Consider the following 144,179-nt stretch of genomic DNA (forward strand, 5'->3'; position numbering starts at 1 on the left):
AGTATTCAAAGGTTTCAATTGTGATATTTTTTTTCTATATTTTTAACTTTAAGTGGCAAATGTTATTTTGTAAATTAAACAAGGCTTTATTTCAATCTTTTCTTGTATTATAATACCACATTGATATCCCTCTTATAAATAGGCTTTCATTACATCCCATAAAATCTCCTCTGAGACCTCACCATTGCTGTTCAGTTTAAGAAATTGTTGAACCTCTAATGAGAATCATTCCCTAAAGTTATTTAACTTCATAATGTAAACTGGTAATCTGTTAAAAGAAACCGGTTTCCTCTGATTAACTACTATTGAAAAATAATAGCACTGCAGTCTCATATACGGTATGTTATTACTTGTATTAACTGTAATTTAGAAACCAAATCACTAGAAACATGAACCATATCAATTATGGGCCAAGTGCCAAATCTATAAGAATACTGGTTATGAAATAACAAATAAATTTGTTTCAAATAATCCATTAATATCAATGAGATTTATAGGTTAGTACAGTTAGAAATTGCCCTAGTTTACTGAGAAATCCTAAATTAGTTAAAAGCACATGCATCTCTATCTTAAATGAATACAATTAAAGTCACCATCTAAGATAATATTACCCTTCATAATTGCAGTGAGATGATCTACATATTTCTTGAGAATCTTAGCTTCAATTCCCAGTATCCAATATATGTTAGCTAAAAGTAAATAATCATTTTCTTTAAATTCAATCACAATGATGTGTAGCATACTTTTATCATAAAAAATTAATAACGTTGTATATGATGATAAAATTCTTCCATACGATTATATATCCCTTCTCTTTTCTTTGAAACCAGACGCAACTAAAGTTGTATAGTGTCTTGTATTCGACCCATGTCCTTTTGTGAGAGATGTGCTTCTTCCAAGATGGCCGCCTGCATTTTATGCCTATCACAATTGTTGAGTCCATTTACATTTAAAGAAATAGGACATATTATAATAAGCAGAAACAAAAGCTGATGAAAACTATTCTATGATTGGAAACATTACTGAAATTAATACGTTTAAAGCTGTGTTCTAAACAGACAAATGGTATTATTTGTAAAAATGTATTAACTGATGTAGATACAAAAAACTAAAAAAATAATCATAACAATATTATATAAGAACCCCTTCCTCCCTATGGAACAAACAGTTTCCAGTCTGGATAGAGACAGTATCAAATTTACCTTTCTAATTAGGCAATGTATGAATCCCAAAATGGAAATCTGCTCACCAACCGAATAAATCAAGAAAAAGGAATGAGACCATATTTTAAATGACCACAAAACAAGTAATATGAGAAGTAAAACAGAATAAATAAAAAAATGCAAGAGCAATTTTAACTTTATCATTAAATAAAATGTAGAATAATACATAAATAATATAAACCTTAATAAGTTATTCCTTCCTTGTGAAAATTAAATATATATATAAAACAATTATTGAGAAAACCTAGATTCCTGTAATCCTCCCCATCAGCTCACCAACTCACATTACTCTTCTAAATGCCTCTCATCTCCAACTGTATCACTCCTGTCTCACAGCTTTCAATGCCTTCTAGTACTCCTTACCAGGGGCGGCTCATGCTGTCAGACTACAGGACTGCAGCCCTCCCACCTAGAAATAAAATAAATAAATAACGTGAAACATAAAAAAAATTTTTTTCTTTTTTAACGAGTACTGGAACTGCCAAGCATGCTCAGACTGCCCCGGAATCTGTGCAAACTCTGACTGCCTGAGTCAGCAGTGAAGGTATTTTCTGCCCCGCAGATGCCCAGGAATCTGTGTGGTAGATGACCGCACAGAACAGAGGAGATCCAGACTGCTTGATCCACAGACAGGACTAATCAGGAGAGAGGTGAGCAGGGATTCGAGCACAGGACCAATCAGGAGTGAGATAAGTTGAGTTCTAAGCTCTTGCAGGGAAGCGTTAAGTCAAGCACAGGTTTGCTGCTTCGAGACAATGGAGTTGGACCTGGTTTACTGCTTCCGGACCCATTTTCAGGTAAGTGTGTGTGTGTGTGTGTGTGTGTGTGTGTGTGTGTGTGTGTGTGTGTGTGTGTGTGTGTGAAATGCCCTTGTTAACACATAGCAGTGGGTAGAAATACTCAGGCTTGAACTCTGTACCTTGGATGCAGGTGGCAAGGACCTGAATTCCCTGCCCACCTCTATTTGTAAAAAAATTGCAGATTTTTGCCTCATATTTGTTCTGTTCCTCATAAAATCAGTGGTTTCTGTATCTTCATATATCCTTGCAAAGGTTTGTAGTGCAGTGGTGTAGTATTGTGGCCTGACAGCTACAGGTTCTCTGGTTTGATTCTTGGTTGGGGTGCCTTCTATGTGGAGTCTGCATGTCTTCCCATCCCTTACAGAGATGTATCTAGAGTGTTTCTCCCTGCTCTGCTAAAAATTGGCTTTGTTTTGTTCCAAGTTAGACTAGTTTCCTGGTTAACAAATGTTTAAAAATAACAGGCATTTGAATTTCAGACTTCATATTCTTCAGAAAGTACATGGTAAAACAAAACCTTTTATTCTAGCAGTTGTCTAAGTTTATAACATGGATATTTGAAAATTGCCCATATTTTTGGGACTGTATTCCCCCATTATTGGCCTCGTCCAGGTATTTTGTGCAAAGGTTGAGAGTTATGGTGAGGACTGAATTCACTGAATATGTTTGGCAGCTGTATTCCCACATTATTGGCTTTTTTCAGGTGTTTTTGTTAAGAGGTTCACAGCTATGGTGAGAACTGAATTCACTAAATAGTAGCCATTTAAGTTTGCCTTCCTCTGTTTCAGCTGATTTGGAATAGTGGTATGTTTCTCTGACTGTTTTGCACAGGGTCCCCTGGGTTCAAGACGTGGCAGTGAAATGTATGGTGGTAACACAGCATTTTATTGTAGCAACTTTCCAACATTATACAAGCAATGTTTAAAATGTGTCCCTAGTTTTTGGCCCCCCCCCCCCATAAAGTTTGGCTTTTTCTCGATTTCTTGTGCTGCAAAGTTCAGAGATACAGCTGAGTGTCGAGTAGATTTTACAAGGAGCTGAGAGCTGCAGGGGAACAAAAGTTTAGTGCTGCTTATGCTAAGTCTGCTTGCATTATTAATAGCACAACAGGTAGTGTGTTTGCTTTTGAAGCAGAAGGCTGTGGGTTCTACTCCCACAGTAGGTAGATACATTGCTGATACTGTACTGTATTGTAAAGGGGGTGGATGCTGCAGTCCTTCTTGGCAAAGATACCTAGTAACTATGAACCTGTTATCAGTTTGCTATCCATTCCCTATTGCGGTATTACTAGCTTATCATTTTTTTAATGCATGCAATATAGGCAATTTATTCTTCAAGGGCAACAGGCACTTTATTTGTAGATGAAACAATGACATATAAAGTTGTTTGCTAGCAGCAATCTCTTTATTAGTTATAGATTTCTTTAATGTGGATTTTACTACTTCAGAGATTGTGCATATTTACTGATACTAGTGGACTATAGAAGGTTGAGTAGACGTTTTATGAAGGAAATGTTCTGAATTGGGCAGTTTTGTCATTGGTGCATGCATTTTGTTTCATTGTTTACTGGAAAAATGTTCAAAACAATACATTTAAAATGCCCTCTAACAACTGTACTGTATTGTACAAGGAATATAATGCAATACAGTCAGGAAGGTGTATCAAAGAGCATGTGTATGTTTCATGTTCAAGGGGCCTATGATTTTGAAAACAGCCTAGAGTTAATCTTTATCTGCCACTGGCAAAATGTATTTTCTTTGAATGTGGGTTTCAATGCTGTTTCAATGCATGTGAGTTTCAAGGGCAGAGAAGTTTTAATGCTAAGTCTATTTTCATTGTGAGACTGCATTGCTTTGTTTAACAGATATCTATTAGGGTTTGTGCTGTAAAATGCAAAATAAAACTTTCAAATGAAATCTAAATCATTGCAGAAGTAAAGCAGTATGCACATTAGAGTGTTTATGGTAAATGGGGCAACATAACCATGGAATGGCACGTTGGAATGGCTGCAGGGGGGAGGCTCCATTCCACCATGATTTTGTGAGGGGGGGAAGGGTAGCAAACTCAGACAACCCCGGTTGACCTACACCTCTCAGTTGTCCATATTTTTGCAGAATGAATAAATATTTGCTTCTTATTTTTGGTTTGTTCCGCATAACATTTGTGGTTTTCTAGCAAATCATTTAGGAATGAAGTCACTAAATGACAGACATTGAGTTTCAGACATCATAACCTTCAGAAAAATGCATGCTAATGCAAGACCTGTTACTCTATCAACTGTCTTAAGTTTATACAAGAGCAATTTTTAGCACTGTTTGTATGTTCCCCCAATATATTTGGCCTTGTCCAGATTTTCTGCATTAAGAGGTTGAGAGGTACATGCAAATAAATCGCTTTATAGAATTAGGAATATCCAAACATCTCAATTGTCCCCAATTTTGGCTCAAAATGTTGCTCTCCCCCAATAATCCCTCATCAAAATGGCAATTTTGGAAGAAAACGTGGAGGGTTTACAATTATATATAACTGTAATGATCAGAGTTATAGATTACTTTTATTTCAGAAATACATGTAGATGCTCTTATTTTGTTAGCTGCTCAAGTTAACAGTGTTAATATTAAAAAAGGTGTCCCTTTTTTGACAGGTTCCCCGCTGTATTGTGTGGCAACTTTAAATTTTTGCATCACATTTTTGGTCTGTTTTTCATAAAATTGTGGTTTTCTGGCAAATTAGTAGCAAATCATTAAAGAATGAAGTTAGAAAATAATGACAGACATTTGAGTTTCAGATTTCATACCCTTCAGAAAATTCATACTAATGCAAGACCTACTACTATTCTATTATCTAAGTTAATAAGAGCAATACTTAAAAATTATCCTTATTTTTGGGCCTGTGTCCCACTTCTAGTTCTATGTATGGCTTTGTCCAGATTTCTTGCTCTGAAGTTGAGAGGTATGAGTGTCAAAGCCATCACTGTCAGCCAGAGACATTTCAAATTGTGACATACTTGTTGCATCCCACTCCCCATTGTAGTGGCTCTGGATGTGTCCAAGGAAGGCAAGGAGCAGTTATGCAGTGCAAGTGTGCAGAGTATTCCCCCATCCAAAGTAGACCACAAGTACGACCGTGGGTTTTCATCTGTCCTTGATTTTGCAGAATGTTCTGGTTTTCTGTCAGATTTTTATACTGTTGATTTATGCTTCTTATTATTCAGGAAATGCATGCTGTCACAGTGCCCTGTTGCTCTGTTTAAGTAGCAATGATTTAATGAGCATCAGGTAAGCTTATTGGAGATTGTAAGATGCAAGTAAGCTTTAATAAGCATACTGTTAAAGAATTACCAACATTGAAAGCCTTTTCATTGTTGCCATGCAGAGAATATTAACATAACTAGATAACGTATAAGCCTTGGGTATTGAAATGCATATGACAGTATTTGTAATAAAGGACAGGATTACATTATTTTAAGAAGCTCATTACATTTGTTGGAGATTTGCAGTAATCTTTTGTTGGAGACTTGCAGTCATCTTTGCAGGCTTACTCGTAAACTAAACAGAATGCCAATCTATCATGTGTGGTCCATAACTTGTGCAGGAATCCTTTAAGCAATTTATCTTGAGCTTGTTTCTTGTTTGCTGTTCATTTTTTACTTTGATCATGTCTTCCCCATGAAACAAGTAGATGGTTGTGTCAGGCAGCAGGTCTTTTTTGGATAAGAAACATTTTTACAAGTGGGGGTATCACAGAGATTGCTACTTTCAGCATGTTACTTGGTAATTTTATAAAGCTGAATATAAATTATAATTAGAACTGCAGTGCAAGAAGTAGTGGTTTGAGTTGAGTGCTGCTTGTTTATTTATACTTGATTTTGACTGGCATTCCAGTAATGTATTTAAAAAGTAATTTATTTTTTCATGCCTCACAACCTGTTTCCATCTGGATATTAAGTAAGTTGTCATGTAGCCAATGCATTGAAATATTTTTTTCTTCTACACTTCATTTTGTCTTGATTGGACTCTCATAATGACTGTTTGGCACCCAGGGCAGCGTATTTAATTAAAGTTCCAGCTGTTGTGGTTTTGAGCATAGCTCCACCCCTTTCTAGTTGGGCACATCCCTTTCCATTGGCCCCACCCATTCAGCTGTCTCCTGCAGCCCTCCTTTATTTTGAAGTCACCAGCCACCACTGATGGTCCCCTGCAGCAAGCATTTTTGTGCAATGTATATGAGCAGCATCTGATCAATGAAGTTGTCCATATGCCTGCATTGTAGTCATTTATAGTGACATGCATGGAAATTACCCATGATGTTCTGCTGCCTGCAGCCACATTTTATGGGCTACTACATACTGTCTGATAAATGTATTGGTTATTACAGGCCTGACATGTTAAACTTGTTATGCAGCAGTGTTCCGTATGACATCACATGTGCATCTCCATCCCAAAATACTGTGGTCATCACAAGATAAATAGGCCATGGCTGCAGCAAAAATGTCTACCATTCTAAGTGGTCATGATTGCTAGTGCAGATACCTCATAAGACTGTTCAGTGCAGACTTATATGATTAATGCCACTCCCAATATTTTTGATGATGACAATTGTGGTGGGTGCTGGCTTGTAAGTATGGTGCAAGCATATTTTTTCAGATTAACCCTTTCTGTGCACCTGTAAGACAATATGTCAAAAGAGATGTGGTGGTACTACAGTGAAAAGTATGCAGATATTTATTTTTGTACTTGTCCTGTTAGAAGAGAAAAGCTTCATATGATTACTGTTGATATTACTAACTGGAAAGAAAGTATTTGACAGAAGTGAAAGGTATGTATCATTTGACATGGGCAACTGTAACATGACTCTTGAATTAATTTTTCAAAACTATGTAACACCTATTTTTATTAAGTCAATCAACTGTTATTACTATTTGATCTTGTAGTTTTTCTAATTTTGTTTGGTATTTGTGAAGCTTTTCTGCTGAAACCTTCTCTTTAATGGAGTAAATAATCCAGTCAGTTTTCACAACATATGCAAACAAGCAAACAAATAAATAAATTCTGGTAAGTATGTACCTTGTAGAGTATAAATATGTCCTAATCCTATCCCTATACATGTCAAGTGCAATGTCTATGTGATACAGATATGCCTTACCCACAAGGCATTTATGTGTGATATATTCACGTGGAGGTCATAATCCACAGACGTGTCTTATTACATGGCACCATGAAATTTTGTCATGAGTGACATATATATGCATAAGTTGTTAGTATTGAAGTCTCACTAATATATGCATGGTTCTTTATGTATGTTGCCATGTGTTTGCAGACAACTATACCAGGTCTGTATAGGCAGAAACAGGCAGTACTGTGCAATGGCATATTGAATGGTACTTCCTATTTCTGTAAAACAGTATTGCTCAATATTGACTACTTACTGTTTGGACAATTTAGTACTATAGCCATAAGGGTCCTGTTCTAGTGGCTTCTTTGTGCTTATCTGCCTACAGGGTGTTATGCAGTGTCTGCTGCTGTATATGTGGTAATGACAGGATTGTGGCTACCATTATCCATGGTCACTGTCAGGTGTTTTCATACACCTTAGCTTGGACAGCTGCACTATTCCCAAATACATTGTAGAAGGCAGCATAGGAGATACCTTTGCCTATGTCACACACTGTATGTCACCATTAAAGCACATTGACTCCACAGATGTGTGTGCAACACATAGGGCCCAACACTCCATTCCATCTTTTGGTGTTTCTTCATCACAGTCAACAGCATGTATACTGTTATACTTCATTATGTCCTGAATATACACTTGTCAGCTATAACCAATGTATTACATCATGCTACATATGCATGTGGGCACTAGTATAAATGTGTCAAACTACTCTGACATATAATAAAGAGTTGTATTATAAGGATTTTGCTTACATATAACTATGTGCCATATTATTGCTCACTTCCATGTTTTCTCACAGAGGAATCATGTGAGGAGAGATGCTCTGTGGAATTCTGCCAGCCACAATGCCACCACCAAGGATATGAGAGAGCAAGATGAAGGGGTTTGAGACAGCTGTCACAGTATCACCACCTTCAGCTCAAGCAATGGTACAAGAACACCTCATGGATGCTCCCCTAACTATCAAAAAATAATTCCAAGGGAGATGTAGCAGGTTATCCATGATGTCTGCCAGGAGCATATGCAGATGATATATTTTTTTTATTTATCCTTTATTGACTGTATTATTCCCAATTGGCTAGTGGCCACTTTTCAGTGGAGACCAGTGGAAGTATTTCCTCTACTAGGGAAGATGTGGCCAAGGCATTGAGGAATTTCCCCTTCCTACCATTGTTGTGAGTGGGACCCATTTTGGGGGTGCACATAGCCGGCTTTAGGCACCAGCGAACCCTGTGGACACTGGGGGCCCCCTGTTCCTGGGGGGCCCCAACCACAGCAAATTATCTTCTCTTGATATTTTGTAACATGTCTGTCAAGCCAACAGAAGCTAATACAGCAATCTCGCATACTTAATAAAGCAGCTGGGCAATAACTCTAATTTATATCTCTTTTAAAATTCAAAGATATCTCTGGCTATTAACAGTGTTATCAAGTAAAAGACTTCACAATTCCATTAAATATTTTACCACCGACATAGTGCCCCTAGTTTAGTTAAACCCTGCTGGTGGATATTCTCGCCACTAAAATTAACAACATAGTGATCTTTAGATACCTGCAATATCTGTGGCTGCACAGGGCTCTTAAACATCCTTGACTGTATTGCAACCCCACAAAAGCTGTTGCTGGTTGGGGAAAAACAAGGAGGAAAATAACTTTGTTAATTTCCTGATTATGATCTTTAACCTGAACAGGACTGTGATATGACTCTAATAAGTAAAAGCTAATAATGAACATGAGCAGGTTAAGCACTAGAGAGATCAACAACTCACAGTGACTGAGATCAGTGCAAGCCCTGGATTTTAAGAAGAGCTGAAACTTCCAATTTTCAGGGATGGTTTTCTCTTTCTGGAAGTTTTATAAATACTGGCAGAATACCAGATACTATAACTTTCAACTTCTTTACTGAAGAATTCAGCAAGTGTCGTAAATAATAGCAGAATAAAATCTCAAAATCAGAAACATGTCTTAAATATTATTCTAATTAACTCAAAAAGTTAATAGAACAACACTTTTTGCATCAATATCCTTTTTTTGGACAATAAGAACTATAAACCTCTGTCTGGATTTATTGATTATCTGTAATCCTGAATGATTAATCATCAAATCAAACTTTTTAGAACGGACACAGCAAAATTATGCCCACAATCTGTGAAATGAGGGACAGCAACATGTATGGATTACTCCTCAATGAAATAAATAAAATTGAGTTACCTCTGCTGCTGTTTGATGATTGCTAAAAAGAAGTCACTTATCTGGTGTGGCAGTACCAGTGTTGCACAATGTATTGCCATTTGCTGAAATAAGTACAAAACTGGTATTGTTATGGCTTATGATTATGTGTGTCTAAAAAAAAATCACAGATTTGTATCTATACATACACCAAATAATGCCAGGACATATACATTATAATACTGGGTTGGTATCAGTAAAAATGCAGCTAACAAGTAATTATATTTCAGAAGTATGGCACAAAATATATCACAGAACATTCGGACACTTAGATCTTCTAGAAATCCAGTGACCCCCTTTCCCCAGACTGTATAAATGGATATGGGGGGGGCTCCCTTAAATCATCCTTTACTGTATGGGGGGCTCACAAAAGCTGTTGCTGGTTGGAGAAAAAAATGTAGTAATTGTCTAATTACATTCTTTAACATGAACAGGGCTGTGATATGACCCTGTTAGGATAAAAGTGATAATGACCACTGCTATTAAACCACACCCATTCTAAAACCAGCCCTGCTCAGATGTGTTGCTGTAGGTTATGGGAGGGAATGGAGATTGTGTAGTTATTACTTCTTTAATTTTCATCACAGTCAAACCTTACACATGTGCACAGGAGGTCATTATAGCTTGTAATTGGGCTAAGGACAATGTGGTCATTGTTTCTTTTACTTTTCGGACAGACCTCAAAGATGTACAAAGGTTATTATAGCGTATGCAGGGGCAGCATACAGTTTTGAAGCAACAAAGTAGAAAATATTACTGACATCATTAATTTTTTTCACTTTCCTCACAATCATCAATCATAATTTCTGTTCAAGCCATCATTGATGAAAATATTGTTTACAAAGAAAATAAAAAAAAAACTTTAAAATGTAGTTCAGAGCACATAGAAAGTTTAGCTTACTGAAAAAGCTAAAGAGTAAAGCAAAATGTGAGAAAAGGAAGAAAAAAGTAATGTGCATGGTGTGGGGAACCCAAAATGGGGGGGGAGGGGACATATGGGAGGACTGGAGTGTTGGGGGGGTGAGGGGGGCCAAAACAGTAGGCCAAGGGCTCCATTTCGCCTAGCTCCAGACCTGTACATATAGTTGTTGTATTACTGTTGCAACTAAATGCCAATAACTGTAAATGCCTCTTTGTGAGATGGGCAACACAGTGTGGTACACAGGCCTGTTATAATATAGAACATTGTAGCTAGAGGTCAGTCTGTGCATGCTACTTCTAAAAGTCTGCAGCATGAACTAAAACATTGCTTAGAAAGGATGGCAGTGACAGGGTGATTCTTTTTAGACACACACGCACGCACAAGCATAAACCATAACAATACCAGTTTTGTACTTATTTCAGCAAATAGCAATACATTGTGCAACACTGGTACTGCCACACCAGATAAGTGACTGCTTTTTAGCAGTCGTCAAACAGCAGCAGAGGTAACTCACTTTTATTTACCTCATTGAGGAGTAATCCATACATGTTGCTGTCCTTGATTTCACAGATTGTGCGCATAATTTTTCTGTGTCTGTTCTAAAAAGTTTGATTTGATGATTAATCATTCAGGATAACAGATAGTCAATAAATCCAGACAGAGTTTTATAGTTCTTATTGTCCAAAAAAAGGATATTGATGCAAAAGGTGTTGTTCTATTAACTTTTTGAGTTAATTAGAATAATATTTAAGACATGTTTCTGACTTTGAGATTTTATTCTGCTATTATTTACGACACTTGCTGAATTCTTCAGCAAAGACGTTGAAAGTTATAGTATCTGGTATTCTGCCAATATTTATAAAACTTCCAGAAAGAGAAAACCATCCCTGAAAATTGGAAGTTTCAGCTCTTCTTAAAATCCAGGGCTTGCACTGATCTCAGTCACTGTGAGTTGTTGATCTCTCTAGTGCTTAACCTGCTCATGTTCATTATTAGCTTTTACTTATTAGAGTCATATCACAGTCCTGTTCAGGTTAAAGATCATAATCAGGAAATTGTCTAGATGGCCCCTAAACTGACATTTGCTGGGGGCCCCCAAAATGCTAACACCGGCCCTGGGGGTGCACTTCCTGTTTCTGTTGCAGTTGCAAACATGGGCTGGAGAAACAAGAAGCCAGCTGAAGATAGAAAGAGATGATGAAGTAGTGAAAGAAATGAAGGTGAAAGCAAATACTGAGACTGGAGAATGTGTGCAGGATTCTGAGGAAATGTCTCAAAGAAACCAGTTTCATTGGGATGACCCAACAGATGATGGATGTATAATTACAAAACTCCAGTCGGGAGGGTTGCAGGATGATTAACTTAAAGAAATGGTGGTGCAGAGTGAGCTAGAAAATGAAGGAGATGTTTCCTGGGGGGGACATTATGGAGAAAATACAAAAGAAGGATGCAGAGACAATCCTGGAGAACAGTGGTGAGAAGGAAAAGAAAGTAGCTGAAAAGAAGGGAGAGGAAAATGAAAAACAGGAATGCATGGTAAAGATTCAAAGTAAAGAAGACATGGAAATGGACAAATATGAAATGTGGGAAAATGGAATAGCTCCGTTGGGTGTAAAAGCACGTGAGGTAAGAGCATTTATTCTTATTAACAAAGAGACATTTTCTGACATTAGATTTGAAACTGTTTTTCAATGGAAAACTTTACTGAAGAATATGAAAAAAAGACTGTTACCCATGTAATCTTTATGTGCTAAAAGTATTTAACAGGGAAACAAAAAAGATTCATGTATGATTTCAAACTGAGGTAAAGAGAGACTTTGAAAGGACATTTAAACATATACCAAGCATGATTTTGTTGTGTGTGTGTGGAAAAGACAGATAATTGATAAGTAATTGTGACAAAGAAAATGTTATATTTGTGGTGAAATGGGACATGATGCAAAAATGTGACTTGTAATTTTATAAATGTAACAAAATTGGACATTTATGGATGGATTACAAAATGAAAATAACAGTCAGGATACAGAAAAAGGGAGAAAAGAAAGTGAACAAACAGAAATAATTTTAGAAGTAGTAGAAATAGAAGAAAAACTGGATGAGAAAAAAATAATCAAGGACACAGAAGAATGTTCTGAAATAAGTAATGAAGAAGACATAAACTGGAAGGCAGGAAAAGGGAAAAAAGAATTTTATTGGTAAAAGGGTAAAAGACAGAACAAGAAAATTTAAAGGAATAAGTACAAAAAAAAGAAAAGAAATGGATGTAAAAGGATATATGCAGCTATTAACAGTGGATTGGTATAACGGTTAAGGTGTTTGACTCACAGATACAAGGTGCAGTGTTTGATTCTCACCTTTGGGAAGGGAATTGGTTAGGCTTAGAATGGCCAGTTAAGAAAACTAGCCTAGTAATTAGCTATGAATTTATGAAACCATGAATCTAAGGAAAAGGGAAAATTAAAATTTTAGATTGTACTATAAATGTGAATAGCATTAAGAATGTAGTAAGATGGCTAGGAATATTGGAGTGGTGTGATACATGTGATGCAGATGTAATTATGTTAGAACACACAAGATTTTTAACAAATATAAAATTACAAACAGAGAAACTATGAGGAGGAAAGACAATCTGGAATTTGGGAAATGAGAGGTGTTGGGGAATAACAGTACTCTGTAGAAATACACTAAAGATATTAGATTAACCATTGTAGAGTTAAAATGCAAAGAACAAGTCTGTAGAATCATAACATTATATGCGTATAACTGTAAATAAAGGGAAAGCTTGTTTAATCAGATTTTAAACTATCTAGTGATAAATATGAAAATTATATTAACAGGAGACTTGAATTCATAGGTTCATAGGTTGGTACTAGGTTATCGGCCCTAGGCCCTATACAAGCCTAGCCATAACAATTCCCTGGCAATTTCTTCCCACACTATTTACTTCCCTTGACCCCTGTCTAGCAGGGTGACTGATGTAATCCCCGGGGTGAATTTCCTTTCTTCCATCCAATCATCAAGATTCCTTTTGAAGAGGGCCAAAGAGGCACTCTGCTTGAAATGTATGGGCAGTCTGTTTCAGAGTCTGGGGAGTCTCTGGGTCAGGAACCTATCTTTCCAGCATGTTTTGTTTATTGTGATGACAAGGTTTAGAACCCTGGAGCATGTGGCTCTGAGGGACTGGGATTTCTTTAAGTGTAGCATGTCCAATGGCTCTGGGTTTGACATGGCCTTGTATGTTAAGCAGAGATCGCCTCAGAGTAGACGATATGCGACAGAATATAGCTGGAGTTTTTTAAGGTGATCAGCATAGGGCATCTGCTTTAGGCCTGTGATTCTTTTAGTGAGGTATTTCTGCGACCTTTCCAGTTGTTGCAGATGTCTTGAGAGGTACATACCAAATGGGGCATTGTATTCTATAATGGATCTAATGAGAGATGAGTACAGTGGGACAATGACCTCCTTTTTTCTGGATGAAAATCCCTTAGTGATGAGGTATGCCACATAGAAGGATTTCCTGACTGTTGTGGCAATGTGGTTATTGAAGGTGAGACCACTATCCACCTGTGTCCCTAAGTCTCGTATCATACTTTCATGTTTAGTGTACTGCCACCTATGTGGTAATTCATGGGTACATGTTTTTTTCCCAAAGGGGATAGCTATACATTTCTTGGCATTGAGCTTGAGCCCATGGCTCTGGCCCCAAGCATCTGTTTCTGTAAGGCCCTTTTGTAGAGTATCAACATCATTTGGGGATTCAATAATGGCTCCCAGTTTGCAGTCATCTGCAAACTTTGTTAGCCAGAGCCCCTTAGTGTTGGCCTGTACTTCAGAGAAGTAGATGCCAAACAAGAGAGGTCCCAGGACTGAACCTTGAGGTACTCCTCTTGTCACTTGTCTGGAGCTGGATTTGGAGTCAGCTACTTTTACAGTGTGGGTTCTGTCAGTAAGCCAGTTGGCAACCCATTGAGTGACATAGGGATTAATGCCCAGCTTAGTAAGTTAATCTATGATTCCAGAGTGGGGGGTGGTGTCAAAGGCCTTGGCGAGGTCCAGATAGGCTGTGTGGACTGCGTTACCCTCATCCACAGCTCTGGAGACTGATTCAAAGAAGTCAATCAGGTTCAGGAGACAGGATTGGCCCTTCATGAACCCACACTAGGTGAGGTCCAGTGTTTTAAGGTTGCCAATGTCTTTGTTTATAAGTTCCATGATAATACGTTCCATGGCCTTTCAGATCAGGCTTGTCAGACTGATGGGGCGGTAGTTCCCGGGATCCAAGGTGGATCCCCCTTTGTGAAGTGAGATAACTGTAGCTGTGCACCACTCAGTAGGCATGAAGCCTGAGGCGAGGGTATGATTAAACATGACCCTTAGGTGAGGTTCCAGTTCATTTTGTAGTTCATGTAGTACACAGCCCGGGATGTCATCTGGTCCTATGGATGCTGTATTCTTAGCTTTGGAGAGTGCATTTTTTACATTATTACTGGAATTTGGCAATCTTCCGGTATTGAGATGGGCCATTTAGGCGGTGAGAGGGGGGTGAAGTTGTCACTGAATCGATCTGCCAGGATATTGGCAATATCCTTGGGATCAGTATATTTAATGCCATTCTGTTGTAGCTCAGAGCATATCTGAGCATTGCCATTTAGATTCTTGAGATAGTTATAGAATGCCTTGTGGTTGTCCTTGGAATCTTCGGCAATTTTATTTTCCTAACTAGCTTTGTAGGATTTTATGAGGGATCTTAGCTTCTTACTGAGGCTGGTAAGGGAGTTTTTTGCATCCTGGGATTTTCCTCTTTTTTTGCAACAGTTTCTTCCTTTTGTTGTAAAGTTTGTTTATGGCAGGGGACCACCAGACTGGCTTCCTTATTTTGGAGGAGAGCATCTTGGTTCTATTTGGGATGGCACAATTCATGCATGAGTGGATGTGCTCGTACAGTGCCTTAGTGTAGGACTCAGCAGTTGAACTTTCAGTTCCCGTCTGCATGGTTGTCATGAAGTTTGTAACTTCTGACTTGAGTAACATGAAGTTGACTTTGGAGAAGTTTTTTATGGAGGTTTCCTTACTGGTGTTGGGGGTGGCATGTGGATGTAAAGGGTAATTAGCTTATGGTCTGGCCTGACCAACGAGGGGGTGACCATAGGTGTGGAGCATTGATTTCCCATGTTGGTAATGACCACGTCTAGGATATTGAAGCCCCTGGTGGGACTATGGATTAGTTGATCCAGGGCATTGGAATTTATGAAATCCATAAACTGTTGGGCAAAGGTGTTGGTACACGAGTAGTTTTCCCAGTTAATGGCAGAGTAGTTGAAATCACCCAGTATTTGGGTGTTTGGTTGTATATTAATATTTTCCAGTATGTTTAGAAAGGTGTAGTGGGAATCTTGGGGCATGGTGGGGGATCTGTACCATGCTACAATTTGGATTGCAGTCTTACCTCGTATTAGTTGCACCTGGAGAATTTCAGACGCATTGTGTTGGACAACTAACCTGGTGGTGTGAATATCCTTGGTGAATATGGACACTCCTCCACCTTTAGTGTTTCTATCCTGGTTTGGTGGCTGAAAAGTGTGGTAAGAGTTGTAGCCTTGTATTGCAGGGGTGCTCTCTGGAGCCTTGAACCTGGTCTCAATTACTGCACAGATATCGATGTTCTCCATTTTTAGGAGTGCCGCGAGAGAGTGCATTTTGAGGTTTAGACTTCTAGCATTGAGTAGCATTATCTTCAGATTTTGCATGCTTGTACCTGATACGGTGGTGGTTTTGTCCTTTGAACTTTGCCTAAAAAAGGCACTATAGGGGTGGCAAGAGCCTTAGCCAGTAACCTGAATCCCAGGGGCGACAGGTGCAGACCATCTCTGGCAAAACATTGTGGTCTGTCGATCATGTCATCCCAGGCAGACAGATACTGGATCCCCTTTGAATGACACCAAAGCTTAGCCAATTGTTGAAGTCAATCATTTTGTCCTTATATTGTGATATTATTCTGGACGAAGGCAGGATGCTACTCAGGACTAGGGTCATACCTGCCTGGGCCACATGATCTGAGAGCTCTTCCATGTCTCTTTTCATGTAGTCCAGGGAGGTACGTCTCAAGTCATTCACTCCGACATGGACAATGACAATCATATTTGTACTTATTATGGAGTGACTTGAGTGCATGAGTTATGTGGTGGATCCTGGCACCCGACAGGCAGCTCACTGTAATTTTCTCCTTGTTCAGCCTGGTGAGGGGGACATCAGTGTGCCTGACTATAGAGTCACCTATGACTAAAGTGTTAGGTACATTGTCTTACCTTAGGGGCTGTTGCTGGGTGGCACACTGGGGTTGTGAGCTATGTGACACTTTGGTTGTGATTGGTGTTTGTTTGCGTTTCAGTTTTGGAGGTCCTTGTTGCTTGGGCAGGTTACAGTTAAGGGCCTGCGCATATTTGGATTTAGTGTTGCTATGTGTGGGTGTTGGTGGTGTGAGTTTAGAAGGGCTATATGTTACATGAGGTGTGGTGTGGGTGTCAACCTTCTCCTCTTGACTGTCTAGCACAATCTTGGGTGGAGAGAGCTTTGCTTCCAGTTTGGCTATGTAAGTGCATCTCTCACAGCTTGTAGTGTTGGGTGGTAGGAGGAGAGGGTTGTCTGTGTACATGAAGCAATTGCTGCATTGCCCCAGTATGCCCAGATTCACCAGGTGGACAGGAGAAATCAATGGAAGCTGACCCTTAGACATGCCTGGTTTGGTGCTTTAAAAAAAAGTACAGGAGCTGTTTTCCCTTACCTTAGCAAGGTACTTTGCAATTATAGGCTGTTTAGTGCCTATGATTAATTTATCCTTATTAATAAGGAGAGTTGAGGGTTTGTATCAGTTTAAGGCTTCCTAGTGCTTTCCAGCAGGTATTAGAACAAGTGCTAGTCACAGGGATGCTTAAAGGTAAGATGAAGAAAAAATGGTTTATCTTAAACACTGCAGTGTGCGCTAGAGAAGTTAGATGTGAAAGTTGGTAAATTAAGTTTTACCTGTCTAAAAAGTTATGTTTTAGTGGAGAGTCACTATTTTTAAAACAGCAAGATAGATTGAAAGGGGGTGATCACTTTTGTATTCCGGTACTATGGAATACAGTGGTATGGCCAATAAATTTAAATAGTTGAAGGGGAGTGATTTCACAAAATGATAATGTTATGCTTACTCACACAAGCCAGTGAAAGCAGAGTGGAAATGAGATATATGGTCAAATTAACATAAGAGGCAGGCAACTAGAAAGACAGTGGTATTTAAGAACATGACAGTGACAGGGTGGGGGGTGGGGAAACATTTCTGCCTGACTCACAAGAGACAGAGCTTTGGTGTCTTTTGAAGTTTTAATATGTAGTTAAAACAGAACACAAGCAAAACACAAGGTAAAGAAAACAAATCACAGCACTCAAAATATGAAAAGGCAGCAAACTAATACAAAATACAACAAATAAAAAGCAAACCAACCTTTTCCTCACAGCAAAGTGTAGTAGAGTCTGGGTGAGCCTTCCAATAAAGCTCTGAAATGTTTTATTTTACCCCTTAAATAGAAGGCTTAGTTCCAAGCTCCACCCCCTCGGTTTACAAATGATTAACCTTAAGTGACCTCTTCTGTCTTATGTATGAGTCTTTAACTGATCAGTTCTAATTTCTGCCTGACTCACAAGAGACAGAGCTGTGGTGTCTTTTGAAGTTTTAATATGCAGTTAAAAGCAGAACACAAGCAAAACACAATGTAAAGAAAACAAATCACAGTTATATTTATATGTGATTAATTGTGATTTAAGAGACAAGTGTAAAAAGAAAGGAAATGATATATGAAAAATGTTAGAAGTTATAAGATGGGGTAAGTTATAACTTTGAGAAAACAATTCATGGATTTATAAAAGGGGTATGTTTAGAACTGAAAACTGTTATTTTATAGCATTAGAAGGTTTAGTTATAAGAGAAAGGGCAATGGTTGTAACAGGATTTTCTGATCATCTTGCAGTATGGCAAGAGATAAAATAAAACAAAGACTATATAAATATAGGCAAAGGAATAAAAAGGATAAAAGAGAAGCATGGACTAAAGAAGGAAAGAGATTAACAATACAGTTATGGAATGATCATATTACTATGAGAACATTTTATAAAAATTGGTCTGAATGGTGGTTGATATTTAAAAAAAACATATACAATTGTTTTTTTTACAGTGGCAATATAATGTGAGAAAAGTAGAGAAAGAAAAATATAAAAGAACATTGGAAGATTTAGAACTTAATGATAAAAAGTACTTTGACAAAGAAAAAGAATTATATGAAAGAAATCAAGAAAAAATACAAGAATTGTTATATAAGCAATGATATTTTACAAGGAAAAAGAGAAGAAGTATTGAGCTACTTAATCAGGTTAGTAAATGAAAATGGTAGTATAATGACAGAAAAAAGTAAAATGAGAAATAGAAAGAACTCAGGAAAGATTATGAATAGTCTAGTACAACATGAACAAGAAATGTTTAAAGAGAATAAGAAGATTGTGAAAAAACATGGAGAGTAAAAAGGTTAACAGAAAAAGTGAATAAAGATTTGAAAATGGAGATTTATTTAAATGAGCTAGATAAAGTATTAGGACAAGTACATATAGATTCAGCTGCAGGCCCAGATGGAATAGGGCCTGAAATGTTTAAATTGAAGGGACTGGTAAAAAAAATTTACAGGATTTCAATGAGTTGTTAAATGAAAGTTTTATGTATAAAGAATCATGTAATGGAATAAATTCATATGCAAGAAGGAAGATAGAAGAAAATTAACATCAATATTGAATAATAATGATGATAAGATCTTTATGAAAATAATACAAAACAGATTTGAAACTAAAATGGAAAATATTATGGAAGATAGTATATATATATATATATATATATATATATATATATATATATATATATAAAGGGGAAGGGCTGTCAAGAGCTATTAATGTTGAACCAAAAGAGCGTAACAACGAACAAGAACACTATGAGAGACTACTTCGTAAAATAAACAGACGTTTAATGACTCCAAATTAATGTTAGCGCTTTCGGCTAAATCAAATATTTAGCCTTCCTCAGACAAACAGCAGAACAGGAAATGACATTTCTTAAAATATATGTATAGAACCAATTGAAATAAAGTGCATTTAGTAATTAGTTGTAACTAAGGTTACCTTAAAGTAGTATAATCCATTGCAAACATAAGCCTTGAATAAAGGTAAAGATAGAGTGCCTCTATAGGCATTGCAGCAGCAAGTGATACTTTGTTGCAAGTAACTCCATTCATCAAAATATTTACACAGATGTTAAACTCTATAATTACTGGATTATTTAATCATACAACTTGCTTCATACTTATGTGATGTGTTAAAAATGTTATAAAAACAGTGAATGATAAACTAAAAAATATTTGTGTATATTTTAAATTGTTACCAAAAATATTTCCACAATTTGGAACATTATTTCCACATTTAAACATTAAAAATACTGATTAGTTTTGCCCGCAGAATTCCTGTACAATAATCATAAAATAATACAATTTTACATTAGTGCATTCTGTTAGGGAATAATTGATGTTGGGTCCATTTCATATCCAAATGTAACATTTGGATATGAAATGGACCCAACATCAATTATTCCAAATTGTGGAAATATTTTTGGTAACAATTTAAAATATACACAAATATTTTTTAGTTTATCATTCACTGTTTTTATAACATTTTTAACACATCACATAAGTATGAAGCAAGTTGTATGATTAAATAATCCAGTAATTATAGAGTTTAACATCTGTGTAAATATTTTGATGAATGGAGTTACTTGCAACAAAGTATCACTTGCTGTTCCGTTGCAATGCCTATAGAGGCACTCTATCTTTACCTTTATTCAAGGCTTATGTTTGCAATGGATTATACTACTTTAAGGTAACCTTAGTTACAACTAATTACTAAATGCACTTTATTTCAATTGGTTCTATACATATATTTTAAGAAATGTCATTTCCTGTTCTGCTGTTTGTCTGAGGAAGGCTAAATATTTGATTTAGCCGAAAGCGCTAACATTAATTTGGAGTCATTAAACGTCTGTTTATTTTACGAAGTAGTCTCTCATAGTGTTCTTGTTCGTTGTTACGCTCTTTTGGTTCAAGAGCTATTAATGATAGAGTAACTGTGGATGATATTATGAACAGAAAAGAAGAAGCAAAAAATCAAGATAGGAGACCTTAAAAAGGCATTTGACACAACTGGACATGAAATCTTATGGGTAATTCTGAACTAATATAAGTGAGAAAGTTACACAATTATAAAGTTAGGAAATTATGTATCCCAGCATATAGTAATAAAAAGTAGAAATACTTGTAAACAGCTGTTTAAGCCAAGAGGTACATATGAAGAGTCATGTAAGAGGAGGATGTCCAATGAGTTGCATACACTTTGTCTTAGTTATGAATGTGACAGCATGTGAAATAAATCACAAAATGAAGGAGTTGGGGTATATAACACTTGAAGGGTTAAGAATTCCAGTTCTGTTAACATATGCAGATGACATTATAATAATTTCCAATCAAAATTGTAGATAAAAGAAGTAATAATTTCTACAAATGAGTGCCTAGAGATGATAGGGGTGGCTTTAAATAAAGAGAAAAGTAACGGTTTAGGTGATGTAATAAAGATCTGGGTATATATTTTGCAATGAATTAAATTTCTGTTAGGTATATGTAGTAAGAATTTTTGTATTCAACATCTTTGTATCATGTATAGTAAGGGTTAAAATGTGAAATTGCATTGTGTGCAAAGAAGCAAGTTAAAATAAGTTGTTTTCCTTATAAAGAATTTACTGACCAAAGAGGAATGCACAGATGTTACCTTGGTCTAGGCACAAGCTTATCTTGTGCCTGACCTCTGACCATCTAAGGCTCCAGTATGTGAATTTATAGCCTTGACTGAAATTCCTTGTCTGGTAACCAGTTACTGTGTACGTGCAGAGAAGGGTATAAAAACCCATGTGAAGTGTACAGAAATTAGACTGCTGACATACCATGTACTTTGTAGCATGTCTCCATGCATGTAAAATAAACCTTTTTGCTTATTTTTTATCTGCATGATTCTTCCAGTATATGTTAAGAGTATTAAAATCTTTTGACATTTGTGGCGCCCAAGACCATGGGGCCACCTCTTCACGGTACGAATCGCATAAGAGGGACTGAAAAACCTGTACAGGAAGGGGAGAACGAATCTCGGGCTCCCTTGAATGGAAAGACCTCCGACGAATAAGTCGTAAGTAGAGGCCAGTCACTCTTAGATTCGATCCATGGGACGGTGATGAATGGGGCAGAAGAACCGCAGAAAGGTAAGCGTAACATTTTTTTTCTTTCTTTTTGTATTGTTCTCTTTTTAAAAGAACAAAGGGACTAGTCATAAGGGAATCGTCTTTTGGTTTAATTTTACAAAAGAATGGTAGAGATCTCAGGAAAAGGAAACTAATTTTTCTCTCAGATTAGAAAAATGGGAACAGGGAGTAGTTGCTGTAGTTGCAGCGACCGCTCAAACAAAAGAACCGAGGATGAACAATATATGTTCAACCTACATCCAAATAATTTAAAATTTCTAAAAAAATGGAAAAAAGATTATGAGTTTAGTGGAAATCTAAACAAATTAGAATGTCAAAATTTGGTAAAAAGTTTACGTAAGGATGCAGGAAATAAGGTTAAAGATCAAAAGAGAATAGGATTTCTCCAGGCTCAGAAGTGGTTAGAGGAAGCAAATAAAAAATATAGAGAACAGCTTCAAAATAAAAAAAACTGGTGACTCGAGTGCAAAAGATACATTTTTCATCCAAAAGGATGATAATGAAACATCTGCCGTCTGTCGCAAAGCGACGGCCCCACCCTTATATCCAAACCCGGAAACCCTTAAAACCAGTCCACCTCAGTATCAGGAAAGTGAAGGAGTGAGTCAAAGCAAAACCATACCTCCCGTAGTTTTACAAAAGCAGGCGGATGACACTCTGGACCTACGAACCCGTAGTATAGACAAATCAGAATGGAAACAAAAGGAAACCGAAGTTAATTCGGCATCCACAGAGTATCCCCTCATAGAAGTAGCAAATCCGCAAGTGGGTACGTTCAGACAGGGTCCCACCATTTTAGTTTATCGACCCTGGACGCGGGAAGACATTCGAAAAGCCGTAGAAGGAATACCACACCCTAGGTTAGATATGACCAAGTTTTGTGAAGACGTCGCAGGCATGATAGAAAGTTATAAGCTAAATGCCGTAGAGTTGGAACAAGTAGTTCGACAAATTTTGGGTCCCGACTGGCACTTGGTCTGTGGGGACTGGGATCCCATAACCAGAGTAGATAATAAGCCACTTGCCCACAATTCGGACTCATACCAAAAGCAGGTCAAGGATTTACTAGCCTGTATTTTGGATAAATGGAAGCCTAGGGAAGACTGGACCTGTATCAATAGATGTATACAAGCAGATGATGAAAAAGTAGACAAATATTTGCAGAGACTTACCCAGTGCTTTGATAACCATAGCGGTATGCAAAAAGAAATAGATCAGTCAAAAGACTCCTCATATGAACAACAACTAAAAAATGCCTTTTTAAAAGGATGTAAAAGTGCTATTAGCAACTTTGTCCAAAAGCATATGATAGACCATCGGACGGCATGTCTGCAGCCCCTACTGGAGTATGCAAGACATGCAGAAAAATATTTAGAAGAATAGAAAAAAAAACAAGCTCAAACCTTTACGGTGAGCGAAGATGGGACACTTATGCTACTGCAAGGTCCGACTAACAGGGGTAGAGGAAGGGGCAGAGGCAGGGGTAGAGGAAGAGGGAATGTGGGACATTCCGAAGATTATGAAAGTAGACAGAAAAGAGGAGAATGTTTCAAATGTGGTAAAAAGGGACATTTTGCAAGGGATTGCCGGTCTTCTGAAAAAACTAAAACCACCCCGGATCATAGGTCAGCCTGACTATATTATGGTGGTGGAGGTGAATCAGACCCAGATAAAGAGGCTGATTGGCCAGAGTCAATAAGACAGAGTGAAGAGGAAGATTTTGAAGACGCAAACGAGGAAGGTAAGGGTAAATGTGCAGGATGGGAAAATGAAATGACTGATTTTTCAGAAAAAGGTGAATATCAGGTTGTTAATTTAACAGCTCTGGCTGTAACTATGCAGCTAGAGGCACAACCGATAATCACACTTCAAGTAGAGGGTAAGGATGTAGAATTTTTGTGTGATTCAGGGGCCTCCAGGACCCTGCTAAGAAACTCTGCAATGCCATCCGATGTAACTTCTGATGACTATGTATTAGTCAAGGCAGCAAATGGCCGCATCTATAAGGAACCATTATCTAAACCTTTATGGTTCATGGACCCTGAAACTAACCAAACTATCAGGTTTCGAGTTATTATCTCCAAAATTTGCCCTGTAAACTTATTAGGAAGAGATTTAATGCACGTGTTTGGCATAGCAGCTGTACCGACTGCATCAGGGATTCTAGCCAAACGAGTAGAAATTCAAGATGTTATGTTACAAGTGGGGCAGGGTGATTTACACTACTGGTACAGTAATGATCTTGTTGAAACTGGACCACAAAATGTAGTAAATGAGCTAACTAATTTGGCCTTAAGCAAATATGGCACACAACCGCCAGTGGTAGCTAAACAACTACACTGTACAATGTATTACAGAAAATATGTGGGACCAGACGACAAATATGAGGAGCAATTTTTTAAACACAAGGTCACAAAAATCATGTTACAAAATCTCTATTGGGATAAATTAGGAAATTCTGCAGTTACATGCAGTCTTACAAAAGATATGCAGTTACTTTTTCGCAATAATTCTATTGCACATGTCTCTGTAACAAGGGAAGAACAAATGGCATGGTATCTGGTGGGGAGGAAAGTTACTGAATGGGCCAAAATGACGCCAGAACAATTGGCATGTAAAGGAGTTCAGGTACAAAGACTAAATTGGGTCACCCAGGCTAGACCAACAGTGCACCTCCACGAAGACAGGCTAACGCCACCCGGGGGAGGGCCATTCTGACCATGTCTCCTAACCCCGCAAGAAGAATTAAAGTTACAATCAGTGCCAGACTCCTTATGGTCCCGCGGACAACACGACATTGGGCTAATAGAAACAGCAGGACAGGTTAAAATAACCCCAAAATCCGATTTTAGACCTCATAAGCGTCAGTATCCATTAAGTAAAAAGGCAGAAGAAGGCATTCTACCAGTGATCACGGCTCTACTGAGAGCTGGGGTTTTAATTCCATGTACAGATTCACCGTATAACACACCCTTGTTCCCAGTAAGGAAACTGGACGGGACATGGAGAATGGTACAGGATCTGCAGGCTGTAAATGCTGCTGTAGTGCCAAGGGCTCCTATTGTCCCAGATCCATCTGTTTTGTTAAATGATATCCTTCCCATGGATAAGTATTTTTCTGTTATTGACATTAGTAACGCATTCTTTTCTATTCCCCTACAGAAAGATAGTAGGTTTTGGTTCGCTTTTACGTTTATGAGCAAGCGGTACACATATACACGACTGCCGCAGGGATATTGTGAAAGCCTTACAATCTTTTCGCAAGAAATGTCAACAAACCTGGCACAGTTTCAATCAGAGCATGGCTGTCATCTACTATTGTACGTGGACGACATCTTACTGGCTGCACCCACGGAGGCTGTCTGTGAGTCCAAAACTATTCGGTTATTGCATTTTTTGCCAAAAGAGGGACATAAGGTGAATAAATCTAAATTACAATTTTGTAAAACTGAAGTACAGTATCTAGGCTATACCATTTCAATTGCTGGTAGACAACTAGATAACTGTAGAAAAGAAGCCATTTTACAGGCACCAATGCCCAGCACAAAAAAAGAAATAATGTCATTTTTAGGAATAACAAATTTTTGTCGGAGTTGGATTCCCAACTATGCAGAGGAAGTAAGTCCACTTTCGGAACTTATTTTCGCACTTCCCATGGCAGCACATGACGCGCTGCAATGGACGGATAAGGCAATACAGGCATTTACTAGGGTAAAACAATTGATAGCAGGATCTGCAACACTTAGCTTTCCTGACTATACAAAACCCTTTGTTCAGACAGTAGATTTTAAGCAGAGTTTTATGACATCGGTTCTGTTGCAAACTTATGGGGATAAGTTGAGACCATTAGCTTTTTATTCCAGTAAATTGGACACAGTGGCACAATCTTTGCCACACTGTGTACAAGTGGTAGTCACAGTCGCACAGGCTGTGCAAGCGTCTGCAACCCTAGTTTTGTTCCATGACCTTACCTTACGAGTACCGCACTCTGTCGCAGTAATACTACTACAGGATAAAGTTACCTTTCTCTCTCCTAGCAGACACTTATCCTGCATGAAAATGTTACTATCACAACCACACATGACCATTGAGCGATGCACCACTCTTAATCCAGCCACGCTGTTACCTACAGCTGACGATGGTGCCCCTCACGTGTGTTTAGATTTGATACACTCTAATGTCTTACCAAGACCAGACCTTAAGGACCAACCTTTGGCAAATTCAGATTGGACCCTGTTTGTAGATGGGTCAGCACATAAGAATGAGGCAGGTATCACACAAGTGGGGTATGCAGTCACAACTTAGACTAAGGTACTGGAGGCAAAACCCCTCCCCAGGAACCTGTCCGCAAGCCGAATTGATTGCTTTGTCCAGAGCATGCACCATCTCCAAGGATAAGGCAGTTACTATCTACACAGATAGTCAGTATGCTTTTTCCATGGTCCATGTCTTTGCACAGCAATGGAAAAATAGGGGAATGGTTACGGCCTCAGGTAAGGAAATAACCCATAAGGATTTAATCCTTAGCCTCTTACAAGCTGTCCAACTGCCACGGGGACTGGCCATCTGTAAGTGCGCAGCGCACATGAATGCCAATGATCCAGTATCACTTGGAAATGCACTGGCCGACAAAACTGCAAAAAGTGTAGCCTTAATCTCTACCTTTGCACTCGAGACCACACAGAAGGAACTTCACCCTACAGATAAATTTGATCTACAAACTTTATAGGTAATGCAGGAACTTAGTACAGTTCAGGAAAAACAGCGATGGATTAAATATGGGGCTATTCAAAAGCAGGGAGTTTTTGTAGGTCCAAATGATAAGTATGTCTTACCAACAAACCTTTTTAGGTATGCCTCATTAGTGACGCATGGCCCATCTCATCTGGGCCCTGCTGCTATGGTTCAAATGATCCAGCAAATGTTCTGGACCAAAGGCTTTATAGCATACGCTAAACGATTTTGTTTATCGTGCCTGCTTTGTGCACAATACCATGGTGGTGGGGTGCGGATCACCCCAGCAGCTTTTCCACTGCCTCCGTATCCATTTCACACAATCTGCATGGATTTTATTGAACTAACTCCTGTTCAATAGAAGTGATTTGTGTTAGTCATTATTGACGCTTTTACAAAATGGGTTGAAGCTTTTCTGGTAGCACACCCAGATGCACTGTCGGTAGCCAAGGCCCTTACAAATAACATTATCCCTCATTTTGGGCTACCTAGACGCATCTATTCTGATAATGGCACACATTTCGTAAACCAAGTTATTCAAAAGCTGGCCGCCGTTTTTCAGATCGAGTTAAAATATCATTGTGCCTACCACCCACAGTCAGCAGGGTTGGTTGAACGCCATAATGGCATTCTCAAAGGCAAGTTACGTAAACTCATGGCCGAGACACATCAGTCTTGGATAAACTGCTTACCTCTGGCACTCCTGTCCATGCGTACCACTCCCACCTCAAAAGGGGTCACACCATTTGAACTATTATACAGGAGACCTTATTATGTCCTGCAGTGGCAAAATCTTTTGCCTGCAGAACATGAGGGGGGGTGAAGAGATAGCAGATTACATGAGGAAATTGCTGACCAGAACTAACACCTCTTTAACGAATGATTGCTTTTCAGATCAGAAGAACAACAGGATCCTGGAAGTGAAACCCGAGAACTGGGTTTGGATTAAAATTGTCAAGAGGAAAACCTGGGCCTCGCCTAAGTGGGAAGGTCCATACCAGGTTTTGATTGCAACACCTACAGCAGTCCGAATAAATGAACGAACATCGTGGATCCATCTGACACACTGTAAACTGGTAAAACAGTTTGAACTGGACAAAAACTTGGGTTCCCCTGAGGAACACTGATTAGTAGTAATCTTGTTTTGTATGAATATCTGACTGTTGTAGCAATGCAGAGAAATACCGGAAGGGAGCAGCCCTTCCCACAAAAGCATTCCAAAATAATTTTGTTGTTAATAAGTGTGATTGTTACTTTTCTGTCTTGGCCATTTTTATTTTCAAATAAGACTAGCCAAGTAAAGAGAGACGAGAATACGGCTTGGCATCCGCCTTTTAATACATATCAAGCTATTAAGTATGCATATGCTCTAACTTTTAATGTTTCAAATTGTTGGATATGCACGGCTATCCCTACTGTACATGGTGGTCTAATATTAGGTACAGTCCCTTTGGGGACAAATGATACATGGACTAATTTACTATTTGAAACTTCAAATGTAGCCTTAAAGGACAAAATAGCATTACCCCTCATGGGTCGCCAGAATGGAACTGTATGTTTTCAAAGATTTGGCAAGATTAAGGTTGGATGGAGTCAGTGTAATGTAACAATAATTCATAACTGTACAATAGATGGGAACTGTGCAATGAGTTTCAAGCCTATAAGAGTGCTTGTTAATAGTACAGGGCTTGTTAATGACACAAGTTTCTTTGAAAAAATGTTATCTGTGTATGATCTTTTGTTTAAAGGGCTGCAAGATAAAGGAAATCACTCTGTTCCAGTCAATATTACACTTAAAGTAAATGATTGTTATTTTATCTGTGGTAGAAAAGCATAATAATGGTTACCGAGGAATTGGTGAAGCAGTTGCTTTTTGGGTTATTTAGCACCAGCTATAAGACATACATTTTCTCTTCCCCAAGGTAAAATACGAAATGTACGTGCTGTTAATAAACCTGTTAATCCCGTAGGTAACGTTGATGCATCCTGGATCTATCACCACGATTTGGCCTATAGTAGCAGCAAGGGGCTATCACACATGGACTTGGGCGATGATGTTATTTCCTGGGCTGGTATTCTTCCAGCGTATGGGACAGTAAAATCCATTTGGGAGCTCAGAAAACTGTCAAAACTGTTAGAAACTCTGAGCAATGCAACTTTTTCTGCGCTAGAATTGGTGACGGATGAGTTAACTGCAATGAGGACTGTAGTGTTGCAGAATCGTATGGCGCTCGATTTCATCCTAGCGGCAAAAGGAGGTACTTGCACTCTTATCCAGGAGGAGTGTTGTTCGTTTATTCCAGATAACGAACATGACATTGACAGTCATCTAGAGATCCTACAACAAGTTTCTGAACTTGCAAAACCAGGACAGAATCCATTAACTGACTTTTTCCAAAATTGGTTTGGAAATTGGGGAACAGTACTTATGAATGTCTTAATTGCTATATGTATTGGTGCCATTATATTCCTACTGTTGGGGTGTTTCTGCATTCCTTGCCTCCGAGTGATAATATCAAGTGTATTGTCTGCCAATGCAACTAAAGCTTATTATTCTGAATATACAGAACAGGAGTCATGCGAAAAACTGTATGAATAAAATGTATTACTGGTGATACAAAGTGTTGTTAGGGGGGAAATGTAGTAAGAATCTTTGTATTCACCATCTTTGTATCATGTATAGTAAGGGTTAAAATGTGAAATTGCATTGTGTGCAAAGAAGCAAGTTAAAATAAGTTGTTTTTTCTTATAAAGAATTTACTGACCAAAGAGGAATGCACAGATGTTACCTTGGTCTAGGCACAAGCTTATCTTGTGCCTGACCTCTGATCATCTAAGGCTCCAGTATGTGAATTTATAGCCTTGACTGAAATTCCTTGTCTGGTAACCAGTTACTGTGTACGTGCAGAGAAGGGTATAAAAACCCATGTGAAATGTACAGAAATTAGACTGCTGACATACCATGTACTTTGTAGCATGTCTCCATGCATGTAAAATAAACCTTTTTGCTTATTTTTTATCTGCGTGATTCTTCCAGTATATGTTAAGAGTATTAAAATCTTTTGACAGTATAAAATTTGGGAATAAAGAAGCAAGTAGATTTCAATAGAAGAACACACAATAGAAGAAACAAACCAAGCATGTCTTTTCTGAAGAACATATGAATTATCATTCAGGGAAAAGGTTTATTTGATAAACTCAATACTGATAGGAAAATGCCATACTTAGTAAGTATATTTATGTTGCCAACAGTATTTGAAAAGAAATTATTGCAGATAATTGTTTCATTTATATTGAGTTCTAGATTAAACCCAGTAAAAAGAGGAGTTTTGTATGTAAATAAAGAAGAAGGAGGTTTAGGGTTAATTAACCCAGTGGTATACCCTGTTTCATTAAATTTGTACAGTGTTAAAGTGGATAAATGAAAAACATGAGAGATTAGTAGTGAAACTGTATAAATATAAGTATGAAAAATGTGGGGTATGGTAAAAGAGAAAAAATATACATAAATTTGAAAAATTAATTTTAAGGTGCCAAAGCACTGTGCTGTTACTCTGATGCTTACTGTGATGGATTTGAAGTCTTCTTAAGACACTCAGTCTTGCTGGCTGGATTCTGCTGAAATCAAAGTCTGGTTATAGTTGCATTTACAGTCTGTTGCATACAGAAACCTGCAGAATATACACTGAAGAGAGAATATACTTTTGCAGCACCTGTCTTTAAGAGCAGTAACCAATAACTTTTATAATAAACCACACGTACATCTGTTACAGCTTCAGAAAATGTTCTACTTTACTTCTCATATAGTACAGATGATGTGAGAGATATAACATTTACCTCAGGACAAATATGTCCCTACCAATATCCCTAACATAACTGGATTTAATATAGACTTTATATATATTTTTAGTTGAGCACTTATACTGCGGTGGTGGTGCTGCGGTAGCGTTGTCGCCTCACAGTTAGACGTTGTCCTTCGATTCTCAGTTAGAGTGTCTTCTGTGTGGCGACATGCATGAACGGGCGTGCCTTCGTTGAAGGTTGTGTGTTAGGCCCAGCAAGCCAGCACATCAAAATCTATTGCCAATCATTAGCGGACAGGAGTTCTGCTGTGGCGACCCCTAACCAGGAAAAGCCGAAAGAAACAAACAAACTCCCTCTTGGTTTTGGAAAGATACTGCTTTGTTGACGCAAATGCTGACACATCTGTTCTTGTGAAAATGCTGATAAGTGGAGAAAAGCATATTTTTAAGGAAACACCTTGTGGATAAACACATGTCCTACTGTCCATACTTTAAAGACAGCAGATTAGGTTTTTTCTGATATAACCTGTTTTTTTTTTTTTTTTTACATTCTTGCCAAATCTGTAAGAAGTCAGCTTTCTTGATGTGTGTGTAATACACTCATAAGCAAGTTCTTTATTTTTTTCAGCCACAGTCATTTAGTATGGATGCTAATCACATAATAAACTCTGTTTCTACATTTAAGCAAGCTTTATCTTATTCCTTATTTATGTTGCATATTTGTAGCAAAGTTACTTTCAACCTTAAAACCATGTTGAGCATAATCTTACAATTTCCTCTTTTTATTTTAAAACATGCTTAAAGCAGTTTATACTCATATGTATTTTTGATCACATTATATACAAAACACATTAAGAAACAAAATATTTAGTCTTCTTTTGATACAACAAGTCAAAATACAATTTTACATAGCAAAGTTACTTTCAACCTTAAAACCTTGTTGAGCATAATCTTACAAAATTTCTGTGGAAAATAAAAACTGATGGTATAGAAAAAGATACAAAAGTAAGGTATAAGAATGAAATGATAAAACATTACTATGTAAAACCATGGGAAAATCTAACAGATGAAAAAATTAAAGTTATAAAAACTAAGAAGCAAATGGTGTAATCAAAAAGTAGAATGTCGAGGGCATGGCCAGGATGAGACTAGGAAAGAATCACTTTGCTTCTGCTCTGCTAGTACATAGATATTTCTGACAGGAAATTTTATTTCTAAATAATCCTAAATGACTCAATTAAGTGAATTATGATGAACTTTGGAGTACTAAAGGATTATATCAATTTTTTTCTTATAAAACAACTATTTTTCTCTCAAAATCTGAGAAAATTTCTTCACTGTACCTTGCAGCACCATGAGTTATACAAAGGCAGCATCTCAAGACTCTTTGCTCAAAAAAGAGCTTCAGTCATTGCTGACTAATATTCAAGAACTATCTTTGAAAATAGATAGATTGGACACCAAAATAGATGACTTTAAGAAAAAATGCTCCAAACAAATGGAGTAAATTAATGAAGCTCTGCAGTTACAGGGGACATACAGCCCAACCTGGGTCCCATCTTCTCTACTCTGCAACTCCCCAACTCCCATAAATCAATAAACTTAACCAAAATTAACCTACAAAGCATCAGAAATAAAATACCTGTCTTCCATGCATGGATAGCTCACAACAAACCCAATGTTATTGCCACAAATAAAAGTTGGCTAAAACCCTATATTAAGGACACATAATTCCTTCACCCAGATTTTGCCTGCCTTAGGGTCAACAGACCCTGAAAAAAAAGGTGGAGGCATCTCTCTAATATGCCCCATGTCCTTCACTATTGTCCCATATACAAAGCCCATTACACAGTTTTCTACAGCCGAACTTCTACTTTCTTTCCTTAAAATGAATAATTCCAAAACCCCCCATGTGATAATTTACATTCCGCCAGGCAATAACATCCCTTTTCTTGAAGAAATCCTTGCCTGAGCATCTACTAACATAAAAAATGAGACTATCATACTGGGATATGTAAATATCAACTGGCTAGACATATCCTCACACCACTCTAACTGCAATATCCGTCTGTATATGTGCACCCAGCTAGTTAACACCATAACCAGGCCTAATAAAATTAATACTAATGGCTCAATCCTAGACTGGATTTTAGTGTCTGACCCAAATAAGATCACATCCACTGCTACACTTTCCAATAGTATAAGTGATCACTTACCGGCCTTTTTACAATATGAATGTACCACAACAATTAATAAACATCAGTACAGGGTTACCAGAGATAAATCCCAGTTCTGTCCATCTAACTTTAACAAAAGGTTGCTTAGCATCAACGGGGATGCACTAAAATCACTTCCCCTTGTTGAGGCAGTTGAGTTTTTCAACTCAACCCTCCTAAGCATACTAAATAATCTCACTCCACTTATACAAAACAGAGTAAAGACCAACCATGCCATTTGGCTAACAAGATCCACTAAGGATCTCATGAAATGCATGAACAAATCATGGAAAATCTGGCAAAAAAACAAAACCCCATCTGACCTCACCCAATACAAACAGCTCCAAAACCAGGTTAAGTGCCTAGTACTACAAAACAAAAAGAACACAACCTTACATTGCAAAATCAACAAAAGCAAAACCCAATGAACTTCTGGAGCTCTCTCAACTCTTTATTAAACTCAGGTTCTAGTAATAATCCTTGACCAGACCCAAATAAAGCAACCATGGAAATTGCTGCAACCTTCAACTCCTATTTCATAGATACTATAGCCAATCTAACTGCTACCTTTCCCAAGACCAACTTTTCCACCACAGACATCTCCACAGCTAACACCAGTACACCCCCTATTACCAGCTTTATTCTGTCACCTATATCCACCTCAACTATTAAAAAATTGCTTCTAAAACTCAAACCATGCACAAATGCCCCTGACAATATACCCGCCAAATACCTGCAAATCTCAGCCAACTCAACTGTTTACCCTATCAGTATACTTCTCAAAAGGGCTATACAAGAATCTTATATGCCCATCATCTGGAAAAAAAGCTTATACCCTCCCTCTACAAAAGAGGGGCCCCAACATAGACACCACCAACTTCTTCCCCATTGCTATACCATCACCCATCTCTAAGATTCTGGAAACATGTATTCATTCTCAACTTCTTCATCATCTGAATCACAACCACATCCTCTCCCCCACCCAACTTGGATTTAGGCCAGGACATAGTACCACCACTACCCTCATATCCTTTATGGAAACTGTCAACTGAGCCTGTGATGCTGGTAAAATCATATCTTCACCATTTCTTGATCTTTCTAAAGCTTTCAATACTATATCCCAATATTTCCTTCTAACAAAACTCTCTAACATAGGTACCTCACCTAAAACTCTAAACTGGTTCACTAATTACCTCACTAACAGGCATCAATCAACTAAATGGCAGAACTCTTACTCCCCTTTCCTAAACACCACCACTGGTGTTCATCAAGGGTCCATTTTAGGCCCACTTCTATTTAGCATATTTATCAACTTCCACACCTCACTCTCAAGGATCAGTCATCCAGTACACAGATTACTCCACTATCATCTGCATTGCAAACAAACTCCTCAGAACTACACCAACTCACCCAAAATGCCCTCAGCTCCACTGAAATTTGGATGTTTAATAATCATCTTGCCCTCAACCCCAACAAAACCAAACTAGCCATCTTTGCCCCAAAACGTCCACACCCCTACAAAAAGAGAACTTCATCATTCAATCCCTAAATGGTACCACCATCGACATTGTACCTAGCACAAAACTCCTAGGTGTCATCATAGACAAAAACCTCACATTCAACCTGCACATCCAGTCCAAAAGTCACATCAAAAGCTTGTTGTTTTCTAATGACACAAAGATCTACTCAGTGCATCAGCCCAATTTTCCCTTGCCACTTCTTTTTTATTACCCTCTCTTTTATATGGTGCCTCCCTCCTTACCAACATTCAGTCCTCTCTAAAGTCCAGACGAGACTCATGCTACAACAAAATTGCAAAGTTTGTAACTAATACTTCCTACTCATCCCACCACTGCTTATCATTATGCAATCTAAAATGGCTTGAACTACCCAACTATCTCACATTTATCCAACTAACTACAGCTCACAAACTCAGTCATAATCCATCCGTGTGCCCTGCTATATCTTCAATGCTTACTGTATACCATCCTAACAGACCACTCGGATCCAACAACCAACTGCTCATAAATGTAGAAAAACTGAAACTTTCGGCCGGCCAGATGCTTAACTCCTTTACCATCGTAAAACTTTGGAACTACCCCCCACCCCAACAATTAGATCCACCCACTCAGTAACTCTCTTCAAGACATCTCTGAAACAACACCTCCCCTCATATTGGCTGTGCACATGTACTAACACCACATCTCATATAACCTAACTTCAACCATCACAACTATTCTCAGCCCCACTCTACTACTCTGGCATCCTCCTTTCACATCCACCTGTCTTTTTACTTACTACACCTCTCCATCCTGTCCACGTCCCTCTTCTACCAACCCTCATTGTCTTACCATTGATCCCTCCTGTCTACTTCCTTCTCTTCCTAACCCTTATAGACCTACCATTGAACCAGGTGAGACATCCAGGTACTCTTGCAGCCTACCTTAATATTATACCACCACTTATATCTGCAATAATATCCACTGACTTTGCTGATTCCTGCAACAGGATTCATATAGCCTATCACTTGGGTCTATATTAAAACATCGAACACTTAAAACAGCGAACGATGTTTCATCGACCCTTTTTCAGTGAAAGCTGAAAATGTCGACACCTCAGAACAGCAATTTCTTTCCAAGGGAAAGAAATTGCTGTTCCAACCAAAAAAAATAAAAAACAGTAAACACTTCCAACCACATACACATGTACCTTTACCCTATTTCTACTCCCGAAAAAAAGTAAATAGCTAAAAACACATATGCACGTAACTCAGCCATACATCTAACGCAAAAAAAAAAGTAAACATTTTAAAACATATGCACTTACCTTAACCCGCACCCTAACTAAGGTCAGTAACTGTTGCACATTTACGGAAACAGTTCCAAACACATACACACTTACCTTAACCCTAATTCTACCCCCCAAAACAAAAGTAAACAGCTTAAAACACATATGCACTTAACTAAACCATACATCTAATGCAAAAAAAAAAAAAAAACAGTAAACACTTTCATACATATGCACTTACCTTAACCCGCACCCTAACCCTAAGGTCAGTAATTGTTGCACATTTACACTCAGGAACTATACTGGACAAGGGACCACACTACAGTGCAGAACACAGCAAAGCAACGAAGCAATCAAGCGACTTCTTTCCCAGGGAAAGAATTCACTGAACAGCTGCTTCCCTGTTTTGCCTGTTTGCTCTTTAGATGTTGATGAAAACACATTCGACAAAATGCATTTTCGTCATTCTAATAGGAACCCTATCGCTCAGCTATTACACCTCCTAAACAGACAGCAATCAGTTAAATGGCTCAATAGTCTATCACCTTTTCTCCCCATAAAAATGGGTGTCCCACAAGGCTGTATTCTTGGTCCTCTTCTCTTTAACATCTTTACTGACCAGCTACACACATCCTGTCCTCAGTCTTCCCTTATACAGTACGCTGATGATTCTACTATCATTTCCATTGCCGACAACCCTTATGACCTGCACTCACTCATTCAGAACTCATTCAATCTTGCTGAATCTTGGCTTTCTAGCACCCAACTGATACTGAACCCCAAAAAGACAAAACTTCTCCTGTTTCTACGTAAACCTCTTAGTTATCTCAAATCCTCTTTCTCAAGCTCTTTCCTTAATAACACTACTATTTCACCTGACTCTCACACAAAGCTCCTAGGAGTAATTATTTATGACCAACTTAATGTTGACCTCCATGTACACCATTCTATAAAGAAAACCCATCAAAAGCTTGGCCTACTCTATAGACACTAATGGTTCCTTACTCCTGACTCCAGAATTTCACTTTCCCAAGCTTTTCTCCTACCTAACCTCTTCTACTGCTATCAAATCCTTAGTGACCTACAGTCAACTCTGCTATGTAAGCTGGAAACCACATATAATAAATTTGCTAGATTTGCAGCTAACATGCCACCTAAATCTCTCCACTGTCTTGCTCTTAAAACTCTTAATTGGCTAAAATTTCCCAACCACCTCTTACTTACTCAACTATTTATCATCCACTCTGTCTTAAATAAACCATCCTCCTGCCATAGCATATCCTCTATCAGCTCTCTCTATAACCTTCTATGTTCCCTTAGGAGCTCTGATGTAGGACTCCTACAAGAATACAAACCCAAAAAGTCTTTTGGACAAAACCTTTATAGCTACCTTCCTGGACTAGCATGGAATAGGCTTCCTCTGTCCCTTAGAATTATAACCCATAAACATGTTTTCAAAACTGCCCTCAAAAATCACCTAATTTCTGTCTGGAAATGTAACTGCAATCACCCCACTTAATATTTTTCCTTCAGTTCTCCCTCCCTCCCTCCCTCCCTCTCTTCTCACTCCCTTTTCACTTTCCACCCTCTTTCTCTCCCTTTTACTTACTTCCTATGTCATTTCTCTGCTTGGCGCTATTTCTACTACCTACTTTTCACCTTTACCCTTCTAAGTCCTTACCCCTCCTCTTCCTCATCTCTCCTTCCTCTTACTAACCACATCTTTACTTACTTCTCTTCTTCTTCCCTACTTACAGAGTTCTTGATTTAATTATGTTTTAAGTTCCACTCCTGACAGATTTGACTTTATACTTCTTATGAAACTTACAATTTCTCAATTATGCTGTGCATTTTATCATTTGTTAAGTCTGTATTAGTGAATTTATATATCTTATTACTATTTAAAACTTGTTTTTTGGATATTTTCTTCCCGGGCCTCCACTGAAAAAGGGCACAAGCTCAGATGGACTAACCCGGTCAACAAATGTCAAATAAATAAATAATAAAGATGTAAAACGTTAAGTACCAAGTCTCTAATTCCTAAATCTGCTTTGCACCCACTGCATGAAGTGTCCGATATAAATTTTGCTGGCCGAAAACTACTCATATGGGCTGCTCTCATGTATGTATATACTCTGTATTGCTTGTATAATATCTTTGATTTGAGAATGATTACTTATGTACTGTTTTTTCCATCAATTGTATAAGCTGCCAATAATATGTACTAAATGTCTTTATTAATGTAAATTCTGTATTGTATGTGAAATGTCTTATATGTGGAGCTTTTCTTCGTGGGACTCCACTGAAAATGGGCAGTTCTGGCCCAGCTGGACCATCCCAGTAAACAAATGCAAATAAATAAATAAATAAATAAAAAAGAAAAAAACAAATTCCGGAATTGAAGACTCCTTGACTGATATGGAAGGAAGCGTCTATATCATGTTATTGAAAGTTTACTTAATCGAATCAATAAAGATCGAACTTTATTGATCGATTAAGTAAAACATTGAATAACGTAAAAAAAAAAAAATTAAAAAAAAAAACTAAGTGACGTTGGCAGGGGACAAGCCTCCATGCACCCCTCACATGGGAGGCTGCACCCCCACACCCCCCTACTTAAATATACCAATTCTGAGACCGCACTACATTGAGGTAAATGGAAATCTCCCCTTACGGAGATTTCCGTTTACTTGCATGATGTTCTTCACTTTCGATACTGTCATGCCAACAATATCAGACTCCATATTGTCAACTTTTGACAACGTGAAGTAGACCTGGAAGGAAGACTAAGTGAAGGCAGGAACAAAACAACTCTATACTAGCCAAAATAGTTGACCTTGAAAGCAGGTCCTGTAGGAACAACATTCATATTATTGGTCTACCAGAAAGAACAGAAGGTAACAATATGGTTAATTGCTTGTCTACCCAGCTCCCTAAAACTCTAGATTTGCCTGAAGCTGTCTCTTTTGGTATAGAGAAAGCACAGAGATCTCTGGTTGATTCTGTATCAAAGTCCAGTACTTCCCCAAGGTCCATTGTGGTTAAATCTATTTCATCTCAGGATAAAGAACTGGTACTCAAAACTGCCTGGGCTAAGTCCCCACTTAAAACAGAAGGAAATATTATTAATTTTGATAAGGACGATTCAGCAACAGTGATGTCTAAAAGGAAACAATTCCTTTCCCTTTTAAGAGAAATTAAGAAAAAGCAGATAAAAGTACATTTACTATTCCTGATCAGGCTGAAGATTTTTCTTTCTAATGGGATTAAATTCTTTGAAGATCTTGACTTGCATTGTCATATTGCGACCATGTACAGTTGACATTTTAAAGGTAAACCCGTGTACACATGTGATCCAGTCTGCCTATAAGCTGGAACGTTTGTCATTAGCATGCTGGCCAGACCTCTGTTAGTAGCTGAAATACTTAGACCTTCTAATAGTAACTCAACAGGAATTAATTTTATTTTAAAATTAAATCAGAAGCCCTTCTGCATTGCACAGTTGATTTTTAATGAGTACTTATAGTCAAATTTATGAATGTTTTTAATCCTAGTATCATTCAGCATCAATTAATGGCTTAAGATCTTGAGATGAACTGGTTTTATAAATTCTAGAGGGCACATTAAAAAGATTAAGTTCAAGGATTTTGTGTTACTCGGAAACTGTGCAGCAGTCCTTTTGTTCTACGGCTCATCTCATTAAGTAATGCAGCTTTCCTCACACCTTCAGTGTTATTAATTTGCTCTACATTTCCCCCTTTCAGCCTCTATCGATTGCAACTCTTTGATAGAGAACTGAAATTTTCCACAAACCTAAAATGGTCACTATATAGTAATTAAGTTATGTCACACCTAAATATTTTCCATACGGAAATCTTAAATATGCAAAATGGTGTTTAACCAGAAAGTACTTATTTTCATTCAGAATCATTATTTATACAAATTATCAGATGCACTTCAGAATGCCGAATTTCTGAAACGTTGAATTTCATATGGCCAAGACCATATGATTGAAGTTTCGGAACCTTGACATTGTAAAATAAATCCACAAAAAAAAAAACAACTTTCTCACCATTATTGAAGGGGGGCTTGCCCCCCTGCACCCCCCCAGACCACACTACTTAAATATACCAAGTCTGAGATCGCACAAAAGCGAGGAAAAGGGAAATCTCCCATTCCGCTCTGTATGCAGATCTCCGTTCACGATGTGTAGATTCCAAAACTTCAATCATATGGTCTCGGCCATATGAAATTCGACATTTCGGAAATTCAGCATTGTGAAGTGAACCCAGATCATCACAATATTAGCAATTAGCAATGTTTTACTTTAATCTCTTTTCTTAACTCACTTTTGGAACATATATATGTACATGAGTCACTTCCTTTGTTGTAAAATTGTTGTTGCTTAGTTAATTCTCTTGTTGTCCGTGTACATCAGTTATTTTAATATGTCTGATAAATATCTTCTCATTAGAGAAAAAATGTAAGTGATTCTTTGCAGATCTAACATGCACAGCTTCTGTAAACCATTTTCCATAGCATGAGTTTTTCTTCTTTCCAAAAAGTTGTTTTCTAGCAGGCTACTTTAGTATACAAGTAAATTAGACTCACTGGCTTCAGTGCACCATTTATTCAAGCTCCCAGATTACAAGCACTTAACATAATTTATTTCTGCAGTAAATTCATTTTGCATAAATCATTTTCTCCAAAAGAATCACTGAGGTATTTTTATTTTGCAAAATGATTTTTTAATGTTTTCCCATCAATGATGAAATAGTGCTCTCACACTACCAACTTGCATATTTATTACAGCATGACGCTTCTATCACACCTGCTGTGTCATTTACTTTTTTTTCTTCCCTCTAAATGTGTGAATTTTTCTTTCTGCCTACACATTTAGCTTTTCTTCTTTGCCATTATGTTGTGTCAGACCTCATGATTTTGTACAACATAATTAAATTAAAGAAAAATATATGACACAATGTTCTACACCTGCTTTTTGTTGCTTGAAGCCTACAGAAAGACACAGCAGGTTGGTTACTTATACACCAATGCACAGGTCTGGGGAAGTACAATAATGCACCTAAAGGGGGCAAACAGAAGGAAAACACTTCAAATCAAACTCCAGAAAACAGAACTTCACAGAAAAGAAGTCCCTGAATACATTGTCATAGAAAAGGTGAACGACTTCCAGGATACGTTGTTTAAATTCAGGGATATGCTGTAATCACTGGACAGGTTCAAAGTGGCATGAGAGAGAAAAGGAAAAGTACTTCAGAATCCTACAGGAGGCATAGCCATATGGGAAAGGGCAACATGTTTAAGGAGACTTAATGTTGTGTGGGTATTCTTTCCTCAGCACTTTCATATGTGTCTACGGCTATAGGGACAGTGGAATCTAAGTCCACAATATTCAGAAGTTAAATGCAGCGATTCTAAAAGTAGCATACACTTTCAAATTCATCCTTTCTTATCAAATTACACCTTAATAGAACAGCATTCCCCCCTCAAAAAAGAAAGTAATCAAATAGTGTTTTGCTAAATGATTACATGGCAAAGTACTATCCCCAGGAAGAGTTTTTTTTGCAGGAGGGCAGGTCTCATCACCTATACTTAAAATTACAATTACAATTTTGTACATATAGATTAGTACTAAGCTAGCTATCCTTGTAGGCCATTTAAGCCTAGCCAATTACTTCATGTAAGAATCAAACTCTGCACCTTCTGTCTGCAAGGTAAACACATTAACCATTATGCCAGACATCCACCCCCATGTTGTGTTAAAAAAAGAAAACACAATGGGCCAGATTCCAAAAGAGTTGCCTCAGTGTAAGTCTGCCCTGATTCCAAAAGACCTCCTGTCTGTAAGTGACTTCTTTTGTTGCAAGGTCAATCTATAAATAGACTTGGTACATGGACGCAATTCCAAAAAGCCTGTTCTCAGATTAAGAGATCACTTACACTGAGAGCAAGTCTTTTGGAATCAGGCCTTGGGTATTTACTTTTCTCGGATGTTCTTTTAAGTATTTACTATGTGAGTAATGGTGGGGGGGTGAACACAACCTTCTACAGAGAAGGGGAATATGGGTTTGACCTTCTACAGAGAAGGTAGAAGAGTTTTTCGTCTGCTTCAGGTCAATATAGCCTTCGCCAAAATAGTAAAATGCCACAGAAATTTTGGTGAATGTCACTTTGGTGAAGCAACATTTGACCGACTACCATGACTTTTTTAATCATAAGGTCACTGGAGTTGGTTATTTAAAAAAGAAGGATATGAGAGGCAATGGACAGAAGGTTAATTACAGATTATAGGGAAGCAAAACAGTCACTATGTAAAACTAAGTGGAGTGAGGTGTTTGGTGGAAAAACTGCAAATGGAATGTGGAAAGTTTTGAAAGAGAAATTGTTTGAGTGAAAAAAATCAGAAAAATGTTTAACATCAGGATCTAGACATACAACATTAGGCAAATATATTTCCATAAGAACAAGATATCTGATTAAGGTGAGAGACGAAAAATATAAGAAATGGAAGAGAGGTCAAACTACACCTTTGAAAACTGAAATAAACAAGCTGGACAAACAGATTAAGCATAGTGTGAGACAAAATCAAGAAAAAAATTGAAAAAAATTATATAAAGATATTGAGCATAATAGGAAACCTTTTTATAGATACATAAGATGTAGAAGGAGTAAAGTCACACAAATTGATAAACTGAGTGCAGATTCTAAAATTTATTCTCAGGCACAACAGATTATAGATATGTTTACAAAATCTTATGCAAAACAGTTTGGCTCCACAAAAAGGGTGGTAAGTTGTCCTAGTGACATTCAGGTAACCCCAGATACTGGAATCAAATTAGATTATATTGAAAAAGAACTGCACAAACTGGATTCTAACAAAGCACAGGGAGGAGATGGAATTCGTAACAATGACCTGAGAACATTTCACTATACCATTATATCTATTATTCACTAGGTCATATAAATATGGGGATATTCCTCAAGATTGGAGACATGCACTTATTAAACCTGTCTTTAAGAGAAAGGGGAGTAGGACAAACCCAGAATCATATAGACCCTTAAGTCTACTTTCATGTTGTAGAAAAATAATGGAAAAGGTAACATTGGATAAGTTATTGTCAGAACTGGATAGAGTGGGACTTGAAACCATATATCAGCATGCATACGTTGAAAACAGATCTATTACCACCTATAACATGATGTTCTGCAGCAATATAATAACAGCTATGAATGAAAAATTGTGCTGTGATGTAATTTATATAGATTTAACTTCAGCATTTGACAGGGTCATACACATAGCACTGATCAATAAATTAGTACAACTAGGTATTGATGTACTCTTGATAAACTGGATAGCTGCATGGCTTACAAATAGGACATGGCAAGTATCATACAGCAACTGGACAGGAGAAATCCTTGGTTACAGTCAGGGTGTCCCACAGGGGTCTGTCCTATTTGTAAGCCTTACTTGTTTAGATTGTATCTTTCAGACCTAACTTTTTCATCTGAGGTGTTCTACAGTCTATATGCAGATGACCTGATATTGGGTAAACTGATTACATGTGTTACAGATAAGGCATGTCTGCAAAATAACTTGACTAAATTAACTATTTGGGCACAGGAGAATAATATGCTGATAAATACATCAAAAACTAAGCATATAAGATTTGGTAGGCATAAACTGAAAGGTGAATATTTAATATAGCACACAGTGATTGAAACTGTAGACTCATTTAAAGACCTGGGTATATGGGTCGATTCAGATATGAGTTTTTCTAATCATATCAACCAATTGATTAATGATAGTTATAGAACTATAGGTTGTATAAAAAGATTTATAAAGTCTAGGAAATCAAAAATAATGAAGTCATTGTTTGTTAGTTACATTAGATCCAAACTTGAGTATGGAATAACAATACGGAAACCTTGCGAGAAAACAAGTATGAGTAAACTAGAAAGAGTACAGTGGAACTATACCAAGGGTATCCATGGATGTGAAAACTAAGTTATTATGAAAGAATAAAATACCTCAGTTTGTACAGTGTCTCTTACAAATATCTAAGAGGAGATCTTATTCAGGTATATAGGGCATTTAGTGACAACTACCTCTGGGAATGTTTGGGGTTAACAAAAAGTACCAAGAATAATCAGACAACTTATGCAGGAGACTCTATAGGAATGAGAAGTGTACTAATTGGGTCTCTGACAGAGTAACTGATGCATGGAACAGACTACCAAATTACATTAAAGTACTAGAGAATCATCAGATAACCTGTGTAGAAGGTTCTATAGGAATGAAAAGTGCACTAACTGGTTCTGTGACAGAGTAACTGATGCATGGAACAGACTACCAAATTACATTAAAGTACTAGAGAATCATCAGATAACCCATGTAGAAGGTTCTATAGGAATGAGAAGTGCACTAACTGGTTCTCTGACAGAGTAACTGATGCATGGAACAGACTACCAAATTACATTAAAGTACTAGAGAATCATCAGACAACCGATGTAGAAGGTTCTATAGGAATGAGAAGTGCACTAACTGGTTCTGTGACAGAGTAACTGATGCATGGAACAGACTACCAAATTACATTAAAGTACTAGAGAATCATCAGCCAACCTATGTAGAAGGTTCTATAGGAATGAGAAGTGCACTAACTGGTTCTGTGACAGAGTAACTGATGCATGGAACAGACTACCAAATTACATTAAAGTACTAGAGAATCATCAGACAACCTATGTAGAAGGTTCTATAGGAATGAGAAGTGCACTAACTGGTTCTATGACAGAGTAACTGATGCATGGAACAGACTACCAAATTACATTAAAGTACTAGAGAATCATCAGACAACCTATGTAGAAGGTTCTATAGGAATGAGAAGTGCACTAACTGGTTCTGTGACAGAGTAACTGATGCATGGAACAGACTACCAAATTACATTAAAGTACTAGAGAATCATCAGACAACCTATGTAGAAGGTTCTATAGGAATCAGAAGTGCACTAACTGGTTCTGTGACAGAGTAACTGATGCATGGAACAGACTACCAAATTACATTAAAGTACTAGAGAATCATCAGATAACCTATGTAGAAGGTTCTATAGGAATGAGAAGTGCACTAACTGGTTCTGTGACAGAGTAACTGATGCATGGAACAGTCTACCAAATTACATTAAAGTACTAGAGAATCATCAGACAACCTATGTAGAAGGTTCTATAGGAATGAGAAGTGCACTAACTGGTTCTATGACAGAGTAACTGATGCATGGAACAGACACCAAATTACATTAAAGTACTAGAGAATCATCAGACAACCTGTGTAGAAGGTTCTATAGGAATGAGAAGTGCACTAACTGGTTCTGTGACAGAGTAACTGATGCATGGAACAGACTACCAAATTACATTAAAGTACTAGAGAATCATCAGATAACCATGTAGAAGGTTCTATAGGAATGAGAAGTGCACTAACTGGTTCTCTGACAGAGTAACTGATGCATGGAACAGACACCAAATTACATTAAAGTACTAGAGAATCATCAGATAACCTATGTAGAAGATTCTATAGGAATGAGAAGTGTACTAATTGGGTCTCTGACAGAGTAGCTGATGCATGGAACAGACTACCAAATTACATTAAACCAAGTACTAGTTTAAATATTTTTAGGAACAGCCTAGACACTTATTATGGGAATAAGTGTTTTGGTATACTGGCAAGCTGGAAGAGCATTAATGCCATTGCTTGAAATATTTGTATGTATGTATGTATGGACCCTCTACCTCCATAACTTTCATTAATCTACCTTTTCAGCTTTAATATACTAGCGAGTTAATTTCTTTGGTATTAACTGTTTCGAAGATTTTTTTTCAAGTGTGTAACTTTATTTCAACATATTATTCAAGAAAAATACTAAAACCAAATGTTATTCATCTAAGATAAAATAATGTTTTTTATGTTATTTGCTATTTAATAAGATTAGTGTTTTGACTCTAGTAACTTCTTAATTTTCTAGATGCAGGTCAGATATATGAATAAGGGCAAAAAGTAAACCAGAGACTGGAGCAAACACATTGTGTCATTTTTGGTCTGAAAAATCTTCACAAAAAAAAGTTAATACACATCAGAAACAGCAATGAGAAATGTGAAAATACAACGCTGAGTAACAACCCCCCTCATATACACTTCTCCCACTATATACTAATATACTATATGTACACACAATATACTAATTCTGAGGTTGCACAGCAGTGGGGGTAAGGAGACATTCTCTTAACCCCACTATTATGTGTTTTCTCTATGTTAAATGGGTGTTTTTGGCAAACATGCATATCAATAAAAACACTTGGTAATTGCCATTTCATCAAAACCCTACTTAATGAGGAACCTGAGTCACCCCAAAACAAACACCAAACATAAAACACAACAGTTACAACACAGAGCAAAGTGAGATGAAAATGTTTTTAGAAAATCACACATTTCTGTATCTTACATCACATGATCTTTAACAGCAATGGTGGAAGGTGTGGCCTCAGACCGCACGAAGATGACCAGTGCAGTCCCTCATGAATCCATACTAGGACACTTACTCTCAGCATTTATTTCTCTGATCACCTGATCAAGAATGGGGATCTCTGATTAAGAAAGTTAGCAGATTGTTGTAAACTGGGTTTCATCCTCAAATCCCCTTTTGATATGCATAAGCTACAACTTCGAACATACACATGTTCATAACTGAATTCAACAAATGCAATATTGCTGCATTTGGTAAAAAATCCCTCAACCTAGCTTACAATATTGACACCATACCCAAATAAAATCCAAATTATAAAATGTAGAATGGAATATTTTGATGAGTTAAGATCATACAGATCAGTCAGATATTACCCACCAACAAAAAGAAACCAGAAAAAATAGAAAAAAAAGAGTCATCAAGCCTGCATTTTTATACTCTCTCTCACTCAATTAAAATGTTCAGCCAGGGAATACAATGCTAAGATTACCTAGCTGTTTTAAATCGTCTGTAGATGCAGAGCCATATGAAAATTACAGCATCCGTGAACATAATTAACAAATGCTAGAAAGTGCTGGAATATGAATAACAGGTGGAAAAGATCACCACTTTATGCTAAACTGCTTTGGTACCACATCTATATACTTTTAATGGAAAGTTGGCAAGACAATTTTATAACCAACAGTGCACTATGACCCCCCCCCCCCCACTGTAGTAATATTCCTAGGATTTGTGCTTCAGCACTAGAGAGATTCAAGAATTCTATAAAGAAATTAATAAAATAAATTTGCATTCTTATCGGAGTACCTCATTATCGAATTCCTTCTTGTCAGAAGAAGTCATCTGCAGTCGGACACAATGAAGGCACGGCTACTTTTCCAAAAGTAATGAAGTCAGAAAAGCCAAAAACAAACTGGACTTTCAAGATAATGGTAGCATATTTTGTCATGAGGCATACATTAATTATTTATCAGTCTTAGTACCCCGTTCATGAGACCAGACCTACTGAGTCCTGCAGTGAACTGAAAGAAACTTGAATTCAGATTCATTACATTTGAAAATAGCTGTTTCACAATTTATTGTTAGTCTTTGATATTCATACTGTACATGTTTTCTTTTGGGAATTATGTAGTTCACGTTAGTTTCATGTCATGTAGTGGGATTTTGCATTTTAAAAGCCTGGGGCCACATTTTATGAAGTGTAGTCCGACAGAGCTTCACCTGCAGTGGGTAACAAATAGCTGTAGAGCTACACCCACACACTTCAGAAATGTTAAGTGCTTGTATCCCTGACCCTCACTTCATGCTCTGCCTGATGCTTATATTTTATTTCCTTTGCTTTACTGGCACAATGCTTAAGCGATTTAAAGGAAAGCTGACAATATTTTCTTTTAAAAAGTGTATGTAGTATTGAACATATGTCTGCAATCTTGATAGTAAATATGCTAGCAAATGTTCACTTAAACTACAAAAATTCTTTATAAAACACTGTTAGACATTACTTTATTGAAAATGTGTGTAGTATTGAATGAATATATGGCTAAAAAAATGTTATAGCAAACAATCATAAACTATCTTCTGCACCTTTTATCTATTATTCTTAGCAATGACATTTGTTTATGTCTGGTATTCTTTGCAGTTTGTATCATGTACAGGTCTTTTGACTCAGCATTACCTTAAGATGGTTAAAAACTCCTGTTCTACCTCTCCTAAGGTGGAGTTAGAAATAGGTATAATCATACACTGGTAAGCAGAACTCAGCTCATAACTGAACGGTGCACATTTCATGTAGAGAGACACATTACGTTAACATTTGTAAATAGAATTATTTTTGCATGTTTGATTGGCTGCACAATCTTATCTGAATCCAAGCAGAACTTCCGCTGCTACATATGGATTCTAATTTAAGAACATGGTCGTATATATTAAGGTTCTTATTTGTCCAACGTAAGGTGCGCACGACCAGACTTCATATGTAATCTGTGCTATTTATTTGACCTCAGCTGTGCCTCAGATGATTATTTTGGAGTACAATCCCTATGGTAAAAGAATAAAATACATTTAATTTATCATATCAACAGGCTAGTGACTTAAAGAGTAAGTGATAGGAAACTATCAGTGCAAAGTCGTTGATCCATAGTCAACTATTTACCCATTTTTTTATTTTTTTATTCCTTCTTTCTTTCTTAACATATGCTAGTTCTTCTCTGTCACTTTTAAAATGCAGTTCTTTAAAACAGCGTAGCGACTGTTCCACCTCTGTGCTGTTTTGTCCATGCACTGATGCACTGATGACCCCGAAAAGAAATGAATAGATGCAAGAGTCTGAGGCCCTGATCGTTGATGCTTTAGCTAGACGTCCCTTTATACCATGAAGCTTTGTTTAAAGCTGAATTAGTTTTATGTAAAGATACTCTGCATCTATTTCCTCTGATTATTTGCTTTATAAAATATAGAACACAGGAGCATATATTTATATTTCAATATCAGATAAAGACAGCTTATCACAACTAGTCTACCATTTCCCCGTGACAAATCTTACTTAAACAGCAAACTATTTTCCATCATAAACATTTCTTTATAGTAACTTGGCATTCCAGAAGTCAGTCAATTTTTATCTTATAACCTTTCCAGGAAGACTTTTCAGTTTATCCACCACTGTTTATGTTAAACATTATGTCTTCATATTTTTTGTGTCCTGTTCACCTTGTATTTTCAGAGTCAGCCCTCTTGTTCTCATGAAATGTCTGTTTTGAAAACCAGTACCCATATGGACATGAATTACACTGCAGTATTTAAACATTGCCATCATAGCCTCATTTGCCTCCTTTTCTCAAGATGGTACAGAGGAAATACTGCTAATCTGTTTCTGTATCATTCTTTGCAAAGGCTGTATACCATCATGTGACCCTTCTTTATATTGCCTCTATCTTGTCTGTGTCTTGCAAGATGAGCAGTGTCAGTGACACAACAGGTAGCACATTCAGCTTTGGTGCTGAAGGTTGTGGGTTCTATTCCCACACCAGGTAGATGGATTGCTAACACTGTAGTGCAGCACAAGGGGGAAGGATGAACTCCTGAGTATGCTGCCCTTCTGGTAACACCTTAAACCAAAGTTTAATCTGCTTGAGTTGGTGGCAAATCAGGTGAATATATAAAATCCCATGGCACCTATCAAAAAGACTAATGGAAGCTTCCCAGTGCTCTCTGGTTAAATTTCTCCTAAGTGGTATAAATACCACCTCAGGTCTCCCATGATAAGAAAGCCAGAGTAGCACTCAATACCCTAGATAAAACATCATCCTATGTACATAAAGAGGGAAAACAGCATGTCTACAAATGGTAACATCTCATCCACTTGGCCTCACAGATTACCCAAAATGGCTACTCCAAGGATCTTCTAGCTTCATTGCTGATTTTGTTTCCTCTCAATTTGCATACTCTTGAGTTATTACTTACCAGGTACATTATTTTGCATGTTGTTCACGTGAGTTTAAACTACCTTGTTTAGACAATCCACACAAGCTTGCCAAGGCCATTTCATCTTTTCTATACATTTTTGTGCATTGCTCATGTTGCATTTTTCAGCATCATCAGTACAAAGATGTACTTTTCTTTGGTTCTCCTGTCTTCTTCTTCTTTTGGCTTTTCCCAGTTAGGGGTCGCCACAGTGGATCACCTGTCTGCTCATGATTGGCAGTGGAGTTTTTTACGGTGTCGAGTTGCCAGCCCGGCACCCAACCTTCCACAGAAAGCACACACATGCACACACTCACATCTACGGGCCAATTTAGAGTGTCCAATTCACCTACAGCATGTCTTTGGGATGTGGGAGGAAACCGGAGCAGCCGGAGGAAACCCACGCGACCACATGGAGGACATGCAGACTCCACACAGAAGGCACCTCAGCCAAGGATCTAACCGGAGAACTTCTTGCTGTGAGGCAGCAATGATAACCACTGCACCACTGTGGCCGCCCCTCTCTGGTTCTCCTGTAATGTCAGTTATTCACACACAGAAAATGACCAGTATCAGAACTAGCCTACATTATGACCCACCCGCGTCCATGATGCTTTCATCTGAACATATAGCACTTACTTTAGTGTCTGTGCCCAAACCTCCTAGCAGGTTTTGCTCACTGCACAATCAAATGATCCGTTATGCATCTCCTTAATTCTGTTCACTAACTTTATATAGGGGAAGCATATCAGAGTCTAACTAGGCCATGTCTAGAGCCCATATTTTATTTCTATCCCTGGGTATATTCTCAAATAACTCAGAGTAGCTATATAGAATTCTTTAATACAGTTCTGTAACTAATGTCTTCAGGTGAAGGAAGCAATAGTTCCCTCAAAGTAATTTCAGCAGTATACACAGGCATTTATGCATGTATGCATGTGTGTGTGTTTGTGTGTGAGTGAGTGCCTGTCTGTCTGTATATATGTTTGTTGTCTGTAAGTGTATATGCATGTGTGTATTTCTATGCATGTGTGTGTGTGCCTGCATAAACATATCTTTCCTATCAGACAATTCAGAAGTTTTTGCTATACTGCTTTCTAAAACAGATGGTGCTGGTTTAATATTGCTTGGACATCACTTTCATCTAAGCAGTTTTTTGGGGATTGTTTTCCATCCTTCTTTGCTGTTCAGTAATCTAGTAGATCATTAATATCTATAACATGATTATTACATAGCTTTTTTAATTTAAAATGGAAGACAATTGCAGTAGCACAATAACTGCTTCATATAGGAAATGCTACGGCTAAAAATCCCAATTTTGCTATCCTCTTATTGTGATTTAATAAAAGTCTGGCAGAGACTATAACTACATAAAAGTCATGAGGTTTGAATTCAAGACCCTGGAGAATGAAATCCAAGAATGTTCATGAAAACATATCCCTTAGATGGATGCTCCAGAAGTAATTTGGTTTGAGATCAAACTGAGATTAAAACTTGGTGCCAGTAACTGAATAATCACGTTAGAAACTGAATGAAGGATTGATTCTGTCAGCAACAAAATAGCCATTACTCCAGCTGGGCACATTTCCCCAGAACTTCTTTTGGGCTGTTGCCTAGAGATATATAGTCCTGGGCCAAATAAAGTATCTGAATTACTGCTTTTATTTCTCACTGTCAGATGCCATTATACCATGCAGCTGCACCTCTTTATAGCCACTCCTTCACACAAGCCGAGCACACATGGTCATGTGACAAAAGGGGCTCTGTTGACCGTTATTTCATAACATTACTGAACAGAATATTAAACATACTTCTTCTTCAGTGATCTCATGCAGCAAGACACTTGTCTCGGTGTTGTAAAGCTAGCTTGGTAACAAAGGTAACACAATGCCACCCCCATTATGTCCTACATCACTCATCATCCAATAACTGGCATACTTTCCACTAAATAGACACATCAACCAATGGCTGACCCACATCATGTTTCACACAACTGCATCACCCATTGGCTAACTTGCTTCATTTTCCATACAACTGCTGCAGTCAGTCACTAACCCAAACATCTTCCACTGTACTCAGAACCCCGATAGCTGACTGTTTTGCAAGTAGGAGTAACTTACAGCCAGTTGCATGTTCTAATCTGTGCACCTAATGACCTGTAAAACAAGTAAGTTCTACATTCAGTGGGTATGTCTGGCAAAACACTCAAATCTGTGATGGACCTGCATTAGTAGTTTGTGATCTTGTAGCCTGAAAGTTTGGCACCTGCATTCACACCATAGAGATGGAGTGATAACCTGGATATTTTGACTGTTTCAGGAAATTCTTAAGCATTACATAGCAGGCCTTAGAGTAACACATCCTAGGCACATGCAATAGTAAGGCACCCATACAGGGAGACAAGGACCCCCTAGCAACCTCTGAGGTTTTCAGTATTTCAGGATTCCTGCTATTTTATATGGAGGAATGACATGCATCTAGATAATTTCAGTCATTTTGAATGCTGCAGAAATTAAGGCATTCCTGCTCTGTAAATACTCTCTAGGTCTCAGTTGTAGGTATATAAGGTTCCTTTAATTTAATCAGTTATATAACACTAAATAACCTGTTTGGAAAATTGCAACATGACATATATGTGAAGATTTTTAAACATTCTCTGGGATTCAAAGAACATAGCAACAAGCAGAAAGCCATACCACAAACATCTTCCCCCTTGTGGTAACCCTTTCCTATTGCATAGATGCCCAACTGTTCAGGCTTCCCCCAGTGGGAGCATCAGCACAGAGGGTGGTCCAATGATCGAGCCTCATAGTAATAAGGCATTCCAGCAGAGCAGATAATGCTAATTAGCTATGTGTGATCCCCCCAGAAATGTCCCCAGGTCTCAATTTATGTTGCAAGCCAATTCAGAGAATAACTCAGCTACATAAATTACTATGGGTTGAGGATAAGACAGCAGTGACCCATTCCCTTCAATGGAAGAAGTCATGGTGCAGAGACATTCACAGAAGTTCAGCTGAAACAGAGAATGGGGGATGTAAGTGCATGCATGTGTGTGTGTGTGTGTGTGTGTGTGTGTGTGTGTGTGTGTGTGTGTGTGTGTGTGTGTGTGTGTGTGTGTGTGTGTGTGTGTGTGTGTGTGTGTGTGTGGTGTGTGTGTGTGTATACATGTGTGTGTCAGATCATAGGTTCATGTAGGTGAATAGGTAAGTGTGTCTGTAGCCCAAATTGAGTGTGAAGGGAGGGGTTAATGTTGACTGGATGTGTGTTGGGGGGGGGTAATGTCTACAAAGTTGTGTGTGTGTGTGTGTGTGTGTGTGCATGAATGTTAGAATATGTGTGCATTTGTACATAGGGGATGCCTATATCCACACAATGCACAGGCTACTATTGTAAACCCTACTGACATCACAGGTCTGACAGTGATTGTCATAAAAAATTGAGATTCATAGACATGCTAATTTGCCAGTAATGAGGTCTTTGTCATTGCAACCATAGCTGTCTCTAAATCACATTGCCCACTGATCATGTGAATTGATCTACTACCTGCAGTAAGTGAATTACACAAGTGGTGGGATTCTTTGTCAGTCAGAGCTGTTATTTATCATAGCTGTCATTTGTTGACTGGATATGAGATCTGGTCTGATGAACTTTGGTAGCCATGGCCAAGCCCAGAGGAATAAACATAAATAAATATTGTAAACATAAGAAAACAAAGAAAAAAAGCTTCACAAACCTATAAAATCTACATTTACAACACAAGAGATCAAAATAACTATTTACATATACAAGGAATGATTAACATTAGTAAACAGACAGACTGATATGTAAAAGTAAGCATGTTTACTTAAAAAGGATAAGAGAAGAGAACAGGAAGGCAGGAAGGAACTAGTTACCAAGAGGTAAACTGCAAACAAGCAAGACAAGAACAAGGTCTCCTCCTAAAATGCAAACATTGTGATGAATCAGTGTACAGTGGCACACATGGCATACACAACACATGGTGCATGTACAGTGCACACATGGCATACACAACACATGGTGCATGTACAGTGGCACTAATGGCATACACAACACATGGTGCGTATGCAGTGGCACACATGGCATACACAACACATGGTGCATGTACACTGGCACACATGACATACAAACACATAGTGCATGTACAGTGCACACATGGCATACACAACACATGGTGCATGTATAGTGCACACATGGTATACACAACCTGTAGCCAGCATGGCCACACTGACGTCTGCCACATCATACCATATTCAGCTCCTACTCCTCTGCTGTTGTCAAACTAAGTATGCCCACCACAACAAACACAGATTCATGGGTAAGTACTAGGCTAGCTGTCCTTGTGGACCATTTTAAGCCGAACCAATTTCCCCTTGGGTAATAATCAAATCCTGTATCTCTTGTGTACGAGGTAAATACCTTAATCATTATGCCAAGCCGCAGCCAACAGAACTGAAGGAGAAAAATGCTTACAATACATGTCCATCTCTCCCGCTCCCTATGACTGTCTATCCATAACCTCCACCAAAAAGGACAGGGTGACACTACTGCAGATCACTGTACAAATGTCACACTGCTCACCAAAAAGTTAGTGATATTACTCACCATCCTGGTAAACTTGTGCCAGGCATCTACCTTAGACAAGAGGCCACAGTACTGTCCCAGCAGCTGCAAAACAAAGTCCCTGTGCTGGAAAGCAAAGCTCTCTTGATCTTCCTGGCACACCATAATAAATCACTACAGATTATAATGCCTGAGGAAGCAAGGGGCTCGAATGTTCTAAACTTAGTACTCACCAACATAGGGGACCTGTGTGTTGTCATCCCTGGTAACATGTGATCATAAATCAGTCTTGTTTGAAGTAACAATCTTACCTGACCCCCCCCCCCCAAAAAGCAAAAAGATGAAAAATTTCTCCAAAGCAAACTATAGTCTCCTAGGTGATGGCATAAATAGTTTCAAACCCCCTGCTACCACTGTCAGCAACAACTTCTGTACAGAGGTGTATACAAATGCCCTGTATAAACACCTATACAAATGTATGGACTTGGCTGTACCTGAACAGATCAAAACAAGGTCCTTACAAAAAGCAAGCCACCGTGGTGGACATCGAGCATAAATAGGTTATACAACAAGAGGAAGAAACTGCTGTCCAAGAACAAGAGGGAAGTGACTCAGCAGAGGAAGGACACCCTCCACAGCTTGAATAAGCAAATTAGATATCTTGTAAAGTCCTCTAAAGCTAATTACAAAGCTATATTAACATCCATAGCTAAGGATAATCACAGGCATTATTTAGTTACATCAGAAATCTAAAAGGGAAGGCCTGGCTTTGTGCTGAGCTTGTAGTGGATAGTACCACTCATACTGACCCTGAGGACAATGCCAACCTGCTAGCAAACAGATTTGGTGTAAACTTCACCCCCATGTCCCCACCAGGTATACCCCAAAGCATACCCACCACCAGTCCTCTACCTAGTATCTCCAAAGATCAGGTCATACCCACACTCTCTATGGCCAAAAACACAGCCTCAACAGCACCGGATAACATCCCAGGCTGCCTGCTAAATGGTCTAAAACAGGACCTTGTGGAACCACTTGGCATTCTCTTCAACCACTGTCTAAGTACTGGCTTTGTCTAGCAGAGTAGACAGTAATTCCCTTGCACAAAGGGGGTCCATCAAATGACTCTCGGAACTATAGACCCATATGCCTAACCAGCCTTATCTGTAAGGCAATGGAGAGAATCATCATGGACCTTATCAACAAAGACATAGGTAGCTTTCAAACTTTTTACCAAACCAAATTTGGCTTTGTTAAGGGTGATCATGCTTATTAAATCTGGTGGACTTTTTTGAGAATGTCACCAAAGCCATGGATGAAGGCAAAACAGTACATGCAACCTACTATGCTGAAACAAAAAACAAAACTCAAACTCAAATAAAGTTAAAAAGACAAATTTGGCTGTCCACTCCTGTACTTGAAATAAAATGATTTATTATAGCTTTCATTTGCCAATGTTGCCAGACTTCTTCAGATACTTTAAATGAAGAAAAATATGTCATTTAAATAGTAAATGCAAGCTAAACATCACTTCCTGTTTCTTGAAATAAAAAAAATTAACAAATGTAAATTGTTACAGTGAATCAGAATGTCAGAATAAATGTTCTCCAACGATATAAAAAAATGTGTATGTTCTAAACAAATCATCTATCTAAAGATTTCAGATTTAGTAAACATTTGACATTGCTATTGTCATTAAGGCTGGGAAAATTAAAAGAATTAAGGCGCAGTTGCCACAATAATTCTTTTTCCTCTAGAATTAAAGACTATGGACCACCCCTCCTGTCAGGAACGACTTTATCTAAAATGGTAAATGAGAAACAATGCTGACTGTTCTCAATAATGTGCCTAGCTAAACCATTATTGAAATTGTTTTTACGAATGTTGTACATGTGTTCATATATGTGCTGTTTCAAGGGTCTCTCAGTTTTATCTACATAGAAACAGTCGCATTTGTCACATGAAGCCAGGTAAACCACCCTGTTAGTTTCACAGTTGTGTCTTTCTAAAATGTGGAGGTGTCCATTTATATTTAGGTTCTTACCCATTTTTGTATATTTACAAAAATTACACCTACCACATTTGTACATACCAGGGTTAGTTACTGATTTTTTAAAAGATCTCTCCAGAAGGGTTTTCAAATTGTGTCCTCTTTTAAAGGTAAAAATGGGTCTATCACCCAGTTTGTGATGTGTGGTAAGGTCAGTTGGGATTAAGACCCAATTTTTAATCAAAACTTTTTTTAAAATACCCGCGGTGTTTGAAAAAGGGGTGATGAAGGGGATATTGTGATCAGATGTTGAGTGATAATTATTAACAGTGTGAGCTGAGTTTTGAAGTATTTCAATAGGTGTCTCAAGGAAAAAATTAGTTTCCTCTGTAGATCTATCCAGAATGGGTTTAAAAACACCAGTTTTCCTTTTGGAAATCACTTCTTGTATCACATTCTCTACTAATTCTAGAGGATAGGATATTTTTAGAAACATTTCTTTTAATGTGTTGACTTCCATCAAAAAGGAGGTGTAAAGGGAGGACATTCTTCCCGCATGGACAAGTTGTCCTTTTATCACTGCTTTCTTTTGATGGAAGGGGTGGGAACTTTCATAATGAAGGAAGCTGTTGGAATAGGTCGGCTTCTTATACATGCTGGCCAGATATCTTCTATTTGGAATGTCATTAACTAATAAGACACCCAAAAAGGCAATTTTGTGTTGATTAAATTCAAAGGTGAAATTCAAAAATTCCGTAATGGAAGATAGATGTTTAACAAAAATTCCAGCCATTGTTTCATTGCCATCAAAAAGGATGAACATATCATCCAAATAGCGTGTGTACTATTTAACGTGTACTTTGAACAAATTGTCCTTAAATAAAAAGTTCCTTTCCCAAAAAGATAGGACACTATTGGCAAAACTCCCCCTACATGGGAAGCCCATGGCAACTCCTGAGTTTTGCTTGTAAAAGGTCTCTCTAAATAGGAAGAAACTGTTGGACAAAACAATTTCTAAGAGTGTTTCAACCAAGTAAACTTCATCATTGTTGGCATCTTTTTCAACTAAAAAAAATCCTTTACCCATTCCAAACCCAATTCCTGTGGAATCACCATGTAAAGGTCTTTAATGTCTATGGTGAGGAAGTTAAGAGACTCGTCATAAACAAAAAGATTAAGTTGTTCCAAAAAGTGCCAAGAATCACAGCAAATTTGTGACTCAGTCTCCAAAAATACTTTCAACTTTTGGTCAACACATTTTGCACAAGCAAAGGTCATAGAACCCCATCCACTGACAATGGGAAGAAGAGGTGGATCTTGGATACTTTTATGTATTTTAGGAAGTGCGAAAAAGGTGGGTGTTTTTGGAGCTGGCATACACAAATAGTTGTAAGTTTCTAAAGGAATAATTCTTTCTATAAATAAATCATTAAGTGAAGACCTAATATGTTGGAAAGCACCATTAATCTCATTGAGTGAGACTTCGGTGTAAGTATCAGCCTCCAATAATGCTGTAACTCGCTCAACATAGTTGGTTTCATCCATAAAAACCAAACCCCCTCCTTTGTCAGGTTTGATCACTTGGATGTGGTGTGCCCTCAAATTTTCCAGAGCTAATCTTTCATTTTCCGTGATGTTGTTCTTTAAATTAAATGGTCTGTTAAGTAAATGTCTTAAGTCTAATTCACAATTTTTTTCATATAATGTTAGAATGGGATGCAAAGGGGGACTGAAAAGGCTAAAAATTCTTAATTCATTATTACTAGCTAAACATCCGTTTCCAAATATTAATCTAAAGTTCAATTTACGTAAAAAAAAGTTTGAAGTCAATAAGAGTCCTGGCCAAGTTTGCTGGTTTACTCGAGACAAAAGTCAAACCTTTGGCTAAGAGGTTTGCAAGTTCCTGGGTGACAGTGTAGTTTGAAAAGTTATAAATACTAAAATCCCCGGAGGAATTAGTTATAACTTTGGTATCTATTTTAGAACTAGATGTTATTGTTTCAGTCTGTTTTGTCACCTCCGTCTGCGGTTTTGACCTCTCTGTCTGTAATTCTGACATTGTCGTCCACCCCCAATGTTCCGGTTGTTCTGGTTGGTGTGATGAAAATCCTGAGAGGTATAAGAATTAGATGAAGTTTGTTGCTTCTCTTTAATTCTTTCACTTTGTCTAGGGGGTGTACAATGTGTTACTGAAGGACCCTGGGTATCAGTTGGTGAATCGTGTTCACCTCGATTACTTTGGATGTCAAGTCCGTTCATAGTGATGAAAGTGTTGTTTTGAGAGTGAGGTGGCGATGGGTAGGCTGTACCTCTCTCATAATCCCGTTTATTGTGGGCCAACTTTTTAAATTTTGTTTCCTTTAACTTCAATAAGCTGTGGTCAATACTAGTAAAAATATGCCCAAAGTCATATTTGTATCTTAAAAGCTGTGGATTAGATTTAATAGACTTGTCCAAAGTATCTAACTCTTTAGTTAGGTTGTCAATCTGGTTTTGATAACCTTTAACCAGAAGTTCCAAAAAGTGACAACCCTGTTCATTAAACAAATGTAATAGCTCACAATAAAATGAAGAATTTTTAACCAATCCTGTAGGCTACCTCCATTGTCTGAGCCCTTTGGGAATGTGTTTCCTACTTACACATTCCCCCAAGTAAACCACTTCTAACTGTAATTTTTTACATTTGAAAAGTTTAGTGTCAAAGATTTTTAAAAGGTCAGCAATGGAAGTATTAGTTTGAACAGTACCGGTTTCATTATTTTCAGCATTGTATATGTTTCCCGGATTGCTGCTGGAAAACAGCAAGCGGTTTTCTCGGGAAAAGTTTTAAACTCTACAATCGCTAACAACATGCAGAACATACAGGAAAGATGGAACACCGAGATGGTCTCAATGAATAATAATTCAAATTTTAACTTTAACGTTCCTTCCTTAAAGGACATGCTCCACAAACCTATGGAACTGCTTACCAGCAACAGTCCGGGAAACATGTACAATGCTGAAAATAATGAAACAGGTACTGTTCAAACTAATACTTCCATTGGTGACCTTTTAAAAATCTTTGACACTAATCTTTTCAAATGCAAAAATTTACAGTTGGAAGTGGTTTACTTGGGGGAATGTGTACGTAAGAAACAAATTCCCAAAGGGCTCAGACAATGGAGGTAGCCTACAGGATTGGTTAAAAATTCTTCATTTTATTGTGAGCTATTACATTTGTTTGATGAACAGGGTCGTCAATTTTTGGAACTTCTGGTTAAAGATTATCAAAACCAGATTGACAACCTAACTAAAGATTTAGATACTTTGGACAAGTCTATTAAATCTAATCCTGATTTTTTAAAATACAAATATGACTTTGGGCGTATTTTTACTAGTATTGACCACAGCTTATTGAAGTTAAAGGAAACAAAATTTAAAAAATTGGCCCATGATAAACGGGATTATGAGAGAGGTACAGCCTACCCATCGCCACCTCACTCTCAAAACAACACCTTCATCAATATGAACAAACTTGACATCCAAAGTAATCGAGGTGAATATGATTCACCAACTGATACCCAGGGTCCTTCAGTAACACATTGTACATCCCCTAGACAAAGTGAAATAATTAAAGAGAAGCAACAAACTTCGTCTAATTCTTCTACCTCTCAGGATTTTCACCACACCAACCAGAACAACCGGAACACCGGGGGTGGACGACAATGTCGGATTTACAGACAGAGAGTTCAAAACCGCAGACGGAGATGACCAAACAGACTGAACCAACAACATCCAGTTCTAAAATAGATACCAAAGTTATAACTAATTCCTCTGGGGATTTTAGTATTTATAACTTTTCAAACTACACTGTCACCCAGGAACTTGCAAACCTCTTAGCCAAAAGTTTGACTTTTGTCCAGAGTAAACCAGCAGACTTGGCCAGGACTCTTATTGACTTCAAACTTTTTTAAGTAAATTGAACTTTAGATTAGTATTTGGAAACGGGTGTTTAGCTAGTAATAATGAATTATTTATTTATTTATTTTATTTTCAGTTTGATTACCGGGGAAGTCCACTGGGCGACGAAGTACCCATTTTCAGTGGAGGCCCGGGGAGAAAAGCTCCAAAGGCAGTACAATCAAAGTTACAAATGCATGAGATAAAATACAATAGAAATGTACAAAAGTAAGTAAGTATACATAATAAGAAGTAAGTATACATAGTAAGAACAGTGCAAACAACAATTTTTTTTTTTTTTGCAATATTTACATCCTTACAGTCAACTGAGATTCAGCTAAATCTATTTAGGTGGATTTAGAGATTAAATCAGTGAGCAGACTGGTGCAGGAGTAGACAGGGGCTTAGTGTAGAAAATCCCTTGGATTTATATAGGGTGAAAGTAAGAACATTTGCATTTGGAAGACAGGTGTAAGAAGAGTTGGGTCTTGAAGGATTCTGTGTTAGGTATAGTCCTAAGTGAAGGAGGGAAAGAGTTTCATTTTCTACCTAGAGAAAAGGATAGAAGTAGCTGGCCAGCGGGATGTTTAGGTCTGTTAATGGAGATTAGGTTTTGGTGTTCAGATCTCAATGATCGGTTAGGGATGTAAGGGGGAAGGATGTTGGATAAGGCTGGGCATTTTTCTGCGTAGAATATTAATTTGTGAGCAGTCGTTAGTTGAAGATAGTCAAGGTGGTTAAGGAGTTCTAACCAGTTCAGAGATTGTAGGGTAAGGCAGTGGTGAGCTGAGGTTTTGGAATTAGTGGCGAATTTAGAGATCTTATTATAGCAAGCTTCAAGTTTAGAGTGAGGGAAGCAGACAGATTAGTTAGAAGAGGGGCACCATATAGTAGAGAGGGAAGGAGGTAGGTGATTGCTAAGGTGTGCCTAGAGTAGTTTGAAAGAAATTGATTATTCCTGTAGAGCATACCTAACTTTTGGTGTTTTTTTTTATGTTTTGTTGTATGTGAAGATTGAATTTGAGGCATTCATTAATGGTAATGCCAAGGAGTTTAGCGGAAGGGACCACTTCTATAGGAGTGTTGGTTTGGCTTAGGACATTGAAAGAGTTTTTGTCAAAGGAAGAAGCCTTGGTAGGGAGGAAAATTAGTATTTTAGATTTATTGGAGTTGAGGGAGAGATGGTTTTGGTGCATCCATTTTTCTGTAGTGGAAAAAGCTATTTGTGTTTTAGACAGAAGTTCTGAAAAGTTGGGGACAGCACAAACTAAGGTAGAGTCATCAGCGTATTGGATGACTGTAGTGGCAGGGAGGACAGAGTGAAGATTATTTATAAAGATGTTGAAAAGTATGGGACCGAGGATGAATCCCTGAAGAACGCCAGTAGGCGTAGGTAAGAAGGAAGAGGTAGAGTCCTTCCATCTGACAGCCTGAGATCTGTCTGATAGGTAACTGGAGAACCAGGAAAGAGTATTAGGGGAGAGATTAAGGCTGGTGAGATGAGAGAGAAGGTGTGTATGGGAGATGGTGTCAAAGGCTTTAGAAAGATCTAGCAGAACAGTGGATACAAGAAGTCCAGAATCTCAGGCTTGATTAACAGTTTCTAAGAAGGAGAGTAGGGCAGTTATGGTGCTGTGGCCGGGACGGAAACTGTGTTGGGTGGGTGTAAGTAACTGGTTCTGAGTTAAGTAGGGTAAAAGTTGGTGGTGGACACATTTTTCTAGAATTTTAGATATTGGAGAGAGTAGGGCTATGGGGCAGAAGTTAGAAATGGAGGTGTTTTTACCTCCTTTGTGAAGTGGTAGAATGTAGGCTGAACGCCAAAGTTTGGCTATGTATGACTCTTTTAAGGATCGGTTGATCAGGATACTAACTGGGAGAGCAATACCTTCGGCTGCGCATTTGAGGAAGGAGGGGGGAATGTTGTCAGGGGCATTAGAGCATGGCTTTAGTTTGGATAAGAGCTTTTTTATGAACATCGTGGAAACTGGTTTGAGCTGGAACATAGAGGGACAGTTATTAAGGATGATGAAAGGAGAGTTTAGGAAGTTGGGTGGATTATTGTCAGGAAATGTTTGGTTAGCTTAGCTATAGAATCTGTAAAGAAAGTGTTGAAGTGAGAGCTCAGTTCCTTGTCAGTTAAACTAGGGTCAGGGCAGGGGCTATTTCTTGACCCAGGACGGAGAAGAGAGTTAACGAATTTCCAGAATTGTTTTGAGTTTTTATTATTATTGAACTGAAGTTTATTGTAGTATTTTTTTTTTTTGTCCAAGGAGACTAATTTTTTTACTTGGTTGCAGAGTTGGGTATATTGGAGCAAGGCAGAAGACAGTTTACTTTTTTGAAAAAGCTTCCAGGATTTGCTCTGAGATGCATGGTATGTTTAGTCTCTTTGGTCAGCCAAGGAGCAGAATTGGCTTTGATTCATTTGTTTCTTAGGGGGGGGGGGCGAGGGAGTTAAGAGTATTTAGGAAGATAGAGTTAAAATGCTCTACAGCGTTGTTAAGGGAGAGACTGTTAAGGATTTGCCAGTTGAATTGTTTGAAAATGTTAGAGAAAATTGTGGGGTTGAAGTTGCTAAGGTTACGAGTTTGAATGTAATGATGTTGGAATTGTGAGGGGTGTGCTGAGTGATGAATGAAGGCAGGGAGATGGTCACTAAAGGAGTCAGGGGTAGTGACAGAGAGAGATATTTTGTTTGGATGGGAGACTAAAATCCAATCTATGATGGACCCTGGGGGCTGGCTTTTGTTAGGTTGGGTTGTAGAATGGATTACTTGGGAGAAGTTGAAAAGGTTAATGGTTAGGGAGGGGGAAGGTGTGTTGATTTTGTTCCAGTCAATGTTGATGTCTCCTAGAATAAAGGTTTCATATTTTATTTCAGATGAAGCCCAATGGAGAATATTCTCAAGGGTGGAGATATTATCACCTGGGGAGATGTATAAGGAAATGAAGCAGATATTTTTATGTTTATTGAGTCGGAGGAGACTTGCTGTCATTTCTGTATTTTTGAATTGTGGGGTTGGGATATGAAGGGGGATTATGGAGAGAAGGTTAGAGTAAATTAGGGCAGAGCCACCACCTTTTTTATTTAATCGGTCAATCCTGAGGATGTTGAAACCTGGGGGTAGGATATCAGAATCAGAAATATGAGGTTTTAGCCAGGTTTCGGAGATGGCTAAGATGTCAGGTTGGTTGTGATTGATCCTAGCATGAACATGGTGAAGTTTGTTGTTAAGGCTCTGGGCATTGATAGTGAAAACCTTAAGGGTGATAAGAGATGAAGTAGGAGAAGAAGGAGAAGGGGGGAGAGGCTTATTTAAAGTAAGGGGGGGAGGGGTTGTTTGTACTGAGGCAGGGGCCCGGGTTAGGATGAATGTCTCCAGATAAGGCTAGGATATTGCACAAGATAGCTTTTTGCCTTTTACGTTTGGAATGTAGGAAGTTGTTTGGGGTTAGTGGAAATGTAAGAGAGAAGCTTTTTGTAGAGGAGGAGAGTCGTTTGGGATGGAAAAGGTGCAGTAGGTTTGTTGGGATAAAGGAGGGGGAAATGGAGTAGAAGTGAGAGAATAGAAGAGGTTGCGGGTGAGTGAAAGTGATAGTTTGAGTAGAAGGTAGGTATGGGGGAGTTTTTAAGGAGAACAAAGTAGCATGATAGAGAGGAATAAGCAAGATGAGAAGGGAGAAGGGGAGTCTGAAAGTAAAGAGGATTTGGGAGGGCATGTTTGGTATGGGTGGGGTATGGAAGGGAGAAATAAGAAGGGAAGTAGAAAGCAGTTGTGGGGATAAGGTAAAGGAGTGGAAGGGAGATATGTGTTATGGATAGGAGAGGGGAAGATTAAGTGTAGTGAGAAGAGGGAGGAGTAAGAGTGGGCGGGGAAATGAGAGGGGGGTTGAGATTGGATAATTGATGTAGGATTGAGGGAGTAGGAAAAAAATCTGTGATTGGTTGAAAGAAATGGAAGGAGGAGTAAGTGAGGGATAAATGTAGAGGTGCTGGGGGCGGGTGGAATTTGGGTTTGCAGGGTAGGGGAGTGGAGTGAGCTCGCAGGGTGAACGGAGCGGGAAGAGCCAGAGGAGGAGAAAGTGAGGAAGACAATCAGTAAAGAGTGAATAGTCAGAAGGTAAGTTTAGCAGAGATGTGAATAGGTAAGGTAAGTGTAGCAGAGATGTGAAAATGGGTAGTGAGATATGCAGAGAAGTGGAGTAGAGGGTAGATGTAAAGGAGAAAGACAGTGGGAGAAGGAAGAGACTTCAGAGAAGGGATAGAGGAGGGCTGTATATAAAGCAAAGAGTGGATAGGAATCCTGGACGGTAGAGAGGGAGAGAGCAGAGGAAAAGATGTTAGAGGGCAGTATTAGGGGAGATGAGGAAGGAGAGGGAAAAGTAGTGGGGACAGCAGGAAGGTAGAGGAGCGCCACCTAGTGGTCAGTCAGTCTAAAGCTGCAGAGACCCCAGGGAGAGAATCAATAAAAGGGAGGAAGGAGCTATCGAGGTTCAGGATAGGGGGTAAGAATTACGGGGAGAACTTAAAGCAGCAGAGAAGGGGGTTGAAATTAAGGGGAGAACTAGGAGTGCAAGCAGCAAAGAAGAGGGGGTAGTGGCTGCTGGCTAGTCTGGCAGGGAAGCGTACTGCGACCTAGTAGAATCACCTTATAAATTGCAAGGTGATTCAGTAGTGCACATACTTTCTTGAAATCCTTGTTGTAGGAAGAACTCAGGGGGCAGTAAGGCCTTATAGTTTTGGATTAAGAGTTTGTTTTAGCCGGTTCTTAGCCAGAGTGTTCAGGAGGGTACTTTCAGGAGGTTAGGGCAGGGTAGGCAGGAGCCCAAGCTACAACATATAGGAAAAAGAAGAAAGATTTTAAATAGCAGTGAAGGCATCAAAGGTACACAAGAAGACAGATGTCAAGCATACATAAAGTAATTTTGAAGAAATAAAAGCATATTGCAGCTAGAAAAAATAAACAACAAAGGTTACACTCTTACAGTATCATGCTGAAACAGCTAAACACAGGTAGATAACAGAGATACAGTTCTTTGTGCACAGAGGAATTAAAACTAACATACAATTTAAATAAGCACACCTAGCTGAGTTGCGAGGCTTCAGGGAAATGCTGAGAAGCCAGGCAATATACTGTAGACATTCCAGCAGAACCAAGCACAACAAATACCTAGAACTACAGTTTGGGACAACATCTGAGGATTCTGATTAAATAAAGCAATCCCCAACAGTTAAATCATGGCGGTGAGCTTCACGATAGAAAACAAGCATTTACAGGCTACATTAGTTTGAATACTGTGTGACTAGCATGGAGTTAGGTATAATAAAGCAATCCCCAAACAGTTAAAAACACAGCCAAGAGCTACACAAACAAGCATTTACAGGCTACATTGGTTTGAATACAGTGCGACTAGCACGGATTCAGTAAAATAAAGCAAGCCCTAAATAGCAAGAACACAGCCAGGAGCTACACCTAGGAAGCAAAGCATTTAGGAGACATTAATTAAGAATTAATTAAGAATTTCTAGCCTTTTCAATCCCCCTTTGCATCCCATTCTAACATTATATGAAGAAATTTGTGAATTAGACTTAAGACATTCACTTAACAGACCATTTAATTTAAAGAACAACATCACGGGAAATGAAAGACTGGCTTTGGAAAATTTGAGGGCACACCACATCCGAGTGATCAAACCTGACAAAGGAGGGGGTTTGGTTTTTATGGATGAAACCAACTATGTTGAGCAAGTTACAGCATTATTGGAGGCTGATACTTACACCAAAGTCTCACTCAATGAGATTAATGGTGCTTCCAACATATTAGGACTTCACTTAATGATTTATTTATAGAAAGAATTATTCCTTTAGAAACTTACGACTATTTGTGTATGCCAGCTCCAAAAACACCCACCTTTTTCGCACTTCCTAAAATACATAAAAGTATCCAAGATCCACTCCTTTGTCCCATTGTCAGTGGACGGGGTTCTATGACTTTTGCTTGTGCAAAACTTGTCAACCAAAAGTTGAAAGTATTTTTGGCAACTGAGTCACAAATTTGCCATGATTCTTGGCACTTTTTGGAACAACTTAATCTTTTTGTTTATGATGAGTCTCTTAACTTCCTCACCATAGACATTAAAGACCTTTACATGGTGATTCCACAGGATTTGGGTTTGGAATGGGTAAGGGATTTTTTAGTGGAAAAAGGAGCCAACAACGATGAAGTTTACTTGGTTGAAACACTCTTAGAAATTGTTTTGTCCAACAATTTCTTCCTATTTAGAGAGACCTCTTACAAACAAAACTCATGAGTTGCCATGGGCTCCCCATGTAGGGGGAGTTTTGCCAATAGTGTCCTATCTTTTTGGGAAAGGAACTTTTTATTTAAGGACAATTTGTTCAAAGGACATGTTAAATGGCACACACACTATTTGGATGATATGTTCATCCTTTTTGATGGCAATGAAACAATGGCTGGAATTTTTGTTAAACATCTATCTTCCATTACGGAATTTTTGAATTTCGCCTTTGAATATAATCAACACAAAATTGCCTTTTTGAATGTCTTATTAGTTAATGACATTCCAAATAGAAGATATCTGGCTAGCATGTATAGGAAGCCGACCTATTCCAACAGCTTCCTTCATTATGAAAGTTTTCACCCCTTCCATCAAAAGAAAGCAGTGGTAAAAGGACAACTTGTCCATGCGGGAAGAATGTCCTCCCTTTACACCTCCTTTTTGATGGAAGTCAACACATTAAAAGAAATGTTTCTAAAAAGATCCTATCCTCTAGAATTAGTAGACAATGTGATACAAGAAGTGATTTCCAAAAGGAAAACTAGAGTTTTTAAACCCATTCTGGATAGATCTACAGAGGAAACTAATTTTTTCCTTGAGACACCTATTGAAATACTTCAAAACTCAGCTCACACTGTTAATAACTATCACTCAACATCTGAACACAATATCACCTTTATCACCCCTTTTTCAAACACCACGAGTATTTTAAAAAAAGTTTTGATTAAAAATTGTGTTTTAATCCAAACTTACCTTACCACACGTCACAAACTGGGTGAGAGACCCATTTTTACCTTTAAAAGAGGACACAATTTGAAAACCCTTCTGGAGAGACCTTTTAAAAAATCAGTAACTAACCCTGGTATGTACAAATGTTGTAGGTGTAATTTCTGTAAATATATAAAAGTGGGTAAGAACCTAAATATAAGTGGACAACACCTACACATTTTAGATAGACACAACTGTGAAACTAAAGGGGTGGTTTACCTGGCTTTATGTGACAAATGCAACTGTTTCTATGTAGGTAAAACGGAGAGACCCTTGAAACAGCGCATATATGAACACGTACAACATTTGTAAAAACAATTCCAATAATGGTTTAGCTAGGCACATTATTAAGAACAGTCAGCATTGTTTCTCATTTTCCATTTTAGATACAGTTGTTCCTGACAGGAGGGACAGTCCATGGTCTTTAATTCTAGAGGAAAAAGAATTATTGTGGCAACTGCGCCTTAATTCTTTTAATTTTCCCGGCCTTAATGACAATTTTTATTTATTTATTTATCATTTGTTGACTGGGAAAGTCCGACTAGGTTCCACAGAGCCTGTTTTCAGTGGAGGCCTGGGGAGAAATGCTCCAGATGCATGTCTTTGGAATGTGGGAATAAACTGGAGTACCCAGAGGAAACCCACGCGAACACAGGGAGAACATGCAAACTCCACACAGAAGGCACCCCAGCCGAGAATCGAACCGAAGAACCTCTTGCTGTGAGGTGACAATGTTAACCACTGCACCACTGTGCAATGTCAAATGTTTACTCAATCTGAAATCTTTAGATAGATGATTTGTTTAGAACATACACATTTTTTTTATATAGTTCGAGAACATTTATTCTGACATTCTGATTCACTGTAACAATTTATGTTTGTTAATTTTTTTTTCAAGAAACAGGAAGTGATGTTTAGCTTGCATTTACTATTTAAATGACGTATTTTCCTTCATTTAAAGTATCTGAAGAAGTTGGGCAACATTGGCAAACGAAAGCGCTAGTAAATCATTTTATTCCAAGTACAGAAGTGGACAGCCGAATTTGTCTTTTTAACTTTATTTGAGTTTGAGTACATGCAACCTATCTTGACTTAGCCAAGGCTTTTGACACAATCACCTACTTAGGCATCATTGAGAAACTCACCCAGCTGGGAATTTACCCATATGTCACTAGATGGGTAGCAAACTGGCTCACCAACAGAATGCATACAGTCAAGGTTGGGGATTCCACCTCTACCATCAGACCAGTTACTAGTGGTGCATCACAAGGATCTGTGCTGGGCCCCCTACTGTTTGGAATCTATGTCTCAGAAGTCCAGGTGAAAATAGATGGCCTGTGGCTTACCAAGTTCACTGATAACTGCAAACTGGGTGCAATTATTGAGTCCCCCAATGATGTTGACATACTACAAAAAGGGTTTACATAGACAAATGATTGGTGCCAAAGTGACGGACTTAAGTTAAACACAAACAATGCATTATCCCTTTTGGCAAAGGTGAAGTCCCTGCAAATTACAATATTAACAGTACCCCCCTTAGCTCAAACCCTGTGGTGAGAGATTTGGGAACACAGGTTGATAGCAACCTTGACTTTGATCACGATCACCCTGTGTCCACAGTGGCAAGGAAGGCCTTCTATATTGCACATCTCATAAGTAAGGGTATCACATCCATAGCTAAGGATGTTATAACTCCCCTGTACTTATCCGCAGTGTTTGAGCTAAAGGGGGTACTGTTAATACTGCCTGGAAATCTGCATGTTATGTACATTGAGTGTGTTTAATTCTTTGCAATACTGTGACTTAACTATGTATTTTGACTTACATGTGCTGTGGCATTTACACTGATTTCTAAACACTGTAAACTATAATTTGTTGCACTGTTTTCTAAGTCTGAATTTATAGTTACATTAGAAGCTGAATTGCACTGCGAATCATGAGAAAGTGCGTCCGTTACCCCGTTACCTCACTCATTACAGTGTACTTCAGTGATTTCACCCTTTAGCGTTTAGAACGTTTTAACATTTCTGAACAAATAACACTGAAATTTAAATGAACATTGTTGTAACAGTTTTTAGACTGTTTTACTCGATTTAACTTTAAACCTCACATTTACTGGTGCCTTTACCAGAGAAGTGCTGTTTGACATATCTATACAATTTACATTTACTAATGTATTTAAACTTTTTTGAGATTTACTGTCTGATTTAGCTGGAAAATGCATTGCAATAAAAATGACTGCTCACAAAAGGAAAGGTGACGTTGCATTGAGAAGGTGGTCAGGTATTTTACAGCCTTTTTAAACTCCCTGTTGTAAGGATTCTCGTGGTTCCATAAACATCACACTGAAAATCAGTTATCTGCCTTGAAGATGGTGAACTTTTCCAATATGTTGCTGTTAACTGGATAATGTCCTTTACACTGGTATCTTGGAGAGTCTGAAATTCTTTGAGACTTTACTGTAGATTTTCTGAAGAAATGCTCTGAAAGAACACAGTTGCCCTGTAAAATACCTCTGGTAGACAACTTTAGGTTTGCAAGGTTGCTATGTGGGGTTTGGAAGTTATTTTAGAGAAGGAGGCCACATAATGCAAGGTTCAAATCCAGTTTGCGGATATTATAACTGGATTCAGAAGAAACATTGGCACTCAATGTCGTACATGAAATTAACAGGTAAAAGTCTGTGATAGATGATAAAAATCTTACCTGTAATCCCTGTGAATTGATTTTACAAATGTGTTGTTGTAAACTCACATCTTTTCATTATTAATAACAATTTGTGCTATGAATGTTGTGGCATATGACATTTTGTAGAGTTGTTGTTGTTGCCTTTCGGCTTTTCCCGGTTAGGGGTCGCCACAGTGGAACTCCGGTCTGCTAATGATTGGCAGTAGATTTTCACGAACGCCGAGGTGCTAGCTCGACATTCAACGTTCAACGAAGGCACGCACATTTACGCATGTCTTTTGAACAGAGTGTGCTAACAAAAATCAGTGACACTAGTAATAGGACAAAAAAAATAAAAACAGCACAACCAAGTCAGAAGACCAGATATCCACGGAAAACAGACTGTTTTATTAACTTCACCTAGCGCTTTCATCTGGAAGATACAACAGACTTCTTCAGAGTGAGAAAACATTCAACATACACACTCATAAATACTCCTTCTCTAATCAATTATTCACTTAGGAAACAATTAATTAATTAGCCTTAAGGATATCAAACAAGTACACCAAATATAAATATCTTAGATTATAAAAATTGTAAACCATGTCATGAGAAATTTAAAAATCATATAAATATAAAAACTGTATTTGGTAAGATTTTAATTTTAAAACACTAGCAATAGACAAATAGTCATTCAGTCCTGGGTACTGGTTAGCATTTAGCCTAAGTTGCCACAGGAGTTCCCTATATTCTAGATCCTCCCATGGTCCAACCCTCCCAGTTTTAGAGACCATGTCCAAACCAAAAAAAAAAATAATGTCCACTATTGCTACTCATATGTTTGAATAAAGTGTTGTTGGGCTTATTTTTTTCGAATGTCCACGGAGTGTTCATGAATGCGCTTCTTGAACTTGTGCTGGGTCTTTCCTACATAAAACCCTGGACAAAGCTGGCACAAAGCCAGATACACAATACCAGAAGTGTTACAGTTAGTATAAAAGGTTGCTTAAATGCTCTGAGCATTAACCTTCAAATTGTTTGAAAACCAGTATATATTTACAGCGGGAACAAGCCCCGCATTTGACAGTTCCTAGTTTCTTCTATGTAGAAAAACAGACATTGTCTCCCTGTTCTAAATAGTTTTTTATGGTTCCCCTTTTTATAAACAATCATGGGTTTGTCACCAAACTTACCAATAGTACTATTAAACAGGGAAAATATGCCCCAGTTCTTATAAAAAATTTGACGAATGTAGGCATCCTTGTTTTAAAATTCAGTAATGAATGATGTGGTGTAATCCCTACCTGAAGCTTGTGTTGCATTAGAGAACCCCCCATTACCTGTGGCGGGTTATTTATAAGGGGGTTGATTTCACCTGCATTCCTTTTGTTTGTAAATATCATACCTCACAGAGTCTATAAAGGTAGGGGGTACCCCCTTGCAAGGAACATTTCCTTACTCGTGTCTAATTATTTCTATATAATTGTGCTGTTACTGGTGGATAGAATCACATTAGAGACCCAGGACAGAGTGCTGCTCGCTATATTTTTATCTGTGACTGCATAACTGTCAGCTGAGGTCCCTTCTAACTGATGTTTTTCCAATTGGCTCAATATCTGCATATACTATCAGTTGGTTCAAGACATATTTTCCTGTATGCAGTAGCTATTTGCTCAGTGTGTTTTTTATAATCTTTATAATATATATTTACCATCTCAAAGTGCTTACTCCTCTCTGTACTCTTCTTTTCTAGACCGAACACCACTCTTAAGTATTCAACTGTGGTACCACCTTTAACATTCTTTTAAGAAAAGTGCAGTCCGGGTCTGAACTGTCTGCAAACAGCTACAGTTAACTTTGAACCTAACACCACTCTTAAGTATTCAACTGCGGTACCACCTTTATCATTCTTATAAGGAAAGCGCAGTCCGGGTCTGAACTGTCTGCAAACAGCTAAAATTAACTTTGAGTATGTGTCTACCTGTTTGAGCCAATATTCATTTTCCCCTGGAGAGTTCTCTGCTTTGGCTTGTAAGCACCCCCCCCCCACACACACACACACACATCTTCCATTTTCTCTCTTATTCCCTTCTGTTAGCAAATAGTATCCATAACTGATAAATACTGTGTGTTTGTTAATTTAAACTGAGACCACAGTAGCCTACTGATACAAGGTTATCCTGTTTTTCCACCTGAGAAATGGTTAAGAAATAACTTACAGTTTCAGAGCAGTCCTTGGTCAGTTCTGATTGTTTCTTAAATACAAACTTGTCTTTGCTTTGGCTCATTAGCAGCAGTACAAAAGAACTGCCTGCTCACACTCTTGTTCTTCCCCTCACCCTTCCCTGTTTATTACATTAAGCCAATCCCAAAGTTAATAAATATAACCTGTAGCAGGCACCATTTTTAAAACTACAACCACCCTTTGAGCACCTCATGCTCGGCTCTGCCATAGAACTTATTAAAACTGCCTGAACTGGGGCACAGCTAACTGATAGTTTGTGGAAATACAGGGTACCTACCTGAGTCTCCACATTCACTATCACATGTTCATTTATCAGTTTACTCTGTTACCTGACTGTTTCCAGTCCCCTTATAAGAGCAACTAACAGGGTCTCTACCCACTTCGCTCCCCACCCTGCCCCCTATTCCCTCCCGTCCCCAGTGGTCCTACATTTATTACACTCACAAACCCCTCCCATATTTCCAATAGCCAACCACAGCACTAACCCAACACTACCTCCTCCATCTTCCCACTACTATCACTCCTCCTCAGCTAACATGTACAAGAATACCTTACCTATGCTCACTGCATGCACTCTCCTTGCATATCTTACATCCTACCAAAACTCCATCATTCCCTCACTCAACCACTACCACTGTACTACTACTCACACCACCACTCATGTCTCACCCACACTCAGCTCCCCTCCCACTAACTCAAGAACCATCCCTATGCACCCCCCGCATATTCTGCCAACTATATTACTCAAACATAAAGCATCACTACAACTTAACATAGTAACCCTCCCACCATACCTATTACCCACAGAGCACAATCATAAAGTTTCCCTAATAAACAAACACATTCAAAAACTGAGAAAACTAATAACTTCATGCATATCAAAACTAGCCCTAAGAGGAGAGATCCACCCCAACCCTGTCCCTACCATCTCCAACCCCAATCCTCATAATCAGACTAGAAACCACAACTTCTCCCATATCACAGCCAATAGAAAGCCAAGTGGCTTCCTTCTACTAAGCCTAAATATTAGAAGTATATCCAACAAAGCCCATGAACTCCATGCCACCACAGACTTGTGCTCCCCAGATATAGTCATCCTGACAGAAACCTGGCTAAAACCTCACATTACCAGTGAGTAAATCTTCCCTACTGGTTACGGCATACTAAGAGTAGACTGGCTAAACAAGAAAGGAGGCGGTGTAGCTATAATATTTAAACAGCATCTAAACATCCTGATCTTAAAATCATCAGCTCCACAAATAGGCAATGAAGAAATAATATATACCAACCTCAAAATAAACCAAAACAAAACCATGAACATAATTGGATGCTACTTCCCACCTGGCCAAAACATCCCTCCACTAGAAAACCTCCTCAGCTGGTCTACCCACCATCTCGCCCAAGAAACTATAATTTTAGGTGATTTCAATATTGACTGGCAATCCTGTTCTGGCAACCATCCAACCCATCATGTAAACCTTCATGGCTTCACCCAACTAGTCCAGTCACCAACCAGGATAAATAAAAACTCCAGCAAGCACACTACCCTGGATTGGGTACTAGTCAGTAAGAGCCCCCAGTCATATATAACAGTCTGCCTATCAGATAGCCTCGGTGATTACTCCCCAACATTCCTACTCAAAAAATACCTATACCAAGCTAAACATGTCATTTCCCATCAAATACGTAAAGAACTAAACTTTAACCCACTCACATTAATCTCATCCCTCAAAGAATGTAGCTGGCATCCCCTAAAGTACCTCAGTCTTGATGACACAGTTGAATTTTTTAATACTACCTTCCAGAGCATCCTTAATTACCATGCCCCCATAAGACTTTCCAGAACCAAAGCACAACCCTCCCCATGGCTACAGAAAACCACTAAGTCAGAAATGGAAAACAGGGATAAAGCCAGGGAGCACTGGCACAAAACCAAAACCCCCTCAGCTAGACAGAAATTCCTAGAACTACGCAATAGAGTCAAAAAGCTAATAAAACAGGACAAATTCCATTACTACCAGTGTGCCCTAGACTCCCCCCAACACAGCCCCAAACAATTCTGGTCTTCCATAAACTCCATCCTCCACCCAGGTAAAGTCAGTACCCCTCCTCCTAACATCCCTCACTCCTCCAAAAATATTGCTACCTCATTCAACACACACTTCACACAAACCATACTATCACTAGCTAAACAACACAACCCCCCTCCCCTCCAACCCACACCTTCAACTAGTAATCTCCCCCCTGTGTTCTCTTTTTCTCCTGTACCTACCTCCAACATAAAAAACTCTTAACTAAACTTAAGCCCACCAAATTAGCAGCAGACAACCTCCCAAGTGAATACCTACAAATCGCAGCTGATGCTCTGACCTACCCAGTATCCATCTTGATTAACCGATCTCTGTCAGAAAGTTACATTCCCACACTATGGAAAGTATCACATATAATTCCCCTCCACAAAGGTGGCCCCTCCACAGAACTAACCAATTACCGCCCCATAGCTATTCTGTCTCCACTCTCCAAAATACTAAAGAGATGCATTCACTCTCAGGTCTCAGACTACCTCCTTACTAACAACCTCCTTTCCAATACTCAGCATGGTTTCCGACCAAACCATAGCACCACCACTGCCTTACTCTCCTTTACTAACACTATCCTTCAGCATAAAAACAATGGCTATCTCTCCTCTGCTACTTTCCTAGACCTATCTAAAGCATTTGACATGGTCCCACACAAACAACTCATCTCTGTCCTCAATAACCTATCCTGCTCTCAATCAGTCACCAACTGGTTTCAGAGTTATCTGTCTGACTGCCAACATTCCATTGCATGGCAGAATGACATATCTCCCCAACTACCTGTCTCTATAGGGGTTCCCCAAAGATCCATCCTTGGACCTCTACTCTTCTCTATTTTTCACCAATAATCTAGCCTCTGCCACCAAACATGGCACACTCATACAATACGCAGAAGATTCAACCATCATCTGCTCAGCCCAGTCCCTACCCAAACTGCAAAAAGTCACACAGGAAGCATTTTCCTCTGTTGAAACTTGGTTATCCGATGTCCAATTAATACTCAACCCAAACAAAACTAAACTACTCATCTTCCAACCCACCAAACATACTCAAAACAACTCTCACTTTAACATCACAGCAAAAGACAACACCACTATACACCCAACAGAGCACACTAAATTGCTAGGAGTGGAAACAGACAATAAACTAAAATTTGACATTCACATATCCATGACCATAAAAAAAAGTCCACAAAAAACGAGTAGTGTTATACAGAAATAAGCAACTTCTCACCAAAGTAGCAAAGATTTCAGTAGCAAATTCCCACCTTATCTCCACCCTACTTTATGCCTCTCCAATATATACCAACCTAAGGCAATGTGATCTAAACAAGCTAGAGACCTGCTACAACAAAATCACCAAATTCGCCACAGGGGCATCCTACCATAGTCACCACTGTCTCTCACTTGTTGAACTGGGCTGGCTTGAACTCCCTCACCTCCTTCAGTGGTATCAACTCTCACTCACCCACAAACTAGTAAACCATCCACTAAATGTCCCATCCCTCCAGAATCTACTCCAACCCTATTGCACTACCAGACCACTAAGATCCAGAAACAAAAATCACTTGCAGATCACTAAAGCCAATAACTCTGCTGGTGAAGCACTATTCTCTTGCACCATAGCCAAATTATGGAACTCCCTCCCACCCACAATTACCTCCATACCATCATGCACCCACTTCAAAGCTTTACTAAAAGCACGTCTAAAAACATGCTGGCTATGCCCTTGCAACTCCCACTCTAATATCACCCACCCCATCCAACCACTACCCTTCTTTCCACCCCACTAACTACCTTGATTATAGCAAGCTCGGATACTCATAAGCCTACTACTTATTATACAGCAGGAACTTCTTATTGTAATAATTGTTAATGTCTGTTATGTACTTCGCAGATAAAGATTCTAGTTGTCTACTGATATACTATGTTCTTCATCTGTAACTATGTTTGTAATTAATTGCTATGTTAATCAAATTGTTAATCGCTATGTAAATCCAATGTAACTACTGTCTGTATATTTTAACTGTGGAGCTTTTCTCCCCGGATCGCCACTGAAAATGGACCTACGTCCATTTGGACACTCCCGGTCAACAAATGTAAATAAAATAAAATAAATAAATAAGTGTCAGCCCCTCTGCCACAAAAGTGCCACTATCAGAGATCATCCTAGCCAACCTGATATACTGACCTTTAATAATTCCTTTTTTCTGGACGTCAGGGTGGTTACTATGATAATGCAAGTAGCCATTACAATGCGTAGGTTTCCTGTAAATAGTCGTACTAAGAATGTTTTGACCCTTGATAATAAGGACATTCAAGTAATTCATAGAGGAATCATTAAAATTGTGAGTAAATCTTAAAAAAAGGGGTAGTTGAATTTAAATATTTGACAAAAACAGAAATTTCATCGGGGCCCCTGTCCCAGATGATAAAAATGTAGTCCAGGGGCCTGAGATAGATCTGCCATGGGATGTTAAAGTGGTTAAATGCAAATTGTTTTTCCCACTAAATAAGAATAATGTTGTCAAAAATAGGTGCACAGGATGCCCCCATGGCTACCCCTTTCACTTGTTGAAAATAGTGTCCGTCTAGAAATACAAAATTGTACTTCCAAACTAGCTGCATAAGTAGAGTAAGAATACTAATTTAATTGTAGTCCAGGTCCGCAGATTCATGCAAAAATTCCTCAAACCAGGTAAGCCCAAATTCATGGGGTATAACAACCTTACGCAAAAAATCCCATGAATCTTTACACAGCTGGGAAACTTATGTTGAATATCTTTGTAACGACATCAATATACTTAGTGAGTGAGTGTGTTTTGGAGCTACTGACGCTAACAATTGGTCTCATGGGGGGGTCAATGGTACTTTTGTGGATCTTAGGGATCTCAAAAATTGCCGGTACCACTGGAAACTTCACATGTAAAAAACTGAACAGTTATAAGTTAATTTGTCCTTGATCAAGAAGATCTTTAAGAAAGTAGTCTATTTTATTATAAGCAACATAAATACAGTTTAAGGCACTTCCTCATAAAATTCACTGTTCAAAACCATCGTATTCATGTTGTCAATATAGTCTGTTCTATCTGTGACAACACCTCCCATTTGTCAGTTTCATCACCCTAATAGAAGGAAGTATTTTTAGCAAGGTTACTCAATAATGCCATTTCAGAATTAGATAAACCAAAAGTGTTAGAGTCAGTCAGTGAAGAACCCCTAAAAGCCCTTAAATCCAATTCCACAAGTTTTTCAAACAGCAACAGTGGTAAAGCCAAGGGGGGATTAAAGGTACTAGATCGATGAAGCTGTTCCCCCTTGTTGTTAAAATCACCAGCATTGAAAATAAGCTTGTAATTTAACTTCCTCAAAAATAATTTGAGATCAAGCAAGATTCTATCAATTTTTAAATTACTGGGTGGTATGTACAAAAAACTTTTGCTAAGAAGTTCTACCATGTCCTTTTCAAAGTCAAATGAACTAAAATTGTAAAGCAAAAAGTCACCTTTGTGGTTACATATTGTCCAAACACCAGAAATAACAGAATTCACGCTGTTCATATCAAAACCTTGTTCAGAATCAAAGATGAACTGCTCTACAAGATGGCAATTCCCAAATACAGTGTATCCGTCAGTTCCAGAATACAGCAGAGGGTCAGGCATATGCTGAACAGTCAATTCCTTCTCCGTTGTTGTGGGTTGTTTATTCACCTGCCATTGTACTTCTTATTGCCTTGATAAAACCTCTGAGGATGGGGTTGTCCCCATTGTTGGTTGGTCCGGTTCCTTATTCACTCTGACCATCTAACATGACCTTGTCCTAAAGGGTCGTCACCACGATTATCAGACTCCATGTCCTTTTTGGTTATTTCCTCTTGAAACAAAGAATGAAAGTTGCTATGGTTACCAGCCCAAGAGTTGTCAGACGGTTTAGGATACACCTGCCCCTCCTCGTATTCACCCTTGTCACATAATAACTTTTTTCTTTTCTAGTTTTGATGTCAGCAATCTTGCAATCAATCCTTATGAAAATACTTTTATAGTGGTTGGAATATTGCTCAAACAGTAAATCCTTGGTAATAAATGGGTCCAAATGCCCGGCTTCAACAATAAGGTCCTTGATGGTTTTTGGTTATGCTTAATAAGGACTTCCCGTAGCTCACAACCGTGCCTGTCAAACAGACTGATAAGTTCTTGATGCAACTGGGAGTTGGAAATTAAACCATTGGGGAACTTGCAACACCGCAGTCCCTTAGGGACTCTACGAACTTTAACACATTCCTTAAAGTAGCAATTCTTTAACTGGAGCTTATGACATTTGAGTAAAGTGTCCTCATACCTGTTTAAAGTGCCCCATAGGGACCAAGTTACAATGTTATCAGCTTTACTAAAATGTAGAGACCCATTGAGCCAGTTGTTAAGATGGAAAAGTATACCATTTTGCAGGTCCACATTTAAACACAACGGGGTATGACGGAATGTGTTGTCCTGCTGAGAACTTCAGAAGAAGTCTGTTGCATCTTCCAGATGAAAGTGCTAAGTGAAGTTAATAAAACATTCTGTTTTCCATGAAATTCTGGTCTTCTGACTTGGTCATGCTGTTTTTTATTTCTTTGACTTACTGCGGACATTAGCAATAGGATCATAGGATCATAGGTGTTGCATGTCTTGTTTCCCATTAAAGACGAATAGGCAGGGTAGTTTGTCTACATCCTTTATTACACAGAAACACATCAGGATGGATAGCAGCAATACAAAGTATAAACAAACTGATTAACTGACAGACTACACAGACATACATGCGTACATCTCAACGGCTTACTACAAAATAGCAGTCAGCTTCACATGTGTTCAGTATTTATACTCTTGAGCAAGCCCCTGGAAAGCTTCTTAAAGGTATATATACATATTAATCTACAATAGGATGTTACTAGGCTAATGGCCCTAGGGTCAAGCAAAATTTGCCAAAATAACATCTTTGCATCTAGGACAGAAAAAAAACTCTGGCGTTTGGCATCAGAGCAGTGACTTCTTTGACTGTACGCATGGGATGATGAGGTCTTTTCAGTGCCTTGTTCAAATCTCGTGGATCAGTGCATATTCTGATATCATCTTAGCTTTTCTTATGAACTACAACCATGGAAGATACCCATTCATTTGGTTCATCAACTGGACAAATGACACCTTGCTGCAACATTCTATCTAGCTTGGCTTTGGCTCTGCTCTACATAGCTACTGGAACTTTCTGGGCTAGCCTGACAGCTGTGCTGATTTCAGGGTCTAACGTCATGGAGTACACAACTGGTAGTTTGTCTAGTTTGTCTTTGAAAATATCAGCATAGGTAGAAAAAATAGACTGAGTGAATTAGAACAATGGTGTTTTAAGCTAATACGATGGACTTCTTTATTAAATGAACAGTCCCATTTTCAAACTGTCTCTGAAGCCTAATAATGACTGGATGTGCCTTTTGACCGCATAAAATTGCAAGTCATAGCTGTTTCCAGCAAAGAAATATGAAAGCACTACTGAATCTTCAGTTTGAATTTCTTCACCACCATAAGCAACAAACTTCACACACTTTAAAAATCAAGCTTCTTACCTGCACATACTCTAGCGAATGTTTCTGCTGGCATAACACTGCACTTTGAACCTGTGTCCACTTTGAGCTCTATGGGTGTTCACTTTATCAGAACAGGTCTGATAAAACTACTAAAAAGGAACCTCTCCTTGACTGGACTCTCACCTTCTAATCCACACTTTCCTATAGTTCGGGTACCCTCCCCAATTCACTCAGTGACCACCTCCCAACATACAGTATACTTTATCAGGCAAATCCTACAAAAAAAAACAAATTCGCAACACCAAAAATTTCAGGCCTCAAGATTTCATAACATCCCTTAAGCTCTGCAACTGGAAACCCCTCAAAACTTTATCCCTGGACAGTGCAGTTGACTACTTTAACACCACATTTTTAAATATCTTAAATAACATGGCCCCTATCAGGACAATATGAGAAAAATCTAATTGCTCTCCTTGGCTCACTAAACAGACAAAATCACTCTTAAAAAAACAGATAAAGCGTGGGATGAATGGAGCCACAAAAAATCAATAGTTAATCACCAGAAGTATCTCCAGCTAAGAACCAAAGCCAAAACCCAAATAAGACTTGATAAGAACTACTATACTAACTTACAAGCTAAATACCAAAATAATCCTCAAAACGTCTGGATCACTTTAAATAAAATATTACAACCAGGTCAAACTAAGACCCCTCAATCAACAGCAAGTAACCCCCTAGAATGTATTGATACCCAGTTTAATAAATACTTCATTGACTCCATCAAAATCCTTACTAACGAAAACTTCCCATCACTGCCCATCAACCTAGCCTCTCTACTAGATAATAACAACACATTCTCCTTAAAAACAGTCCCAACACACAACATACACAAATACTTGCTCAGGCTAAAACCTACAACCCTGGCAGCTGACAACCTACCCTCAACATACTTAAAAATAGCAGCTGAAGCCATCTCCTATCCAGTTTCCCTACTAATTAAATATTCCATATCAGAGCAATGCATTCCCACTTTCTGGAAAATTGCTCACATCATACCCTTACACAAAGGAGGTCCCTCTACCAACTTCTCTAATTATCGGCCCATAGAAATCCTATCCCCTCTATCAAAAATCCTTGAAAGGTGTGTTCACATCCAAATACTTAACCATCTCCTAGACAATAAATTACTTACAAATACTCAGCACGACTTTCGCCCCTACCATAGTACTACCACGGCCCTTATTAGCTTCACTAACACCATCAGTCAACTTAGAAATAAAGGTGACTTAGTATCAGCAATCTTTTTAGACTTATCAAAAGCATTCGATACAGTGTCTCATAACAAACTGCTGACTGCCTTGTCCAAACTGAACCTAAGCTACTCCACTCTAGCCTGGTTCCAGATCATAGATCGGCAACAAGCAGTACAGTGGAACAAAGCTCTTTCTCCCTTACTACCAGTGACTATGGGCGTGCCTCAAGGGTCTATTCTTGGCCCCCTCCTTTTTAACCTGTATACAAATAATCTCCATAATGCTGCAACTCTAGCCACCCTTATACAGTATGCAGACAACTCCACTGTCATATGTTCTGCCCCAACTCTACCTGAACTACAGAACTTAACCCAAACATCCTTCAATGCTATTGAATCATGGTTGGCAGATGCCCAATTAATCTTGAACCCAAATAAAACTAAACTCATGCTCTTCCACTCCACTAAATTCAAAACCCAATTCACTTACTTCAACATCACATCCAGTAATAAGACTTTGATAGAACCAGCACCATCCACCCAACTTCTCGGTGTTGTTATTGATCAAAATCTGAAGTCTGACTTACACATTTCCCAGACTGTAAAAAAGTACACAAGAAAATAAGTACCTTATACAGACCACCTAACCACAAACTCCAGAATAACCACAGTCATAACTCATCTTCTGCCGACTTTACTACATGTCTCACACATTCTTACCAACCTCTCCAAATCAGACCTAAGCAAGCTAGATGCCTGGTATAATAAGATAGCTAAATTTGCCACTAGCTATCCTCCTAGAGCCCATCATTGTAAGACCCTAAAACAACTATCTTGATTAGAACTACCCCACCAACTCATTCTCACACAGCTCTCTACTGCCCACCAAATGTGCTATAAACACAATAAAACACCAGCTCTACAAGGTCTCCTCAATCCCCATATAAGTACCCGTCCACTAAGATCCACTAATAAAGCTCTAATTGAAGTAACCAGGAGTAAAAATAGCTCAGGTGGCTCTCTGTACTCCTACTACATTGCTAAACTGTGGAATGCCTTACCACTTGAAATTAGAACTATAATTAGCTTAAAAAACTTCAAGCATCACATTAAAGCCCACCTCATCAATTTCTGGACTAGTACGTGTACTGGGCATGGGTAGCCCAAACCATGGAACTAGCTGATTTAAAAATTTTAATTGCATATGTAATGAGCATTGAATTTAAGCCATATGACTAACTTATGTTGTTTTTTTCTTTCTCACTGTTAATATCTACCAGTTTTTAAGTCTTCAGTTTGCTATGCTACCTGTATATAAGACTAAGTATCATAATTGCACTCTTATTGTATACAATGTCACTACCTGCTACTACTGTAAGAACTGTCTTCTAGAAGCATTGTTATACAATATTATTGGTCTCATCTCCCACTTGACCAATTTATTCTGTTTGAGTCTTTTTACCGTTATCAATGTCTGTTACTATTTTTTTTTATTGTATTATACAATTTTCTTTCTACTAACAAAATAGCTTACTAACTTCTTCTTCTTCTTTCGGCTTTTCCCGGTTAGGGGCCGCCACAGCAGATCACCTGTCCGCTCATGATTGGCAGTGGAGTTTTACAGTGTCGAGTTGCCAGCCCGGCACCCAACCTTCCACAGAGGGCAAACACACACACACTCACACCTACGGCCAATTTAGAGTGTCGAATCAACCTACAGCATGTCTTTAGGATGTGGGAGGAAACCAGAGCACCCGGAGGAAACCCACATGACCACAGGGATGACATGCAGACTCCGAACAGAAGGCACACCAACCAAGGATCGAACCAGAGAACCTCTTATTGTGAGGTGAACAAAATAGTTTACTAACAATGGAGCTTTTCTCCCCGAGCTTCCACTGAAAAAGGGTTTTATGCCTAGTTGGACTCACCTGGTAAACAAATGTAAAATAAAATAAATAAAATAAAATACTTCATTCTTTACACATCAATCTACTGCATTGACTGTTTCATTAAGCACTGACACACCATCAACATAAAAAGTAGGGTCATAGCTTTCTAATTGATCATCTTGTCTCTTTGGATGTTCTCTTTTAATAAAAGAATGCCCCTTATTTGATTTACAAAACTTTTTGAAATGATTCCACTTATTGCATTTGTGGCATCATTGACCAAAAGCTAAGCATTTTTCTGTTTTGGCTCATGATTTGCACCACAATTACAACAGTCAACTATGAAGCTAGGCATAGGCACATTCTTTGAGTTTACTGACTCACCCTTGTACTTCACTGAGACTGTGAGTAGTCTGGATTTGCTAGAAAAGTACAGGGTTTCCCAGTGACTGTACAGGGGGTACAGTTGCTGCCATGTGCTTGGGCCTGTTTCTCTTAACCACATGCTGCACACTATCAACATAAGCACTAGAAGATACCAAAATCATGCACTTCTCATTTATAAGCATATCTGTGTGCTTTTCTGTGAGCTCGTATATCTGACATATCTCAATCGCCTTATTCAGAGTTAAATCGCTGTCATGAACATCATAATTAAGAACACACATAAGTCTGTCTTTTAGCATCTCATCCCTTAAATCACCAAATCTGCACATTTTAGCTTTGTTTTTCAAGTCAGTAATATATGCTGCAAAAGTTTCCCCAGGCTTTTGATCTCTTGTGTAAAATAAGTGCCTTTCCATTGTAATATTCATCTGTGGGGTTACACATTCCTCTAAATTTATGTTTTAAGCACTCAGGATCTTCCCTTGAGTCAGCTGGTACAACTATATGTCGGTTTTCCCCCTCCCCTGCAAACACAAATGAATGCTGTCTTTCTATGGCTTCTGAACCAGTTAAATTAAGCAGAATAAATGGCTTTATATGGTCATTGTTATCAGAAATTGTAGCTTGTATGAAAATATCATACTCTTGCTCATATACTCTCCAATTCTCTGCAATATTATTATTAAACACAAGAAGATCTGGTTTTCAAAATCCATCTGCCATGCCAGCAAAGTATGCCCAAACACACTGAAAATATGGCCCTTGTAATTATGTACAAACATGCACACACAGCCAGTATTTGTAATAACATTCAAAAGCACAATAAACTCTTCAAAATACTGTACTTTGCAAAATATGCTTTGAAATGGCTGCATTATGCGAAATAACTGTACTCTAATACTGCACAATCATGCAAACTCTCTGTATTTTATTTATTTATTTATATTTAATTTTTTTTATTTTACATTTGTTGACCGGGAATGTCCGACTAGGTTCCACAGAGCCTGTTTTCAGTGGAGGCCCGGGGAGAAATGCTCCAGATGCATGTCTTTGGAATGTGGGAGGAAACCGGAGTACCTGGAGGAAATCCACGCGAACACAGGGAGAACATGCAAACTCCACACAGAAGGCACCCCAGCTGAGAATCGAACCAGAGAACCTCTTGCTGTGAGGTGACATTGTTAACCACTGCACCACTGTGCCGCCCTGTATACTTTGGATATTTTGAATAGCTTTAATTAATCCAAAAAAGTATGTGCTATAAGCTACTTCAAAAAATGCAGTTGTTTTCCTTATTCTATTCATTTTATGCAATTCGGACTTCCATAGTTATTTGAATATTTTTTCAATATGTCGCAGTTTCTGACATTTTGTTTACTTAGAAATTCGTTTAAAGTATTCTGAGTGCTTCATTTTATATTTTCTGAATAAAAAAACATTTAAGTTAGCTTTGATACCCGAAATACATTTCTGACCTGTTTTTGTGAATTAAATGTGGAGTGGGGATGATCCACTCTTGTATATTCCTCCACCTTTAACTGAGTGCCTTCTCGGACCAGATTCTGGATCCCATTCTGACACCATATCACTTGTCTTGTTTCCCATTAAAGATGAACAGGCAGAGTAGTTTGTTTACATGCTTTATAACACAGAAACATAGGATGGATAGCAGCAGTACAAAATATAAAAAAACTGATTAACTGACAGACTACACAGACATACATGCTTACATCTCAACAGCGTACTACAAAATGGCAATCAGGCTCACATGTGCTCAGTAACTCTTGTGTGAACCCCTAGAAAGCTTCTTAAAGGTATGCATACATATTGATGTACAATAGGAAGTTACTAGGCTAATGGCCCTAGGGCATTACAATCCTAGCCAACTTCTACCCTTATTTCCATGATCAGAACCTATTGGGCCTGTCCAAGATGGACCCCAAGGGTGAATTTATGGTTACCCATCCAATCATCCAGATGCATCTGAAGAGGGTCAGTGAGGTGTTCTGTTTGACATGAAGTGAGAGTCTGTTCCAAAGGTGCAGTAACCTCTGGGGGACAAATATGTCCCTCAAGCAGGTTCTATTAATGTCACATGCCAGGTTAAGGTCTTTAGAGTGAGTAACCAATGTATGATTTGACTTAATAAAGCAGGGTCAGAGACTGTCTTGTATGCAAGGCAGAGATTGCCTCTGAGTTGTCTGTATGAAACAGTATAAAGTGACAGTGATTTCAGATGATCCACATGGGACAAATGCTGAAGACCTATAATTTTTCTTGTGAGGAACCTCTATGGTCTCTCCAGTTGCTGCAGGTGCTTGGAAAGGTATATACCAAAAGGGGCATTGTACTCAATTATTGGTCTGATGAGGGAAGAGTTATAACGTCTTTTTTTTCTGGAGGCAATGCCCTTACTTATGCAAGGAGCAATATAGAATGGCCTTCTTATCACTGTGGAGACATGTAATCAAAGATAAGGTTACTGTCAACCTGTGTGCTCAGGTCTTTCTCCACTGAGTGTGTTCTTAGGGTGTTGCTGTTGATGTGGTAATTAGAAGGAACATCACCCTTACTGAAAGGGATGATAATACATTTTTTTGCATTGTGTTTAAGGCCATGACTTTGGCACCAGTCATTTGTTTGTGTAAGACCCTCGTGTGTGATGTTGACATCATTTGGAGATTTTATGACCACTCCCAGTTTGCAGTCATCAGCAAACTTTGTCAGCCACAGACCTTTAGTTTTTGCTTGTACTTTGGAGAAATAAATTATAAACAGTAGAGATCCCAGGACTGATCCCTGTGAAACACCATTGGTTACAAGTCTGCTGTTGGAGGTGGATTCCCCTATTTGGAGGTGGATTCCCCTAGTTTGACTGTATGGGTTCTATCAGTGAACCAGTTAGTGACCCAACTAATGATGTAAGGGATGATACCTAGCTGGGTGAGTTTGTCAATGATGCCTGAGTTGGGAATAGTGTCAAAAACCTTGGCTAAGTCTAGGTAGGCTGTATGCAATTTTTCCCTCATCCAAGGCTTTGGTGACTGTCTCAAAGAAGTCCACCAGGTTTAACAGGCATGATCTCCCTTTGAAAAATCCACACTGAGTAGGGTCAAGTGTTTGGAGATAACCTATATCTTTCTTGATAAGGTCCATGACAATTCACTCCATGGCTTTACAGATAAGGCTAGTCAGGCTAATAGGTCTATATCTTGGGGCCAGTGGAAGCAGCACCTTTGGCTTTCCAAGCTTTGGAAGGAACATAGCAAGAATGCTGGAAGTGAGTAGTTGCTATCAGTTCACCCATCTGAGAGGTAGATAGGTAATGTAGCTGCTGCACTGCTGACCCCTCATGGAGTGTAGAGGAAGTGCACTAAGAAGAATCAAGAAATATAGCGCTTTGTCCAGTAATATAAATTTATATATAAGAATAGTGCAGAACTGTCCAGTTTGCAATTCATAATGTAACAACAATCCTAAATAAGACATGACGGCATACCCAGTGCCAGATCATTCATTGATCAGAGTGGATACTGGTCTGCTGCAGTTGAATCAGCTGTGCATCTTATATGTTATGTGTAAATTATTATTCCAAGTTCCCTGAAATAAAACGACTAATTCACTTATAAAACAGTTACCTATAATACAGCAGTGATTTCTTTTTAACTAAACCTAGCTTTAGTATAAAATAATTATTCATATTCAAAAGTGTTTAACAGCATCCACACTATGTATAAGCATTTACCATGCATTTACATTATCTGTGCATTCAGTCATTATTTCAGCCTTTGTTGTCTCCAATGTTGCCATAAAAATCCTTTCCGTATTCATAATCTTAATGAACAGAGAGGAACATCTTTGCCATACCTTGATTGCATAGCCTACTTTATTTACTTTTGCATTTTTGTCAATTCCAAATGGTAATTGTTTCACTCTATTTTATACTCTTTATTCAGTTCATAGACTTACTATAAGGTATATGTTGTGTCAATTGAAATCAGACATGTATTGCTAGTCTCACATGGTTACTGCTTCAACATATTCTGCAGATTTAATCAGACTAAATAACATGGCATTTCTTAACGTCTTTCATCTAAGCCTGTACATTGGTTTCATTCCTGAAACTTGGGAATCAACCACTGTAATACCATTACACATGGGTGGTACAACCACAGACCCTGGTAACTCTAGATCCATTAGACTCAATAAAAGCTACTGAGTGCCTTATCTCAGACTTCTTTAATCTGGACAATGAAAATCTCTTAACCGTGGACCCTCATAAATTTGGTTTTATCAAAGGAAGTTTCTGCCTCTTTAACCTCATTAATTTCTTCAAAAAGTAACTCAAGCAGTGGATAATGGTTATGCAGTGCTTACAGCATATCTAGACCTGTCCAATGCCTTTGGCACTATTCCTCAAGGAAGGCATTATTGACAGGCTTGTAAATATGAATATAAATCATTATAACTGATTGTGTGACAGAATCTATGTAGTTAGAATAGCAGGTGCCACTTCTGAAAGCAAAAAAGTTGCTAATGGTGTTCTACAGGACTCAGTTTGGGGCCCATTCTGATTTGGCATATATTCTTCAGACTTTTAGGCCAGCACTCCTGCCATTTGGACTTCATTACCTCTAGGTACCAAGTCTATGCCTGGTCTAACCCAGTTCAAAGCCTCTTTAAAAGATCATCACAAAACAACATGGCCCTGCTCCTGCATAAAGCCTGCCTAATGCTCAGGCCTTCCTCTTCTTCCACACTAGCTTCATCATCCTCTTCTGTCACATTTCAACCCCTCACAGACTGCAAGACCCTAAGGCTCTTCTAACTCCTTCTCTGTTTCAATACCAGATCCTTAAGCTACCATTCAGGCTGTATTGCTTATATTCTTTTTAACTCTCTCACTATCTTTCTGCATCACTAACTTTTTAGTTAATATTTTCCTAACAAACTAACATTCTATTTAATTTTTTATTTATTTTTGTCATGTACTATAACAGCCAATGTCACACACTGCACTACCTACATACTATTTTTTTTGACACTGCATCATCTATAGTGAGAGTGACTATTATTGTCTATAATGTTTATAAAGAAAAAAATTATAAATTTCAACAATTGGCTAAGTTTCTGGTGTCATTCAAAGGGGATTCAGTGTCTGTCTGCCTGAGATGACATGCTCGACAAGCCACGCTGCTTCGCTAGAGACAGCTTGCACCTGTCACCCTTAGGCTTTCAAATACTGGACAAGGCTCTTGCCACCCCCATAGTGCCTTTTTTAGGCAAGGCTCAAAAGACAAACCCACCGCCATAAACAGCACAAGTAACAAAAAACTGAGGGTAATGCTACTCAATGCCAGAAGTCTAAACCTCAAAATGCACGCACTCGAGGCACTCCTTAGTATAGAGAAAATCGATATATGTGCAATAACAAAAACCTGGGTTAAGGCTCCAGGGAGCACACCAACACTACCAGACTACAACTCATACCATACATTTCGGCCACAGAACCCGGACTGAAATACAAAAGGCGGGGGCATATCCATATTCATCTAGGATACCCACACCTCCAGGTTATTGACACAGCACGATGCTTCAGAGATCATCCACGTGCAACTAACAATGGGAAAACTGCAATTCAAATTGTAGCTTGCTACAGATCACCCACCATGTCCCAGGACCCCCATTCTGCATTTCTAGAAACACTGGGAAACATAAAGGTCCTACCAAACACCCTAATATTGGGCAATTTCAATTACCCAAACATTAACTGGGAGAAATACTCAAGTACTAACTCCCTTGCCCAACATTTCCTAGAATTTATAAACTCAAACACCCTGGATCAACTGGTTAACACTCCCACCAGAGGTGACAACATATTGGACCTGGTCATCACCAACATGGGCAACCAGTGTTCCACACCGGAGGTCAATCCCTCGCTGGTTAGATCTGACCATAAACAAATCACTTTGGATATCCACATCCCCCCACCCCCGGACAAGGAAACCACTGTGAAAAACTTTTCAAAAGCAAACTTCACGTTACTTAAGACAGAGGTGGAAAGTTTCAAAGCCCCCATGCTAAAGGATAATGCTGTCCAAGCTGCAAAATCTTTTACTAATGCATTCTACGGGCACCTACAAGAATGCATGGATTGTGCTATCCCAAGCAAAACCAAGACTCACTCCTCTCCTCCAAGAAAAGGAAACCAGTCTGGTGGACCCCTGCCATAACAAGCTATACAATAGAATGAGGAAACTAGTACAGAAAAGAGAAAAATCCCAAGAAGGGAAGATATCACTGATCAGTATCAGCAAGAAACTACGATCCCTCATAAAATCATCCAAGGTGAGCTTTGAAAGAAAAATTGCCAAGGACTGCAAAGATAACCACAAGGCATTCTTTAGCTATGTCAAGAATCTAAGTGGCAATGCTCAGATCTGCTCGGAGTTAGTGCAGAATGGCACAAAATACATTGAACAGACCAATATCGCCAACATCCTGGCAGACAGGTTCAGTGCAAACTTCACCCTCTCTCTCACCCCCAAAAGGGCCCATAACCATACCAGAAGAATGTAGAGCCCCTGAAATCACAGACACTCAGGTTAAAACAGCCCTCTCCAATGCCAAAAACACAGCATCAATGAGACCAGACAGTGTCCCAGGCTGCGTCCTACACAAGCTCAAAGATGAACTAACCCTCCACCTAAACACACTGTTCAAACTCAGCATCTCCACAGGCTATGTACCCATAGAGTGACACACAGCAACGGTTATTCTGCTCCACATAGGTGGAGCCACAACAGACCCCAGAAACTATCACCCTATAAGCCTGACTAGCTTGGTCTGCAAGGCTATGGAGTGCATCATCATGGAACTCATTAACAAAGACAATGGGAACCTCCAAACACAGGATCCTACTCAGTTCAGCTTTGTTAAGGGCAGATCATGCCTCATGAATCTGGTGGACTTCTTTGAGACAGTTACCAAGCCTATAGATGAGGGAAAGGTGGCACACACAGCCTACCTAGACCAAGCAAAGACCTTCAACACCATTCCCCATTCTGGTATTATAGACAATCTCACCAGCCTGAACATAAACCCCTATGTCACAAGATGGGTTGCCCACTAGCTCACGGACAGAACCCTCATGTTGAGAGTTGCAGGAGCTAGGTCCGACTCTAAAACGGTTACAAGTGGCATTCCCCAGGGCTCAGTCCTAGGACCCCTCCTGTTCAGCATATACTTCTCAGGGGTACAGGCAAGCACAGGAGGACTATGGCTTACCAAGTTCACAGACGACTGCAAACTAGGGGCTATAGTTGACTCTCTGGCTGACACAGACATCCAACAAAAGGGTCTCACTGAGACGGATACCTGGTGTCATAATCATGGCCTCAAGCTAAATGCCAAAGAGTGCATAGTCATCCCCTTTGGAAAAAAACAAAGTACCAACAAACTACCACATAGGTGGTAGTCCCCTAAATACGGAAGATGTAATAAGGGATCTGGGGACCAAAGTAGATAGTAATCTCTCCTTTGATAATCACATTGCCAAAGTGGTTAGAAAATCCTTCTATGTGGCCCACCTAATCACAAAAGACTTTGTATCCAGATCAAAAGAGGTCATTGTGCCCCTCTACTCATCACTCATCAGACCCATCATAGAGTACAATGCCCCATTTGGGATGTACCTTACAAGACACCTGCAACAGCTGGAAAGACCACAGAAATACCTCACCAAGAGGATCACTGGCCTCAAATAGATGTCCTATGCAGCTCGACTGAAGAAACTCCAGCTGTACTCGGTTGCATATCGCCTACTCAGAGGTTATCTCTGCCTGACATACAAGGCCATGTCCAACCCAGAATTGATGGACATGCTCCACCTAAAGAAAACCATATCCTCTCAAGCCACATGCTCTAGGGATCTAAACCTCACCACAACAATAAATAGGACGTGCTGGAGTGATAGATTCCTGTCCCAGAGACTTCCCATGCTTTGGAACTAGATTTCAGTCTACATTAGGCAGAGCTCCTCACTAACACTCTTCAAGAGAATCCTTGAGGAGTGGATGGGAAACAGAAAGTTTACCCCGGGGATCACTTCAGTGGCTCTGCTGGACAGAGGCACAGGGAACTAATCTAAGGTGGCGGCAAAGGCCAACACATTCTGGCTAGGCTTATAAATGCCTTCAGGCAGATAGACTAGTACCTACCTATGAACCTATGAAGCTATGAAGTAAATCACACGTGCTGTACTACAATCTGCATAGAATCTGGGACTAAAGATATATTTCATCCGTGGATGTTTAAACACTTGTTCCTGTGAAATATATGTACAGGCTCTGCAATGCCTGCAACTGTATGTACCAAGTCTGGCAGATAGCAAGTTACTTGACCTAGCAGAGAACTACAAATAGTTCATGTGGGTTACCGGGGGGGGGGGTGATTTCACTAACTATACTGAAACAGTAGAACTTAAATGGATCTTGAGGCTACTGGCTGATAAACATCCTGGTATTAATACTTGTGTCTCTTTAAAACATGTACTGAAAGGGAGGAAATTGGTTTAATGAAGTGATGAATTAACATAACTGATTGAACATCTAACTGTTTTTAAACTGAATTGTAACTTTGTGTTTTGATGATCTGAAGAAGTGTTGGTTTTACAACGTGAAAGTGCTTATCTTGTCCATTTTTACAAATAAATACTTTTACTGTGTGAAGCTGTGGTGTTCCTGCCAATTTGTATGCTTTGGATTTTCGGTGTTTATCTGGCAGTTACCTTTATCAGTGGCTGGGACTTGGTTCTTGTATTTAACATGGCTTAGACCATGATAACAACTAGTGCAAGGATAATGGTCTCAAATTAAATTAAAACAATGTAACATAGTTCATTTTGGTAAACAAAACAGTTTCACTCACAGTATAGGAGATGCACCCCTCCAGTCAGACATTGTTGTAAGGGATTTGAGTACTCTTGGTGATAATTCCTTATCATTTTACCTTCATGTTTCCACAGTAGTATAGAAATCCTTTTATGTAGCCCATCTAATTTCCAAAGGCATCTCAACTAGATCCAAATAAGTCTTAATTCCCCTTTACTCATATCTTATCAGAACCATTATTGAATAGATGCACTTTTTGGCATGTATTTATCTAAAATTGTCATGCAACTTGACAAACCTCAGATAATCATAACGAGAAAAGATCAGTGGCCTCAAAAATCTTTATCAGGAAAGACTGGCAGCCCTTTTTCTGTACTCAGTCTCCTACAAAGTTCTTTGAGATCTATGTCAGCCTTTCATCCCATGAAAGATCCAGCCCTGTCTGATCTCCTGTTCCTTCACAGAACTAATGGTACATCAAATACTCAGTTAAAGGAACTAAATCTTCATCAGCAGATAAATAAGACACAGTGAAATAAATTCATATCCCACTGTATCCCTCACCTTTTGAACAAATTTCTACTAAATGTCAAGCAGAGTAGCACCTTTGCCACCTTCAATGTAATCCAAAATAAATGGATGGGCAGCCTCAAATTCTATCGGGGTCTATTTTGTCTTGCCCCCTTTGAGGCTACAGGAAAATGTTAAAACATTTTTTTTATTAGTTTTCAAATGGTCTGCAAACTGATTGTCTATTACTTACCTATGAACCAATGAACTATTGTCTTCAAAACATAATAACTACAACGGTGATTAAGTAACAAAAAAGAAAAACAATATCCAATTTTTTCTAAATTTTATTCTATAAATCACGTTCCATTGCTCAGTCTAAGTAATTACTTAGTCATATGATTAATACTTTGCCATACTGCAATTCAAAATTATCAGTGAGAATTAATAAAGCATATAGCTAATTCTTCACCATACTAAAATTAAAACTTATTAATAATTTTCCATATAGTGAATGTTTTATTGTGTAATGCTTTTACATTATTTTGAACTTCAGACTGAATAATAACATTGTCATATGTTTAACAATTTACTATATTAAATAATTTCAAACAGCATCAAAGCAGATCATAGTTAAGTCACGTTACTAAAAACCCACTTAGTCATGTGTGTGATGCTTTACCGTTGCCCAGTACATGCTTATAATTGTTTTTATCATTAAAAGTTTTCCACACTGTGTAGTATTCAAATATTTGCAATAAAAGTAATATTTTTTACTCCTATAAATGCACACTGTGAAGAAAATTGTTTTTTATTATGTTAATATGTAACTGCATATGAAAAAGAAAACTATAATCATATTTTAAAATTAATACTTTTGTTGTATTTTGTAATGCTTAAGCAACTTCATAAGTATTATAAATATGTTGTCCTGTGCTGATAAACGTACATGTTCATACAGCTAATGCTTCACTGCATCTAGTACAAATCTTTCACTAGATTTTCTATGTGGTTAATATTCTGTTATAGCTTAAACATAAAACAGTTACAAAAATGTCATATTTATTCAGTTATATAATTACAAGGACATGTTTTATCATATTCATTTTCAAACCAAATTTTAAAATTTCCCATGTGTTTAGTATTTCATCCATGTTTTCCAACATGTAAATATATTTTTTAAAATGTCATCAGTATTCAATCATATGATTACACTTTATCTAAATCCAATTCAGTTCTCATAATGATACGTAAGTACGTTTAATGCTTCACCACGTGCTATATTTCCTATATGAATGCAATGAACTGTTTCTCAAAATCGGTTTGGCATATTTCCTCGCTCAAGCAAATTAGTATTTATACTGTTCTGTCTATAATCTAAAGAGCAGACACTCATATAAAAGTTAACCCTTTCACTATTGTATTTTGCAAAACAACTTAAACATGCTATAAACATTTAATAGGTCGACTGATAAATAATTTGATGACAGGGTATATGACCCTGACCCTAGCAGCAAACCCTTGAGAGGCCTATGAATTTAGGCTTCGGCCTTGATAATTTCACACTGAACACTGAAAGAAATCTTTACTTTATAATTCAAATATTTGAGTGGCATCATCACATCATTCAAGTCATCTTGCTCCAGAGATCTCACATGGAGGTGATTATCTTCTCTGCACCAAATCTATGTCTTCACACTTATGCTCCTTTTCTCCATCTGCATCTCTATCTCTCAGTCTAACCATCTCTGCCTTGCTTCCCCTTGCTAGGCTTGAATGTTTGCTAGTCTCAGTGGCCATTCCTTTATCTTTACTATCACTTTATCAAGACATTCAAACTTCAGAACACCAACAGTTCAAAATGCTTTTAGAGAGTGGGAAATACAAATGTATATTTCTGTCTTCCTTAACATTCTTTATTTGCTTCTACAAATTTCAGACAATGCTGCAAATGCAAATGCACCTTGCAGTAATCATGTCCGACAAGTGCCAGTTTCCAAACCAATTATAATATTCAATCTACCTTTCACAATTGCCAGAAAACATGCCACTTTTCATAACATAAAAATAACTTAGTAAGTATAGGTCTAAGTAACCCAGACTTAATATCTGACTCCCATATAGGCAATCATTTCATGTTTACATGTGTACAGTCCCCAGTAAATCTTCTGCAAAACTCTTCAAGTCAGCCATGATGGTTTTCATTTAGATCATCAAGCTCAGTCCCACATCATCTTCCAGAATGCCACGTAATCTCAAATTCTGGCTGTTGTCCTTGTCTTCCATTCCTACATATTGTTCTTCCTGGTCAGTTTGTTTTTCCATCTCTGCTGCCTTTTCCCAAGCCTCAGATATTTGGCATTTATCATGACTATATGCTGGTCATGCAAAACTCTACATCCTCTATTCCAACACTCCCAAATACGTTAATTTTTTTGTAAACAGAACTGCTTAGTTCCAGAGTTAATTTCTTATCACCTGCAAGTTGCTATGCACTTCCAACACATTTAATCACAGCAACTTTCTTGGGGTCCTAGTTGATCACAAATTAGCATGACAACCCTGCTCCAACTGATGACCTGTTTCATAGGTGTATTGCTCACGTTCCGCTACATGATCCATTTCTTCCACCATCATTCAGTAAATTGTACCTTCAATCTTTTTGCAGTGAAATGTGTATCAAACTGACATTATTTTAGTAACTTAGAGATTTAATTAGTGGAATTATGAAGTGACACAAGCAGACAATGACTTCACCAAGTACCCTGAGACTTCCCATTTACAATATGTTTCTGGTGTCAGGCCCTGAGACGTCCCATTTACAATATGTTTCTGGTGTCAGGCCCTGAGACGTCCCATTTACAATATGTTTCTGGTGTCAGGCCCTGAGACTTCCCATTTACAATATGTTTCTGGTGTCAGGCCCTGAGACTTCCCATTTACAATATGTTTCTGGTGTCAGGCCCTGAGACTTCCCATTTACAATATGTTTCTGGTGTCAGGCCCTGAGACTTCCCATTTACAATATGTTTCTGGTGTCAGGCCCTGAGACTTCCCATTTACAATATGTTTCTGGTGTCAGGCCCTGAGACTTCCATTTACAATATGTTTCTGGTGTCAGGCCCTGAGACTTCCCATTTACAATATGTTTCTGGTGTCAGGCCCTGAGACTTCCCATTTACAATATGTTTCTGGTGTCAGGCCCTGAGACTTCCCATTTACAATATGTTTCTGGTGTCAGGCCCTGAGACTTCCCATTTACAATATGTTTCTGGTGTCAGGCCCTGAGACTTCCCATTTACAATATGTTTCTGGTGTCAGGCCCTGAGACTTCCCATTTACAATATGTTTCTGGTGTCAGGCCCTGAGACTTCCCATTTACAATATGTTTCTGGTGTCAGGCCCTGAGACTTCCCATTTACAATATGTTTCTGGTGTCAGGCCCTGAGACTTCCCATTTACAATATGTTTCTGGTGTCAGGCCCTGAGACTTCCCATTTACAATATGTTTCTGGTGTCAGGCCCTGAGACTTCCCATTTACAATATGTTTCTGGTGTCAGGCCCTGAGACTTCCCATTTACAATATGTTTCTGGTGTCAGGCCCTGAGACTTCCCATTTACAATATGTTTCTGGTGTCAGGCCCTGAGACTTCCCATTTACAATATGTTTCTGGTGTCAGGCCCTGAGACTTCCCATTTACAATATGTTTCTGGTGTCAGGCCCTGAGACTTCCCATTTACAATATGTTTCTGGTGTCAGGCCCTGAGACTTCCCATTTACAATATGTTTCTGGTGTCAGGCCCTGAGACTTCCCATTTACAATATGTTTCTGGTGTCAGGCCCTGAGACTTCCCATTTACAATATGTTTCTGGTGTCAGGCCCTGAGACTTCCCATTTACAATATGTTTCTGGTGTCAGGCCCTGAGACTTCCCATTTACAATATGTTTCTGGTGTCAGGCCCTGAGACTTCCCATTTACAATATGTTTCTGGTGTCAGGCCCTGAGACTTCCCATTTACAATATGTTTCTGGTGTCAGGCCCTGAGACTTCCCATTTACAATATGTTTCTGGTGTCAGGCCCTGAGACTTCCCATTTACAATATGTTTCTGGTGTCAGGCCCTGAGACTTCCCATTTACAATATGTTTCTGGTGTCAGGCCCTGAGACTTCCCATTTACAATATGTTTCTGGTGTCAGGCCCTGAGACTTCCCATTTACAATATGTTTCTGGTGTCAGGCCCTGAGACTTCCCATTTACAATATGTTTCTGGTGTCAGGCCCTGAGACTTCCCATTTACAATATGTTTCTGGTGTCAGGCCCTGAGACTTCCCATTTACAATATGTTTCTGGTGTCAGGCCCTGAGACTTCCCATTTACAATATGTTTCTGGTGTCAGGCCCTGAGACTTCCCATTTACAATATGTTTCTGGTGTCAGGCCCTGAGACTTCCCATTTACAATATGTTTCTGGTGTCAGGCCCTGAGACTTCCCATTTACAATATGTTTCTGGTGTCAGGCCCTGAGACTTCCCATTTACAATATGTTTCTGGTGTCAGGCCCTGAGACTTCCCATTTACAATATGTTTCTGGTGTCAGGCCCTGAGACTTCCCATTTACAATATGTTTCTGGTGTCAGGCCCTGAGACTTCCCATTTACAATATGTTTCTGGTGTCAGGCCCTGAGACTTCCCATTTACAATATGTTTCTGGTGTCAGGCCCTGAGACTTCCCATTTACAATATGTTTCTGGTGTCAGGCCCTGAGACTTCCCATTTACAATATGTTTCTGGTGTCAGGCCCTGAGACTTCCCATTTACAATATGTTTCTGGTGTCAGGCCCTGAGACTTCCCATTTACAATATGTTTCTGGTGTCAGGCCCTGAGACTTCCCATTTACAATATGTTTCTGGTGTCAGGCCCTGAGACTTCCCATTTACAATATGTTTCTGGTGTCAGGCCCTGAGACTTCCCATTTACAATATGTTTCTGGTGTCAGGCCCTGAGACTTCCCATTTACAATATGTTTCTGGTGTCAGGCCCTGAGACTTCCCATTTACAATATGTTTCTGGTGTCAGGCCCTGAGACTTCCCATTTACAATATGTTTCTGGTGTCAGGCCCTGAGACTTCCCATTTACAATATGTTTCTGGTGTCAGGCCCTGAGACTTCCCATTTACAATATGTTTCTGGTGTCAGGCCCTGAGACTTCCCATTTACAATATGTTTCTGGTGTCAGGCCCTGAGACTTCCCATTTACAATATGTTTCTGGTGTCAGGCCCTGAGACTTCCCATTTACAATATGTTTCTGGTGTCAGGCCCTGAGACTTCCCATTTACAATATGTTTCTGGTGTCAGGCCCTGAGACTTCCCATTTACAATATGTTTCTGGTGTCAGGCCCTGAGACTTCCCATTTACAATATGTTTCTGGTGTCAGGCCCTGAGACTTCCCATTTACAATATGTTTCTGGTGTCAGGCCCTGAGACTTCCCATTTACAATATGTTTCTGGTGTCAGGCCCTGAGACTTCCCATTTACAATATGTTTCTGGTGTCAGGCCCTGAGACTTCCCATTTACAATATGTTTCTGGTGTCAGGCCCTGAGACTTCCCATTTACAATATGTTTCTGGTGTCAGGCCCTGAGACTTCCCATTTACAATATGTTTCTGGTGTCAGGCCCTGAGACTTCCCATTTACAATATGTTTCTGGTGTCAGGCCCTGAGACTTCCCATTTACAATATGTTTCTGGTGTCAGGCCCTGAGACTTCCCATTTACAATATGTTTCTGGTGTCAGGCCCTGAGACTTCCCATTTACAATATGTTTCTGGTGTCAGGCCCTGAGACTTCCCATTTACAATATGTTTCTGGTGTCAGGCCCTGAGACTTCCCATTTACAATATGTTTCTGGTGTCAGGCCCTGAGACTTCCCATTTACAATATGTTTCTGGTGTCAGGCCCTGAGACTTCCCATTTACAATATGTTTCTGGTGTCAGGCCCTGAGACTTCCCATTTACAATATGTTTCTGGTGTCAGGCCCTGAGACTTCCCATTTACAATATGTTTCTGGTGTCAGGCATGGATTAAACATGGCAAACTAAAAAACAAATGGTGCAAAGAAGTGGGGAGAAGGTTAGGTCCAATACTTATAAGATGTAAGAGATGAAACAAAAGGACTTATCTTTTAGAACAACTGCTATTAGCAATATGAACAAGCAAAGTAAGTGAATTTCAGTAGGGAGAGGGTAGCAGAGATGTTTTAAAGGAGAGATAAAAAGTAGCTTACCATCAATTTTGAGGAAATTTAAGCATGAAAAATTTAATAATTTTGAGGGAGAGTGATTAAAAGTTCGGAAAAGTAAGTAATTATAAACATCTGTAAATTTTACATAGTCAGACACACTGATGTCCCACTCACCAGCCTGAATAAGGAGAGGGTCACAGTAAGCTGCCTATCGGGCGCTAGAATCCACCACATAACACAAGCACTCGGGTCACTCCACGGCAAGTACAAATATGACACAGTCATTGTCCATGCTGGTGTGAACGACCTGAGACGTACCTCCCTGGACTACATGAAAAGAGACATAGAGGAGCTCTCTGAGCATGTAGCCCAGGCAGGTATGACCCTGACCCTGAGCAGTATCCTTCCTTCACCAAGAATGATGCCACAACATAGAGACAAGATGATCAGCTTTAACAATTGGCTTAATTTCTGGTGTCATTCATAGGGGATCCAGCGTCTGTCTGCCTGGGATGACATGCTTGACAAGCCACGCTGCTTCGCAAGGGACGGCTTGCACCTGTCACCCCTGGGATTCCGGATATTGGCTAAGGCTCTTGCCACCCCATAGTGCCTTTTTAGGCAAGGCTCAAATTCTAAACCTACCACCCTAGAAAACAAAAATGGGAAGAAACTAAGGGTAATGCTGCTCAATGCCAGAAGTCTAAATCTCAAAATGCACGCACTCGAGGCCCTTCTCAGTATGGAGAACATCGATGTCTGTGCTGTAACTGAAACCTGGTTCAAGGCTCCTGAGAGCACCCCGGCACTATCAGGTTTTACCTCATATCATGCCCGCCCCAAAACCTGGACCACACCACAAAAGGAGGGGTGTATCCATATTCATCAAGGATACCCACACCTCCAGGTTGGTGGCAACGCATAAGCATCGGAAACCATCCAGGTGCAATTAACCATAGGCAAAACTGCTCTACAATTTGTAGCATGCTACAGGCCACCCTCTCAAACTCAGGAACCCCACACAGCCTTCCTGAAGACACTGGAGGGTATAAATGTATCTCCAAACACCATTATATTGGGTGACTTCAACTACCCGAATATAGACTGGGAACATTACTCAAGCCCCAACTTTTTAGCCCAAAGGTTCCTGGAGTTCATAAATTCAAATGCCATAGAACAACTAGTCACCGTTCCCACAAGAGGAGAAAATATACTAGATCTCATCATCACAAACATGGGGACAAAATGCTCCACACGAAGTATATCCCTCATTGGTGAGATCAGATCATAAACTAATCTCACTGGAAATCCACATCCCGCCCCCACCCCAAACAAAAAAGACCACAGTGAAGAACTTCTCTAAAGCAAACTTCACACTACTCAAGACTGGTGTGGTATCCTTCAAGGCCCCGAGCCAGTGGAAACCACAACCCAAGCTGCAGAAGCCCTTACAAATGCCTTCTACTGAACACCTCCAGGACTGCATGGATCAGGCAATCCCTAATAAAACCAAGACTCTTTCCACCAAGGGCAAACGTCCAGTCTGGTGGACCCCAGCCATAAACAAACTTTACAATAAGAGGAGAAAGCTGTTACATGATAGAGCAAAATCCATAAAAAAGAAGACACCCTTGATCATTATTAGTAGAAAAATACGAGCACTCATAAAATCATCCAAGGCCAACTTTGAGAGAAAAATTGCCATAGATTCAAAAGACAATCATAAGGCCTTCTTCAGCTATGTTAGAAACCTGGGTGGAATCTCCCAGATATGCTCAGAATTAGTCCAAAATGATACAAAAATCACTGAACCCACAGACATTGCCAACATACTGGCAGACAGGTTCAGTGCAAACTTCACCCCTCGCCCCAAAAGGAGAGATAACTATCCCAGTGGAGTGTAGCCTCCCAGACATCTCAAATGCGCAGGTAAAAGCTGCTCTCTCTAAAGCTAAAAACACAGCATCAATGGGACCGGATGGTGTCCCCAGCTGTGTGCTACACAAACTCAATGAGGAACTAAACCCGCACATAAGGCAGCTGTTTAATCTTAGCCTTACCACAGGATACGTGCCAAGGAGTGGCGTACGGCAACTGTGGTCCCACTCCACAAAGGCGGTGCCTCTATGGACCCTGGTAATTACCGCCCCATAAGCTTAACAAGCCTGGTCTGCAAAGCTATGGAGAGAATCATAATGGAACTCATAAACAAAGACATAGGGGACTTGCAGACATTGGACCCGACCCAGTTTGGCTTTGTCAAGGGCAGATCATGCCTTTTGAACTTGGTCGACTTCTTCGAAACAGTCACCAAGGCCATTGATGAGGGAAAGGCAGTCCATACAGCCTACCTTGACCTTGCAAAAGCTTTTGACACAATACCCCACTCAGGTATTATAGAGAAACTTACCAGCTTAAATGTAAACCCATATGTCACAAGATGGGTTGCAAACTGGCTAAAGGACAGAACCCACAGGGTTAGAGTTGCTGGCACCATGTCAGACTCCAAGCCGGTCACAAGTGGTGTCCCACAGGGCTCAGTCTTTAGCCCCCTGTTGTTCGGCATCTACTTCTCAGACGTACAGGCAAACATAGGAGGACTATGGCTGACAAAGTTTGCAGATGACTGCAAACTGGGCGCCATAGTGGAAAGTACATCGGACACAGATATCCTTCAGAGAGGTCTCACGGAAACTGATAGCTGGTGCCAGAGCCATGGCCTGAAGTTAAATGCCAAAAAATGTATAGTCATACCCTTCGGGAAAAACAAGGTAACCCCAAGCTACCATATAGGTGGCAATCCACTAAGCACAGAAGAGGTTATCAGGGACCTGGGGACCCAGGTTGACAGTGGCCTTTCTTTTGACACTCACATTGCTAAAGAGGTTAGAAAAACCTTCTACATTGCCCACCTGATCATGAAGGGATTCACATCCAGATCAAGTGAGGTCATTGTTCCCCTGTACTCTTCACTTATCAGACCAATGATCGAGTACAATGCCCCATTCCGGATGTATCTCACCCGACACCTGCAGCAATTGGAGAGACCCCAAAAGTTCCTCACCAAAAGGATAAAGGGATTCCAAAATCTGTCATATGCTGCCAGACTGAAGAAACTCCAGCTCTATTCAGTTGCATACCGTCTGCTCAGAGGTGACCTGTGCCTGACATACAAGGCCATGTCCAACCCGGAATTAATGGACATGCTCCACCTCAAAAAATCCAAATCTACCAGATCCACTAGAGCAAGCGACTTAAACCTTAGCACGGATATAAATAAGACATGCTGGGGGGATAGATAGATTTGTCACTCAGAGACTCCCTATGCTGTGGAATAAAATCCCGGTCCATGTGAGGCAGAGCACCTCACTGGGTCTGTTCAAGAGAAATCTTGACTGGTGGATGGGAGATCATAGGTTTACCCCGGGAATCATCTCTGTGTCACTGCTGGACAGAGGCACAACAAACTAATGGGCACAATATTTTTTAACATAAGGGGTGGCGTAAGCCACAAAACTTTGGGCTAGGCTTATAAATGCCTTAGGGCAGATAGCCTAGTATAAACCTATGACAGGCCCTGAGACTTCCCATTTACAATATGTTTCTGGTGTCAGGCCCTGAGACTTCCCATTTACAATATGTTTCTGGTGTCAGGCCTGAGACTTCCCATTTACAATATGTTTCTGGTGTCAGGCCCTGAGACTTCCCATTTACAATATGTTTCTGGTGTCAGGCCCTGAGACTTCCCATTTACAATATGTTTCTGGTGTCAGGCCCTGAGACTTCCCATTTACAATATGTTTCTGGTGTCAGGCTGAGACTTCTCCATTTACAATATGTTTCTGGTGTCAGGCCCAGAGACTTCCCATTTACAATATGTTTCTGGTGTCAGGCCCTGAGACTTCCCATTTACAATATGTTTCTGGTGTCAGGCCCTGAGACTTCCCATTTACAATATGTTTCTGGTGTCAGGCCCTGAGACTTCCGATTTACAATATGTTTCTGGTGTCAGGCCCTGAGACTTCCCATTTACAATATGTTTCTGGTGTCAGGCCCTGAGACTTCCCATTTACAATATGTTTCTGGTGTCAGGCCCTGAGACTTCCCATTTACAATATGTTTCTGTGTCAGGCCTGAGACTTCCCATTTACAATATGTTTCTGGTGTCAGGCCCTGAGACTTCCCATTTACAATATAAAGTTTCTGGTGTCAGGCCTGAGACTTCCCATTTACAATATGTTTCAATGGTGTCAGGCCCCCGAGACGCCCCATTTACAATATGTTTCTGTGTCAGGCCCCGAGACGCCCCATTTACAATATGTTTCTGGTGTCAGGCCCTGAGACGCCCCATTACTTGGTTATGGTGTCAGGCCCTGAGACTTCCCATTTACAATATGTTTCTGGTGTCAGGCCCTGAGACTTCCCATTTACAATATGTTTCTGGTGTCAGGCCCTGAGACGTCCCATTTACAATATGTTTCTGGTGTCAGGCCCTGAGACTTCCCATTTACAATATGTTTCTGGTGTCAGGCCCTGAGACTTCCCATTTACAATATGTTTCTGGTGTCAGGCCCTGAGACTTCCCATTTACAATATGTTTCTGGTGTCAGGCCCTGAGACTTCCCATTTACAATATGTTTCTGGTGTCAGGCCCTGAGACTTCCCATTTACAATATGTTTCTGGTGTCAGGCCCTGAGACTTCCCATTTACAATATGTTTCTGGTGTCAGGCCCTGAGACTTCCCATTTACAATATGTTTCTGGTGTCAGGCCCTGAGACTTCCCATTTACAATATGTTTCTGGTGTCAGGCCCTGAGACTTCCCATTTACAATATGTTTCTGGTGTCAGGCCCTGAGACTTCCCCTTTAACAATATGTTTCTGGTGTCAGGCCCTGAGACTTCCCATTTACAATATGTTTCTGGTGTCAGGCCCTGAGACTTCCCATTTACAATATGTTTCTGGTGTCAGGCCCTGAGACTTCCCATTTACAATATGTTTCTGGTGTCAGGCCCTGAGACTTCCCATTTACAATATGTTTCTGGTGTCAGGCCCTGAGACTTCCCATTTACAATATGTTTCTGGTGTCAGGCCCTGAGACGTCCCATTTACAATATGTTTCTGGTGTCAGGCCCTGAGACGTCCCATTTACAATATGTTTCTGGTGTCAGGCCCTGAGACGTCCCATTTACAATATGTTTCTGGTGTCAGGCCCTGAGACGTCCCATTTACAATATGTTTCTGGTGTCAGGCCCTGAGACTTCCCATTTACAATATGTTTCTGGTGTCAGGCCCTGAGACTTCCCATTTACAATATGTTTCTGGTGTCAGGCCCTGAGACTTCCCATTTACAATATGTTTCTGGTGTCAGGCCCTGAGACTTCCCATTTACAATATGTTTCTGGTGTCAGGCCCTGAGACTTCCCATTTACAATATGTTTCTGGTGTCAGGCCCTGAGACTTCCCATTTACAATATGTTTCTGGTGTCAGGCCCTGAGACTTCCCATTTACAATATGTTTCTGGTGTCAGGCCCTGAGACTTCCCATTTACAATATGTTTCTGGTGTCAGGCCCTGAGACTTCCCATTTACAATATGTTTCTGGTGTCAGGCCCTGAGACTTCCCATTTACAATATGTTTCTGGTGTCAGGCCCTGAGACTTCCCATTTACAATATGTTTCTGGTGTCAGGCCCTGAGACTTCCCATTTACAATATGTTTCTGGTGTCAGGCCCTGAGACTTCCCATTTACAATATGTTTCTGGTGTCAGGCCCTGAGACTTCCCATTTACAATATGTTTCTGGTGTCAGGCCCTGAGACTTCCCATTTACAATATGTTTCTGGTGTCAGGCCCTGAGACTTCCCATTTACAATATGTTTCTGGTGTCAGGCCCTGAGACTTCCCATTTACAATATGTTTCTGGTGTCAGGCCCTGAGACTTCCCATTTACAATATGTTTCTGGTGTCAGGCCCTGAGACTTCCCATTTACAATATGTTTCTGGTGTCAGGCCCTGAGACTTCCCATTTACAATATGTTTCTGGTGTCAGGCCCTGAGACTTCCCATTTACAATATGTTTCTGGTGTCAGGCCCTGAGACTTCCCATTTACAATATGTTTCTGGTGTCAGGCCCTGAGACTTCCCATTTACAATATGTTTCTGGTGTCAGGCCCTGAGACTTCCCATTTACAATATGTTTCTGGTGTCAGGCCCTGAGACTTCCCATTTACAATATGTTTCTGGTGTCAGGCCCTGAGACTTCCCATTTACAATATGTTTCTGGTGTCAGGCCCTGAGACTTCCCATTTACAATATGTTTCTGGTGTCAGGCCCTGAGACTTCCCATTTACAATATGTTTCTGGTGTCAGGCCCTGAGACTTCCCATTTACAATATGTTTCTGGTGTCAGGCCCTGAGACTTCCCATTTACAATATGTTTCTGGTGTCAGGCCCTGAGACTTCCCATTTACAATATGTTTCTGGTGTCAGGCCCTGAGACTTCCCATTTACAATATGTTTCTGGTGTCAGGCCCTGAGACTTCCATTTACAATATGTTTCTGGTGTCAGGCCCTGAGACTTCCCATTTACAATATGTTTCTGGTGTCAGGCCCTGAGACTTCCCATTTACAATATGTTTCTGGTGTCAGGCCCTGAGACTTCCCATTTACAATATGTTTCTGGTGTCAGGCCCTGAGACTTCCCATTTACAATATGTTTCTGGTGTCAGGCCCTGAGACTTCCCATTTACAATATGTTTCTGGTGTCAGGCCCTGAGACTTCCCATTTACAATATGTTTCTGGTGTCAGGCCCTGAGACTTCCCATTTACAATATGTTTCTGGTGTCAGGCCCTGAGACTTCCCATTTACAATATGTTTCTGGTGTCAGGCCCTGAGACTTCCCATTTACAATATGTTTCTGGTGTCAGGCCCTGAGACTTCCCATTTACAATATGTTTCTGGTGTCAGGCCCTGAGACTTCCCATTTACAATATGTTTCTGGTGTCAGGCCCTGAGACTTCCCATTTACAATATGTTTCTGGTGTCAGGCCCTGAGACTTCCCATTTACAATATGTTTCTGGTGTCAGGCCCTGAGACTTCCCATTTACAATATGTTTCTGGTGTCAGGCCCTGAGACTTCCCATTTACAATATGTTTCTGGTGTCAGGCCCTGAGACTTCCCATTTACAATATGTTTCTGGTGTCAGGCCCTGAGACTTCCCATTTACAATATGTTTCTGGTGTCAGGCCCTGAGACTCCCATTTACAATATGTTTCTGGTGTCAGGCCCTGAGACTTCCATTTACAATATGTTTCTGGTGTCAGGCCCTGAGACTTCCCATTTACAATATGTTTCTGGTGTCAGGCCCTGAGACTTCCCATTTACAATATGTTTCTGGTGTCAGGCCCTGAGACTTCCCATTTACAATATGTTTCTGGTGTCAGGCCCTGAGACTTCCCATTTACAATATGTTTCTGGTGTCAGGCCCTGAGACTTCCCATTTACAATATGTTTCTGGTGTCAGGCCCTGAGACTTCCCATTTACAATATGTTTCTGGTGTCAGGCCCTGAGACTTCCCATTTACAATATGTTTCTGGTGTCAGGCCCTGAGACTTCCCCATTTACAATATGTTTCTGGTGTCAGGCCCTGAGACTTCCCATTTACAATATGTTTCTGGTGTCAGGCCCCTGAGACTTCCCATTTACAATATGTTTCTGGTGTCAGGCCCTGAGACTTCCAACAATTATGTTTTGGTGTCAGGCCTAGAGACTTCCATTTTACAATATGTTTTCTGTGTCATACAATATGTTCTGGTGTCAGGCCCTGAGACTTCCCATTTACAATATGTTTCTGGTGTCAGGCCCTGAGACTTCCCATTTACAATATGTTTCTGGTGTCAGGCCCTGAGACTTCCCATTTACAATATGTTTCTGGTGTCAGGCCCTGAGACTTCCCATTTACAATATGTTTCTGGTGTCAGGCCCTGAGACTTCCATTTACAATATGTTTCTGGTGTCAGGCCCTGAGACTTCCCATTTACAATATGTTTCTGGTGTCAGGCCCTGAGACTTCCCATTTACAATATGTTTCTGGTGTCAGGCCCTGAGACTTCCCATTTACAATATGTTTCTGGTGTCAGGCCCTGAGACTTCCCATTTACAATATGTTTCTGGTGTCAGGCATGGATTAAACATGGCAAACTAAAACACAAATGGTGCAAAGAAGTAGGGAGAAGGTTAGGTCCAATACTTATAAGATGTAAGAGATGAAACAAAAGGACTTATCTTTTAGAACAACTGCTATTAGCAATATGAACAAGCAAAGTAAGTGAATTTCAGTAGGGAGAGGGTAGCAGAGATGTTTTAAAGGAGAGATAAAAAGTAGCTTACCATCAATTTTGAGGAAATTTAAGCATGAAAAATTTAATAATTTTGAGGGAGAGTGATTAAAAGTTCGGAAAAGTGCATAAGCAATTATAAACATCTGTAAATTTAATATATATATATATATATATATATATATATATATATATATATATATATATATTCACTTCAAAATTTTGAAAGCTAAAAATACTGAATATATATACATCTGAGGAAAGGAGAAGATAGAAATGTTTGATTTATACGGAGGAAAGGAGATACAAGAGGTGAGAAGTGGGTGAGACGGGTAAGAGGCAGTGAATTAAAATAAGAGATTAAACAATCATGTAAGGTAACTGAAACAAGCAGGCTCCTCACAAATCCATACGCTAGAAATAGCAAAGTCCAGTATAGAAGAAAGCACATAAAGCAAGTAAACTAAAAACAAACTGGATGAATACATTTTTGTGACTTTTGATGTCAATAGCCTTTTCACGGTCATACCCAATGACCATGTTGTTCTATGGGTTATGGACTATTTACACAAATATACCTCTCTAAACAAGGATTTGATAGATCTGTTAGCACTGTTTTTGGAAACCGTCTTAGAAAACAATGTATTTATCTTTGACACAGATATATACATCCAGAAAGATGGCGTAGCTATGGGCACTAGCTGTGCCAATAGCTACGCCAACATTGTTATGGCCTACTGGGAGAAGGAAATACTTTTTGTTTCAGATATATTCAAAAAACATGTGAGTTTTTACAGGAGGTTTGTAGATGACCTCTTTTTAATATGGAGAGGTAATGAGGTAGAACTAACAGAATTTGAGGGGTATATTAACAATTCTGTGGAATTTTTGAAGTTCTCGTCCAACTACTCCAGAGTGTCCGTCGCATTTTTAGATGTGAACATAATGAGACTGAGTAATGGAATAGTAAACACTTCTATCCACAGGAAGAAATGTTACAGGAACACTCTTCTACACAGGGGCAGCATGCACCCTAGACACGTTTTTGAGAGTGTAGCTAGGAGTCAGTCCCTTAGGGCCTCGAGGTTAAACCCAATGGAGGTAGGTTTTAGATTTGAACTAACTAAACTGAGTCAGAGGTTACGAGATAGGGCCTATAAAAGAGATGAGATTGACAGAGCCATTAAATCTGCCGTTGAGCTCAGAGAGACTAGAGCATGCCCATATTTTTCTAGTTCCATGCTACAAGAGGAGCAGGATATGATTGTTGATATCCATGCTGGTGATGATAGGAAAGCACAGAGTATGAGTATGCCAGTGTATTTACATCTGACGTTAACAACATTAGGAGAATAATAAGAGAGCGATGGGATGTATTAGGAGCAGATGAAGAAATTATGAAATTAGTAGGTGATGAACCTAGGTTCATATATAAAAACAAGAAGAACCTGAAGAAAATGTTCCTTGGTAGGTCCACCATTGAGGAGGGTGAAGGTTGCAATACGACTTCTTGTGGTAGTTGCAACCAGTGTGGTCACATCAATACTTGTCTTTCTTTTAAACCCCCTCTTGTCAACAAAGAATTCATTTTTACAACTGGAACGAACTGTAGGAGCATGAATGTGATATATCTGGCCCAGTGTGAGTTATGTGATGCGTTTTACATAGGTAAGACCAATAGAGAGTTTAGGTTCCGCATCAGGGAACATTTATATCACATTAGGACTGGTCAGGAACTTAATGCATTAGCCAGACATTGCTTAAAGTTAGGCTCGGAACACAAATTCACCTTTAGCGTGATCCAACACATTAAAACTAGCCTTAGGGGTGGAGATCTGGAGAACCACACATTAGAAATGGAACTCAGATGGATTATCAGGATGAGGGCTGACCATCCACCTGGCCTTAACGATAAGACTAATATACAAACTATACTAAAGAAAAGGAGACTAAAAAGAAAATAGAGAGGTACAGAGTTCAGCCTGAGTTTTTTTAGGAGTTCCACATATTTTTAGCTGTATGTTTATATTTTTTAGTCATAGGTTAATATATATATGTATATATTCATTAAGAGTGTTTGTTTTTATGTACAGATCAGGATATTATTATTACCTCTTATATAGAGATTAAGGGTTTTTTATGTATAGATTATGACATTATTGTCCGTTTTCAATCATAAATTTTAAATAAGTGCATTTTTTAGCATATTTGTGCCAGATTCAGTTACCATTATATGTACTTACATGTATATATATTTTTCACAAATGTGAGTATATATGTTTGCAATGTACGCTTCTTAGTACACACATTCTGTTTTTTTATAGTTTTTACAGTTTACATATGTATATGTGTGTGCATTTATGCTTGACTTATTTGAAAAGTACACTGTGGTTTTAAATCGAATCTAAATTGAATGTAATTAACCAATTGCAGTTTTAATTAAATGTGGTATATATATGACTGTCTTAGATGGGTTAAACACAGTCTGATGAAGCCGAGGAGGTGAAAGCGCTAACTGTATTCATTAAAGGAACGTTCGTTTTTAGTTTACTTGCTTTATGTGCTTTTTTCTATACTGGACTTTGCTATTTCTAGCGTATGGATTTGTGAGGAGCCTGCTTGTTTCAGTTACCTTACATGATTGTTTGGACTGTTATTTTTGAACTGGTGACTGGAACTTCACTCGCCTGGGTTTACATCGTGGTTTGCATTAAAATAAGAGATTGTTTTGTAATTGGCATGTTGAAAAAGGTATAGTAGCAATAAAAGGAAAAAAGGAAATGCATGACCAATGAGAGGGGTGTGTATGAGGCTGCAAGTATCGGCTAGTTTTAATTGTAAGGAAAGTCGATGAGAAAGAGAAGAAAAAGGAGAAAGAACTGAGAATGGTGAAGAATGATTGTTTACAATTAAACTTTCATTTTAACATAAAACTGTTAAGGACAGACTGAAAAAGAGAATATGCGGTTTTCTGATAGTGGTGTTTGCTAAACAGACATTAAAGGTATATGAACAACTCTGCACATTTTCTAAGCAATGTAACTTTAAGAATGAGTGAGAATATATACAGCAAGTATACATGAGATGGCCCTTCATGGGATTGGGATGGAATAGCCCTTGCATTGTGCATGGAACAGTGAGTCAACTTGCATGAATTAATTAATAGCAATGTAGAGCATGTTTGGTAAAAGCAAATGAGAATCATGTACAGCAATCCAATAGGGAACATAAAATTAATTCTACCTTAATTTAAGTAAAAATGTGTATGACTAGTTAACATCAACATATATATATATATATATATATATATATATATATATATATATATATATATAAATGCACAGCATTAGAACGCCAGTTACAGTGACCTAATATAAAACTAGCAACCTAAATAAACACATAGCTTAGTGCTTAAATATGTGTACAAATATGCTGAAAAAAGGGCCACAAAAAGATGTGTCTGTCTTCCATTTCCCAGAAAAGCTAACCATTACAAAGTATTTGCCTTTAAACTGGTAGAGAAGTCTTTTTTTTTTGGGGGGGGGTAGAAATGACATTTCTTTCAGATCTCTGTCTCGCTCTCTCACACATACACATGTGCATGCACGTGCACGCGCACACACACACACACACACACACACACACACACACACACACACACACACACACACACACACACACATGCACACACATGTAAAACACATAAGCAGTCAGGTGCATGCATACAAAGCTACACACACACATGCAAACAAACAAGAAAACACATTCTGAAGACATTGACTACATTGTAATAAGCACGGATGGAGATGCACTAATATTACCCAAACATCTTTGGAAATCAAACATTTTAAATGCTCCAAATTACATTTACAATTACAAGCTTCACTCTTATCCAAAGCCATCAAATACTAAAGGAATAAACCAGATGACTGATATGTTGAGATTGCAGTGTTGATGCAGAGTTAATACATCTCAGTTCTTCTGTAACTCTGCCAGTCAGCATCCTCAAACCTTTTTTAATGACTTCTTCCAGAGCTCATTTCTCAAATCCTAGAAATCCTAGTCATATCCATAAGATGTAACTCTAGACAGCCTGCTCTCTGATTTTAATGGTGACATTCAGCATGCTTTAAATTATGGATTTAAATCACCTAAATGAATATATGATGTATAAAATATGAAACCCAAACCAAGACTTGTTTAATGTTGATTTGAGATTATTTCTGCATTTAAAGATTGTTCTTCACTCTTTTAACTAATATAACCAACATCAGCAATGAAGTAAAGGCTGCACAAATGATCTGGCTTTGCAGAAAAGATAAATGAGTGTGTGTAAGAGATGTGTATTCCAGTACACCGAAATCTGAAGAGTGCATTTCAGAGAAGTTGATTCTTTTCAGTTATGCATTCAAACCTTCCTCCCAGAATGCCATGCACACCTCTTACCCTCTTAGTGCAAGAAAAGTGCATTTATGCATTCAAACCTTCCTCCCAGAATGCCATGCACACCTCTTACCCTCTTAGTGCAAGAAAAGTGCATTTATGCATTCAAACCTTCCTCCCAGAATGCCATGCACACCTCTTACCCTCTTAGTGCAAGAAAAGTGCATTTATGCATTCAAACCTTCCTCCCAGAATGCCATGCACACCTCTTACCCTCTTAGTGCAAGAAAAGTGCATTTATGCATTCAAACCTTCCTCCCAGAATGCCATGCACACCTCTTACCCTCTTAGTGCAAGAAAAGTGCATTTATGCATTCAAACCTTCCTCCCAGAATGCCATGCACACCTCTTACCCTCTTAGTGCAAGAAAAGTGCATTTATGCATTCAAACCTTCCTCCCAGAATGCCATGCACACCTCTTACCCTCTTAGTGCAAGAAAAGTGCATTTATGCATTCAAACCTTCCTCCCAAAATGCCATGCACTCCTCTTACCCTCTTAGTGCAAGAAAAGTGCATTTATGCATTCAAACCTTCCTCCCAGAATGCCATGCATACCTCTTACCCTCTTAGTGGACAAAGGCAAAAATAATGCAGGGACAAAGGCCCAGAAATAGGGATAGTTCTTAGATATTGTAATTATTTATTTATTTAGTTGTTTTATTTATTTATTAACATTTGTTTACCAGGATTGTCCAACTGGACACCAGGTGTCCTTTTTCAACGGAGTCCTGGGGAGAAAAGCTCCACAAGGTTACATAGTAATTTAGTGAAATTAGTTAAAGTTTAACAATGTTTAACCAAATTTAAAAAAGTTTAACATGTTATTTAGAAGACAGAAACTGGTTATACGATATATAGGAGAGCCTAAGTACACTATATATAATCAACTTCATAGAAGAAAAAAGTATGATAGATAATTACACTGAGTTCAATGTGCAGGGTAGAGTACAAGACTGTGGAAACATGTTCTACAGGGGGTGGATATGGATAATAGTGTCATACATGTGGGTTCAGGGAGGGTCATTGCAGTTACATAGGTGGTTTTCATAAAGTTGTGATTTAAGGAGTTTTTTGAATGTGGTAAAGTGGTTTTGTAGTCTAAGGTGTGGGGGTAGTGTGTTCCACATTTTTGCAACTGATTAAGGGAAGAGAGATTCCCCTGAGCTATTTTTCCATGGAATAACTTCTACTAGGGCTTTTTTACTGGATCAAAGTTCCCCGTTGGTACTATGGAAGTTTAGCAGGCTTGTTAGGGCAGGGGTTTTGTCAGGATAGTACAGTATTTGATGGGCTAAATTGAGTTGATTGTATTGAAGGGAATTCTAACCAGTGTAGTTTATGTAGGGATTGGCAGTGGTGAGAGTGTGATTTAGCACTGGTTGCAAACCTAGCTATTTTGTTGTAACATGTTGAGAGTTTGTTATTGTCAGTTTTATTTAGATTTATTAATACTGGGGATGCATAGAGTAGGGTTGTTAGGAGATGAGTTCTGGATATGGCAGTTCTGGAATCAGGGTTAAGAATTGTTTGCTATGATAGAGGCAGCCTAGCTTTTTGTGGACTTTGGAGATGGTTAGGGATATGTGTTTATTGAATTTAAGTTGGTGATCAATTCTAAGTCCTAGTAGTTTGGTTTTGGAAATAGGAGTTATGAGGGTTTTATTGGCCGAAAGAATAGAGAAGGTGGGGTCAAAGGTCTTTGTTGGGTTGAATAGCATTAGTTGTGTTTTTTGGGGTTCAGTATTAGCATTGAATTATTTAGCCAGTTTTTTATTTCTGAGAATGATTTTTGAGCTCGGGTTTGTAGCAGCTGGAAATTGGATGAAGAGCAAATCAGGGTAGTGTCATCTGCATATTGGATAAAGCCAGACTTTGTGTTTGCTAAGTGGAGTTGATGTGTAAAAGCATTGAATAGAAGGAGACCAAGTATGGAACCTTGAGGTACACCACATTTGACTGGGAGTGGGGCGGATAGGGAGTTGTGCCATTTGACAGATTGAGAGTGATTGCCTAGGTAGCTACGGAACTACTGTAATGTAGCATTATCAAGGTTAAGTCTGGGGAGGGATGATAGTAGTTTATTGTGTGAAACTGTATCGAATGCTTTTGATAGATCTAGGAAGATGGCAGAGACAAATTGTCCTTGGTTTCTGTATGTGTTTATGGTATTGGTGAATTTAATGAGGGCAGTGGTGGTACTATGGCCAGGTTCAAATCCATGTTGAGTTTGGCAGAGTAGGTTGTTGGAGAGTAGATGGGGCAGGAGTTGGTGATGGATACATCTTTCTAGGATTTTTGATAGGGGTGAAAGGATTGCAATGGGGCGGTAGTTGAACAGGTCAGTGGAGGCACCGTCCTTGTGTAGGGGGATGATGTATGAAGTTTTCCATAATGATGGAACATAGTGCTCACTGATGGGTCTATTTATTAGTACTGAGATTGGGTAGGATATGGCCCTAGATGCAACCTGGAGGAATTTGGCTGGGAGGTTGTCGATAGCAGGGGTGGTTGGTTTGAGTTTGGCAAGGAGTTTTTGGATTGTTGATGTAGATACTGGTTTGAGTGAGAAGGGGGTGGAATTTAGTTTGGTTTTGATGGTTGGAAGGGGGATAGTGGGGTTAGTATCATTTATTAGTTTTAGTATGGTGGAGGGAAAATAGTTGTTGAAGCTGGATGCCTTGTCAAGGTTTGTACCTTCTATGTTTGGTGGTGGTGTTGTAGTGCTTTTTCCAAGTTGGAGGATATCATTCACCGCAGCCCAGAATTTCTGTGGGTTGTTACTATATTTATTTTGTAGGGTTAAGTAATGATTTTATTTGTTTAGCCTAACCTGCTTTTTTGCCTTATTTCTAAGTTAGATAGGTTTGTCTAGTTGTGAATGTTTTAAGTTGTATCCAGGATTTCCGTGCTTTTTCCATTTGTTTTAATAAGGCCTTTGTGGTTTTAAGTAACCAGGGAGGCAGGATTACTACGTGCTCTAATCATTTTTATTGGGGCTAGATGGTTTGGGATTGTTAAAAATGTGGAATTAAAATGCTCCTTTGCATTGTCCAGGTTTAGAGTTTTGGTGGGAGCCCAGTTGCAAGATTTGAATGTGTCTGTGAATAGGTCTAAGGGGAAGTTTTTGTAGGAATGGGTTTGTAGAAAAAAGGGTGGGTTGTTACATTTAATTTTGTGTCAAAGTAGAAAGGTTGGGTTATGGTCACTGACAGAATTAGATAGTGTACCACTTTGATGGTCAGCGTTGTGTTGGTTAGTGAGGATCAAATCTAATATGGATTCTCTTTTGGTGGCTTTATCTATACGGGTGGGGAGTTTGCATGAGTTGGGTACAGTTATATATATTAATGTGGTTAGTACGTGTTGGGGAGTGGATGGAGCTCCAGTCGATGTTAACATTGCCTAGCACTAAGGTTTCATAAGGGAGGGAGTGGGACGTCCAGCAGAGTATTGATTCTAGGGTGTTATGTTGTCACCTGGTGGGATATATATACCTAGCAAGTTTAGATGTTTGTGTTGGTTTAGGTAGACTGTGGCAAGTAAAGTCTCAGCATTATTGAAGTTTGTAAGGTTTCTTTTGTAATAGTTGAATATTTAAGTTAGATTTGTACAATAGGGCAACACCTCCACCTCTTTTCTGTGATCTGTCTACCCTTAGAATATTATAACCTGGTGGGGTTATAGAGTTGTCTTTGATATGAGGTTTAAGCCATGTCTCAGTTATGAGCATTATGTCGGGGTTATATATAGCGATAGATGAGTGCAGTTCATCTATTTTGTTCATGATCCTACGGATGTTCAGATTTAGTATTAGTAGGTCAGTGGGTTTGTGCTTTAGTGTGAGGTGGATGTTATTTGTGTTTACAGGGGTAGATACTGGGCCTGGGTTGGGGTGGATGTCACCTCCTCTTAGTAACTGAGCTGCTATGTTGGAAAGAGCTTTGAGGTAGGAAACTAGCAGACAATAATATCTATAGCTAGGGTGCATTTTAGTTTCAGGGATGTATTTTATTAGTGGAGTGGTTAGGGGGAGGGATGGCCCATGGTTGATTAGCAATGTGTCTAAATGTGTGCAGGAGTTGAATGTGGTAAGTGGTAAGGTAGGGGATTTATTGTTGTTGAGATGGGAGAGTGAATAATGACAGGAGGTACTGGAGGAGATTAAGTAGAGGGCTATAGATGAAAAAAATAGTAGTAAGTAGAGAAGGGTGGTGCTGAAAGTAGTGGGTGTGAGTCATGATGATAAAGTGAATTGGTTGTAATAGGAGGGTAAGCAGGGGAAGGTCAAAAAAGTGTATGGGTGATCTGTAGGCATGGTTGAGTTTGGTTGGTTGTTGGGTGTGGTAGATGATCAGATGATAATGGGTACGAATAAATCTACGAGTATTGGGGGGTGGGAAATGGGGGAAGGGTAAGGGAGCGAAGTGAGGCCGAGCATTAGCAAGGGTGAATGGACTGGGTAGAACCAGGAATCAAAAACAAACCAGAAGATTACAGAAACAATCAGAGAAAGGTGAGTATTACAGCTAAAATCAAAAACTTCAAAGTTAGCAGAGTAGTGGTCAAATAGGGGAGGGAGGAATCTAAGGAACAGAGAGCATACGATATATATAGCAAAAAGTAGAAGTCAAGAGGGGAATGGATTCAAAAATACAAGATAGGGATAACAACAGGAATGTAAATTTAAAACAAATAGAAAGAAGTCAACTGAGGGGAAAGAGTAAAAAATAGGAGCTATAGGAGAAAGAAATAGGAGCTAAGTATAGGGAGAGTCTATCAATTCAGTGAGATGCAACAGATGATGGAGGGAGACAGACAGGATGACAGCAATTAGTAGGGAAAAGCTAAGATAGCCTAGGAAAGCAGAAGGAAAGGCAGGAGTATAAAAGAGTACGAAGGTGGAGAAACATTAATTTAATGGAGACCAGTAAGAAAAAAGAGGAGGCTAATAGAGAAATAGAGAGTAAGGGACAATTTATGACTGGGGGGGGGGTTCCAGATTTGGTGGTGTGCTTAACAGTTAGCTATGATTAACAGCAAAAATGTTGAGATACAAAGTAAGTTTTATTGATTAACGTACATAAGACTTGTGATATTATAACACTATCCAGTGTTGGACTGGGTAGTGGTGGTTCTCTGATATAGTCTGGGAATGGGAAGTTGAGCTCTGAAGTCTAAAGCAGTATTAAATGCATAACACTTGTGATATTATATGCTGAAGACAGTGTTGGACTGGGTAGTGCTGGTTCTCTGGTATAGTCTGGGAAATGGAAGTTATTATAAACGTGGAAATGTGATAGAGTAACAGGATTTGTAATAGCATGCATTTTCTGAAGGGTATGAAGTCTGAAGCTTAAACAGCTATCATTATTTAGTGACTTTAATTCTCAAAAACACAAATTTTATGAACAACAGACCAAGAATATGAGGCTAAAATCCGGACATTCTGCAAAAAGCTGGACAGTTGAGCGGTATGATGCAAAGCTACTGATACGACATTTATTTATTTATTTTTATTTATTTATTTATTTATTTATTTAACATTTGTTGACCGGGAATGTCCGACTAGGTTCCATAGAGCCTGTTTTCAGCGGAGGCCCGGGGAGAAATGCTCCAGATGCATGTCTTTGGACATGACATATATTACATGAGAACTCATGTTGATTGCTGTACCAGAAGAACAAAACAGCTATGCAAATACTGAAGTCCTTTCAAACTATAATTACCTCTAAAAAGTAATACATTTTTCTTGACAAGACACGTGTTTGATGTATATGTGTATGATTATGTCTGTATTAGCACACACACACACACACACACACACACATAGACACTGTGTGTGAATGTGCGTGTGCACATCAATTTCATTTGCTGTAACTGCTGTGGATTAAAAATTGCATTGCTTTTATATTGATTTAAATTAACTTTTAGTAATTCCACATACACTATTGCTTATTTGCATAGGTTGTTTTATGAAGCATCTTGGGAGATGAAGTTAACATTTAAGTGCTCTTGACTTAATAACGCAGATTAGATATTGGAAAGCAGTTAAGTAACATTCATTAGTAATAGTAGACTCTTGATAGGGATGTGTTTAAAGAAAATGATTTAAAATATGGAGTTTCAATATTTTTCTACCACCATTTAAACCTAGTAGATAGACAAGTAGCACACACATCTATTGGTATTATGTTTTGGTTTGAGAATAATGGTTAATAATTTTGGTAAAATAATATAAACATAAGTAACATAATAATTTTAAGATAGAGTGAAGATACATTTAGTCATGCCTGCTGATGTCCTCATGTTATTTTACTTTTAGCCTTCTATAATAAGCAGAGATTCTGTTTAAGACATTTATTGTTAATATAATACCTGTCTTGCTTGCAGATTTATTCATTTCATGTCACTGTACTTTCAGAAGCCTAAAAAATGCCAAAATTAGCTCATAATGTTGCTAACAGCCATGTTATTCTAAAAGAAGTGTAGATATTCAGAAAATGCAAGGCAGACTGAAACCGTACAATGGTATTACACAATTTCAAAGTTCATAATAAGTTAAAATACGATGCAGATCAGATCTTGACCGATATGAGAAAGTAAAGAGCAGTTTAACAATGCATGGGATAGATATACAGATCAGAAAATGAAGGGAACTGTAGGAAATGTGGTCAGGTATCATTGTTATGGGGAAGCCAATGGAAAATGCCAGCCTTGCAAAAGGTAACTATGATAAAGCTGTGTGTGTTTACAAATCAGATTTTACACTGGCACTGAGTAATGCAGTTCATCTTTAATGCTGAGATGTTTTATGGTACAGCTAAGTACAAAACTAAAACCGCTTTCTACAGCAAATTTCTGGTCAAATTGTGAAATATTTCAAAGACAAAATAAATTGCATTGAAAATTACTTATGAAAGTGCACAAGTGCTATTTAGTCTGTATTGAGCAGAACATAAAAAAAAAACAATTTCAATAATCAACGATTAGCATTTTCTAAAATGACAAACATGAATATTTTTATGAAACTTTAGTTCTATATAAGACTCAGCGGGAGATTTATACTTTTGTACAAAACTTGTACTGGAGAGTTCACAAATTTGCAAAGTGTTTTTTTTTTTTTTGCATTATGCTATTTGGACATTTTCAATACCCTTGTTAATTTTTTATTTATTTATTTTTTTTTGCAAAGAGTTACATTTTTTTTTTTTTTTGGTCAGAACATAGATCATTAAGATGATAAATGTGCGTTTCTTAGAAATGGGCTTTAGTTACTTGATCAGAAACCTCTACATCAAGCCCATTTGGGTCTAGATTTATGAATTAAAGGGGACCTGGTAGTTCAGACAATATTTTTGCCTTGCAGTTCTTAGTTCTTCAGTTTAGTTTATGACAATGCTTTTCATGAGATCTCTGCATGTCCCCATGAATCCACACAATTTTTTGCCAGGTCTTCCGGTTTCCCTACATATCCCAAAGGTACATTGTGGTGAAATGTGCATACAATGTGTGACGGTATATGTGCATGTTACAAACACCTAGCGTCATGTGCTGGACTGGTTCTCTGCCTTATGGCTGCTGTGTGTTAGGATAGGCTTCAACTGCCGCATAGCACTGAACAGTATGATGTCAGTATTAGAAAATTAACAAATGTATACACACACGGTTATGACTTCTCTAATGTTTGTAGCCTCAGTGAAAATTAAATTAAAAAAACAGATTACCCTTGCATGAAAGATGTAGTTTTGTTTTACACACACAAAAATGTTTAACAGAGTTTTGTTTGGTTTATCTCACTACTCTAAATGTGTTTTGATCTAGCAGTCAAGAATTTAGCAAATGGTGCCTCTCAGAAATTATATATTCAGTCTGTCGTGTATCTGCATGTTGGGGCCAGTCACAACCCTGTAGTCTGTACTTGACAAGTTGGTAACATTTGGAAGGAAGTGGAGTATATTTGTACTCAGTCAATTTCCAGTCACTGAAGTGAGCAAAAGGCTGTAACAGTCAATAACTGTACTTTTGTTTGAATTACTTTCTGATGTAGAAGGAAGTTATGATGGGTAAATGACTTTGATGAAACAGGTTCCTTAGTTCCATGTTTCACGGCTGGCCCTAGAAGAGATAAATGTGATACACCTAACACTGGCACAAATTTGAGGACTGGGTGTTCATTGTTCAAGCAACAATGTGTGACTGCAATATGAGAGTATTTATCACCAGCCTGGTGACCTAAACAGAGAAAATTTAATTGGGGGGGGGTAAAACTAAATCTAAGCATTACAGCATCTCCCCATATAACAACAGGCATGTGCTGTGTCAATGTTTAGGAAATGTTTGTGTTGGAGTTTTGTATTTCAGATGACTGTCATCACCGAACCATACCTCAGTGAAAGATACCTCCATAAAACATGACTTGGTGAAATATAACTCAGTAAAACTTAACTTCAGCAAAACGTGACTTAGTAAAACATACTTCAGCAAAACATAACTCCATAAAACTTACCTCAGAGAAATATGACTCAGTGAAACATAACTTAGTCAAACTTATCTCAGCAAGGCATGACTGAATGAAACATAACTCAGTGAAATATGTCTCTAAAACATAACAACATAACTCAGTGAAACATCTCAGAGAAGTATGATTGAGGGAAACTTTCCTTAGTAAACATAATTCAGTGAAACATGACTCAGTGAAATATATCTCTTTGAAACATAACTTGGTGAAACATGGCTCAGACAGTTTAGTTAGATCCTTTCTCTCATTTAGAAACTTCATTACCATATGATTAAGTCATTCAGTTGAAAAGACACATCTGTCCATACTGTGCTAAATATAATCAAATTGCTCATACTTTGAACGAGTAATAAATTAAGTGAATCGGTTTGTGGTACAACTTGAAAATTAAGTCTTTTTTTAGCTTAGCAATTTAAACAAAACAAAATGCAGTCCTCAAGAGCTGCTTTGATTTTATGAAGTGATTGAATGACGCCACATGCTGGAAAGAGCCATAAACTCTGCAGGAACTGAGGTGATATTTAAACCACACTACAATATTAAACAGATTACTAATGGTACAAAATAAAGGGGAAGAAGTACACACACACACACACACACACACACACACACACACACACACACACACACACACACACACACACACACACACACACACACACACACACCCACAGACACACACACATGCCCACACTCACACACCTGTGACTGTCACAGCTGAAGGAAGCCTTTGTTGCACAGGTCACTGTGTGAGGGAGATTGACAAAAGGAAACTGTTCCAGTGGAAAGAGAGGTTTACCACTATTAGCGTTATATTAGTGAGATCAAATCATATAGACCTTAGAAAGCTCTACAAAAACCATAAGGGACTTCTAATAAAAATTCTGTGATGATAGCAATTTATGAAACATTTTCAAGAATTCATGCTCTGTGTTTTACACATCCAGCCAGTTTACAGAGATTTGTGATAATGTATCGAAGGCAAAATAAAAAAAACTCCAAATGTTGAAATGGTTTCACTGAGTACCACATTCAGTGAATCAAGAAGAATTTTTTTTCTTGAAGGTTCAAGCCCCTTTCAACATTCGCCTCCACCCTTAGCTTATATGCACAAACTCCACAATCACAACAGTGGGGTAAGGGCAAACTGCGTTTCACGGAATCAATGTTTTTATAGAGAAACCACTTTGCACAAATGGCATTCCATGAACTGACACTTGTAGAGGTGTGTCATTCTCATTTACAGAATGTTATTTTAAGAACCAGATTAATCTCATAACGGAGCTTGGTAAAATGACACAAAGGTCTGCAATCATTCAACATGCAAAACATATCAGATGATGTGCATTGCTACCAACACAACAACTTCACAGAAATGTATAAGATTTGTTATACTGCACTTCTGTGAATGTAGTTTATTTAATTAAATGTAGGAAATGTTCAAACACAGGTTTTACAGGAGAGACAGGATAGATACTTCAGAGCCAAGATGAATGCCATGGATTCATAGCCGTATGTGAATTACTGACAACTGAGCAGGAGGAAACGTTTCTCAGTCTGATTACTCTTTATCAAATATGTTTGGCTGTAGCCCTTTTGGGACCTATAATTCTTCATATGAAATAGTTGAGATAAAGTTAATTTGGTTCAGTGGTTTGAAACTCATTCTCAGTTTAATGAGTCATTAAAACAGTAAAGAACTTTTCTCTTTAGAGCATGAGTTTATGACGATTTTAAGCTCAATCCAAAATGCTGACAGTCTCAAAAAGTTAACAACACCTGAAAAATTGTAGGTATTTAATTAATGTTGACACCTGTGTTGTAACTTCCTCTCTAGTGAAATCAGACCACAAGTCAATCACATGCACTAAAAGACTGAAGTCTAAAGCATCTCCCAATACTTAGCTATTTAGATATTATGCAAAGGCTAATCTATTAAAACTGAGGTAGGACCTGGCTGAATTAAAAGCTTCTTCTATCTTGATGACCCCACTGCTTATGTGGAATTTTATTTATTTATTTTATTTAGCATTTGCTGACCAGTCCAACTAGGACAAAGCCTATTTTCAGCGGATGCCCAGAGAGAAACGCCCCAGATGCATATTTTTGGAATGTGGGAGGAAACTGGGGTACCCAGAGGAAACCCACACAAATGCAGAGAGGACATGCAAACTTTGCACTGAAGGCACCCCAGCCAAAATTTGAAATGGAAAATCTCCTGACGTGAGGCGACAATGTTAACCTCTGCACCACTGTGCCATCCAATTATTCATTGCTAAATTCAATACTCATGTAAGTAATGGGATAGATGTGTCTATCCCACCCAGAAATAAATAAAATACCTAATTCAAAAATAAACCCATTTAGTGGAAACCAGATAAAAACAGGCTCTATAATAAAAGAAAAAAAAAACTTGTTGCACACCAAAGTAAATCTAACTCTGATGACACCAAAACTTTCTTGCTAAACTTAAAAAGGAACTCTGGACTCTGATCAAATTAACTGATCAAATTAATATGATGTAAAAATAGCCACCCAAATAAAAGATAACCACAAAGCCACAGAAATAATGCCTCTGCAGAGTTAATAGTAAATGATAAAACATACGTGGACTGAGAGGACATAGCCAATCTACTTGCAGACAAATTTAGCTCAGACTTCACCCCCGCATCCAGTATTCTCAGATCATATAGTCACATCTACACCCCACCTTCAAACTTCCCCAGAGCAAGTGCTGAAGGTACTATCTATGACAAAGAATGCTATGTCAATTTGATGATCCAACTTTACCCCTCTCTCCCCCTCAACTTTCCATCAATAAATACCATCAACTATAACTCCCCATGCTATCACTAGGGAGCAGATCCTTAATGCTCTCCCTGTATGGCCAAGAACACTGCATCAATGGGCCCAGACAATATCCCAAGATGGCTTTTAAATAGCATAAAACATGACCTATCGGGCCTTCTGAAATTGCTATTTAACTGTAGCCTCCAAACAAGTTTGTGCCTCATGAATAGAGAACAACCACAGTCATCCCTCTGCACAAAGGTTTATGTTTTCTGGTGGATTGCCAGCTGCCTCACAGACACAACCCAGGAAGTTAGAACTGGGGAGTCCACCTCTACAAAGAGGCCAGTCACAAGCAGACTTCTTCAGGGATTGGTCCTGGGTCTGCTTCTTTTTGGCATTTGCTTCTCTTAAGTCAAAGCCAATGTCAATGGCCTCTGGCTGACTGAATTTGCAAATGATTGCAAATTAGGAGCTGTCAATCAATCGCCCACTGACACAAATGTTCTCCAACTAGTGTCAGAGCCAAGGACTAAATCTAAATGCCAGGAAATGGATAATAGTATCCTGTGGGTAGCCATCCACCCCTAGGAACTATCATATTGACAACACACAGCTAAGAGTTGACCCAGTAGTCAGGCACATGGGGACACACATAAATAGTAATCCAGCCTTTGACCATCATGTGTCTACAGTAGTAAGGAAATCATTCTATGCTGTGCAATTTATAAGCAAAGTTATGGCATCTAGGTCCAAGGAAGTCATTGTTCCACTGTATCTGGCATTCATCAGACCTATCATTGAGTGCAATGCCCCCTGTGGTATGTACCTAGCCAGGCATATCCAACAATTGGAATGCCCACAGAGGTTCTTCACTAAAAGAATAGAGGGTGTAAGTAACATGTCTTGTGCAGACTACCTCAAGGTCCTTTCCCTGTATTCTGTCTATGCCTAACATACAAGGCATTGTCAGACCCCACTCTGATAAAACTCCTGCATAGCTGCAAAACAAACAGCAGCAGAATTACCCTTTTTAAAGGCCTAAACCTTTCATGTGATGTAAATAGTACCTGATGGAAAGATGGGTATATATCTCAGAGACTACTCCTTCTCTGGAACAGAGTACCCGTCCACATGAAGAAGAGTTTCTCCCTAGCCCAACTCAAGTGTAACTTGGGCATTTGGATGGGAACAGGAAATTCATCCCTAATTTGGCATCTATGTCTCTAATGGACACAGACAGCCTGTAAATGGATCATCTCCCAAGTCCCTGCTTATGTTTATCAGGGGTATCAGAACTTGTGAAAGATTTGGAAGTGCATGGCTAGGCTTAAAAAGGCCCATTTGGTCATTATCCTAGTAAACACCTATGAACCTATAACCAGACCAGATAACATGCCAGGCCGCCTGCTGGTCAGCCTGAAACATGACTTGTCTGACTCTCTACATAAGCTGTTAAACATCAGCCTGAAAACAGCCAGGTAAAGGGGGGATTGGAAAAGTCATTCTCTTTCACAAAGGTGGAGCTTCAGCAGACTCTGGAAGTTATAGACCAATAATCCTGACCAGTCTCATCTGTAAGGCTACAGAAAATATCAATATGGAAGTAATAAATAATAAACAAGGATATCGATAGCCATCACACTCTCAACTTAACCCAGTTCGAATTTGTCAGGGGTGGGTCCTTTCTATTTAACCTGGTCAACTTCTTTGAAAAAATTACTAATGCAATGAATTATGGAAAAACAATGCACACCACATATCTAGACTTTGCAAAGATGTTGAACACCATATCACACTTAGGTATTATATATAAACTCTCCTGACTAAATGCAGATCTTTTTGTAACTCGCTGGATAGTGCTGTGGCTCACAGATAGAACCTAGGAAGTTAGAATGGGTGGCTCTATCTCCTCCAAAAGATTTGACACTAGTGGTGTACCCCAGGATTCAATCCGCGGGCCACTCCTCTTTCGCATTTACAATTTCAGGGGTCAAAACTAATGTTAAGGGTTTCTGGCTAATGGAGCTTGCAGATGACTGCAAACTTGTTGCCATCATAAATGCCCCAGAGGACACCAGGACACCAAAATCCTCAAAATGGCTAGCTCCATACAAATAGCTGGTGTCAAAACCATGGACTAAAACTAAATGCTAAGAAGTGTATAATTGTATACTTTGATTATCATGACTTCCTTTGCAACTATCACATTGACAACACACTCATGTAAATCAATCCAATGGTTAGGGATTTGGGAACCTATGCCAACAATGAACTTAGTGCCATGTTGGGAGGGTGGCCTAATGGTTAAGGTGTTTGCCTCATAAACACAAGGTGCAGGGCTTGAATCCCACAAGGGATAATTGGCTAGGCTTAAAATGGCTTGCAAGGGCAGTTAGCTTAGTACTAACCTATGAACGTACCAACTAATGTAAGGCTGTCCTTTTTTCATTATACAGCTTATTTTCAAAGGTATTGAATCTGGGTTAAGAGAGAGAATTGTTCCAATATACTCACCTCTAATTAGGCTGATCATTGGGAATAATGCCCCTTTTGGTGTGCATCTCTCGAAAAACTAGTCACAACTGGAATGACCTCCATGCCCTCTAACTAAAAAAATCAAAAGGACGTAAATCATAAAACCACCTCTAAGGCTCGGCCCTCTTCTCATAGGTTCATAGGTTCATACTAGGCTATCTGCCCTAGGGCATTTAAAGCCTAGCCAGAGTGTGTTTGGCTTTCGCCACCCATTTTAAATTAATTCTGCTATGCCCTTTTTCGAAGTTAGTATACTGTGCCTCTGTCTAACAGTGACACAGAAGTGATACCCGGGGTAAACCTACGATCTCCCATCCACTCATCAAGATTCCTCTTGAAAAGTGTCAATGAGGGACTCTGCCTAACCTGGACTGGGATTTTATTCCAGAGTGAAGGGAGCCTCTGGGTTATGAATCTGTCCCTCCAGCATGTCCTATTTATTTCAGTGCTGAGGTTCAAGTCTCTCGAGCACGTAGCTATATGGGATTTGGATTTTCTGAGGTGCAGCATATTCATTAATTCTGGGTTGGACATGGCTTTATACGCCAGGCACAGATCACCTCTGAACAGGCGGTATGCCACTGAGTAGAGCTGGAGTTTCTTTAACCGGGCAGCATATGGCATCTGTTTGAGCCCTTTGATCCTCTTGGTGAGGTACTTTTGGGGTCTTTCCAGTTGCTGCAGGTGTCTGGTAAGGTACATCCCAAAAGGGGCATGGTACTCAATTATGGGCCTGATGAGGGATGAGTAAAGGGGCACGATGACCTCCCCTGATCTAGATGTGAATCCCTTCATGATTAGGTGGGCTATATAAAATGTTTTTCTAACCACTTTGGCCAGGTGGTTGTCAAATGAGAGATTGCTATCAACTTGGGTCCCCAGGTCCCTAATTACTTCTTCCGTACTTAATGGATTACCACCTATGTGGTAATTTGTGGGCACTTTGTTTTTGCCAAAGGGATGACTATACACTTTTTGGCATTTAGCTTGAGGCCATGGCTCTGGCACCAGTTGTCTGTTTCTATGAGGCCCATTTGTAGGATGCTTGTGTCAGCTGGAGAGTCGATTATGGTGCCCAGTTTGCAGTCATCTGCGAATTTGGTCAGCCACAGTCCTTCCGTGTTAGTCTGTACCTCCGAGAAATACATACCGAACAAGAGAGGTCCCAGGACTGAGCCTTGTGGGACGCCACTTGTAACTGGTTTGGAGTCTGACATGGCTCCAGCAATTCTAACCATGTGGGTTCTGTCCTTGAGCCAGTTTGCAACCCATCTAGTGACATAGGGGTTTATATTTAAGCTGGTGAGCTTATCTATAATGCCCGAGTAGGGTATTGTATCGAAGGCTTATGCAAGGTCCAGGTAGGCTGTGTGGACCACCTTCCCCTTGTCAATGGCCTTGGTGACTGTTTCAAAGAAATCGACCAGGTTTAAGAGGCAGGATCTGCCCTTAACAAAGCCGAACTGGGTAGGATCCAGTGTCTGTAGGTCCTCAATATCTTTATTTATGAGGTCCATGATGATCCTTTCCATAGCTTTGCAGACCAAGCTAGTCAAGCTTATGGGGCGATAGTTTTCTGGATCCATTGAGGCACCATCTTTGTGGAGAGGGACCACTGTTGCTGTACGCCACTCTTTGGGTACATATCCTGTAGTAAGGCTGAGACTGAACAGTAGTTTTATGTTTGGGTTTAGTTCTTCTTGGAGTTCATGTAGGATGCAGCCCGGGACACCGTCTGGTCCCATTGATGCTGTGTTTTTTGCTTTGGAGAGGGCGGCTCTTACCTGAGCATCTGAGATGTCAGGGAGGCAGCACTCTGCTGCGATAGATATTTGCCCTTTTGGTAGGGAAAGGGGGGAGAAGTTTGAACTGAACTTGTCAGCTAGGATGTTGGCAATGTCTGTGGGTTCGGTGTATTTTTTGTCATTTTGGACTTATTCTGAGCATATCTAGGAATTCCCACCCAGGTTCCTAACATAACTAAAGAAAGCCTTGTGATTATCCTTAGTGTCCTGTGCAATTTTTCTCTTGAAGCTGGCCTTAGACGATTTTATGAGTGCCCTTAGTTTTTTGCTAATACTGATCAGAGATGCCTTCCCTTTTTGGGATTTTGCTCTGTCATGTAGTAGCTTCCTCCTTCTATTGTATAGTTTGTTTATGGCTGGGGTCCACCAGACAGGATGCCTAACTTTGGAGGATTGGGTCTTGGTTTTATTTGGGATTGCATGATCCATGCATTCCTGAAGGTGTTCATAGAATGCGTTTATAAAGGATTCTGCGGTCTGGGCCGTATTTTCCACAGGCCCAGGGGCTTTGAAGGATTCCACCTCGGTTTTGAGGAGTGTGAAATTTGCTTTAGAGAAGTTTTTCACTGTGGTTTTCTGGGCAGGGGCTGGGGTCGGGATGTGAATATCTAGTGAGATTAGTTTATGGTCTGATCTTACCAGTGAGGGATACACTTCTGGTCTGGAGCATAGAGTCCCCATGTTGGTGATGATCAGGTCCAGTATGTTTTCCCCTCTTGTGGGAGTGGCAACAAGTTGTTCCATAGCATTTGAGTTTATAAATTCTAAGAACCTTTGGGCTAGGGTGTTGGAGCTAGAGTAATGCTCCCAGTCTATGTTAGGGTGGTTGAAGTCGCCCAATATAATGGTGTTCTCAGGAAGGCCGAGTGGGGTTCCTGGGTTTGGGAGGGTGGTCTGTAGCAGGCTATAAACTGGAAGGCAGTTTTACCCACTGTTAGTTGCACATGGATAGTCTCTGATGCTTCGTGCTGTGCCACCAACCTGGAGGTGTGGGTATCTTTGACGAATATTGATACTCCCCCTCCTTTTGTGGTTCGGTCCAAGTTTTGGGGCCGAAAAACATGGTATGAGGTATAACCTGGTAGTGCTGGGGTGCTCTCGGGAGCCTTGAACCAGGTTTCTGTTACTGCACAGATATCAATGTTCTCCATGCTAAGGAGAGTTTTGAGTGCATGCATCTTGAGGTTTAGACTTCTGGCATTGAGTAGCATTACTCTTAGTTTCTTATCCCTTGTGATACCTATGGAGGTGGGTTTGTCTTTTGAGCCTTGCCTAAAAAAGGCACTATGGGGGTGGCAAGAGCCTTTGACATGATCCGAAAGCCCAGGGGTGAAAGGTGCAAGCCGTCCCTAGCGAAGCATCGTGGCTTGTCGAGCATGTCATCCCAGGCAGGCAGGCATTGGATCCCCTTTGAATGACACCAATAATTAAGCCAATTGTTGAAATTGATCATCTTGTCTTCATATTGTGGCATTATTCTTGGTGAGGGTAAGATGCTACTCAAGGTCAGGGTCATACCGGCCTGGGCTACATGCTCAGAGAGCTCCTCTATGTCTCTTTTCATGTAGTCCAGGGAGGTACATCTCAGGTCATTCACACCAGGATGGACAATGACTGAGTCATATTTGTACTTGCCTTGGAGTGACCTTGGTGCTTGTGTTATGTGGCGGATCCTAGTGCCCGACAGGCAGCTCACCGTGACCTTCTCCTTGTTCAGCCTGGTGAGTGAGACATCAGTGTGCCTGACGATAGAGTCACCTATTACAAGTGTATCAGGTGTGTTGTTTAGCCTTAAGGGCTGTGACTGTTCGGCACACTGGCTTTGTGAGCTATGTGTTGCATGTGTTTTGTTTTGGGGTAGTGGTTGCTTGGGTGTCTGCTTTGGAGGTCTCTGCTGCTTAGGCAGATTTTTATTTAGAGCCTCCGAGTATGTTTTTGTGTGTTTATGTGTTTGGTTTGCTGTCGTTTTAGGTCTATGTGAGACTAGAATTGTAGTGAGTGTGGTTTCCTTCTCCTCCTGACTGGTTACGCCAGTACTGAGTTGAGAGAGCTTAGCCTCCAGTTTGGCTATATGGTTGCATCTCTCACATGTGTTGGAATTTGTTGGGAGGAGGAGTGTCTGTGTACATGAGGCAGTTGTAACATTGCCTCAAGATTCCCAGATTCACCAGCTGGACCGGAGAGGAGATTGACAACTGACCTTTGGACATGCTAGAATAGTATTGGGAATTCCTTTATAATTGAAAAAAGAGCCAATGGGGAACAAAGTACTCAAGGGGAGTTTGTGAGGGTTTAGTGCTTTTAATTTTTTAGTGCTGACTTATATAATTGCTTTAGTGAGCAAGTGCCAGGCTTTAGAGTGGGAATAGGGTGTTTATTATGAGAACTAGATCAGTTCTAAGGGAAAAAGTGAAGAGCAGACTTTGTGGAGCTGAGAATGGTTTAAACCCAATTAAGCGGCGCTTCCCAATGCTGTGCTATGCGCAAAATCACTCAAAGCCTCGCTAAAGCGGGTTTTATACAGGGGGACTTGAAAGAGTTAGAAATTGGCCCAAAACGGCCAATAGACTACCAGATCTTTGTGCTGGGAACACTCCTCCAGGGATAGATAGGCTGCTCCAAGCTCCCTACTGCCACTGGTGAACAAAGAAGCCTCCCTTTATCCAAGAAAAGAAATGGGCAACACAGAAACTTTCCAAAAGTCCAGAATACAGCAAAGCCTGTATTTGGACTACTCTAGGTCAGGAAAGACGGGAAACAAGGATAATGTTTTTTTGCAACAAACAGCAGGAAAATGCAATAAATATGTAACACAGGCTAGCGCACTTGAGTGTGTAGCCTCAACAGGTAAAAGCAACAAACAGGACAAACTTTAAAAGTGCAGGTGCAAAAACAACTTTAAACAATTTAAAACAGTTCAAGAAGCAGAAATACTTGCAGTTTAGCTAGATCGGACAGTCGCCCAGGTAGTAGCAGGAAAACAAACACTTTTATCAGGTTAGCAGTTGCTCTTTTAGCCTGTCTGCAGCTAGCACCACTCTGCAGGACCACAAGGAGCTTGGCTGAGTAGTAACAAGCGCAAAAAATGTGCCAAACTGGGTTTTATACAGGGGGACTTGAAAGAGCTAAAAATTGGCCCAAAACGGCCAATAGACTACCAGATTCTTGTGCTGGGAACACTCCTCCAGGGATAGATAGGCTGCTCCAAGTTCCTCACTGCCACTGGTGAGCAAAGAAGCCTCCCTTTATCCAAAAAAGGAAATGGGCAACACAGGAACTTTCCAAAAGTCCAGAATACAGCAAAGCCTGTATTTGGACTACTCTATGTCAGGAAAGATGGGAAACAAGGATCATTTTTTTTTCTTTTTTGCAACAAACAGACTACCAGATTCTTGTGTTGGGAGCACTCCTCCAGGGATAGATAGGCTGCTCCAAGCTCCCCACTGCCACTGGTGAATAAAGAAGCCTCCCTTCATCCAAGAAAGGAAATGAGCAACACAGGAACTACCAGATTCTTGTGCTGGGAACACTCCTCCAGGGATAGATAGGCTGCTCCAAGCTCCCCACTGCCACTGGTGAACAAAGAAATCTCCCTTTATCCAAGAAAGTAAATGGGTAACACAGGAACTTTCCAAAAGTCCAGAATACAGCAAAGCCTCTATTTGGACTACACTAGGTCAGGAAAGATGGGAAACAAGGATATTTTTTTTTCCTTTTTGCAACAAACAGCAGGAAAATGCAATAAATATGTAACACAGGCTAGCACACTTGAGTGTGTAGCCTCAACAGGTAAATGCAACAAACAGGGCAAACTTTAAAAGTGCAGGTGCAAAAACAACTTTAAACAATTTAAAACAGTTCAAGAAGCAGAAATACTTGCAGTTTAGCTAGATCGGACAGTCGCCCAGGTAGTAGCAGGAATGAAACACTTTTATCAGGTTAGCAGTCACTCTTTTACCCTCTCTGCTGCTGGCACCACTCTGCAGGACCACGAGGAGCTTGGCTGAGTAGTAACAAGTGCACAAACCGCGACAAAGCGGGTTTTATACAGGGGGACTTGAAAGAGCTAGAAATAGACTACCAGATTCTTGTGCTGGGAACACTCCTCCAGGGATAGATAGGCTGCTCTAAGCTCCCCACTGCCACTGGTGAACAAAGAAGCCTCCCTTTATCCAAGAAAGGAAATGGGCAACACAGGAACTTTCCAAAAGTCCAGAATACAGCAAAGCCTGTATTTGGACTACTCTAGGTCAGGAAAGATGGGAAACAAGGATCATTTTTTTTCTTTTTTGCAACAAACAGCAGAAAAATGCAATAAATATGTAACACAGGCTAGCACACTTGAGTGTGTAGCCTCAACAGGTAAATGCAACAAACAGGGCAAACTTTAAATTACAAGCGCAAAAGCGTGCTAAAGCTGGCTTTAAAGCAGGGAGTTAGAAAGAGATAGGAAATGGCCCAAAACGGCCAATAAGCTACAGGTCTTTGGGCTGGAACCACTCCTCAAGGGACAGATAGGCTGCTCAGAGCTCCCCACTCTCACTGGTGAACAAAGAAGCGTCCTCCTATCCAAATAAGGATATGGGCAACACAGGAACTATGACACAGCCCAGAGATCAGCAATACCTGAAGACTGGACTATTCTAGTTCAGTAAAGGCAGGAAACAAGGATTTTTTTTTTTTTTTTTTTTTTTTTTTTACAAAGTAGCAGAAATTAGGTACAGAAACACAGTAAATGCTTTAATTCGGCTAGCGCACTTGAATGTGTAGCCTACCAGTTAAACTAAGGAAAAACAAACTTTAAAAGTGCAAAACCTCAGAAATACAGGCAGGAATGCAATAAAACAACTTTGCAGAGCTTATTTAGTTAAAGAAACAGAGAAGTCTATATATACAGAAAAGCAGCTAAAACACACAAACACTTCAGATGCAGTGCAGCCTAGAGCACTTGAGGTGTAGCAATATTAAGGCAATGAGCTAATGACACTAGACTGGGAGGAGTGTCACAGATCAGATTTACAGTAGGGGCGTGTCACAGATCAGATTTACAGTAGGGGCGTGTCACGGATCAGATTTACAGTAGGGGCATGTCATGGATCAGATTTACAGTAGGGGCGTGTCACGGATCAGATTTACAGTAGGGGCGTGTTACGGATCAGATTTACAGTAGGGGCGTGTCACAGATCAGATTTACAGTAGGGGCGGGCAACTGTAAAGCCACCAAGTATAACAGCCAGACACCAACTGGGAGGGAGGCTGGGGACAATAGCCTACAGACAGTAGCACTAGAGAAAGCACAAACAGATAAAGATTTGTAAAGATACAGAATGCTTTTAACTGCAGACAAATCAGTTACTTGTGCAGATTAGTTAATAGCAATAAAATACACTCGAAGACTAAAAAGCAGACAATAAAAGTGCTATATATTAATTGTTATAGGTTCATAGGTTCATAAACAATAATCTGTATAAATAATAGAAAAAAAACAGGATACTTATATATCTCAGCTAACAGCTGCGGTCAACAACTTATCCACTCTGCTCAGTGTGTATAGACAGAAACCCTATCAAAGTTAGGGCTTAAATACCAGAAGAACAACTTTTTTTTTACAAGAACACAAAAGAACCAGCCCCCACTCAGCAGACTATTAACACAATCTAGCAAAGTTAAAGAGAGGCTTCAGCTAGAAACAATAGCCTACAGACAGTAGCAATAGAGAAAGCACAAACAGATAAAGATTTGTAAAGCTACAGAATGCTTTTAACTGTAGGCAAATCAGTTACTTTTGCAGATTAGTTAATAGCAATAAAATACAATCGAAGACTAAAAAGCAGACAATAAAAGTGCTATATATTAATTGTTAAAAACAATAATCTGTATAAATAATCGAAAAAAAACAGGATACTTTTATATCTCAGCTAACAGCTGTGGTCAACAACTTATCCACTCTGCTCAGTGTGTATAGACAGAAACCCTATCAAAGTTAGGGCTTAAATACCAGATGAACAACTTTTTTTTATTTACAAGAACACAAAAGAACCAGCCCCCACTCATCAGACTATTAACACAATCTAGCAAAGTTAAAGAGAGGCTTCAGCCAGAAACAATAGCCTACAGACAGTAGCACTAGAGAAAGCACAAACAGATAAAGATTTGTAAAGCTACAGAATGCTTTTAACTGCAAACAAATCAGTTACTTGTGCAGTTTAGTTAATAGCAATAAAATACACTCGAAGACTAAAAAGCAGACAATAAAGTGCTATATATTAATTGTTAAAAACAATAATCTGTATAAATAATAGAAAAAAAACAGGATACTTATATATCTCAGCTAACAGCTGCAATCAACAACTTATCCACTCTGCTCAGTGTGTATAGACTCAGTATCATACATGCTACTAAGAGGAAACGTCAGCCTCATTATAGGGCTTCAGCAGTCCTTATTCTGTCAGACCTATTGCACATTTGTAAGTTGAGTAGTAGATATTGTTATTCCATACTCAAGTTTGAGTCTAATGTAACTAACAAACAATGGCTTCATTACTTCTGATTTCTTAGACTATACAAATCTTTTTATACAAGCCTATATTTCTATAACTATCATTATAGGATAATAGGAACTTACTAAGCTATTGTTCCTGAGGCCCTTACAAGCCTAGCCAAGAATTTAGCCCATGTTTTGACAAGTCAGCACCCAATGCCCCTGTCGAGCAGGGACACAGGTGGAATCCCAGAGGTGTATTTTCTGTTCCCCATCCAGTTATCCAGGTTGGACTTTAAAAGGGTTTATGAGGTACTCTGCTTGACATGGAGAGGGAGTCTATTCTACAGATGGGGGAGTCTCTGGGACACAAATGTGTCCCACCAACATGTTCTATTGATGTCACAGACCAGGTTGAGGTCGTGTGTGCTGGTTACTTGAGTGGAGCATGACTTGCGGATATACAGCAGTCCATTCAAGGTGGGGTCTGAGATTGCTTTGTATGCCAGACAGAGGTCACCTCTGAGGAGTCTGTATGAGACTGAGTAGAGGGACAGGGTCTTTAGCCTATCTGTGTAGGGTAGATGTTTGAGACCCTGGATTCTCCGGGTGAGGAATCTCTGTGGTCTCTCCAGCTGCTGCATGTGCTTTGTGAGGTACATGCTGAAAGGTGCATTGTACTCAATAATGCATCTTATAAGTGAAGAATACAGGGATGTTATGACTTCCTTGTCCCTAGATGAGATACCCTTAATAATTAGGTGGGTCATGAAGAAAGCTTTCCATACAATGGAGGCAATATGATGGTCAAAAGTCAGTTTCCAAGTCCCTCATGACTGATTGCGTGCATTGGATCTTGTTATTAATGTGATAATTTGTGGGGATGATGCATTTTTTTGCATTTATTTTGAGGTCATGTTTCTGGCACCTATCATTTGTTTGAGTGAGACCTTCTTGGAGGATGTCCACATCACTATGGGAATTAATGACAGCACCAGCTTGCAGGCATCTACAAACTTGGTTAGCCATAGCCCACTTGTTTTGGCCTGCACCTCAGAAAAGTATATCCAGAACAACAGAGACCCCAAGACTGATCCCTGGGGTACATCACTCATTACGGGTCTACTGCTTGAGGTGGTTTCCCCTATTTTCACTAGGCTGGTTCTATCAGTGTGCCAGTTTGCTACCCATCTGCTAACATATGGATTGATGCCTAGTTGAGAGAGTTTATCCCGAGTGGGGAATAGCATCAAAGGCTTTGCTCAGGTCAAGGTAGGTGGTGTGCACCATCTTCCCCTCATCCATGGCTTTGGTGACTGTCTCAAAGAAGTCAACCAAATTTAACAGGCATGTCCTCCCCTTGACGAAAACAAACTGTGTGGGATCGAGTGTTTGGAGGTTGCCAATGTCCTTGTTAATGAGGTCCATCATAATCTGCTTCATGGCCTTGCAGATCAGGCTAGTTAGGCTGATAGGTCTATAATTTTCTAGATCAGTGGATGCTCCACCTTCATGTAACGGGATGACAGTGGTTATCCTCCACTCTGCTGGGATGAAGCCGATACTCAAGCTTTGATTGAATACGGTGCCTAATGGTGTTGCATGTTTCTGCCTGAGTTCATGTAGAATGCAGCCTGGGATATTATCCAGTACAATGGAGGCTGTATGTTTTGCCTTTGAGATGACAGTGATGACTTGCTCCTTAGAGACAAGGGGAAGGGGGCAGGTGCTGGGAATGTCCTGATTTACTGACAGGGGGACAGAGGGTTGAAGTTTTCACTGAACATGTCTACCAGCAGGTTGGCTATATCTACACCGTTTGTATATGTGGTATCTTTGACCACCAGTTCTGAGAAGATCTGAGTACTACCTTTGAGATCGCGGACATATGTGAAGAAAGCCTTATGATTGTCTTTAGTATATTGGTCACATTGGACTCAAAGTTTGCTTTGGAGGATTTCACTAGTGCTCTTATTTGCTTGTTCAGGCTAAGGAGAGATTGCTTTCAATTAGGTACCTGCTCCTTCTTGGTCCTGGACAGTAATTATTTCCTTTTATTATAGAGTTTATTTATTGCAGATGTCCACCAGACAGGTTTACTCTTCCTTGAGGAGGAGGATTTTGTCCTTTCAGATATTCCTGATTTCATGCATCTATATAAATTGTTCGTATAGTACTTTGGTGTAGGTTTGGACATATGTGCTAGTACCTATGGATAATTTTTTAAGGCAGTCTTAAGTTTTAATCAATGTCTAAAGAAGTCTCTTAAACAGAGAAAAGGGACAAAAGCGCTTATTAGTAATAAAGTGATTTAGAGGTCTAACTGTTTGGCAACATGGTTTCTGTTGCTGTACTATTATTTTACTAATTATTTTAGTATTTGTCAGACATTAGTTCTTGTATTAAATATTTGTGTTATTGGAGCTTTTCTCCCCGGGTCTCTGCTGAAAATGGGTTCCTGACCCAGTCAGACTATCTTGGTCAATAAATAAATAAGTAAATAAAATTTTTACTAAGTCAACTCTATGAGATTGAGTACAACCCTGAAGTCTTCAGTCTCTTCACAAGTGAGGACACTGCATGCATTATATCTCATACTAGTGAAAAAAAATCTTTCTATAAATAAATATATATATATATATATATATATATATATATATATATATATATATAAATTTTTATGTTTTAATACAGTAAAATAAACAATAGAATCAGTACTTTTTTATCTAATACCCCTTAAGATTTGTTAAATAAGACATTAAAGTTTCCATACTATGAAAGCAAAATTCTGTACAAAGACCATAATAGCATCACTTATTATTTCTGGATATCTAGTACCAGCTGCTTCAGCTGCTGGATAATCTGATAAATAATAACTATAGTTTGTCATTTTTGTCCTAGATATAACAATGACCACTTGTCAACATTAAAGTCACACTATTTTTTGAGTACCAGAGGAGTAATTCGTACAAACAAAGCTGAATATTTACCTTTCTATGTCTGTATCAAATGCTCTTAGATTATAGTTTGCAAATACTGGCCTGGACATGCCATCACTAGCTTTGACCTGATAAAAAGATCTCAAAGAAAAAGCAAGCAAATAACAGTACTTTAGGAAGACCTACTTGTGTTCCCTACGTCTTGTGAATAAACACCTCTTACCCTCATGTTCGTTCTACTAATGAGATGCCATTCTAGTGAATTATGTAACCTTTAATACTCATAATTAGAGAGTGGGGGAAGATATCAAACATGACACAATAAGATAAGAGTATAGCACTCCAGAGTCACTGTGTCATTCTCACACAAAAGGATATGGAGTACAGGTGTCACGAACTACACCTGAAAACCAGAATGAATTCTTATCATGCAATGCCACATTCATTTTTAATTACAGGAAATAATACACTTTCTCAATGTAATGTGCCTGCAGTTTCCATATTTCATAAACTGGTTAAGCTATCTTTTTTAAGAGGTGACAAAGGAGGATTGTTTAGTTAAGCAACTTGCTCAGAGTCACACTGTAGGCAAATGACGGCAGAAGGAATCAAACCCTGCATGTTAGGCACAGGACGCAGCTCATTAACAGCTAAGAGTTTCATCCCCCTACGCTAACTGCCTTCATATGCAGTAGGCACGCTTTTCTTCAAAACTGGAAGCTACGAATACAAAGTGATGTATTTTGTTTAATGTGGTTTGTAGATGGTGAGAATTTATATTGAAATGTAGAGCAATTAGACCTAAGGCATATTCCAGCTGTGGAATCAGAAGAGTTCTTACTAACGCTTGACGTATGACTCATGCAAATGTAACATTTAACAAGATTACTTAAAATAATCCCAAGTAAATTGTTTAGTCTCAACAGAATCAGACTGTTTAAACATGAGTAAAGTAATCTACCATTATTACTTTTATTTCAGGAACACCCACATAAACACAATGAATTTTCCTGTTATATGTCATGCTGTTGTTTAATGAAATATTGTTGACATAGCCATACTGGACCCTTTCTAATATAACCCATAACAACAATATTATTGCTGCCAGTTCTAGATGCCAGATTATTTTTAATACATATTTTTGTACATTTTGTTTGTGTATGAATTTGTAAAATAAATAAATTCCTACCATTCACTTGTGGGAGAGTGCCAGGTAAAATCCCTACACATAGTCAGTGTCATTTTCACAACAGCTGGTATACTGGCATTTGTGCTGGAAGATCAAAAGGCTGTGAGTTCTAGTCCTGCCTCAGGCAATTAGTTTATTTTTCAATTACTGAAACTACAGTGCAGTTTTAGTTGGCGCTGCACTCCTGAGTGTGCCATCCTTCTGGTAAGATGTTAAACAGAAGTCCCATCTGACTGATATGGTGGTGCTGCACTCCTGAGTGTGCCACCCTTCAAGTAAGATGTTAAGCTGAAGTCCCATCTGACTGATTTGGTGGTGCTGCATTCCAGAGTGTGCCATCCTTCCAGTACGATGTTAAGCTGAAGTCCCATCTGACTGATTTGGTGGTGCTGCATTCCAGAGTATGCCATCCTTCAGGTAAGACATTAAGCTGAAGTCCCATCTGACTGATTGAGTGGTACTGCACTCCAGGGTGTGCCATCCTTCAGGTAAGATGTTAAGCTGAGGCTCACCTGACTGAGTTGGTGCTGCTGCACTCCTGAGTGTGCCATCCTTCAGGTAAGATGTTAAGCTGAAGTCCCATCTGACTGATTTGATGGTGCTGCATTCCAGAGTGTGCCATCCTACAGGCAATATGTTAAGCTGAGGCTCACCTGACTGAGTTGGTGGTGCTGCAATCCTGAGTGTGCCATCCTTCCGGTAAGATGTTACGCTGAGGCTCACCTGACTGATTTGGTGGTGCTGCATTCCAGAGTGTGCCATCCTTCAGTTAAGACATTAAGCTGAGACCCACCTGACTGATTTGGTGGTGCTGCATTCCTGAGTGTGCCATACTTCTGGTAAGATGTTAAGCTGAAGTCCTATCTGACTGAATTGGTGGTGCTGCATTCCAGAGTGTGCCATCCTTCTGGTAAGATGTTAAGCTGAGGCCCACCTGACTGAGTTGGTGGTGCTGTACTCCTAAGTGTGCCATCCTTCAGGTAAGATGTTAAGCTGAAGCCTCATCTGACTGATTTGGTGGTGCTGCATTCCAGAGTTTGCCATCCTTCAGGTAAAAGGTTAAGGTGAGGCCCACCTGACTGAGTAGGTGGTTCTGCACTCCTGAGTGTGCCATCCTTCCGGTAAGTCATTAAGCTGAAGTCCCATCTGACTGATTTGGTGGTGCTGCATTCCAGAGTGTGCCATCCTTCAGGTAAGACCTTAAATTGAAGTCCCATCTGACTGATTGGGTGGTGCTGCATTCCAGAGTGTGCCATCTTTCAGGTAAGATGTTAACCTGAAGTCCCATCTGACTGATTTGGTGGTGCTGCACTCCTGAGTGTGCCATTCTTCAGGTAAGATATTAAGCTGAAGTCCCATCTCACTGATTTGGTGGTGCTGCATTCCAGAGTGTGCCATCCTTCAGGTAAGACGTTAAGCTGAGGCTCACCTGACTGAGTTGGTGGTAGCTCTGGTGGAAGTTGAAGATCCCATGTCATTTACCAAAAAAAAAAAAAAAAAAAAGAGTTGGGGATTTCTCCGGTGACTTGACCAAGCTTCCCCTAGTCTGGTTCTCCTCAAGAAAGAGGCCACCATCCTAGTGAGACTAACCCAGTTAACAAAAGATCATAGGATCATAAGAAGTTACTAGGCTATTGGCCCTGAGGCCCTTACAAGCCTTGCCAATAATTTAGCCCATGTTCCAACTAGTCAGCACCCAATGCCACTGTCCAACATGGACATAGGTGGAATCCCAGGGGTGTATTTCCTGTTCCCCATCCAGTTATCCAGGTTGCACTTAAAAAGGTTTAATGAGGTACTCTGCTTTACATAGAGAGGGAGTCTATTCCACAAAGGGGGGAGTCTCTGGGCCACAAATCTGTCCCACCAACAAAGTATAAATTAGACAAAATAAGTAGAATATGAAAATGAAAAGTGTGGCATTGTGGGTATCACACAGCTAGGTCAGGCTTTTTATTAACATGAAATAAGAAGACAAAAGGTCAGGAAAAGCTTAAATAACTGGAATCCATTTTATTACTTGAGCCACTTGAAGATATTACGTTTTGCATGTTATCTGAAATGCTTTCTTTCAAATTTGTCTAAACAGTCATAACACAGAGTACAATCCAACCTGTGAGCTAATGGGAACTTTATTTTTAATAAATGTAATGTATAATTTATGAATTATGCTCCATGGCCCCTACACCCTGATTTTCAGCCTAGCCAATGGTCACCTCATGCTTTCTACCTGCTCAGAAGTACCTGATATTACTTTGTGGGGCAGTCATAACCACATCTTCCTAGTGAAATTGACCACAGAATAGAGAATACAAATGAAGAAAAGTCCCGATCATAAGATCAGGTTATGAAGTCATTTTACTGTTATATATTTTCCATTTTTTTCAGAATATGACACAAAACTGCTTATGGGAAATTCATGGGCTTTCTGTGGGGTACCTGTAGCTATATTTTACAATATTGTATTACCCTTCCATTAGTGGGGTGGCAGGTTCAATTCTTACCGATGGCATTTTAGTGGACCAACATTTTATAAACAAACTATTCAGAAATGTGTGCTCCATGATACTTTTAGCAATGCAATCTTTTCAAAGCATGGTTTGCAACATGTTTATAGCAATGCTCTGTTGTCAAATTTGTAAATACAATCATTTTAAACTGTGTGAATCTAAATGTTTTATCATATGTCAACGATTCTATCTGACCTTTGAAAAAAAGTTTATTTTGAAGAAAGTATCTGTCTTTCAAATGGTCTGTTAAAAATGCATTACCATTTACTAAAAAAAGTCTCAAAACCTGAATTAAACTCTCTGATTTTCTTTCCTCCATCTGCTGTATCAGCAATACAACAAGAAATGATCATTTGGCCTCAATTTCTTTTATGTGATAGCAATTTGGAATGAATAAAGGGACATGGTAGTCCTCTAGCATTTTTTTCCTTGGCCGTTCTTTTGGCATTAACAAATCGTTTCATTTTTTTCTTTCCTGCAGTTTCTTGTCCAAGCAACTTAATCTGTTTTCACCCTGGGTTCAGCTAGCAAAGTGCCTTTTTCCTGAAAGTGCGTCGAACAACAATCTTGCTTCTGTAGGTCCGATACTAGGCTGTTCTGAATGTATACAGCCTCTCAACAGTCCTTGCAAGCGTTCTGCCCAGCTGATATTGTATGACATCCTCTCCTATTTCCTAAAAGTTGCTGCTGAAGTAATTGCCCTCCCTGTCTCCATACTAATACATTGTTCCATCTCAGAATGCCATTTCCCCCAACTCTGGAAGAAGGCCTTTATTATCCCTTTATTATCCCTCTCCATAAAGGCGGAAATAACAATGACATCCCTGTCACCCTATCGCCATCCTATCCCCTATTTCTAAACTACTTGAGAAGTGTGTCCATCAACAACTCTTACCCTATCTCATCAATAACCAGCTTATAACCCCCATGCAATATAGCTTTAGAGCAGGTCATAGTACCTCCACTGCCCTTCTGTCCTTCCTTGAAACAATCAACAAAGCCCGCGACTCCAGACACCTCATATCCACTCTTTCCCTTGACCTCTCTAAGGCCTTTGACACCATTTCCCACAACCTGCTTCTTTCCAAACTCTCTAAACTAAACCTATCCTCCTCCTCCATCCACTGGTTCTCAAGCTACCTCACAACAGGCAACAAACAATTAAATGGAAAATAGCTACCTCACCCTTCCTCAGCACATCCGCAGGCATCCCCCAAGGTTCCATTCTAGGCCCCCTATTATTCAATATATTCATAAATTATTTCTACCATGCTATCCCAAAATCCAGCCTTATTCAATATGCCGATGATTCCACTATAATCTGTTCCTCCCCTTCTATTACAACTCTCAGTAATCTAACGCAAGCCTTCTCCTCAACTGAACAGTGGATGCTAGACAATCATCTTGCCTTGAATGCATCCAAAGCCAAACTTATGCTGTTCAACACCTCTAAAACCTCTTCCCTAGACAAACAATCCTTCAGAATTACCAGCAAAAATAATACCCCCTAGAACTAGTCTCTGACACAAAACTGCTAGGAGTTATTATCAACGATCAACTAAAACTCGACAAGCATATACAAGCAAACATAAAAAAAACATAGAAAACTAGATATATGCTCGACCATCATAGTTAATTTATCTTTCCCATCACCAGGATTACACTAGCCAGTACATATCTCATCCCACCCTTTTATACAGCGTTCCCATCCTAACTAGCCTTCATTCTTCCTTTACTACAAAACTCTCATCCTGTTATAACAAGATATCAAAATTTGCTGCTGGTCATAGAGCCTCCTCCCACCACTGTAAATCCCTTCACCAACTAAGTTGGCTAGAGCTACCTAACCTCCTCACCTATACCTAGCTCATCCAAGCACACAAACTCATTCACAACCCATCTCTCTGCCCCTCCCTAGCAAACACTTTTGAAATGTACAAACCAGATAGATCACTAAGATCTAATTGCCAAAACCTAATTAAATTGCATAAGCCTTCATGTCCAGCTGGGAATCACCTGATGTCCTTCTCTCTAGCACGCCTCTGGAACTCCCTCCCTCTCCCTATCTGCACCATCAACAGTCTTTCCTTATTCAAAACCTCACTGCACTCACCTTACTTCTGAATGGAAATGCTCTTGCTCTCATCCAACCTAAATTCAGACTATTCTGATGTGTTAATTCTTCCAAACTCATTTCTTGCCACTCACTACCTACTATAGTACTACATCCTCTGTGATGTTCATAGGTTCATAGGTAGGTACTAGACTATTGGCCCTAGGGCCTATATAAGCCTAGCCAAAGGCATCCTGGCGTTCGCCACCCAAGAAAGTTATTTTCCTGTGCCACTGTCGAGCAGAGCCACAGAAGTGATCCCTGGGGTGAATTTCCTATCTCCCATCCAATTATCAAGATTTTTCTTGAAGAGTGCTAATGAGGAGCTTTGTTTGATATAGATAGGTAGTTATTTACCTACAACTGAAAGATCCCCCACCACAATCTCAAAAAAAAAAATTGTATTTCCAACTGGATGTTAGTTGTTGAATATTTTTTTTCTTTGGGAATGTATATCTTTTTCTTTTCTGCACTATGTAACATTTACTTGAAAAATGGATATGTGTATACATGATATGCATTTGTACTTGGCTGTACCATGTACTACTATGGATTTTATACTTCCTTCCCATGTATTTGTATTTTTTTTTCTGGAGCTTTTCTCCCCAGGAATCCATTGAAAACGGGCTCCTTGTAGCCCAATGGACTTTTCTGGAAAACAAACAGCAAATAAATAAATAAATAAAATGTGAACTGTTCTATTAACCTATCTGCTTGTAGCTACAGGGAAGTCCCTGTCCTGTAAATAATGCCCTGGTTGTTACAAAATTCCTTTAACTGATTGATACTGAAGGAGAGACTATTGTCATGTTTTAGTATTTTTTGTATGTTAAATGCAAATATCTTATCAAGATCAAGTATCACTACATAAAGGAGGTAGAAAACATTAGCTTTACGATGACAAAGTTCAGCAGCTATTAATGATTAAATAATTTCTTGAGTACAGGTCCATAAAATTAATGTTGAATCACTCCATAAGTCCTTCAGAAGTTCTAACATTTTTACTGAAGCAATCTGATTGTACTGTGTATTGGTTTGATATCAATGGCAGTCTTTCATTTTTCTCCACTTGTTTTGTACTATAACGTCCATTTTGTTTTTTCACACTGTTATCTTCTCTTATTACATGGACACATTTATTTACTGTTCCTTATCACTACTCTTATCACCGTTCTGAAGATTCACTACAAGAGCACAAGTCACAACCACTCAGAAAACACTGAGCCAAACAGGGACTCCAGCATCTTGTAGCTTGTAGGATCGTAGGAGAAGCTGCTCATGCTTAACCTCAAATATGAGTTCACGTAAGCAGCTGTGGGGGGGTTAGGATTAGACAGTTGGGGGCTTACTGTTAGGGAGTGGGAAGGGAGTTTTATGTTTAGGGAGCAAGATGGGAGTTTTAGGGTTATGGAGTTATTGGGGAATTTATGTTTAGGGAGAGGGACTGGAGTTTTACGTTTAGGGAGTGATCAGGGAATCTAGGGTTAGGATGAGGAGGTGGCAGATTAGCGTAAGGGAGTGAGGAGCCGAGTTGTGGACTGTGTAAAAGTCTTAGTTTTAGAGTTTATGTTCTGGTAGAGCTAACAAGTCTTCTAGGGTTAGTTGTGGGGAGAGGCTACATAGAAATGATTGCACGGTACTAGCACATGAACACTTGTGGAAGACCCCTGTTTCGATAAGTTATAATGGGTCTGACTGTAGATAAGCTTTAATGTCTTTTGTTATTGATTTCTTAAGTTGCTCAGATATATGCTCTCACTACTTTGGTTTATCATCTGAACTTTTTCCTTTTGTCCAGCTTTGCAAAGTGTTTGTGCTTCTTGAATATGGAACTCAATTATCCAAGGTTGGCATTGTTCCATATATAGATATTGACAGCCACATTATTGTCATTGTTTTCTGTATTTTTTTCTTTTTTTTCTTTCTTGCATTTATATATTTTCT

This window comes from Protopterus annectens, chromosome 7.part1 (assembly GCF_019279795.1).
Source record: "Protopterus annectens isolate FY-2018-M chromosome 7.part1, PAN1.0, whole genome shotgun sequence".
NCBI lineage: Eukaryota > Metazoa > Chordata > Ceratodontiformes > Protopteridae > Protopterus > Protopterus annectens.